Source organism: Megalobrama amblycephala, linkage group LG11 (genome assembly GCF_018812025.1).
Source record: "Megalobrama amblycephala isolate DHTTF-2021 linkage group LG11, ASM1881202v1, whole genome shotgun sequence".
Lineage (NCBI taxonomy): Eukaryota > Metazoa > Chordata > Actinopteri > Cypriniformes > Xenocyprididae > Megalobrama > Megalobrama amblycephala.
The window spans coordinates 12,806,974-12,951,152 of NC_063054.1; the positions used below are offsets into that span (position 1 = coordinate 12,806,974).

General features: G+C 36.8%; 4 protein-coding genes across 13 annotated transcripts in view; 3 read left to right on the forward strand and 1 right to left on the reverse strand.

The window, feature by feature from the left end:
• nrl (neural retina leucine zipper) overlaps positions 1-1,680 on the forward strand; it is an 8,182-nt gene extending 6,502 nt beyond the window's left edge. For both annotated transcript variants that reach the window (XM_048208093.1, XM_048208091.1), the window contains one exon: positions 1,074-1,680. In XM_048208093.1, the coding sequence (XP_048064050.1) occupies positions 1,074-1,223 (150 nt within the window). In that variant the 3' untranslated portion in view covers positions 1,224-1,680. The remainder of the gene's footprint in view (positions 1-1,073) is intronic.
• Positions 1,681-14,267: 12,587 nt separating this feature from the next.
• On the forward strand, positions 14,268-70,014 carry senp6a (SUMO specific peptidase 6a). Its single transcript, XM_048206184.1, is given in 24 exon segments — positions 14,268-14,708; positions 17,043-17,136; positions 20,732-20,795; positions 28,698-28,795; positions 29,016-29,165; positions 29,612-29,673; positions 32,498-32,586; positions 33,931-34,324; positions 36,844-37,085; positions 40,304-40,444; positions 40,750-40,783; positions 40,869-41,057; positions 46,088-46,275; positions 46,368-46,594; positions 50,522-50,534; positions 50,536-50,639; positions 54,831-54,953; positions 55,044-55,136; positions 56,501-56,715; positions 56,802-56,875; positions 58,725-58,813; positions 58,986-59,054; positions 60,121-60,271; positions 69,260-70,014. Coding segments are annotated over 24 exon segments (3,150 nt in total). The 5' UTR covers positions 14,268-14,677; the 3' UTR covers positions 69,476-70,014.
• An 8,757-nt stretch (positions 70,015-78,771) lies between these two features.
• The window catches only part of myo6a (myosin VIa), a 71,545-nt gene continuing 6,137 nt past the window's right edge, over positions 78,772-144,179 (forward strand). The window contains exons 1-34 of one of the 9 annotated variants that reach the window (XM_048206185.1): positions 78,772-78,974; positions 105,449-105,572; positions 110,924-110,993; positions 111,083-111,156; positions 112,336-112,465; positions 113,363-113,468; positions 113,643-113,698; positions 113,819-113,916; positions 114,131-114,295; positions 115,802-115,882; positions 116,625-116,633; positions 119,849-120,029; positions 121,292-121,436; positions 121,654-121,811; positions 122,892-122,983; positions 124,781-124,853; positions 124,994-125,121; positions 125,206-125,301; positions 126,303-126,473; positions 128,767-128,805; positions 129,688-129,781; positions 130,302-130,432; positions 130,562-130,639; positions 130,966-131,095; positions 131,367-131,457; positions 133,597-133,747; positions 133,874-134,082; positions 135,797-135,875; positions 138,960-139,120; positions 139,986-140,021; positions 140,287-140,325; positions 140,968-141,071; positions 143,186-143,317; positions 143,433-143,459. In XM_048206185.1, the coding sequence (XP_048062142.1) occupies positions 105,456-105,572; positions 110,924-110,993; positions 111,083-111,156; positions 112,336-112,465; positions 113,363-113,468; positions 113,643-113,698; positions 113,819-113,916; positions 114,131-114,295; positions 115,802-115,882; positions 116,625-116,633; positions 119,849-120,029; positions 121,292-121,436; positions 121,654-121,811; positions 122,892-122,983; positions 124,781-124,853; positions 124,994-125,121; positions 125,206-125,301; positions 126,303-126,473; positions 128,767-128,805; positions 129,688-129,781; positions 130,302-130,432; positions 130,562-130,639; positions 130,966-131,095; positions 131,367-131,457; positions 133,597-133,747; positions 133,874-134,082; positions 135,797-135,875; positions 138,960-139,120; positions 139,986-140,021; positions 140,287-140,325; positions 140,968-141,071; positions 143,186-143,317; positions 143,433-143,459 (3,451 nt within the window). In that variant the 5' untranslated portion in view covers positions 78,772-78,974; positions 105,449-105,455. The remainder of the gene's footprint in view (positions 78,975-105,448; positions 105,573-110,923; positions 110,994-111,082; positions 111,157-112,335; positions 112,466-113,362; positions 113,469-113,642; positions 113,699-113,818; positions 113,917-114,130; positions 114,296-115,801; positions 115,883-116,624; positions 116,634-119,848; positions 120,030-121,291; positions 121,437-121,653; positions 121,812-122,891; positions 122,984-124,780; positions 124,854-124,993; positions 125,122-125,205; positions 125,302-126,302; positions 126,474-128,766; positions 128,806-129,687; positions 129,782-130,301; positions 130,433-130,561; positions 130,640-130,965; positions 131,096-131,366; positions 131,458-133,596; positions 133,748-133,873; positions 134,083-135,796; positions 135,876-138,959; positions 139,121-139,985; positions 140,022-140,286; positions 140,326-140,967; positions 141,072-143,185; positions 143,318-143,432; positions 143,460-144,179) is intronic. The other 8 variants (XM_048206186.1, XM_048206188.1, XM_048206187.1 and 5 more) reach the window with 8 other exon arrangements.
• On the reverse strand, positions 87,713-89,358 carry LOC125278734 (zinc finger BED domain-containing protein 4-like). The gene is made up of 2 exons (XM_048208079.1): positions 88,910-89,358; positions 87,713-88,294 (listed from the first exon to the last, which is right to left on the reverse strand). The coding sequence occupies exons 1-2, from the start codon at positions 89,345-89,347 to the stop codon at positions 87,713-87,715; spliced, it is 1,020 nt and encodes a 339-aa protein (XP_048064036.1). The 5' UTR covers positions 89,348-89,358.

Here is a 144,179-nt window from a genome sequence, read left to right on the forward strand (position 1 = left end):
CCCCCAGCTATCAAGGAACGTTCTCAGAATGTTTTGACAAGATTCTCTTAAACTTATGAACAAACGTTCTTCCAGTAACAATAATAGAACATTTGTTATGTGTTATCTGATCTTTATTAATGTTCTGCAAATTTTATCACAAAATTGTTATTTATAGATCGTTCATTTAATGTTTTTTTGTGAACCGTTTTAGTTGGGCGTCTAATGTTTTTAAATGTGGCCTACTTGTTTCAGAGTTTTCGGAGAACATTCAAACGTAGCATTCCCATAATGTTAACAAAATGATAAAACTGAACTTTCGCATAACCCAAAAAATGGTTTGAACGTTCATAAAACATTCAGAAATAACGTAATGGCAATGTTTGCAAATGTTCTCAGAACATATTTTTGTTAGCCTGGCCCGTCCCACGCATTAGCATCTCTTCTTTGATGACAAGTTCAATAATTCCTCCCCTCCCAGTGGAAAAAATTAAGTCCCGGCCAACATTTTTTCTCATTTGAAAAGCCGCTTCCCTGGGACAAACGTCACAATAGGGAAGTTCTGTTGCTTGCCGACTTTTTAGTGCAACACTGCAAATATTCTTTGTGAAGAAGCCAATCCCAGAATCCATTGTAATGAGCATGGCAGCTCACTAGGTTTGGAAATATAAGTTCGGTGACACTTTAACTAACATGAACAAACAATAAGCAATACATTTGTTAGCGTATCTATTAATTTATTAGGCATTGATTAGGCATTATTTCAATTAGGGTATTTAAGTTGCTTTTATAATCATACTCTAGAAAAAAACAGTACTGATGTGTATCTTGAGACAAACAATGGCACTGACAAATTTTAAGACATGTCAGTGCAAGTTGCTTTCAGTTAAAACAGCTCAAACATGCATTTTAGTCTAGGACTAGCTTAAGCCTTGTCTGTGAAACCGGGGGTGGAAGTGTTGTTCATTGTTAGTCCATGTTAACTAATGAATTAACTAATGTTAACAAATGAAACTTTACTGTAAAGTGTTACCGAAAGTTCTTACCCAGTATTAAACAACAGTATTTCAAATCTATTCTTTTGATTCCTCTAGCTGGAGCAGCTGCAGTGTGAGCTGTCTCGCGTGTTGAGAGAGCGAGACTCGTATAAAGCGCGTTACGAGAAGCTCATCAGTTCGAACGAGACTCAGCCTTCCCATCCCAACACCTCGCCTTCTCCTACCCCTCCGGATTACTTTTTGTGACAAAATGAACATTGAACAGAAGAGAATGAAAGGAGAGCTGATGAAAGCGATGGGTGAAAGTAATTCAACAGAACTGTAACTACAACTCGACTTAAAATAAGCTATTTAACCAAAGCAGGTTGATTGTGAGGTCGACCTGAGCCCTGGATTAGAATGCTGCTGCTGATGGGATTGCATTTTTGCCCATTGTGAGCTTGTATAACACCAACATGATTTCATTAGCATTCATAGGTATTCGTATTTAAAGGGGTTTTTAGCACACGTGTATGTGTGGATGGACACTGGACATGTGCAGAATCGAAATTGACAGTATTTAAAACATAAAGCATTTTACATATGTATAATAAATCCTATGAGGATCATAGAATATTGAATTAATGGAATGCAGGTGGATTTATATATTTATGATATTATTAAATATGATAGATGCCATCATACTGTGTTTATTTACCAGTGTTAACACGTCACATTTTATACTTATTTACCTTTGATGATTTGGCCATAAAAAGTCTGCATATGACTTAAGAGTTATGGTTACTTTTATTAGGCCCTTCAGATTTGACATTAAAATGGGATTTCTTAGACTAAGTTTCTCTATCATTTACTAAGTGAAAGTCAGAATATGGAAGTGTATGTGAATACTCTATCGGTCACCCATAACGGTGCCCTGGCTCCATTTCTGATCAGTTGTTAGAGGATTCATCTAAGGATATGACTCTAAAGTTGTACTTTTGTAAACACATTTACATTTTAGACACTGTTAATAGTGATATTGTACAGTTTTAGTGTCTAAACTACAAAAAATGTACGTGTGCACATTTTCTACTAATACCTATGAATACGAATGTGATCACCCATGGTAGCTCAAAAGGCTTGCTATCTCTTTGTGTTGAGCTATTTGTCAAGATGAGTTTAGTTCTTACAAGAGTTTCATTTGGCATTCACCAAAATGACTGTTAGAGATATAAATCTATGCAAAACTGCTGACATTTTGAACAAGAGAGTAATGCATAAAGAATCTATAATTATGTGTATAAGCCATCTGTGTGATATTTGCACTGAGGGGTTCATAGTACCTATTGAAACACACTGTAAAACAATGCAATCAACAACCAAACATAAGCACCATCGCTGCAAAAACGTCATCCCTGCATGTTTATGCAAGCCAAGTGATGATCACCTCCTAACTTTGAGTGACTGTGTCTTTGGAAGTTACATTTTATGATCAAGTTAAAGTTAAGGGTGTAATTTAACTGTGACATCAATTTAGCAATTCACAGAGCTGGTCACTGTGGGTGATAGTAGACGCCTATTTAGAGCAGAGTTGACAGATGCAGACTTTTCTAGGAGGTTTACTTGGCCCGCCATAGGTCTATAAATTGACTTGGCTACAGTATTTTCCTTATTTATTCACAGTATTTATTTATTGTTGTTAATGTGATAATTGTTTTCATTTGATAGTGTGTATCAATATCATTGATATTTTGTAGCAGGGTAAAAAATATAAAAAGATTATATTCATTATGCTCCGTTTGTAGTGGTTTCTTATGAAATAAACATACTTTTACCATTAATGATTGTGCAAAGCACTGTGGACTGTACAACTGACTCATTGATGTAATGTGTGTCATACTTTTATTTTTTAATTTACTGTTTTTCATGAGGTCCACTTATAATATTAGTAAAGTTGTTTGCCCCAAAAATCATAATTTGTAGCAACATATGACCATTTTCAACCCTGTTGGGGCTGCTTCTCCTTTTAGACTTCAAAATGAATGCCCATGGTTTTGAATTGATAGCATATTTGCATCTTTATGCAGACTAAAATCCATTAATTGTATTTTTCTTGCCATTTTGATAATACTTCATGCTGTACAATACTGTCCAAATAATGCTTAAGAGAGTAACACAGAATTCTGCTTTTATACAGGCAGGCCCTGTGTCAAAACAGCATACTTCCATACTACAATGTGAAGAGTCTGTGTAAACAGTAAACAGTGCATGAGAAATACCTGGGTGATTTACCTCTTCTGTCAAGATTTTTAAGTGTGTAGCTGATGGACACTCTTGAATCGCAGGCCATAATGCCAACATAGCGGATGTATTGTGTCCAAATTTTCACAAAGTTTTTAAACAAATGTAGTACCAACTCAGACAATTTCAGATGCAGTATGATGGGTTTGTAAGTAATCACCAAGCAAAAGTTTATTACTTTTTTATTATTATTTCTGTGCATGTTATCTTTTCCACAGAGGGAATTAATTAAATAATAATCTTGCACTTGAGACATTAAACTTTAAATAAACTGTCCTGTCGCTCTAAATGGATAAAGACTGCTTTCTTGCAGGCCAAAATCTTTATTATCCGATGTAATATAATGCATTTAGTCTTATGCATTCACATTCTTTTTTAAGGAAAGAAACAAAATAATATGTAACAAAATTTTAAAAATCACACAACTGAAAAGTATTTTTTTTAAATACTGTTTGCAGATAATTGTCACATAATGGCTGTGTATTTGAATCTAAGAACTATGTGTGACAGAATGAATACAAAGAAATTAAATGAACACTGAGAGAACTCTAAGCCAACACTGCACACTTAACAATGACGCAGACAATACAGAATGCAGAACTGAGAAAACAGAGGGCTTAAATACAATGGGAATGATCAATAAGGAAACAAGGAACAGGTATGTAACTAATCAGAAACCATAACAACAAATGAAGGAGAACTTAGGATGTAGGAAGGAGTAGAATGGGAGGGGTTCCGGAGGTGGATGAGGAGCCGGAGGAAGACAAGACATTGGAGGGGCTGACAGAGGGATAACACATGGAAGAGATGACGGAGGGGGAAGCCAGGTAGGAGATGACAAAGTGAGGAGCCAAAGGGAGACCGAGAGCGGTGCCAGGACAAAGGCCCATGGCGCAACTGATGGAGGGAGAAGCCAGGATGGAACTAGGAGCCCAACCGCCAGAGGTGATGCGTGAAAGGGGGAGACCAAGGGTTGCAAAAAAGGCCTGGAGGGCCAAGGCGGAGCCTTAGACGTGCGTGACCAAGGAGGAGAAGCGGGCTTGGCAGACTGGGGTGGAGTAGGTGTGACTGAGGACAATGACAGAACCAGAGTGATGATAGACCAAGATGAAGCCAGAGGGACGAGGGAGCCCAGCAGGCCCTGAGGGAAGACAGACCATGGTGGAGTAGAGGGAGCATGGAGCCAAGGTGGAGCTGGTGGAGCGGAGGGCCGAGGTGAAGTTTGGGGCTTGGAGGGTGTGGATCTTGGTGGATCTTGGGCATCCTCAGACCAATGCAGAATTGACAACCAGGAAGCCAACAGGCTGTAGGGAGATGGAGGAGGCGAGGCCGAGGCACTGGATGGCATTGGCAGTGGAGGAGGGAGGGGGAGGCTGGGCTGAACTAAGACGAATTGGGTTTGAGTTGAACCAGTGATGAAGACAACATGGAACTGGGCTGAACCAGTGGCAATGAAGGAGACTTGAGACTGGGCTGAACCAGTGGCAACGAAAATTAATTGGGACTGGGCTGAACCAGTGGTGATGAAGGAGACTTGGGACTGGGCTGAATCAGTGGCAACAAAGATGACTTTGGACTGGACTGAACCAGTGGCAATGAAGGAGACTTGAGACTGGGCTGAACCAGCAGAGACAAAGAGAACTTAGGACTGGGATGAACCAGAGGTGTTGTACATGACTTGGAACTGGGCTGAACCAGTGTCAATGATAATGACTTGGGACTGGGCTGAACCAGTGGCAACGAGGACAACTTGAGATTGGGCTGAACCAGTGGTGATGAAGGAGACTTGGGACTGGGCTAAACCAGTGGCGATAAGGGAGACTTGGGACTGGGCTTAACTAGTGGCAATGAAGGAGACTTGGGACTGGGCTGATCAGTTGCAATGAATGGAGACTTGGGACTGGGCTGAACCAGTGGCAACGAAAATGAATTGGAACTGGGCTGAACCAGTGGTGATGAAGGAGACTTGGGACTGGGCTGAATCAGTGGCAACAAAGATGACTTTGTACTGGGCTTAACCAGTGGCAATGAAGGAGACTTGGGACTGGGCTAAACCAGTGGCGATAAGGGAGACTTGGGACTGGTCTTAACCAGTGGCAATGAAGGAGACTTGGGACTGGACTGATCATTTGCAATGAAGGAGACTTGGGACTGGGCTGAACCAGTGGCAACGAAAATGAATTGGAGCTGGGCTGAACCAGTGGTGATGAAGGAGACTTGGGACTGGGCTGAATCAGTGGCAACAAAGATGACTTTGTACTGGGCTTAACCAGTGGCAATGAAGGAGACTTGAGACTCGGCTGAACTAGCAGAGACAAAGAGAACTTAGGACTGGGATGAACCAGAGGTGTTGTACATGACTTGGAACTGGGCTGAACCAGTGTCGATGATAATGACTTGGGACTGGGCTGAACCAGTGGCGATGAAGACAACTTGGGACTGAGCTGAACCAGTGGCAATAAAGACGACTTGGGACTGGACTTAACCAGTGGTGATGAGGGAGACTTGGGACTGGGATGAACCAGTGGCAATAAAGACGACTTGGGACTGGACTGAACCATTGGCGATGATGGAGACTTGGGACTGGGCTGAACCAGTGGCAATGAAGATGACTTTGGACTGGCCTGAACCAGTGGAGATGAACGAGACTTGAGATTGGGCTGAATCAGCGGAGACCAAGGTGACCTGGGACTGGGCTGAACCAGCAACTTCGAAAGAGACAGGAGACTTGATGGGACCAGTGGACTGGAGACCTTGAAACATGACATCATCCAAAAAATAAAATAATGAATTGGGGGACCAAGCTCAGTGAGCGCACTTCAGTGATGGGAGTATGGGCGGGGCTCAAATCCATGCCGTCGAACTCCATTAATATGCCCTCAGTGACGGATGCTGGTGCCGGCTCACACACCTGGTCAGACTGTGCAATGGGCTAGGGCTCCAGGACGAAATTCACCTTGGGCATTTGCTCTGGCTGGTCTGCTGGCGATGGACATTTGAAATTATGTTTTAATAGTCTTTTGTCTTGCTTTAAAGAAGTACAATTATTCTGATATGTTTACTAACATAGTAAAGCACAAAGTACTTGATCATAATTTTAACTGTAGTGCTATTTGATGCAATTATGTGTATAAAAATATTGCATTCTTTACATTACATTCTATATTATTTTAAAATATATATTATTTCCATAATAAGTACTCTAATTAAAAGTATTCTAAAGTGAACTTTATTTTCACAAGCGATAGCTTGCCAGCTCTCAAAAGAAAAACTGCACAGTTCTATTGTGTCTTCGGTGTTATATGTCTGTGCTCAAAACCCGCTTTTGGTGCTCTTAACCTTCTTAAAGGGACAGATTAACTGTGACCATAACATGTAAATGCTAAGAGATATGAGGCACTAAATCACAAAAAAAATAAAAAAAATAATAATAAATAAGCAAATAAAAATAATTTAGATTAATGATAAACAAATAAATCAAAAACACTTTAGAAACCCTAAGCTATTCTTTTCAAGCAAGAGGAGTAAAACCACCTCTTTTTTTCTACTTAGAGGATCACAACAGTTACAAAACAACCAGAACACATGCACCAGAGTGGCGAGTTTTGCACCAGCAAGCACCGCTCATATTTTCTTCTGTAAAAATCTAGTTTTATTTTACCTCTTATCCATTTTTTTTTTTTCAAACCTTTATTTCCTGTCCATTTCATTCATTTCAAATGTGTCTTTGTGATTGTTTCTTTTCCACCATTCTCTCTGTCTCTCTCTCTTTGTGTCTCTCTGTGAATCTGACCCTGGATGAGAGTTGTTTAGGATGAGCTCACGTTTGTCCCTCCTCCCTCTTTCTCTCTTTCTGTCTCTCTCGCTCTCTCTCTCGGCAGAGCACAATGACATGGGGATTATGGGTATAATAGAGCGCAGGCCGCTCTCTGCCGGGCCTCATTGTCTATGAGAGGGGCACTATTGTGGACAGGACGTACACACTCACCCCACTGCTGTGCTATACACACATATCTAAACAAGCACACACAAAATAGACAAACACAATCCTGGATATAATATTTCAAAAATTACATTTACATATGCAATAATAATAGATAGCAAGATCTATTATTAGCAAGTTTACAATAGCTTTTACACGATAGATGGCAGAATAAAGTAAGATTTTATTTCCATTTTAACCTCTAAATAAAGAGGACATTTTAAGTTTTTGAAAAATGTAAAACAAGAATGTTAGGACATCAAATGAAAAAGTATTTCTAGGTCACTCAATCTGAGACACTGACCATGTTATTTTCTTTGTACAAAAGGTTTCCTTGCATAAGTTAGGATGTTCAAACAATTTAACTGATAAGTGAATGGAAAATATTTCAGAATTTTCAGACATTTTTAGTATTTGGTCAAATTAATTATTATATAATTACAACATCCACTTGAGTTGACATAGATGATGAAGCTGATGATCATGTTATCAATGATCATCTTAACACATCTTAATACAAGGAAATCTCAGCTTTTGTACAAAGATTAGAAAGTTAACATGTTTATTGCAACAAATTTGATTTGTTACCGAGAAATTCTGAGATATTTCATATTTATTTTAATTTTTGTATTGAGCACATGTTGAGAAATGTTAGGATGATAAGGGCAGTTTTAAATTTTTTGGTTGAGCAGGTATGATGTGGCATAGAGGTTTGTATAATTACTTATTCATTCACACAGTATGACATTATGACAAGTATGACATTAGTATATGTTTTGAATTGTTCTTTCCCCTACTGTTAATGTCGTTCATTGATTCATCTGCACCTGAGAGTATCTGTTTGACCTGTCAGATTTATTTTGTGATTGCTGAAGTAAAAAATAATTTCTGGTCTTTCTGAAGATGTGTCATTATCATCATGTCCAACTTCAAAGTAATGAAAATATTTAAATCACATCTTTCTTGCAATTTGTATCATATTAGCATAATTGGTGTTGGGAAAATATAATGAAATGTATAATTTATATTAACCCTTTGGCATTCCTGTAAAATTAATGTTAAAAAAGGCATACCCAAAGTAATTTGCATGCTGTTCTTGAACCATTTGGAGTATATTCATGGTTTTGATCTCTTTTGAAAGGTATGTGTACCGCGGGCGTACAGTGGAACGCTAACAGGTTAATTATATTACATAAAAATATGAGTTGACTCTACTCTTATATAATTCTACGATTTCTTTAGTGAATTATTTAATAAATATATTTAAATACTCAAACTCAAATAGAGGTACAAGTGTATTTATATAAGACATGGGCATATACATAATAGTGTATATGTAAAATACAGATTTTTTAAGAAATTAGTACTTTTATTCAGCAAGGACTTGTTAAAGTGACAGTGAATGTATTTCTACAAATAAAAAATCTACTTTAAATAGAATTAAAACTTGAAGAATCCTAAAAAAAAAGACACTGTATTGTGGTTTCTACATTTCTTTAAGCCCTTTCAACTGTAATAATAGTAAGAAATGTTTCTTGAGGAGCAAATCAGCATATTAGAATGATCTCTGAAGGATCATGTGACACTGAAGACTGAGTAATGATGCTGAAAATTTAGCTTTTATATCACAGGAATAAATTCAATTTTAAAACATTCACATAGAAAATTGCTGTCTTAATTGTTTTAGTAGGCTGATATTTCACAATATTACTGTTTTTGATTATTTTTCATCAAATAAAATGCAGCTTTGGTGAACATACAAATCTTCTTTCAAAAAAAAAAAAACATAATCTCACATTGTCACATCTGTACAAAGTGTACAAACAGAGAAAATCTTGTCAAAGTAATGGCGTTTATAACAGTTATCTCCAGATTGACAGCGCCCTCTGCTGGACTGTAGGGAGACTAATATCCTCCATAACAGATAGATCGGGTGCCCAATCGTGTTCCTGGAGATCTGCCTTTCTGCAAAGCTTCAAGCCTGATCCACACCTGAACCAGCTAATTAAGATCTTCATGAGCACTTGATAATTACAGACAGGTGTGTTGGATCAGAGTTAGATCTGACCTCTGCAGGTAGGTAGATCTCCAGAAACAGGTTTGAGCACCCCTGAGATAGAAGCTGCATCTGCTGCATGTTTGTGCATGAAGGCACCTCACAAAACTGATTTTGGACAGACAAATATTTAATTACTAAAATTGTAATTTCTTGATAGAAATGACATCAAAAGTGGAAAATGTTGGTAAAAAAAAAAAAAAAAAAAAACACATTTACATTTACACACAAACTGACCACCAAGCGCAACTTTCAAATGCCCTCTTTAATTTTTAGCTCAACTGTCACAGAATGGAAAGCACAGGATTGTGGGATATCAAAGGCAGTGATGGATACATCTATGCTGCCCTCAAAAACCAATTAGATGAAGGTATGTCAGGAGACAGGAAGTGAAGCTAACTTTGAATTCAGACATGTCTTGATGCCTTCCTGTCTTGGAATGTGTCCTCCAAAGGCAGCATTTTTCAGTTTTTCAAATTAAATTAGCTGTTTAATGTTCATTTGAAACTTAACAAACTGGCAGCTCCAGTAGTAATGAAAAGATTTATCTTGAACTTTGTCATTTATAAACCTTAATTAAACAAATTAATAATTAATTAGAATTTATACCTATATGATATTACGCTGTACCGACATTGAACCAGCGATTTAGAAAATGGATGATGATTCAGCTTCTGATGAGACACAGGAATTCATTCGGCATGACCCTCACAGTGCATTATGGGTATTCTCTAGCCATTGAGTTTACATTAGTTGTACACTCGTTATTGCGGTGCATTTTGGGATTGAATGCAATAACATCCGCTATGGTTTTGGACACCACTACAAATGGCTGTCCCCTCAATTAGTGCCCTATTTAAAGGGTTAGTTCACCCAAAAATGAAAATTCTGTCATTTATTACTCACCCTCATGCCGTTCCACACCCGTAAATCCTTCGTTAATCTTCAGAACACAAATTAAGATATTTTTGTTGAAATCCGATGGCCTAGTGAGGCCTCCATAGCCAGCAATAACATTTCCTCTCTCAAGATCCATTAATGTACTAAAAACATATTTAAATGAGTTCATGTGAGTACAGCGGTTCAATATTAATATTATAAAGCGACGAGAATATTTTTGGTGCGCCAAAAAAACAAAATAACGACTTATTTAATGATGGCCGATTTCAAAACACTGCTTCAGGAAGCTTCAGGGTGTTATGATTCTTCTGTGTCGAACCATGATTTGGATCGCGTTTCAAACCGCCAAACTGCTGAAATCACGTGACTTTGGCGCTCCGACGCGCTGATTCATAACACTCCAAAGCTTACAGAAGCAGTGATTTGAAATCTGCCATCACTATTTAAGTCGACCAAAAATATTCTCGTCGCTTTATAATATTAATATTGAACCACTGTACTCACATGAACTGATTTAGATATGTTTTTAGTACCTTTATGGATCTTGAGAGAGGAAATGTCATTGCTCCCTATAGGCCTCACGGAGCCATCGGATTTCAACAAAACTATCTTAATTTGCGTTCCGGAGATGAACAAAGGTCTTACGGGTGTGGAACGACATGAGGGTGAGTAATAAATGACAGAATTTTCATTTTTGGGTGAACTAACCCTTTAAGGGTATAGGGGGTGATTTTAGGCACAGCCTAAACTGTGTGTGTCCAATGAGGGAGCTATACAAAAAGTAAATTAGTGGGGTCAGGTTTGAGGAGCACTGAATTGTTAGATATGCCTTCTTTAATATATAATAAAAATGAGAAAGAAAATTGTTCCTAAATATAACATTTTTGTAATGGAGGGAGTGTTTATGAAATCAAATGGTGAGCTTTACTGTGCACAGAAATTGAGCAGGAATTGAGTCTTTTGTCATAACCTCTGATATCTCTAGTGTTTTATTTGTGATGTCTGCATGCCTCCCCCTCCACTAACCACTTCTCTTCTCTTGATGTTGATGCAAATGCTGATACTCTCTGCTCCACCTTAACATCCTGCCTTGACAGTATTAGTCCTCTCACCTCCAGGCCAGACCACCTCCAGCCCTTGGCTCACAGATGCCCTTCATGACCATGAAACAAAGCTCAGAGCTGCTGAGAGGAAATGGAGTGAGACAAAGGCAAGACAAGTTTATTTATATAGTACATTTCATACACAAAGGTAATTCAAAGTGCTTTACATAGAAAAGGAATTAAAATCATCATAAATTCTCACAACATATGCTTAAAAAATAAAAAATATTATGTCTGACTACCTGAGTCAGAGAGCTTCGGTTCACTCTCTGACCCCTCAACGGAGTGGAGTTATCACCAACCGTCTGTTTCTGATTAATTTCAGTAAAACACCAGCCTGTATCCAAGGACCTAGTGTCCCACACCAACATCTGAGTGCGTGCGTAAACTCAACGTCTCACTTCCCAATTCTCTCAACTCTTCCAACCAGACAGGCAGATAAATAAAATCTTAACCAAAAATAAAAACAAGGATAATTAAAATAGTTATAAAAAGGATTTTTATAACTGAGTAAGTTTCAGCTTGTTCCTGTTTTCTTCTTCCTCTAGTGTTCTGTTGCTAAGGTCTTTTACTATCAAAACAAACAGCAACACTTCAGACACCTGAAAAATATTTACAAAACTTCTCCTCCCTAGATCCCCTCCCACCTTCTACAGGAGATTTGCTCAATGCTGCTTCCTGCGCTGACATCATCAAGACATCTCTCACTACTCGTAGTGATTTCTTTGAGTGGACGGTTGAACGCATTCGACCACACGACTGTCTACTAATGCATTTTCGACTACCTCTGGAAGTGGTCGAAAGTGGACAAACTGAAAACGCTTTACACCCCATTTACACCTATATGTAGTGTTCAACGAAAACACATTTTACTACGAGATGTAAATGGGGCCTAAGGCCATCTGAAACTCTTTGTCTGGCAAGAACAAACTTCAAATCATCTATTCTTATTTTACTGGACCTGTCTTCTGCCTTTGACACTTTAAACCACCTGAACATCCTGTCCGCCCTTTCTGACTTGGGCATTACAGCTACAGTATACAGCTCCGTGGAGATTGACCCAGCTGAAATGTCCAGGTAAGTATGGGGATTAGTATTATTATTATAACCATATTTATCTTTTTTTTTTCTCCTTTTAACAATGTACTAAGCTTCCTTCATCTGACTGATTTTAAGGACAGCAAAGATGTATGCTTCATGGCCTTTAGCCCTATTCAGATGGTATTATTTTTACATGGAGAGTTGGGGTAAAAGTAATTATTACCAGGGCTTCTTAGTGATTTTAGTCCTGTCCGAATGTGCCTTCTCAGTAATCACTACGGACAATGTCAGTAAAGATTACAGTGACTTTTACCTTCTGTAAAAAGGACGGAAAAATGACCTCAGGTAATGCGAATCCAGTGCAAATAGACAAGCTGTAAATATGTAGGCTACATATTCCATAATTTCCTGTTTAAAAGTAGTTTTCCGTGGTTTTTCAAGTATGGAGGCACTTGAAAAAGCAGTTGCATTCTAGGCAGTGGGACTCTGTGGCAAACCTCAAGTGTTTTCCGCATACTATTCAGATCAAAAAGAAGGTAGAAAGCACTTGTTGGAGGCACAAAACTTCTTTTAGCTTTAGGCAAGTGCCTACTACCAACAGAATCCAATCAGAATCTAATTAATTTAATTATAATATAATTTAATTTAATTTATTTATTTGTAATAATATAATAATGATATCAGGGAGCAACGTAATATGCATGTGATGACAAGGAGGTGATGACTTTAATATTACAGATGTCCTGTGGTAAAATTACATAACTCCATCTACCCTTGTAAAACTAATCCCATCCGAATAGGGCTTAAGACATCCCACAATCCTGTGTAGTTCTGTGATGGTTGAGCTAAAGGAAAAAGTTGCATCTGAACATATTAGTTGGCAGCTCCTTTGGGTGAAATTAGAGAAATATTTGAGAATTTAAATATCTGATATTATCTGTATCTTGTTTCCTGTTGTAACTCTTATTAGAGTACTGCATAATATCTACCAATTAATTGTTACTTGATGTATCCAGTTTACTGTATGTGTATTTATGTGAAATGGAGGAAGCAAGATTGCATTATTTGCTTAATGAGTGTAAATACACACTAATCTTGTGACTTTTTTACTTTTCAATTTCAAATAACGATACTGTTTGAAATGTTTTTTAATAGTTTCCAGAGTATAATTTTGTACAATATTTTTGAAATTAATTTTAAAACAATTAGTAGTGTTTGTAAGTGCTGCATTCTAATTTTGTCATCCTTTCTAAATGGCATGTGAGACAGGAGTTTGCCAATGTACACAGAAATACTGTGTATGCATCCATTCACTTTATAGCTATAGTATTCTCTATAATCTTATTTTCTATTTTTTGACAGTTAACTGTAATATAATGTAATGTTTGAGAATAGTGACTGACATATGACAGAAAAATTCTTGAGCTCTGATGTTGTGCAATGTTTGTCTACTCTCTGCTTTATTACCTTCTTCAGGTGTGTTTGATTAGAGTTGGAAGCTAAACTGTGCTGGAAAGTGGATATTGAGAATTGTCCACACCTGCTCTACTCTCTAACTTTGACTTTTAAAGTTATTTTATTTTTTTTTATTTTTTCAAATTTATTTTGCTGATATTTTTACTTCCATATAACATAGCTATACCCAACATTATGCATGGACATCAACATTTATAGTGTTATTATTTACAGTGTTTACAACAACAAATGCCCTATGGCCCTTAAAATTTCAGATATTAGGATTTAATCTTTTATCATATGATAATTATGAGTTGAGAAAAAGATGTTATGGCTGTTCACAACATGATGTTTATATTATAGATAAATATTGATATTTAAGAAAAATATACTAATGCACTAGCATTTATTGAAAATATGGCTAACTATCTTTAACACACTTGCACATTTACGACATTTTACTGATATTGCACAAAAGTCTTGGCGGAAGTGACTCAATAGCGCTTCGTGCTGCAGAATAATGCACTTTTAACCGCTCAGAGTTTCACAAAAAAAATGTCTTAAAATCTAAAATTTTCCTAAATGCATTTTAATCTTCCACACTGGTCGGTTAATTACGTTAATAAGCTTTTATCAGCGCAGTAAGACGGATATTTTTCACACTGATCCTGTTTTCAGCTGGATTTCTGCTCAGTTGGACTGAAGGTGGACTGAAAAACACAAAGCGACATAATTTGACGTATATTGAATCTGAGTCAGATTGGGACGTGAACACATGAAATCAAATGTGAAATATTAAACTGTTTTAAGTGTTGGGAGTGACAGAAGTCGCGTGCGTGAGTGCAGTGCGCGAGATTAAACTCGTTTGAAGAGATGGACAAAAATGAATCATAAAAAGAGTCTATTTATTGAAGGTAAGATAAGAGATTTATGTATTTGTGTTTATTTGTATTTATTACTGTCTTGTGTTTCCTGCATAAATGTTAATATTATCCGTCAGGTTTCACCGCTTGTGCGTTAGCTCACGTGCTAACCGAGCAGCTCCGTTCTTCACACAGAAAAAATATTCACATCTTAGTTGATTAAACAACAAATATACTTAAATTAAAGTGCACTGTATTACATATGTGTAGTCTGCAGGTCTGTCCTCTTGTTTAAGCCCTTCTTTCAGTGTATAGTTGCTAAAACACACTGAGGCCTCTGATGCTATGAGACGATATAAACAAACCTCCGAAATCATTGAATTAAAAAAATGAAATTAAAACACACTAAATGCATTCTTTCTGCCTTGCATAAAAAATACACTAGACGTTATCTATTTAAATTAACTACCACTGTCTTTAGATGTTTTAGCCATGTTTCTCGGTGTTTAGCGTGGGCCCTTCAACCTCATACAGTGATACATTGTGTACAGTATATGTAACGTTACCTTAGAATATTATTTTCCTCTTATACGAATGACTAGAAAAGAGTATATGTTGTCATCAGTAGTATTAACATATTGCCTTTAAAATACATAAAATACATTAATTAAATGTTTACACATTTATATTGACTACACTTGCACTTAAAATGCTTTTAAAGGTTTTACAGATAGATGGACAGACAGAAGACAAACATGGAAATAAAAAAAAAAATGTCAGGAGATCTAAAGGTTCCTGCATTTCACACCTTGAGTTTGAGGCTAATTCATGTTCTCTTTAGGACAGGTTATAGAACACATCCAAAAAAAAAATAATAATAATAATCAACACAACTCTGTAACAAGCTGAAGGTCTGTGCTGAGTTTGATGGAAAGTTAAAAAATTATAAAAGTTGTTCTCAGAACCAGAACTATTTTGGCTTGCCATTTTTTTTTTTTTTTCATGGGTAGAAATCTTTTTGCCTTAAAGGCAGATTTGTAAACACCCTTTTCACTTGTATAAAGAGAAACATATCATGACACATGAGCTGTGAGTTTGCCATCAATCCTGCATTACAATATGACTGATTTATAAAACAATCTGCTGTTTAATTTTAAACGGTAGTTCACCCAAAAATGATATTTCTGTCATTAATTACTCACCCTCATGTCGTTCCAAACCCGCAAGACCTTTGTTCATCTTCGGAACACAAATTAAGATATTTGTAATGAAATCCGAGAGGTTTTTTATCTCCCACAGAAAGCAACAAAATTACCACATTCAGGGTCCAGAGAAGTAGTAAAGACATCTTAGTCAGAGTGACTACAGTGGTTCAAGCTTAATGTTATGAAGTGACGAGAATACTTTTTGAGCGCAAAAACAAAAATAACGTCTGTATTTAACAATTTGAGCTGTTGTCATAAGCAGTTGATGCAATGCAGGCTTACGTGTTCTACGTTTGGACGCCGACTCATTATTGGCCGGCTCCTGCATCGGCATCACACGCATGCGTTGTGCTGCTCACATAACTGACTTTTATTACAAGAATCCAAGGCGTTTTGTGAATATGTCCATTGAAGTGCAAGAAGACATGATATAGAACTCATTTCAGTATTTGTGTGCTGTCTGAGCTGTGTCTAACACTGTGTCAGTTGATGATGGCTTAAGGCTGTTAAAGTGAACATGCCAAATCCATTTGTCCCGTTGTTGGAAGTAGTTCAAATGCATGAAGTACAAAAGTATATATGATTCAGTGGCATAAAATGGTCTTTAAATGACTACTAATAATATTGCATATCGCATAAACAAAAAGTAGTTATCGTGACAGGCCTAGCTTTCTGTATGGTATATTCAACAACAGAAGGACAAATACATCACATTCTCTAGTTTGAGAAACAGAATACACCAATTTCATCAGAAGTGTGGAAGAGAAGAGTCTGACGCACTGGCAAATGAGGAGGATATAATGGGAAAAAGATTGGATGGCAGTTTATCATACGAATGGATGAATCGAAGTAGATGAGGAGCAGGTATTGACAAATAATCTCCTGCCCACTAACATGATTTTAAAACTATTGCTATCCAATTTTTTGGCCTTCAAACGTCTTAAAATGCACATGTAGGTCTGAGAAATCAAAATTTTCTTGGTGGAGCATTCCCACCAACCCCCCTAACTACCTCATATTTGGGACCTCTGTGATTATAAAACCCTACCTATGGCCCTGATACTTGCATCTTATTTTTATTTTTACAACTCAAGGAAAAGAGATCAAGATAAATTGATTCCTTATAATATAATTCTTTGTATGGCTGTGCTCTGATACGTTGTTCTCATGTGTTTGATAGCCCTGGATAAATGTGAGGACAGGCGAGATGGAGGCTTTAAGCAGTCCTGGAGGTGTTCTCTCTCAGATGATAGTGAAGACGACAGCAGACATGAGTAAGGTCATTCAGCACAGAGCAGCTTACAGCCCACTCAAGCATCTCTGCATGAACGCTTCCTGCATGATTAAAGCTGCTTTGAGTCAAACATTATTACTGTGGTACACAGAGAAACATCAAGGCCAAAGAGAAGATAAAAAATAAAATAAAATGCAGAAACTCACATACTTATATTATCACAAATTCTGCTAAAACTATATGCATAGTGGTCTGCTGTGTTGGAGAAAAGCTTCCATCAAATGTCTTGTGCTGAAAGCGTGCTTCACTTGTTTTCGGCTATGGCTCGCGGACAAGTACACACGATGCCACTTTTGTCATCAGCACAGTCTTCCAAAAGGAAATATTTTGTAGAATGTCAAAGGTCCTCCTTTTATAACAATGAAAATACCATGGCTAGAGGCTGTAAAAGCTCTAAAAAAGACAAATACTTAAGATTAAAACATGACTTTCATTGTATGGAAAAGAGCAGGCTGGTTTATCTCTCATTCTCTCAGTTTTCACACTAGAACTGAATCTTTTTGATGCCAGAGTTCAGTTTTTGTGAAAGTAGGCCTAATTTTATGAAGTCGGGTGTACATCAGCGAACCTGTAACATTGAGTCTCCATGTCAGAAATAGTAAATCTCTGGAACTCTGGATCCTGTCGGAAGATATCCATTTTGTCTGGTATCGAAAACCTGTCAACAGCAAGTCTTGTCTGGTACCCAAATTCAATGTTTTGTGTGGTACCCAAAACTGTATTAACAGTCTTCTATCAGCCAAGATGTTGACTAAGAAAGCCAGAGATGAGCAGAAAGCAGGAGACGAAGTAATGATAATGTAAATGAGCAGGGTTTATTTACTGGGTAATCTTAGTTGCTCATGTTTATATGCTCAGACTTCATCTGACCACACTTATACTAGTCTGCTTCACACAACATCCAGTAAAGCCTTGAAATTGAAATATTCCTCTTATCTCTTATAGGGTATGAAAATACGTGCAGGGCTCCAGACTGCGCCTAAAACGGTCGCATTGGCGACTAAAAATATTAATTTGTGAGTGATATTTTTGCTGAGGTCGCCATTGGCTGTAAAATTTGCAGTTATTTGCATGTTCCGTGACCAGTAGCCTATTGCATCATTTGCTGTGTTGACGTAATTAAATGAGATGCTGTGTGTGAAAGTTTCACTGAGTTAGAGTGCCAAAATATGAACTGGTAGGGGAAAATATCACACCAAACAGACGCCAATGAAAGCTGACTATGTTGTCGCCTCGCGTCGGTGCAAAACACTGCATTTGAGCACACAGTTCTGCTCCTGCGTAAAGGAGGCAACTGCCTTTTTCTTCATATAAATTTGCAGGCTGCAGATACACACACAATGCAGCGTGTACTTAACGTTTTGAATAGGCCTATCAATCATGCTGATCACTTTATTATTTTACTCCGCTCATGCTCATCAGATAAATTTAAGGGCATAAAAGTCTTCAGTACCTTAAATAGTATAACAAGAGTATTAATGATCATTTTAAGGTTCCAGTATGTCTACAGATAATGTTCAACTAAAATATATTGTTCGACCAACAATATCTTATCAATTATGACGTTCACACCCAACATTGGTTTTATTCCTATTTATTAAATCCAGGCAATTGGTTGATAAAACAGTGATTAAAATTGAGATACAATTTATACAAAACGAAATTCACTTTAAAGAAAGGCTATAAAACAAAACTTAATGTAGTAGTCAAAATCCCGTCTGACCCACTGCATGTCTCCAGACATACTGCGCATCTTATTAGCCTATCTTGGTCATATACTGTTCATTTTTCATAATTAACATAAATGAAATGTAAAAAAAAAAATATTAGGCTATAGTTTAATATTAAACATAAATATGAAACTAAATAGGCTACGTTTTCTTTGACCCTCTGACCAACAATCGTGCCGGCGCGTTCTGATGGATTTTTCCTCATGACAGCTGAAACAACTTAAAATAGGCCTACTCCTGTCATTCTTTGGTGATACAGATTAGTGCAAGACATCATCACAAACTACAAATGGTCTACTTTTATTTGTGTACACTCACAATAAAAACAAAACCTTCTGCTTTTGTAAAAAACAAAATGACAACAACAAAAAAAAACGGAATGCACTTTCAACTCTTTGAATCTTTCTGAAACGTCTAAAAAATGAACTGAAACTCAGCGAATAATTATCACACGCACGGAACTAAAAGAAAGAAACATCTCAATTCGATAAGAAATTCGTTGGTCTGTGATAAATAAGGCAATCTCTCGCTGGAATGAGTTGTTTTTGCTCGTTGCCGCTGTTATCAGTTATGGCACTAGTGCACAATGCGCAGTCTTCACACAGACAGTCAAGCGCTTCTTTCTGCTAAAAGCACAAAACAAAATGCACACAAACATGTCTTTGCTCTTGATATACAATCACTGATGAACAACTTTGCTTTTAATGAGAGAAAAAAAATACAAGGACAGAATTAAAGGTGCCCTAGAATTAAAAATTGAATTTATCTTAGCATAGTTAAATAACAAGAGTTCAGAGACTGTTACGTAACAGTCGGGGTGTACGCCCCCAATATTTGCATTTGCCAGCTCATGTTAAAGCATTAGACAAGGGCAGAACGTCTGGATGTGCACAGCTGAATCATCAGACTAGGTAAGCAAGCAAGAACAACAGCGAAAAATGGCAGATGGAGCAATAATAACTGACATGATCCATGATTACATGATATTTTTAGTGATATTTGTAAATTCTTTCTAAATGTTTCGTTAGCATGTTGCTAATGTACTGTTAAATGTGGTTAAAGTTACCATCATTTATTACTGTATAAATAGTGACATTCATTTCCCAGAAAAATCAGAGATGATAAGATAAATGCTCAAACTGTAGAGGGGAGATATATAAACACAACAGGATGACTAAAAGTAAGTGGTTTTAAAAAATTTAAGTTCCTTGTTGTTTGGCTTCTAAAAAAATTATTTGGCGCCTGTTTTTTTTTTACCCTATAGGAGCCAATGGCTCCTTAATGAATTTTTTTGATCAAGAGATGATCGGTTCACGAGCCACTTGAGCTGAGGCGCTACAGCAATCTTTCACGACACATTAAAGAGCCACAAAATGGTTTTTATTGTTTGAATTTCTTAAACTACACAGTTTGAAAGCTGGGACTTTGTTTAATATCATAAGTAACCTGCTTTGTCTTGTCTGTCAACGTGTTGTCAGTATCCTCTTTGCTCCGTGATGTATTTTTCACTGCGTGTGGCGTGACAGCGCCATGGCTTGTCGGACAAAGCAACAGTAACTAAGGGGGGTGGGTCTTTGCGAAGGGTCAATTACCATGGACCAATAGTAGTTTGAAGACGTTTTACTAGCCGGAGCTAATTTTTCTAAAAAGTTTACTTTGGCAAGATGTTTCGAATTCTACTTAAATTGTTTTGGCCTGATTTTGTTCAACATTGTCACACCAGTTTGTTCTTCGATTGTTCTGTAACTTGAAGTGAATCAGGGCCTTAAGAATCAAACACTGTGTACCAATTAATCAAACCAAGTGTGAAAAGATCCTAAGTTTCTCTCTCTCATTGTGCACTAGTGCCACCCTTGTGACCATGGAGCGAGTGAGTGGCCGGCAGGAGCTTTCACCTGAGGGAATCAAGGTATTTACTGTCTCTGTCGCTCTTATATGCTCCATTTTCTTTGTCTTTCAAGCATTTTTCAAGGACTTTTTAAAGTGCTTCACACTTTTTCCTGCACTTCAAAGTTCTAAATTATTATCCAAATTTAATGTTATTTTAATGTGATTAGAGATGATTATTTAAAGATGAAGGAAAACTAACACTTCTAGGCAAACAAACACCTAAAAAAGACATGAAATTACCACTAGATGGCGACAGAGGAGCATTTATTGACTGCCTAACATGAAAAAAAAAAAAAAAAAAAAACTTCAAATTGTAACAATTACACAGAAAGCAAGTAAAGAGCCCTCCTTTTATAATCACAGTTCAGTATGGTAAATTTAATTTTATCTGCATCTCAATTCAAGCTCAGTGCTTTACTGTCAAATTTCCAATAAATAAACATGTAATATTATTAGTAACTGCACTTATTAAGGCAGACAATAGTAATATGAAATATAGCTGCAAGCAGCAATTACGGGGCCAAGCACAAAAACGGCACAAGAAGCCAGCCAACATGGCTGGGAGCATCAGACCAACAGCAGCAGTGAGCAATTAGAAAAAAAAGTTATTAGCATTTTTGTCAATTTTGTTATAACTTTTGACCACAAGGTGGTGCTGGTCCGAAACTTCTCAGGCTCCTTCAGGGCATTGTCCTGATGAACCATACCAAATTTATGAATTTTGGTCAAACCCATCAGAAGTTATAAGCAAAAACAGCCATTTTTCATATCTCCACTCCAGTAGGTGGCGCTGTGCTGAAACATTGTATGATGCCTCAGGTCATGCTTGTGATGACACATACCAAGTTTGGTCTGAATATGATAAAGCATTGCAGAGATACAGCTTCAAGAGTCATTTTTGCATCATGCCTCAAATTCGTTGCTCTGGTATACGAAAACGGTTTGACTTATCGACTTGAAATCCATAACTTTTTGTCAGCATGGTCTGAAGATGATATGGTTCGATTTTGGTGAAAATCGGAGCAACGGTCTAGGAGGAGTTCGAAAAAGTAGGTTTTTAAAGAAAAACAATACGGCGGACAGGAAGTTCAGCTGACTATGGAAAGTTTGATATCTATGTTCTCAGCATGACCCAAGGAATCTACTGAAAACAGTTTCATTACAATCGGTTAATATACTCAAAAGTTATTAGCATTTTTGTAAATTTTGTTATAACTTTTGACCACAAGGTGGCGCTGGTCCGAAACTTCTTAGGCTCCTTCAGGGCATTGTGCTGATGACCCATACCGAGTTTCATAATGATACGCTAATGCGTTCGTAAAATACAGCATTTTAGCACAAAATTCAAAATGGCCGACAGCCAAAATGTCCGATATGGGAAAATTGGATATCATTCGACTCGGAATGATGCCCCAAATCCAACGAGACCAAAGTTATGATTTTTGGACAAACCCATCAGAAGTTATAAGCAAAAACATAAATTTTTCATATCTCCGCACCACTAGGTGGCGCTGCGCCGAAACGCTGCATGTTGCCTCAGGTCATGCTTGTAATGACTTGTTCCAAGTTTGGTCTGAATACGATAAAGCGTTGCGGAGATACAGTCTTATGTCTATTTTCGCAAGCACTTCGTACAATTTGTTCGCGTGTTTATCGAAAACTGTTTGAGGAATCAACTTGAATTCCATAACTTTTTGTCAGCATGGTCTGAAGATGATCTGGTTCAATTTTTGTGAAAATCGGAGTAACGGCCTAGGAGGAGTTCGAAAAAGTAGGTTTTTCAGAAAATTCAAAATGGCGGAAAAATTTTCATGACGGAAAATGACGTCATAGGGTGCAATCGATTCGTCTTGACCCAAGGAATCAGAGGAAAAAGGAATTTTGTTTCTAGCCCTTATGGTTCAAAAGTTATTAGCATAAACATAAGTGCTACTTTGGACAGCTGGTGGCGCTAGAGGGATTGAGTTAGAGACTCCAAATTTGCTATGGACAAAGGTCATTCTGTCCTCTAACTGTGTGCCAAATTTCACAACTTTCCCGCAAGTGGTTCTATGGGCTGCCATAGACTTCAAGAGCGGAAGAAGAAGAAGAATAATAATAAGCGTACGGAACGCCAACAATAACAATAGGTGCCTAAGCACCTTCATGATAAAAAAAAAAAAAACCCAGTGGCACTAAATCAAGTGCTGGCGCCACCTTCTGTAGAACTTAGTGGTACCAGTGCCACTGTTCTCAAATGTTAGCCTGGAGCCACTGTGTTTACTTGGATACTCGCCAAGACAGGCATGTCGACATTTTTGTGTGAATTTGTCTGAATTTTTGTTTCACAAAACTTATTACAGTGCGCAAGTTCTCTTTCACGTCGTCTTGTGCTTGTATGTTTAAACAGTGGTGGATAAAGTACTCAAAAGCCATACTTGAGTAAAAGTATAGATATCTTGCCAGAAAATGACTTTGGTAGAAGTTAAAGTCACCGTTTAGAATATTACTTGAGTAAAAGTTTTAAAGTATGTGATATTTTTTGTACTTAAGTATGAAAAGTATTTTTTTGATTCTAAACGTACTTAAGTATTGAAGGTAAAAGTACAAGTAAATGTAAAATACAAAAGGAGCAAACAAATATTATTAAAAATTGTTCTATTCAGAGTTTGAGCAGAAAGAGTGTGTTCAGTTTTAACTTTCTTAGATTTTGTTTTCTTTGAATTAAAAAAGGCAAAACGTTTATTGTAAGTTCTAAATATAAAAAATACTACTTTATTAATATACATTGATCATTCATGTTAATTCATAGTGCATTATATCTAATGTAAGAGACAAATTTTAAAATGAACAATACATTTATTAACCTTATTTAATGTTACAAATGGATTCTTATTTGTAAAGTATTACCATTTCATATAAATTCAAACAGCCATGCTTAGAAAAATTGCCATCTTTACACACAAAGGCATAGCATAGGTCTGTTATATGTATACTTTCAGACATTATTTGACTCTATTTTAGAAAACCTGATGATTATATAATCAAAATATGTGTTACAGTGTCAATAAAAAAAGAACTGAAATTGAATACATTTCTGATTTATGTTTGTCGTTGCATGATGAGGATACAGCTTACTTATGCAACTTCACTGGATAACGAATGCATAACAGTGAACAAATGGATATAAACTAATGCAAATGAATGGTAACAATCTTGACATTAAACACTTGGTGATTTTGTCACATTGTTTTAACCGCTTGAGGTAACTAATGTTAGCATCCTCTCAGCCTCGACGGCAAACATACTACTGTTCTCTAATGCAGCATCAAGTCAACAAACTAATTACTTTATAATGATATGAAAACATGTACTGTAGTGTACACTGTATAACATAAGATTTTAAAGTGTCCCCCTCTGTGCAGCACGCAGCCTCATGTCACGTGTCAAAACAAACTCTATGAGGCATCAGTGATAGTTTTTATTTCGCCTCTAGAGGTCGCTCTTGTATAATGACAGCGCACTCTTGTCAGCCGCTCCAGCAACGGACGCAACCCGGAAAATGAAATCAACCGCGGTTGTGTGAGCATTTGTTTGCGCATGCTTGCTTGCAGTCCGTGTTCTTCCGACTTTATTTTGTAGCAGGTAACAAAAAATGCTTTGGGAAAATGTATCGGAGTAAAAGTATATTTTTTAATTTTTCAATTATTCTAATATATTCTATATTCTAATATATATAATATATTCAATAATTTTAAAAGTTGACAGAAATATAAAAACTAGTATATAACTTAGGGTAGTATATACAAACTTTATCATATACAAACATAGACATTTTGTTTGGTTATAATAAGACATGCATGCAAGCTAATAAAAATTTTACCCAAACTGTACCCAGAATAATCATGTCGTTTTGGTGATCTATTGGCTATAGGTAACTGCTTAAACTGAGGTGAAAAGACTTCATACACTTTATGACATTGGGACCAGTTGGCTAAATGACTAAAGAAGTGAAATTAGTTCTAGATAAAAGCTAAAAGGTTAGCAACAATCTTTTTATACAGTATATTTATACTCACTTTTGTTGCCAGCTATTTAGACAATAATGGTTGTATGTTAAGTTATTTTCAGAGGATATATACACACACATACATACATACATACATACACATACATATGTATGTCCTCTGAATTATTAGTGTAATTTTTTCCAGGATTCTTTTTTTCTGTTCTTTAAAAAAAATTCTATATCCCCCAAACTTTTTAACGGTAGAGTATATAAATTTTATTTTAAAGGGGCTACAAATAGAATTCATAAACCCTTGTTTTTAGCAACACCTGTGGCTTTTAAGTGAACTACAGCCAGCAACTTACTGCTTGTGCTCACACACTCCATAGTGAGGCGAGCGAGCCTCAGCCAAAACAATGACTGAGCACAATTCACCGACATCATGTCGGCTTTCGTAGATAACCTATGAAGTCAGGGAAAGTCTTGTTTTTAAGTTTCGTTGCAAGTTGTTCACACAGTGGCAATAAAAGCAATGAATACATTTAAATTCTTACATATAGTCTCTTTAAAAATAAAATAAAATGAATAATATTAAATGAATACATTTGAAATGTTTGATTTTAAGACATTTTGTTTGCTTTTTTTTTGGTACTATGTTGGGTTGCAAAATAGTGTGCTGTGTAGAAATTCACCTGAATTTGCATTAAATCTGGTTGTTTTAACCAAGATTATGGTGCAAGATTTCAACTACATTTAGAGGATTAGTTCACTTCAGAATTAAAATTTCCTGATAATTTACTCACCCCCATGTCATTCAAGATGTTCATGTCTGTCTGTCTTCAGTCGAAAAGAAATGAAGGTTTTTTGAGGAAAACATTTTAGGATTTTTCTAGGGGTGACCCTGAATAGTCGACGATTCGAATCTTCGATAGGAGGAGCCTGATTCGACTACCAATCTCGCAGTCGAATCGTCGCAGAGGTGTTATCAGACGAGATATGGGGGTGCTCAATATCTGATTGATTTTACATAGACATACCGGTTCTTTCCCAATAGGTTAATATACAGCCTATTATGTTAATACCATAAATAAAAATGTGAAAAGAAAGAAGCTTTTAATAAATATTTTTAATGTGCGTGAATAAATCCAACCACCCCTATGACAGATTTAAGTTTCACTTCCATGATTCGTGACCGGCAGAGGAGCATCTTTGCGGCAGGGATTAAATCTTTAACAATGTCTTGGATAAAGTGTACAATTGGATGCACTAATGAAATGGTAAAAGATGATCCAAAAAACGTATGATACAAGTTGTGCCAACAGCTCATGTCCTATACAACTCAACAACGACACACACTGCGGCGCGCTTCTGCCGGCCAACGAGCTGACTATAGCGCGCTATTTGAAGAGACTCAAACGGACACAGGCAGATCGCGTGAAAGACTGGATTTTTCTCTCTCAATCAGGTAGGGTAGCTACAAATGATTTCAAACTATTTTAGACGGATGTAATTTGATTTTTGAATGTTTAGCTAAAAAGATTGCCAATCCAGTTCAGCGTTTGTCTCTGCAGTTAAAAAGACAAAGTTGACAATTCTGACTATACTTTCGTTATTTTAATAATTTCTGTAATTTTAATTTATTTATTGATCACTCTGGGGTTATCTAATTTAATTATTTGTGGCTTGTGTTTTGAATATATGTTCCCCTGCACTTCAGGCATTTTGCAGTTTGACTCGATCATATTTCTGTTCTAATTCAATTCTGTAAATTAATGTTTGATAAAAAAAAAAAAAATATATTTTTTTTATTAAATGAATTTAATTTTTGGGTGCATCAGTGTTGCGCTGTAGAATTAAAGCTTGCTTGCACAGACATTTTAGCCGATAATTTGATTTGCCGACATATGAAATGTATATCTGCAGTGTGGCTTTTCTGCAGTTATTAATATATATATTTTAAAGTTTATTTATCCAAAATGTTTTTATTCTTTTTCTTCTATATCTTTGAGAGTGTTCTGTACATCGTGCTGTGAATGTTTATCCACATTGCCTTTCATTTGTTTAAAAAAGATAAAATCATTGTCAGTTTCGTCTATCACTTGACAGGCAGTTTGGTCGGTTTATTAGAAAGATGCTTCTCTGTGCTGTGTGTGAAAGAAAATAAAAGTTGTCTTAAGCCGCGCCCGCGGGTAGGCTATAGGCCTTTAGGCCTACTTCATTTTCCGTGTCCCGCTCCATCTCGTGCACAGTTCAGCGCGCAGCCCTTTCAAAGTCCGTGCGCACTCTCTAGTGGACTGCTGTTTTTCAAGCTCAAAACACCCCCCCCCCCCCCCCAACCCCAACATAAATGATTCGACTATCAGTCGAATATAGGCAATCTGATTCGAATCGGATTCGACTATGTAAATCCGTAGTCGAGGACACCCCTAGATTTTTCTCTATATAGTGGACTTCAGTGGGGTACAACAGGTGGAAGGTCCAAATTGCAGTTTCAGTGCAGCTTCAAAGGGTTCTACACGATCTAGCAAAACGATTGTTTATTTTCTAAAAACAAAATAAAAGCTTCTATACTTTTTAACCGTGACCTTTCTGACGTGATTATGTCATGCGTGGCGGATCGCAGAGCAGTGCAAGATGAGCATTTGTAAAATTTGTAAAAATTTGTTAAAGTGTGTGTGTATATATATATATATATATATATATATATATATATATATATATATATAATATTTTATGATGACCGTTTCGCAAGATATTACCCTTTTTCCTCAGCTGTCATCGTGTAGTTCTCCATATGTAGATAAAACCTTTAATGTTTTCCTCAAAAACCTTAATTTCTTTTCAGCTGAAGAAAGAAAGACATGAACATCTTGGATGACATGGGGGTGAGAAAATTATCAGGAAATTTTAATTCAGAAGTGAACTAATCCTTTGAGTTCCCTGTTATAGGCTAACCTGCAATTTAGCAAATTTCCAGTTCCCTTTAATTCCCATGAATACCCATTAATTCTCATATATTCCCATTAATTCCCATGCAAAGTTTCCATATTTGAAATTTCCCAGAATTTTGCAACCCTAGTTTAAACACCGATAGCAACGTGTGCTGTTCAGGTCTCACCTGCGCTTGCACGCTATCAACACCTGGGTGATGACTGGGTGTAAATGACTGCTCATATAGAGCATATGGCACTCACATTGGACAAGGTTTAGGGGAAGCCAGAATGCATATCCAAATCATATAATAGATGCATATGCATTGTCAGATTTGAGATGAACTGCGGTGCAAGTGTATAGTAAGCCGAACCGTGTACCGAGAACTGTTACACCCCAACTATTTATAGATATACTGTATATGTTGTAAATTACAATAAATAGATAATAGATAATATAAGAACATATAATAGATAATATAGCTAAATAGATCATATATTTTCACACAGCTAGTTCATGCAAATTGTCCAACCTAATTTTTATATTTTTATTCTTTAAAAAGGTGTAACATAAGACTAAAATATAATATCATGATTTCATAGATTATAAGTTGTATTACGTTAAAAGTCGTTATATTTCCTCCAGGATCCAGTCCACCATTAAAGGTTATTTGTAGAACATCTTTGTAAAGCATTATCCAAAGTTTCTATAAATACTTCAGTTGTTTTGCGATCCAATGGAGATACATAGTCCTTTATTTACCTGTGTCTATATAACATGGCGGTGGGGTCGTGTATGATGACGTAATCATATCATTTGAAGGGTCTTTTCAGAAATACCTTGAATAGACAAACTGTTAATTAGAAAGGTATTATATATTTGGCTGCATAGTGTAATTTGTGGTCAGTTACATGATCTCATGTTGGATGGTTGTGAGGGCTGGTCTGCTGGTATTTTGAACTATGCCCTTATAACCTGAGTGCTCTGATCTATCTTTGGCAGACTCCATCCATGAAGCGCTTCAGTGCTAATGGGTCTGTGGAGACTCATGAACGACGTCCAAATCAATTAAGACAACTCAACAGAACTGGCAAGCTTAGGTATTGTAATTGTATATATTTATCACCCCGGGGCGAATGGGTGAGAAAGAGTAATTTCATAATTATTATAGCTTAAAGTGTAATTTAATAATTCCATTGATTAGTAGTACATTGCAAACATCTGCTCTTATTACGTCTTTTTTATCTTCTGCAATATTTTATAAATATTTTCGTCAGATATTTATACTCATCCCTTTTGTTGTTGTTCATGGTCTCCCAGTGAAGCAGCTCATTCAGTGAGTGTGTCTGCGCCCCTCAATCGAACCAGCTATCTGATAATGAGCCCAGCTCCGTCCCAAGGAGTTGTGGTTCAGGGGCGGCTCTTCCAACACTCACAGTTCTCTGCTCCAAGCAGAAAGCTAGAGCAAAGGTATGGCACTGGACCAACTGACCTTACAGAATAACAAGTGGCTGATGTTTGACATCAAGTAGGTCATAACCTGCTCTACTACAAATAGCATTGGGAGTCTTGATTTTAGTTAACCGTAAGCTGTTTTCAAGTGCAAAGGTAAAACAATACGAGACATAAGCCCCTGTGTTTTTGATCTGTCAGATTTTGCCTTTATGTCTGTAATTTTGGTCAAATAAGCTACATTTCACATTCTTGGATTCCCAAAAAACCTTTTGAAATCAGACACACTTGACCTTCCTTTACTTAAGCTTCTCTCCCACGTCTGTTGTGAAATGCATTGTGTGGCTTGTTGCAGGTCACAAACATTACTGTCATTACTACAGAACCCAGAACATCAGATATGATGTTTAAATGGATCTGCTGTATTTCAGAATTCTTATGTTGCCAATGTCTCTCATCTGCAGACCTGATCTGATCCAAAGAGTCGAGCTGGAGAACATTGTTCTCACCTGTCCCAAGATTTCAGGTAAGCAGACGGAGCAGGTCCCGCACCAATGAGTTTTCTTAATTTCAAAACTTACACAAAGTAAAAAGAACTGACAGATAAAGTTAACTCTTCTGATGGTACTGAAGGAAAGGGCACATCAAAATTTAGAAGGGAGTGTGAAATAGGGCTGTGCCGGAGAGCGTGACAACCAATATCAGGCAGGTGGTATGCAAATAAATAAATAAATAAATAAAAAGTTGCAGTTTATGTGGATATTGGGACACAAGTTAAGTACAAAGCTTTGTTTGCAAAAAAAATAACAGTTTAGAAACTAAATTTGTGAATATGGAAACACTGTTTGTGAATCCATTAATTTAGTAATTAAGTAGTTTGGAAAGATAGCATTTACTTTAATTAGTGACAAAGAGAGATTGTGCATGTGCATTATCTGTGTCGGTGCAACATCTCTCTAATAATAATGAAGCTGCGAGTTTAATTACATCAAAAATCATACTCCTAAATGTTTGTGTATGCGCAGCGTGATCTCCGATCTTTGTTTGTGTGTTTCGCACGGTATATTAATGAATGGTACATTGATATAGATATAGAAGGATGAACCTGCCCAAACACCGCTGGTGGACTGGCCCTTGGCCCTGGTTAATAAAAAAAATAAAAAAAATGCCACTGTCACAGCTCTAGTGTGAACTGGTTACTGGAGTTACCAGAGTTTTGTTCAAAATTAACAAAATTAAATAATGAGTGAATAAATCATAAAACCATCTTCCAAACCATGTTTTGCCTTATCCTTAATCACGTTTTTAGAACCGTTACCGATAATTTATATACCCGATAACTGATATGCAGAACCAACTGTTTTTTGACACGATTACAACACCACTGAACTGAACAAAAGCATCAGCAGCAACACCAATGTTAACAATAAGCAAAATAAATGTAGAATGTCTAATGTTTTCAAATGGAGAAAATAAATTAAAGACAGGAGTCGTATCAACTTTGCAGAAATGTAATACTTCATTTTAAACTACAGTTTTAGTAGATTTATAAGCTTTTAATAGGCTAAAGAGTGAAGAATAATGCTGGATAATGTTAAATACCTAAATAATATTCTCTGGAATATTGGAATATAACAAACAAAACATTGTATTTTATTGCTTTTCTCAACTGGTATGTTATATCAGAATTATTATTAATGTTTTTGTCGTTCTAAATTATGCAATATCTGCTGACAAAGCACTGTTTATCTGTACATTTACACAGAAATACTCAAACTGCGATCGCCCGTGGAGATGATAATCAATTTCCATAGAGTTGTGTTTACTTGGATGTTTATTAGCAAATTAATGGTTATATAGTAAATGTTTATATAATTACGGTGTTTTAAACAAGTGAATCTTGTTAAAAGTTATACGAGGTGGCCATGCTGGAGCATTTCCTGAGCATCAGCCCGCTGAGTGAACAGCAAAATGCAGATGAATTCACGAGACTAATTGATGAGCATAAACAACAGAGAGAGAATTAAATTCAGCGCTTTTATTTATGAGCAACATATGCTCATTCATGGCTTTATTATTTAATTCATGCAAAGTTACATCTTTATTGGGACAGGACTTGACGGATTATCTTACGTGACTATTTCTTAGAAACAAGCTGCATAAACTAGCTACATTTCAGACATTATGTAACACATATAATTTGTGCATTAATGGCTGTTATGTTAAATAAAGTTTACTAATTACAGCTAAGCTGGTAAGTATACTTTACCTGTGCATGCCGTCGTCTCGTCTTCCCTCAGATGCTCTGTAATGGCAATCCTGCGTGCAATTCTCGAAACACCCACAAGACGGCGGTATTTATCGATAAATCTGATATTACAAAACCGAAATCCAATTATGGTAAAATGCTTAAATATTGGAGAAAATATCAGTAAATCAGTATATCAGTCGATCTCTAGTTGTAGAGTTGTACCGCATACATTAATCATTCATCTGTGCGTGTTCACATCATATCCGTACATAAAGGAAAGAAGGTCAGGCTGCTACTATGTGCATTGGAAGTGGCTTGAAGCTAGGGGTGTGCTATATATATCGTCTACGATAATATCGTGAACAATGTACGGTCTGACATTGAGTATGTCCCTCACTTTATACAAAGACATGCCTAAAGAGTGCATGCATATGCTACGTGATGTAGCACATTCGCTCGCACATTTAGAGTGCATGCTTTCACTGGGTGATTTAATCTACTAACATGCATTTAGAATGCCACCAATATTCAAGATAAGGGGGCAAAATACCTGTCTTTTATATTTATATCCGTGTAGTTAACTTCACATGCAGTGCTGTTTTTTTTTCTCCAAATATCAACATGATTACAAATGTGATTTTAACAATTCAATAAACAAGACGTAATTATAAATGACTTACATTTTAGACACAATATTTCCTGTTTTTGCTCTATTTCGCCATCGAAAATAACACCAAACAAAGCCACAGTACTATTTTCCATCTATAAGCAACACACAGTTATGTTTCATTTCTGAATGACTGAATCGTTGGAATGAATGATTCAATGACTTACACATTAAGACAGTCAAATGCTTTGTTCCTGAATGAATCAGCCGTTATAATGAATCGGGTGACTCACTCATTAACAGCGACTTGCTGCCACCTACAGGCAGTTTTAATTCCACATTTAAAGTATCTTTTTTTTTATTTATTTTTTTTAATAATTTCAAAATATCAATAATTGATGTTTTATGTTTAAAACATCAAAATATTATTAATGCATTTGTAACTGCAGGTTGATTGATATACATGACTGTTGTTCTGCTGTATATCACTAGATTCAGAAGACATCACTGTTAAGAGACGTGTCCATCAGAAACGGCGTATGATGAACAATAATCCTGAACCTTTGGGCAAACCAGTTGAGGTGAGACATTGATAATTCAAAAGTCAAATGTGCATTTTTGTAGTTTTCATTACATTTTTCAGTTAAAGGCTTGAGTTTACCAAAAATTCTGTCATCAATTACTCACCCTCATGTTGTTCCAAATCCATAAGACCTGATGGCTTTATATGATGAACAGATTTCATTTAGGCTTTTATAGAGTAGGGCTGTACGATTAATCATATTTTAATCATAACAATTTCTCTTTCTGTCTCGATTCATTCGTCAGGAGTTTAAATCCCCCAGACAGGGCCTTTCTCTTAAAAGGGAACATTTTCTGCCCAGTGTTTTACTTAATCTTCTCAATCTGGCAACCGTGCGCACATGCTCTGTCTGGGCTGTAAAAAGAACTGATGATCTGACCACACCGACAAACATGTATGTTGGAGTTTAGCGATGTTCATTGTGAAATTCTGCTCGAATGAATGTCATACAGCCAGTCTGCATTCCTTCACGAAGCCCTGTGTGCCGTCAGAGTCTGAATGAACTGTCAGAGTTTTGGGTGAATAGACTTTCAATGCAGGGACAGAAATCTCTCAGATTTCATTTAAAAATATCTTTATTTATGTGACGAAGAGGAATGATCGTCTTATGGGTTTGGAACAACATAAGAGTGATTAATTGATGACAAAATTTTGAAGAGTTAGTTCATCCAAAAATGAAATTTCTATCATTAATTACTCACCCTCATGTCATTTCAAACCCGTAAGTCCTTCGTTCATCTTTGGAACACAAATTAAGATATTTTGGATGAAATCCAAGATGTTTTTTTCTTTTTTAATCCCCAATAGAAAGCAATGTAATTACAGTCATTCATGTGAGATGTTCATGTGAGCACCACGACACACGCGAGTGATGCTGACGCTGGAGCTGGCCGATACTGAGCCGGCCTTTGGACGTAAACAAGGAAGTGCTGAACTGCGTTCACTCCTTCAAATGAGTATGAGTTTGACAGGGTAGAGAAGAAATTGATGAATAAAGCAATTATTTTTGTTTTGTTTTTGAACACAAAGTATTCTCGTCGCTTCATAAAATTAAGGTTGAACCACTGTAGTCACATTGACTATTTTAATGATTTAGTACTTTTCTGGACCTTGAGGGTAATTATGTTGCTTTCTATTGGGGATAAAAAAAATCTCTTGGATTTCATCAAAAATATCTTACTTTGTGTTCTGAAGATGAACGAAGGTCTTACAGGTTCGGAACAAGATGAGGGTGAGTAATTAATTACATAAATTTCATTTTTGGATGAACTAACACTTTATGTGTGTAATGTTAAAAAGTGTAAAAGATGTCTGAGTTTTGTTCGGGCCTTCCTACACCCAGCAGCCCCTTCAGCCTGAAGATTACCTCACAGTTTGTGGTAAATGTGGCCAGTCAAGTGAGGACCATGTAAAATGTGACAGCTGTGGATATATGCTACCTGCTGAGACTTTGCCCCTTTCTGCTGTTACATCAACACTGCCTCCTCGCCCCTCCATTCGCTCGCAGCTGCCCAGCCTTCAGATAAACAGAAGCTTTTATGAGCCCACCTCTGGGGGGTGCTCTCAACAGCTAGATGTTATAATAAACCCATCGGTGCGGATCACACATGGAAATATGCTTCTCCCGCACAATGGAAGACCCGTTGCCACTTCTGGGAGCTCAGCTTGTAATGGACACAAGCAAGCTGGAGGCAAGAAACAGCAGGTCACCAAACCATGTGAATTAAATGACCCTAGTAAGTACACTACACTTCAAACGCTTACATCGCATATCATTCTCATATATTCATTGGTTTGTTTTCGGTTAGCTGGCTCGATTTAGCTTTTTAGATATGATAACTTTGTGAGGAACAGACCCAAATTATAAGTAGGGTTGTAACAACTAATAGATAATAGATTCTGAAAATATTCAGCAACGAATTTGATCATCGATTAATCGCATCTGTGCGTTGTGCATGAAAACAGCTGCCAGTCATTATACAGTAGTGAATAACGCATTTCTATAGACAAAACACATTTGAAATATAGCAGAGGTACAGACTGAGCTGCTACGGGAAAAGCGCACAATCTACAGGTGCTGGTCATATAATTAGAATATCATCAAAAAGTTGATTTATTTCACTAATTCCATTCAAAAAGTGAAACTTGTATATTATATTCATTCATTACACACAGACTGATATATTTCAAATGTTTATTTCTTTTCATTTTGATGATTATAACTGACAACTAAGGAAAATCCCAAATTCAGTATCTCAGAAAATTAGAACTTAATTTTAAATAATTATTACTTAAGACCAATACAAAGAAAGGATTTTTAGAAATCTTGGCCAACTGAAAAGTATGAACATGAAAAGTATGAGCACGTACAGCACTCAATACTTAGTTGGGGCTCCTTTTGCCTGAATTACTGCAGCAATGCGGCGTGGCATGGAGTCGATCAGTCTGTGGCACTGCTCAGGTGTTAAGAGAGCCCAGGTTGCTCTGATAGTGGCCTTCAGCTCTTCTGCATTGTTGGGTCTGGCATATCGCATCTTCCTCTTCACAATACCCCATAGATTTTCTATGGGGTTAAGGTCAGGCGAGTTTGCTGGCCAATTAAGAACAGGGATACCATGGTCCTTAAAGCAGGTACTGGTAGCTTTGGCACTGTGTGCAGGTGCCAAGTCCTGTTGGAAAATGAAATCTGCATCTCCATAAAGTTGGTCAGCAGCAGGAAGCATGAAGTGTTCTAAAACTTCCTGGTATAAGGCTGCATTGACCTTGGACCTTAGAAAACACAGTGGACCAACACCATGGCACCCCAAACCATCACTGACTGTGGAAACTTTACACTGGACAAGCAACGTGGATTGTGTGCCTCTCCTCTCTTCCTCCAGACTCTGGGACCCTGATTTCCAAAGGAAATGCAAAATTTACTTTCATTAGAGAACATAACTTTGGACCACTCAGCAGCAGTCCAGTCCTTTTTGTCTTTAGCCCAGGCGAGACGCTTCTGACGCTGTCTGTTGTTCAAGAGTGGCTTGACACAAGGAATGTGACAGCTGAGAACAATGTCTTCCATACGTCTGTGCGTACTGGTTCTTGAAACTCTGACTCCAGCTGCAGTCCACTCTCTGTGAATCTCCCCCACATTTTTGAATGGGTTTTATTTCAAAATCCTCTCCAGGGTGCGGTTATCCCTATTGCTTGTACACTTTTTTTTCTACCACATCTTTTCCTTCCCTTCACCTCTCTATTAATGTGCTTGGACACAGAGCTCTGTGAACAGCCAGCCTCTTTTGCAATGACCTTTTGTGTCTTGCCCTCCTTGTGCAAGGTGTCAATGGTCGTCTTTTGGACAACTGTCAAGTCAGCAGTCTTCCCCATGATTGTGTAGCCTACAGAACTAGACTGAGAGACCATTTAAAGGCCTTTGCAGGTGTTTTGAGTTAATTAGCTGATTAGAGTGTGGCACCAGATGTCTTCAATATTGAACCTTTTCACAATATTCTAATTTTCTGAGATACTGAATTTGGGATTTTCCTTAGTTGTCAGTTATAATCATCAAAATTAAAACAAATAAACATTTGAAATATATCAGTCTGTGTGTAATGAATGAATATAATATACAAGTTTCACTTTTTGAATGGAATTAGTGAAATAAATCAACTTTTTGATGATATTCTAATTATGACCAGCACCTGTATGTTATCCAAATCTTGAGAATGCTTTATATAGTGTGCGTCAAACTAACTTGTCAGCTTTTGGTTTGACGTGGCTTGATTTGGCATAGGGCTGCTCGATTATGGCAAAAAACATTATCAAGATTATTTTGGTCAATATTGAAATCTCGATTATTTAACACACCTAGGGAACAATGTCTCTTTCACGGCTTAATGTACTTTTAATAGCACAATTTAATATCAAGCACGTCCTGCAGTTTAACAACAGTAGACTGCAATTTACATCACTCTCTTATTCGGCTGATTTGGATGTTAAGTCTGGGTTAGGGAGGAATGAAAGCACACCGCTGTGAAGGCAACATACAATAAAGGAACAAAGCAGCACATAATAATAATATTACTAATTATAAACATTCCAACATAAATATTGTACTATATTCTCAATATTCAAGTACTGTTTAATCTGAGTTAATATTGAGTTACTAATACTGAGATAAAATTTTTTTTGATCAGGCTAAACCAAAAGCTGTCATATGAGATAACATCAGTAATCCAGATCTGTGTTGTCTGTGTGTTTTGATGAAATACAGTTGTGCTGTCCAGTGATGATGATGACGAAAGTGATAATGTCAGCAGCACAGGGACCGTTAATCGTTTAGACAGTGTGTCGCCACGGCCCGCAGACTCTGCCCACTCATCTCCAGCGCCCTCCGGTGGTCGGGTGGAAGCAGCGGTGAAAGCAGCTGGTGAACTCGAGGACCCTAGTGCTGACTTTTTCACACAGGCAAACCACAGAAACCTGCTGCCCAAGAGGAGTCGCATGAGAGATCCAGTAAGCAGTGTTACATGTGTATCTGATTTTTTTTTTTTTTTTTTTTTTTTTTAATTTGTGGAGCACCTGCCATGCAATAATTGCAATAAGCTTAGTGCTTTGATACTTTTGATATGAAAATAAATCTGAGCTTTCAAATCATTTCAGTTTTATTACAAAAAACAACCAATAAATAATGTTTTGGCGCTTCAAGCGGCACGTGAACCGAGCATCTCTTCCTTTTTACTCCTAACTATTAGCCTGACGTGGTCATACTCAATTATAGTTCGAATATGAGTCTGATACTGCTCCATTGGGCTTTGATTATGGGGGCGTATTTCAACCGATCCAGGAAAGACCTCAATTGGATAGACCTACAACCAATCAGAGCTACAGAGTAAGTGACGTATGTTGAGCGACACATAGTTGTCAACAGAACTCTTCTTAGCGACCATCGGGGCCAGCTGATAAATCAAACTTTTGCTGAATCCCGTAGGAAGGACGGCAAAGACATCTTTCCCATAGACAAATGCCTTGATCGCGGCCCTCTGTTCCTTTTTTCAAATTAATGCGCTGTCGATATCTTCTATAACGGACGCGATGGCGGAATCTACACATCTCAGTTCTTCAACAGCCATCATTGTTGTAAACTAATTGACCTTTCGCAAAGACCCGCCCCCCTTAGTTACTGTTGCTTTGTCCGACAAGCCGTGGCGCTGTCACACCACACAGAGTGGAAAATACATCGTGGAGCAAAGAGGAAACTGACAACACATCGACAGACGAGACAGAGCAGGTTACTTATGATATTAAACAAGTCCCAGCTTTCAAACTGTGTAGTTATTTAAAAAATTCAAACAATAAAAAACGTTTTGTGGCTCTTTAATGGGTTGTGACCATGACCGTGACAGATTGCTGTTAGCGCCTCAGCTCAAGAGGCTCGTGAACCGATCATCTCTTCCTACTAGTCCATTTATAGCATCAAATAAACATGAATGAACATGAGAATGAATGTTGTTTCAAACGCGGAAAGACGTCAATATGCACAATTTTTCAAGTTTAACTCCACCGAGGTTAATCTTCTAACTCCTGACTGCTTTGTCGGACAAAATGGCGGATGCGGCGTTCTGATTGGTTAGATCGTTTGTCAATCAAACTCCCCAAGCGCTCTTTGATGACGTGGCTGATTACGTTTCTGGTGATAATCTGTCAATCATCGCCCTGACAATGTGATTGGTCCGAACAGTTTCTGTTCGGGCATAATTACTCCTCTACGGATCGAGTCCAGACCGAACTCCCGACCTCAAAATGTTGTGGGCGGGGCTAAGTTCGGCTGGCATCCAGGCTACCTAACTATGGCTCCAAATAAATGAAAAAGAAAGATGAAAGATACAGTACAACTTACTGAAATGCATATTGTCTCAATCAGTGCTTAACCCGCAGAAGGATGTCAATAAAACAGCTTTTAAACTGTCATGCAATGTTGCATTTACCTCAGGAAAGTTATTCAATGTCCATAGCTCCATAGCTAGAAAAAAATACTAGAGAGGAACATTTTTATGCATTTTTATTATTCTTTTATATTACATTATATTTTTACTCAACCTGTTAGGTTAACGTCTCATTTATTGTATGTTTAAATAAATCTGTAATGAAAACAAGTTTTTATGATAGCCACTAATTAAATGTTTATATTAGGGCTGTCACGATTCCTCTATTAAATTTGAGTACCCAATTTTTAAAAAAATCCTCGATTGCAAAATACCGGAAGTAGTGCATTCCACAGACTAGAATCCATGAGCCGCATTATTAGACCATTTTTTAAGGCTGCATGATATTTTAATACCAATTAAAAATCATACTATAGTATAGGTCTATTATGAATTCACAAAGGCTATGATTCAATTAAATAAATATATGTCCTGCAGGTTTAATATATGCAGTTTAATTATTTACATGCACGTAGGTTACATGCATCTCAGAGCGGCTTTGTTCACAGTAAATGCTGCTCCACATGAACTGTTACCATTTACATGCGTGGAGCGCATCTCAAACTCCATCTCTGTGTATGCTATGTGTGGCAAGCTGGGCGGGGGGGCGAAAGCCATGGGAACTGAGGAGCTCCGGGAGGATAAAAGGAGGAATGATGAGAGAGGACCAGGCCTGTACTCTTTATGTTGTCATTTTATTATGTTTATATGCGGCAGTTGTCCGTGTGGGCTGCTGCTTTATTTCTTCTGTACTTCTTTGTGAGGGCTGCCCTTCTTCCCTGAACCCTTTAACTTTGTTACACTGTGATTTCAGGATGCTTGTAACGTTCATCTGGTAACACAATGTGCGCCATTTCATTAGATTTGCAATGTAAATCATTTATACACCTATGCCAACACAGTAGAAACATCAATATCTTTCTAAATATGTGCACTGTTCATCGTGATTTCAAAATAAAAGTTTAAACCCACACTTTCGGTTTGCATGTTTTGATGTCCACAATGACAGTGGTTGTAGCATCATAAAGAAGTTGCCAAATATTAAAGATTAAGCGAACATTTGAATATCATTTGGCCGATATTAAAAAAGGGATTGATCATGCTGTAAGTGTAACAACAATCTCCTGCCCTCTGCAGGAATTAGTTATTATACATGTACATGTAATGCACATGTACATATAATGCACACAAGTTGATTGTTTATATTATGTATATTATATTGTATTTTAGCAGTGTTCTATAGTACCATATGATTACTTGCTTTTGATACTTTATTTGAACCAAATATTATTGCCTCGTTGTTATATACGTCATTTATTTCAGCGTTGAATTGAGCAGCTGAAGTTGTAACCTTTTAATTTTAACTATTTTAATATATTAATATAGCAACTGACAGGGTTTCTTGAATACTTCACAGTATTAGTTGAGAAGCTGTTTTTTGAATCAAGAGCTTGTGAATCAGAATCAAATCAATTAGTGAAATTAAATCTTCAATATCCCCTCATAACACAGCATTAGCAAGTAGCAAATCATGATTCATATCTGTAAACTAGACATGAGATAATGACATGGATCAATCAGAATTTGTATCATTATGAACGTAAGAGAATTATTAATTATTAGTTTATATTTTAAGAAACATGCAGATCTGAAAATCTCTATAGGATGTAGAGTGTGTATTCATTTCTTGTTTGTGGTGTACTTGGAGTCTGTATTTTTTTTTTTTTAATTGTTATTTTGCTCTTCCAGTTTGGGAACACTGTGTTTGAAGATCCATCTCCATCTAAGAAGATGAAAATGGGGCAGGTGCAGAAGTTGGACAGTATTATTCTGGAGTGCAGGAGTGTAAGGATTGGCACACTACGCAGGATGGTCACCAAACCGGTTGTGGTGAGATCACTTAAACCAAAAACCTGCTTCAGATCACATGCAGAAATGAAAATTGTCATCATTTACTATTCTTCATGTCGTTCCAAAGCCGCAAACAATCTCTTTATGAACTTTTTGAAGCATCAAAGTGTTAGTTCTGTGGACTGTCAATGGAGGCACAGAAATCTCTCAGATTTCATTAAAAATAGCTTCCTTTGTGTTCTGAAGGTGAACGAAAGTCTTGCAGGTTAAGAACGACATCAGTAAATGACCAGAATTTTCAATTTTGGGTGAATTAATTCTTTGTTTTTTTTCCCCCCTTTTAGTTTACAGTGGATTACATTCAGCTGGATACAGAAGGTAAGATACAGCTTTGAAGGGAAAAAAAAAAAATTACTGTTCCAGTTTCATTTGTCATTTTTTGCTGTGGTGTTTTGATTTGGAGGTCCTGAGGTGGACGTGTTGGAGACCGTTTATTTGAAGTCGTCGGAGCTGACCAGGTGTGAGTGGTGTAACGTCAGGAAGCTGCCAGTTCTGTTCCTGCAGACCACTGATGAGGAGTGCCAGCGTTTACAGGCTCAGCTGCAGATGTCTCAGGACAATGGAGGAATATGGTACGACTGTAACGGCAACAGTGAGTATCGGAACTGAATCATATCAAACCAGCATCAAAAACTTAATGGTGAAAGCATTTCCTTAAGGGTCATTGCACAAATGAAAAGTTAGTTCTGTGAAAAGCTTTAGCAGCATTTCCTTATAGATGCAGCAACAGACTAAAGGCCAATTCACACTGCACTGACCAACGTGGATAATAACGTGGTAAATCACTTCTTAAACATTCCACGACCCAACAAATGCCGAATCAAAATGTTCAGTCGGTGAAAACAAGCACTGACCAACACCACATGTACAAACCCGATTCCAAAAAAGTTGGGACACTGTACGATTTGTGAATAAAAACAGAATGCAATGATGTGGAAGTTTCAAATTTCAATATTTTATTCAGAATACAACATAGATGACATGTCAAATGTTTAAACTGAGAAAATGTATCATTTTAAGGGAAAAATAAGTTGATTTTAAATTTTATGACATCAACACATCTCAAAACAGTTGGGACAAGGCCATGTTTACCACTGTGTGGCATCCCCTCTTCTTTTTATAACAGTCTGCAAACATCTGGGGACTGAGGAGACAAGTTGCTCAACTTTAGGAATAGGAATGTTGTCCCATTCTTGTCTAATACAGGCTTCTAGTTGCTCAACTGTCTTAGGTCTTCTTTGTTGGATCTTCCTCTTTATGATGCGGCAAATGTTTTCTATGGGTGAAAGATCTGGACTGCAGGCTGGCCATTTCAGTACCCGGATCCTCCTTCTACACAGCCATGATGTTGTATTTGATGCAGTATGTGGTCTGGCATTGTCATGTTGGAAAATGCAAGGTCTTCCCTGAAAGAGACGACATCTGGATGGGAGCATATGTTGTTCTAGAACTTGGATATACCTTTCAGCATTGATGGTGCCTTTCCAGATGTGTAAGCTGCCCATGCCACACGCACTCATGCAACCCCATACCATCAGAGATGCAGGCTTCTGAACTGAGCGCTGATAACAACTTGAGTTGTCCTTGTCCTCTTTAGTCCGGATGACATGGCGTCCCAGTTTTCCAAAAAAGAACTTCAAATTTTGATTCGTCTGACCACAGAACAGTTTTCCACTGTGCCACAGTCCATTTTAAATGAGCCTTGGCCCAGAGAAAACGCCTGCGCTTCTGGATCATGTTTAGATATGGCTTCTTTTTTGACCTATAGAGTTTTAGCCGGCAACAGCGAATGGCACGGTGGATTGTGTTCACCGACAATGTTTTCTGGAAGTATTCCTGAGCCCATGTTGTTATTTCCATTACAGTAGCATTCCTGTATTTGATGCAGTGCCGTCTAAGGGCCGAAGATCACGGGCATCCAGTATGGTTTTCCGGCCTTGACCCTTACGCACAGAGATTGTTCCAGATTCTCTGAATCTTTGGATGATATTATGCACTGTAGATGATGATAACTTCAAACTCTTTGCAATTTTTCTCTGAGAAACTCCTTTCTGATATTGCTCCACTATTTTTCACCGCAGCATTGGGGGAATTGGTGATCCTCTGCCCATCTTGACTTCTGAGAGACACTGCCACTCTGAGAGGCTCTTTTTATTCCCAATCATGTTGCCAATTGACCTAATAAGTTGCAAATTGGTCCTCCAGCTGTTCCTTAAATGTGCATTTAACTTTTCCGGCCTCTTATTGCTACCTGTCCCAACTTTTTTGGAATTTGTAGCTCTCCAAAAAAAAATGAAATCCAAAATGAGCCAATATTTGGCATGACATTTCAAAATGTGTCACTTTCAATATTTGATATGTTATCTATATTCTATTGTGAATAAAATATAAGTTTATGAGATTTGTAAATTATTGCATTCCTTTTTTATTCACAATTTGTACAGTGTCCCAACTTTTTTGGAATCGGGTTTGTACAGTGGCTCCTAAAAATGTTGCACTCTGTCTCCACTTTGTCGGATCAGTGTGTTTCCCCTGTTGTGAAAGTGGTATGAAGTACATAAAGACTGTTTTTTTAGGCCCAGTCCCAAATGGCACCCTAAACCCTCACAGTCTTCCTCTGAGTCTGCACTTTCTTGACTGCTGGGTAAAGTCTGTGTAGCTCGCAGACTTGCAGGCTCAGCAGAAGAAGCGCATTGAGGGCGCATAGCGCTTGCGAGCACCCTTTTGAAACCTAAAATGATGAATGGGACACCCTACGGTCTCGTGGACTTAACGGACACACGCACACGGCAGCCATTGTAAGTCCACAAGACTGAAAGTGCATAGAAGTGTGCCATTCTTGAAGGACCAGCACCACATCCTCTTGTACTGCTGTTTGAAGAATTTATCTTCCAGAATCTGGCAGTTTTGAAAGATCATTTTTAGTCCATCTCTGCAAAACGGACTTCACGGTAGGAGATGGACTAAAAATGAACTCTCAAAATTTACTGCCAGATTCTGGAAGATAAATTCTTCAAACAGTGGTACAAGAGGATGTGGTGCTGGTGGTCATCTTTTAGGATTCTTTACCTAACCTAAGTCTCTGAGGGTACGTTTATACGACAACAATGTACTAAAAACGGATACGTTTTTTCTTTTTACATATGATAACGTTATTAAAACTATCCCGTTACGGATTTCCCGGATCCGTGAAAATGACTAAAAACACTGTATTGCGCATGCCAGACAAGTAGTTGGCTATATCACCTTGTAAAGAAAAACTACGTGCCTGCGCATACACATTCTTTTACAGAGCACTCTCACCAAACATGTATGCTCTATCTACCTTATTTTTTTAGTTTACAGCACTTTGATATTCTTCTCATTATTTCCCTATAGCGGCTAATAAATCAGAAGTCTCGCAGATTCACAGAAAACACCTTACTTCCGTATTGAAAAATAAGGTGGATAGACTAAACACGTAATACGCATGTGCATGTTGTCACCGTTTTCACAGATTTACGTTTTTGCAGTTTACACGGAGATGACAACGGTATCGTTTTCAAAAACTTGCACTTTGATACCCGTTTTTAAAAGTTTACGTTTTCAGGCCAACAAAACACCGTTGTTGTGTAAATGAACAGCCAAAACGTATAAAAAGTTTTCGTTTTTTAGCTGAAAATGGTGTCGTGTAAACAGCCCCTGAGATCCTGACACCTTGCACTTCTGGAGACTCCAGGTAGGTTGCAGTTCTGGAAAATGGTGGTGCTGGAGACTCCTGATGGTCTCACACTTAATTCCTCACCTTAATTCTTAATTCTTTTGCAGTTAAAGGGATAGTTAAAGGGATAGAAAATTATTTACTCACCCTCAAGTAGTTCCAAACCTGTATACATTTCTTTGTTCTGCTGAACACAAAGAAAGATAATAGAAGAATGTCAGTAACCAAACAGATCTCACCCCCCATTTATTACCATAGTAGGAAAAATAAACACTGTAATATTACGTTAGCGCAAACGGTTCAAGAGTTAGAGTAATGTGAATACAGCTTGGTTAGGCGTGTCGCTGACGACACATCCAGTTTTAAAGGGTTAAAGAACTCAGATAAATCATATATTGTCTTAGTCATGTATTAGTCATAGCGTATCAGTCTTCTGTTTATTCAGCTACAGCGATAGTATGGTACCCATAGGGATTTCCTGGAATTGCATGCTTTATCGTACTTCTGCAAAGCACATTTGGAGTTCCTGCGTGAGCTTCCTCTGGCTTTCAAATGGAGCAGCATTTACTACTGATCACAGAGCCACGCTTCACTGACAAGCTGTGCATAAAAAAAATCGCAGCCTTTGTTTAATTTTGATTAATCGTGCAGCCCTATTGTACATGTCTAAATCAGTTAAAGGTGCCATCGAATGTTATTTTACAAGAAGTCTAAGGTGTCCCCTGAATGTGTCTGTGAAGTTTCAGCTCAAAATACCCCATAGATTTTTTTTAATTCATTTTTTTGACTGCCTATTTTGGGGCATAATTAGAAATGCGGCGATTTATGTTGCGGCCCCTTTAAATGCTCACGCTCCCCGCCCACGGAGCTCGTGCTTGCCTTAAACAATGCATAAACAAAGTTTACACTGCTAATATAACCCTCAAAATGGATCTTTACAAAGTGTTCGTCATGCATACTGCATGCATGTGTCGGATTATGTGAGTATTGTATTTATTTGGATGATTACATTTGATTCTGAATAAATTTGAGGCTGTGATTCATGGCTAACGGCTTATGCTACACTGTTGGAGAGATTTATAAAGAATGAAGTTGTGTTTATGAATTATACAGACTGCAGGTGTTTAATAATCAAAATAACGACGGCTCTTGTCTCCGTGAATACAATAAGAAACAATGGTAACTTTAACCACATTTAACAGTACATTAGCAACATGCTAACGAAACATTTAGAAAGACAGTTTACAAATATCACTAAAAATATACCATATACCACTGATCATGTCAGTTATTATCGCTCCATCTGCCATTTTTCGCTATTGTTCTTGCTTGCTTACCTAGTCTGATGATTCAGCTGTGCACATCCAGACGTCCTGCCCTTGTCTAATGCTTTGAACATGAGCTGGCATATGCAAATATTGGGGGCGTACACCCCGACTGTTACGTAACAGTCGGTGTTATGTTGAGATTCGCCTGTTCTTCGGAGGTCTTTTAAACAAATGAGATTTATATAAGAAGGAGGAAACAATGGAGTTTGAGACTCACTGTATGTCATTTCCATGTACTGAACTCTTGTTATTTAACTATGCCAATATAAATTCAATTTTTAATTCTAGGGCACCTTTAAAATGAGTTAATGATTCGACTATAGTGGCACTGTTTATAGCCCCAGACATAGGAGTTTTTTCAAAGTGATAAATGGAAAGGTCCCACACAAAAATTGTGAACTCTGTCATGTATGTATTTGTTTTTCATTACTGGATAGATATACTGTGAAATTGCTCAAAGCTGGTAGGGATTTTGTTTCAAGGTCACTTTTCTTTCGTTTCATCATTGTTGGTGATTTTACTGCTTACATTTGGACTAAATCTGAAATGTTTTTCTCTTTTTATTCCCTTTCTTATTCTGCTGATGCTTTCCAGACGATGAGAAGTATATTGTGTTGATTTTTGAGAGCGGCCCCAACATGCAGGAACAAGTGTTTCTGGAGGATATCTTTGCTGAAATTGGCCGAAATAACAAACTGACAGATTTCCCTAAGAAGATCAATTTTGATGAGGCCAACGTTAGACTGGTTGAGTACAATAAAGCCTCCAAAGAAAAAGAAAAGGTGAATTATGTTGCGCTCATTCAAAATTATTCTGATTTAATTTTAGAATCATCTATGTGTTAAAATTGCCAATATTCTATCCTTCACCTTAGGTTAAAGATGACAGAGCTGCAGAATCAGCAACACCATCTTCATCACCCTCAGCATCCCTTTCGGTTGTGACGGTTACCGTGGCAACAGCAAATATAGCCCCAACAGCCCCCATTCCTTCTCCAGCAACTAGCTTCACAACACGCATGTCTGCTCGGCTCCAAGAGTACTGTGAAGAGGATGATGAGATGGCAGAGCTCCAGCCAACCTTCACTGGTCCAATTGTCAAGTAAGACAAATTACATTGTAACTTTTTTTTTTTTTTTTTTTCAATAAAATATAAGACTCAAGACTTTTTCTGCTAGCTCAGTCCAGGCAGTAGTACAAATTAGGGCTGGGTGATATGACAAAAATTAATCGAGTCTTCCTTGTATTCATTTAGAACACGTAATGTTTAATCAAAATGTCATAATCTGCTGGTGAGAATGACGGATTTCTCTTTGGTGAAATATGGACAGTCATCCAAGATTTCATATCCTACTGGGCCCTCTATAGGCCATGACCAGCGACTAGTTGACGTCAAGCTTAAAGCGTCATGGCACAGCAGTAAATCGACTAGTCGCTTAGTCGTGCAACCCCTATTGTGCAGCCGTCATGTTGTAGCTAGAGCAGGGAAAATAACCAACCAAAGCATTCAAAGAGAGGGAGTTTTTTCCGCTGATGATGACTGTGTAGATGGAGCAAAGGAATCGGTGTGGACCTCATCAAAAGTCGTTAAATGCAGCTACACCAGCAAGGACCTCATCTAGACAAATACTGAATAACATCCTGATTAAACCTGTCAGATACAACAAAAAATTCAAGTTCAAGATGCATTGAATCCGGTAAAACCCATTTAATGTTTGCATAGTCTAATGGACCAGTCTCTGCTTAAGGAAATATGTTTTGTTATAAAATGTGATTTTTACAAACTAACCTTTTATTCAGTTCATTATATATAGTAGACTGAATAGGTCCCATAGAGTACATTACATTGAATCTCAAACCTGGGCAAATTGAGTGCCATTCACAGAGCTGGTCACAATTAACAAAGCTTATTGGCAATTTAAAGCATGTTATCATTACATAATGGCAAATAGGCTTTCCTACTAATGTAAATCAGTATATACATAGTATAATAGTAGTAATAGTAAATTTATCTCTCTTACACGTGTCCCGCATTGTCCCGCGAAATCAATTCTACTGTCCTGCAACAAAGCAATAACCAGGTGGTCACCCTCCTACTGTTAGATCTACCTGAAAAACTTAAAGCACTGTTCATTTCATTTGTGTCTTTGTTTTAATGTATTTTTGCTATTGCTTGTAATTAGTTTTTGTTCATATTACTGACTATTTACTTGTCTTTAGTAGGGGTTTAACGGTTTAAATTACTCACTGATTTGTTTGTATTACGGTTTTAGAGTCACGGTTTCGGTACGGTTTGGTATGTACTATGTTCAGGGAAAAAGGACTGCTGTCAAATAAATATAAAGAAAATATGAACAAATAATCAAACTAAAAGCAACGGCACAAATAAATACAATAGAGAAAAGATACAAATAAAATAAACAGTGTTTTTCAGGTAGGTCTAACATTAGTTTTCAGGTACAGAAATTGATTAATCAAGTAATCAAATGTAAAATAACACTGCATATTTGACTGTATACATATTTATACCGTATACCCCGACATCCTGGCCAAATTTGCCCATTGGCCTCTGTCCATCATGGCCTCCTAATCATCCCTATACACTGATTGGCTTCATCACTCCATCTCCTCTCCACCAATAAGCTGGTGTGTGGTGGGCGTTCTGGCGCAATATGGCTGCCGTCGCATCATCCAGGTGGATGCTGCACATTGGTGGTGGTTGAGGAGATTCCCCCTTCAATATGTAAAGCGCTTTGAGTGCCCAGAAAAGCGCTATATAAATGTAAGGAATTATTATTATTAATTACATGAAAGATTCATCCTTATTAATGTTACAGAAGCTATTCAATCAAGAGCAGTGAGTTATTTCCTTGTCTTTTGTTGTTTGAGTAATATTAAAAAACAGACAGCAGGAATATTATGCTGCTGTCACTTTAAGACATAATGCACGGTGTAACACAGTTCGTAAGTATGGGAAGAAAGAGGCGGGAACCGGCGAATGTTGAACACCACTTTAATTCAAAATAAACAAATACAAAACGAAAGTAATGCCGGCAGACCCTCGCAGACGTCTGCCGGCCACACAAACGTAATAAAACATAAAATAAAGTCCAGGCCTGGTCCTCTCTCATCCTTCACTGTCGTCGCTCCTCCTTTTATGCTTCCGGAGCTCCTCCGAGAGAGACTTAAGGCCTGTGTGCCTCGCAGGTGGAGCTCATTATCTCTCGCGTCACCAGCCTCGCGCCGCTCCCTCACGGCTCTCGCCTGCCCTGCTTGCCATATACCCCATCACCCCTCGCAGGCCGGGGAGATTATATATATATATATATATATATATATATATATATATATATATATATATATATGTATATATATATATATATATATATATATATATATATGTATATATATATATATATATATATATATATATATATATATATATATATATGTATATGTATATATATATTTTTTTTTTTTTTTTTTCAAGAATGTTTAAATCCAGAGAAATAATCGATTTTAACCAGGACAGGGACTGTGTCTGTGCATCACCTATCAATGATGTCATACCTGCGTTACCACATGCAGCTCGAATGTCTAGACACACCTGCACCTCCAAAGATAGACATACATCCGATACATTCACCATTAGAACAAATAAATAGTAATTTCTTGAGTGATAAGAGTGTACACAAGACGAGTGGTAGGCAAGACCATGCTAGTGATGCTAGCGAGCTAAATCTAGTAGCAGATGGTCAGAAAGCTGGATAAAAGTAGCGATTTCAAAGCAATCCGGTTGTTTTTGATGTAGTATACTATCGGGAATATGTTCACCCGCTGTAAAAAGAGATAATAGTGATTTATAAAATGAATATATAGAAGAAGAACCGAGGATTAAGAATCACCTTGGAGCTCCAAACTCAAACCATGCGGCAGCAACAAATGTAACATTATGACATAATTTTCAACACACTTAAATGTATCTAATATGATAAACAGTGCTGTTTTACCCCACATACTAGGGATGCACCGATACCAGTATCGGTATTGGGCCCGATAGCAAGCTCATGTACTTGTACTCATACTCATAAAAATACCCCCGATACCAAAGAACGTTACCTCATGTGACGTAACTGACAGAATTTTCCGTGCACAGAGACACCAACGGCAGCAGCAGAAACAATGTCAGCCTCAGAGGTGTGGAAATACTTCAAATTTAATGATGACAACACACACATTGCAAACTGAATGCTTTCAATCGCAATTCGTTATAGATTAGTGTAGGCGGGATAAGTCTCTCTCTTTCTTTCTTGCGCGCGATCCCAGTTCTCTCAGACAGCGCGTGATCAGTTCTCCTTGCGTCTGAATGGTCAAATGCACAACACAGTTGTCAAAATGTTCATCGTGTGGAGTATCTTCCATAAATACAGTCGGTTATGGCTTCAGTGGAACGTAAACATTGGGGGGAGAACAGGATATCCATGGATTCGGTCTTAAAGGGACCGTAGCCTATATTTGTCATTAATGTTAATAAAACAACAAAAGATGTTAAATAAATGTATGCATGGTAAATAAACCTCCTGTATCTGAAAAACAAGTTTATTTAATTTGTATCTCTATAGTATTGTTTGTAATTTGTTTGTAAATTTCTTTTTATATAACAACAATTATATATATTGGTAATTATGCCCTTTGAAGGTTATTGGACACTGTGAAATTTTCTCGGTCCCTGCTCTGCTTCATACTACAGTAATGTTCATAATCCCATCCATGAACACGATTTTTGTCCAAGTCCAGTCAGATTCTTTTCCACCGGCTGTGAGGTGAAGACGAAAGGACAGTGAAAACTTTGGCATGACAAGATAAAAATCTGAACCACTGGCCAAACCGGACCAGTAGAAAAAGTCTTTAGCGTTGAACCCTGTCCAAATACCATGTGAAACAAATAGAATATTCTATACATCTACAAAACAGTAAATGTAGCATTGATGTTGTTACTGTTTTTTGTTTGTTTTTGTTTTTCCTGTAGGTTGTTGGTTTACCCCCCCACCGCCTGCTAAAGGAGGAATCTCTGTAACCAATGAAGACCTGCACTGTCTGAATGATGGAGAGTTTCTCAACGACGTCATCATTGACTTCTATTTAAAGTCATTATCTTTATTTCAATCAATATTGAGTGTTGAGACCAAATACAGTGCTTTGAAAACCATAAAAAGTACACCCCATGAAAGGTTCTATTGGGACATTTGGAATTTTTGGGACATTTGGTTTTATTGATTGGTGAAGCTGATAAGCTTTAACAAGAAAATTTGACTTTAAATTAGAGACCTGCGAGGGACGGATTTTTCAGTCCCACTCCCGCAAAAAAAATGTATTTTGTCCCGCTCCCACCCGAGACATTCATGTTTTGTCCCGCTCCCGCCCACAAATTCCCGCATAAAAGTAGTATATATATTTTGTCAGTACATCCATGAAATTTACACGAAATATTAAGTTATGTGTCACCACAACATCCCAGCATAAACACTCCCGATAAAACATTTATTAAAGCATCAACATTCACAAACCACAGTTAGATTTAACCGAAAAGCAAGCTGCTGCGTGCATGGTTTGGTATGGGCAGAATGCGTGCAAAGAGCGCTTCTTTTATAATGACTAAAAAGCTGACTTGTGAGATCTCAGTTCATCTCAGATCTTCAGCTCACTTTTTAGTTTTTCCTCAAACACACTGTGATATATGTGGAATTGATAGTTGTAACAGCTAATCCATAACAATGACACCGTTGTGCTTCAGTTGATTGGAGGTGCAAGTGTTTGGTTTGGAACTGTTGCCAAACAACTCCACCTTTGACTCAAGTCCTGTTCTTTATTTAGACATTAGTTGGTGACCTTCCCTGTTGAATCTTTGGCTTAGACAGATTGTCAGTGGTCTGAAACATTCTTCTTTTTTGGTGCCTTTTATTATTTTACATTCTTGGGGTTTGTTTGCACAACAACAATGCACTAAAAATGGAAAAGTTGTATTATTCATACCATGCCAATAGTTGGCGATATCACTTTGTAAAGAAACATGATGTGCCTAAAGACTGAACACATAATATACAGTTGTGGTCAGAATTATTGGCACCCTTGGTAAATATGATCTAACATTTCATTGAAGGAAAATAATTGAAAGTGGGGGGAAAAATCACATTATGAAATGAATGTTTTTCTCCAAAACACGTTGGCCACAATTCAATGTTCCCTCTAAGCTGCGCGCGTGAAGAAATAATTGCCGCGCAGAGAACAGACATGAAAATGATTGTAGTAGTTTAAATGAGAAATAATTGCAGTGCTCTGGGCAACCGCTATAGAGTTATTGTCGCTATAGAGTTGGAACCGGTGAATGCGGTTTACAGGTTTCATAGAAAGAGAACGATTGAGCGCGTGCGCTGGCTGGCCCTGAGCCAAATCAGTCGCGGTAAGAATACTGTCATGTTTGCGGACTAAATACATCAATACGAGAGGCAACGCAAAATGAAAAGAAATGTGAAATAAAACGTCATGTTTTAATGAAAAGTGGTGGAAATAACGGATGATGGGCACAGAATGCTAACAAAACTCTGAGACATTTACAATCACACTCCCACCACAGGTGAAGCGTGCAAACTCAAAATACATCAGTGATATACCTCAGTTTAAATAGATTTTTGTGTGTGGTGGTGGTGTGGGTTTCAGGGATGTTTAGATAACTATAAACGAGTTAACGCTCACTTTTCTTAAAAATATTTAGCTATCAGTTTAAATGCTTCCGTTTGTTTTCACTATATAATATATTAAAACAAATGGAAGCATTTAAACTGATATAATACTGTATATCAGTTTAAATACTTAAATATTATATTATATTATATTTTATTATATTATAATGTAATAAAAAAATTATCTCACAAGGGGATTGTTTAGGGCTCCTTGCCACGAAAAATCTTAACCTCCTGGTATATAAAATCTGGGAAATTTATAAGCAGTAAACATGTAATTTTGATGGTTTAACAGTCTTTTGCTAATAATTGACTTTACAAAAACACATTATGGTTGTCCCAAACCATCATTGTAACTGCTCATATTATATTATTATAAAGAATTGAACTGTCCTGCAGGAGGACAGAAATTATTTTTTAATAGAATTTCTTGGTAAAGACTGGTACAGTTAATACAGCAATGTGAAAAAATCTCAAGTAACCTAAAATGTGCTTAATTTAGTGACTGAACTGCTTGTTTTCAAACATATTATTTAATAAATCACTAAGTTATCAAGGGTCAAATAAAATAGAAATGGCACATTAAAGTTAAATGTTACAGTTGCATGATAAAACCATTTTTTGTGCGTGTGTGTTTACGTTCATTGTACAGATCTGATATAAAGTATGTTTTTGCTCATGTGGCCAAAATGTGCGCTCAACAGAGAAAAGTTTTGCTCAGCGAGGAAAAAAAATTAGAGGGAACATTGCCACAATTATTGGCACCCTTTTATTCAGTACTTTTTGCAATTTCCTTTTGCCAAGATAACAGCTGATTCTTCACCTATAATCCCTGATGAGTTTGGAGAAAAACTGACAAGAGATCAGAGACCATTCTCTACAGATCCTTTAGATTCCCTTCTCTTCAGTTCACTCCACTCATTTACTTGAGGGTTCAGGTCAGGGGACTGGGATGGCCATGGTAGAAGCTTCATTTTGTGCTTAGTGACACATTTTTGTGTCGGTTTTGATGTTTGTTTTGGATCATTGTCCTGATGGCCCATTATTGGATTTCTAGCAGAAGCGGTCAGGTTTTTATTTTTTATCTGTTTGTATTTTATAGAATCCGTGATACCGTGTATCTGAACAAGATATCCAGGACCTCCAGCAGAAAAATAGGCCCACAACATACAAGATCCAGATCCAGCAGTATATTTAACCGTGGGCATGGGGTACTTTTTATCCATGTGTGCACCAAACCCATCTGGTGGGTTTGCTGCCAAAAAGCTCTTTTGTTAAGTTTCATCTGACCATAGAAGCTGGTCCCATTTAAAGTTCCAGTCTTGTCTGACAACTTGAATATGCTGGAGTTTGTTTCTGGATGAGAGCAGAGGATTTTTCTTGAAACCCTCCTGAACAACTTCAGGGATGTAGGTGCTGTTTGACCATTTTTTTTAGGCACTCTGAGACTGAAGACTCAACTAATCTCTGCATTTCTCCAGCTGTGTTCCTTGGAGAGTCTTTTGCCACTCAAACTTTCCTCCACACCGCGCATTAGGACGATTTAGACATGTCCTCTTCCAGGCAGATTTGTAACATCTTTAGTTGACTGGAACTTCTTAATTATTGCCCTGATGGTGGAAATTGGGATTTTCAATGCTTTAGCTATTTTCTTACAGCCACTTTCTATTTTGTGAAGCTCAACAATCGTTTTGCTGCACATCAGAACTATATTCTTTGGTTTTACTCATTGTGGTGAATGACTAAGGGAATTTGGCCTTTGTGTTTCCTCATGTTTATACTCCCGTGGAACAGGAAGTCATGGCTGGACAATTTCATATTCATTAGCACCTTGGTGTGCTAAAAGAAATGTAAATATGAATGGGAATATACTTCAGAGATACTTTACTCATAAAAAATTCTAGGGGTGCCAATAATTGTGGCCAATGTGTTTTGGAGAAAAACATTTCATAATGTAATTTTTTTTGTTTTTCCCCCACTTTCAATTAGTTTCCGTCAATGAAAGGTTAGATTTTTGCTAAGTTTTATGAATTAAAGATCAAAAGGATAAACAATGCAGATTTATTTTTATATTCATCTTTGATCATATTTACCAAGGGTGCCAGTAATTCTGACCACAACTGTACATGCACATGATGTCACCGTTTTCACAAATGCCCCAAAAAACACCAAAACGCATGAAGTTTTCAGCTTCAGTTGAAAACAGTGTCATGTAAAGGTCCCTTGGAAGTGGTTTTGAATTCCTTTTATGACTCGTGACCTTCTCAGGCCACTTGTTTGTTGTGGGCATAATGCTACTGCTGTGTACTTCAATTGGTTTATATAAGGTGTGTTCTACTAATTAGTGCATTTGATTGATTTTTATGCAATTAATGTAGTTATTAATGGCCTCTACGTCAGTGTCCTAACTTTTTACACACAAGAAATTAGCATGTCAGTCTTTTAAGCTGCTGAAGTCATTACAAAAATGACAGTTGAAGTGTCTTTTCTTAAATTAAATTTCCTCGATTTGACAAAAATACATTTTTCATGTGGTGTACTTGATTTTGTATGCGAGTTTGACATTTTCTGATAAGCATTTGTACTGTCTGCTGCTAGATATCTGTTTTTGGAGAAGTTAAAGAAGGAAGATGCTCACCGTAGTCATGTGTTTAGCTCATTCTTCTATAAGAGACTCAATCAAAGAGAGCGGAGAAACGCAGTTGACACGTCCAGCATACCGTGAGCTTACATCATTTACTCAAATATTCACCTTTTCTTGGCGCTCACTTCATTTTCATTGTGATTCATTGTGACTTTCATGTATTTCAGCATTCAGAAGAGGAAACACAATAGAGTGAAGACATGGACACGTCACGTGGACCTCTTCCAGAAAGACTTCATCTTTGTGCCCATCAATGAGTCGTGAGTGTTTATCTCCATTTAACCATCAGTTACGAGAGAAGACTTTAATTAGACGGACGCATGTGAATGTCTTTCACTGTGATTTAAAGTATAGTATAGCTTAAATTGTTCACATAACAAATGGATATCATGAATTGCTTTTTATTTATTTTTTATTTCACGTTAAGTGTTAAATAGCTTCAAATGCTTAGTATTTTATATTAAATCTAACTTCCTGAGTGATGTGCAGGGTAATTAAAACTGAAACCATAAAGCATTTTCGTTACTGTTGTTAGCTGATATAAAATAAATAAAATGTGAAAAAACTTTAACTTAAATTAAATTAAATTAAATTAACTTATTTAATTTCATCTAGTTGCTAAGGCAACATTTCCTATTTTCTTTTAGTTTCACTTGATGTGCTAAAATAGCTAAATCTAAAATGGAAATAAAAATGTATAAAAACTATATAGACATATTTTAAAGTGCCTGTTATGCTATTTTAAATGTTCCTAATTTTGTTTTGGCAGACTCCTACAATAGGTTTACAAGCATCCAAGGTCAAAAAACACTTTTATTTTCTCATAATACACATTGCACATCACCTTATTTCTCAGAGAGTCTGAAAATGGTTTGTTTGAAGATTCAGTCTCTCTAAACCCATCCTTTTCGAGAGCTAACCCTGCTCTGATTGGTCAGACTGCCCAGTGTGTTGTGATTGGTCGACCGCTTACAGCATGTGGCGGAAACAAAACGCCCATTACTATCTGAATTTCAGCTCAGGCTCTTCCTCAGCACTTGATGCACCGTGATACAAATGGGAACAATGGCGTCAGTTTTACTGTATCAATTTCAGCGTGAGTCTTCATCATTTTGAAATTCATGCAAAGTGGATTCGCAGCGCAGAAAACAGCGTCTTCTCAACATGTCAACAACGCGAACCAAACTATTCCAGTCTCAGCTACAACTACAGTGTTTGAGGGTCAAAGTAGATGTTCACGAGCAGCCAATGAAGAGCATAAGCATTATGCAAATTTGTTACATTGTGTAGGTTTGTAACAGGAAGTGAGACTGGAATTACTGTTGACTTGTTTCGGCAGTTCAGAATCGTTTCTTTCTTTTAGGAGACAATAGCTTTATTTGTCAAGCACTTTGATCTTTTACATTGAATTACATTTGAACTCTGCAGACCTTTTACATTCAGAAACCGCTATATTACACACTACATGAAAGGTAATATTGGAAAAAGCATAATGGGGCACTTTAACAAAAAAAAAACCCACTCAAATGACAAACTTTATCTGAAATTGGATTTTTGTTTGGCATATTGTCATGTTTTTAAATTGACTTATAATATCATTGCCTGTCTTTCTATGTCTGTCTAGTGCACACTGGTATCTTGCCATAATCTGTTTTCCGGGTCTTGAGAAGGCTCATGTTGAGCCAAACCCGCTGTACCAGCCTCAAGCTCCAGTCCATAGCACTGCTGTCTCCTCCAGCCCGCCCACAGATGGAGGTTCGGATGAGCTGGTAGACAACAGCCAGCACACAGCCGTCCTGCACAGATCTGCAGCTGATGTGAACAGACAGCAGTACACGGGTGAGCAGATGTGAGCTGCACGAGTGAAAGGAGACTGTCAGCTGCTGAAGTGTCACTGCTTGACCTCTATTTGGCTTTTATTGCAGATGGTTTACACAGAATAATCGAGTGTTATGGAACAGATGACTCCCAGTATTCTGATGACCAAAGCTCATGTCCGGTAATTCACTTCAATTTGGATAATCTGGGGTCAGAAAGATATATATATATATATATTAGTGTTGCACGATATACCGGTACTAGAATGGTATCGCGATACCCTGCCTTTAAAAACGGTCCGGTTCTACATTTTATTAGTACCGGTACTTTGAGTGCCAGCTGCATTTCCTAATGTGCGACAGCAGGGGGCAGTGTGCGTGCAGCACGCTGCTTTTAAAGCACATTGAGTGCGTGTTTATTCCTCTCAACTGCGTAACGGCTTTTATGGTGACGAAACGAGAGGTATGGCTGCAAATACAGGTGCTCTTGCAGACCGTCCACAAATTGTTGACAAAGCAGACACACGAAGCGAAATATGGCATTATTTTGCTTACATTGCCGACAGTCAGATCAAGCCCACAGACACCACAAAGCCCGTCTGCAAAAGATGTTACAAAATAACGCAAGCGAAGGGAGTCAAAAGCATCTTGCCGTCAAACATCTTGATTTGAACAAAGAATTTAAAGAGCGACAGGTTAGTGTGATACCAGCATTATGTTTATGCTCTCAAACATTAAATGAGTGTTTTTTATTTATTTTACTCGTGCAAGCAGACCTCCGAGAAGAGGTGTATTATTGAGTCTAAGTTTAATAAGTGATATCTGGTTGCAAAAATAAAATTATTTAAAAATACATAAATATGTGAAGGGTAGTTATTTTAAACCAATTTGTGCTTTAATAACATTGCTATTAAGTATTTACAGTAATCTAATTTTTACAATAATCTTACTGCCAAAAACACCTATATATATATATATATATATATATATATATATATATATATATATATGTAACAGCAAATAATTTTGAGCATGGAAAAAAAATAAACTTTAAAAAATATATTAACTCTAACAACTTCACAGCAATGCAGCTCAAATTCAGAATTATCAGCCTGCACACTGGTGAAGAAAGAAGTTCTGTCATATGTTATTTATTTACTTTTCCTGCTGTTTTAGGTTTTTGCCGTAGTATCGTTTAAGTATCAGTATCGTGATATTTAAGTTAGATATCGTACCGAAGTCAAAATTTTGGTATCGTGACAACACTATATATATATATATATATATATATATATATATATATATATATATATATATATATATATATATATATATATATATTTATTTATTTATTTATTTTTAATTTTTTTTTTTTTTTTGAAGTAATTAATACTTCTATTCATCATGGATGCATTAAATTTATCTAAAGTGACAGTAAAGACATTTATAATGTTACAAAAGATTTTTATTTCAAATAAAGGCTGCTGTTTTGAACGTTGTATTCATCAAAAAGTCCTGAAAAATGTATCATGGTTTCCACAAAAACATGAAGCAGCATAACTGTTTTCAACATTGATGATGGTAAGAAATGTTACCTCAGCAGCAAATCAGCATATTAGAATGATTTCTGAAGGATCATGTGACATTGAAGACTGGAGTAATAATGTTGAAAATTCAGCTTTGCCATCACAGGAATAAATTATATTAAAATATTATAAATTATTTCATTATTTACTGCTTTTACTGTGTTTGATCAAATAAATGCAACCTTGGTGAGCATAAGAGGTTTCTTTAAAAACATTTCAAAAAATCATACCAGCCCCAAACTTTTGACAGTAGTGTAAATACTTAAAAATGTAAATAAAAAGGTTATTCATGCAAACGGCTGCATTGGGCAGGAATGGAAATGTTTTGACTAACAGAAAATTGTATTTAGTGAAATATTTTAGATTCCAACATCTGTTTATTTTTTTTAAAAATTGAAAGAGTTCTCTCATATTGACATTTGTTGCTTGTTATCTGTGTTTTCAGGATGAGTGCAGCGACGACGGCACTTTGGTTGATGAATGTGGGAGCTTTGGTCGAGCAGAGTGGACGTCCAAACCCACCATCTGCAAACAGTGAGAGCAAATATTCCTCACATATTGTTAACCGAATAATTTTAATATTCAGAATTAGCTTTTATTTTTCTATTTTCTATTTTTTAAGATCGATTTAGGATCGAACTATAAGTTGTGAAGTTTGGTCATGTATATTTTTCAGCACTCTTTGTCATGTTATTGAAATCCACAGGCCTTGCATTCTGATCATGGACTCTCTGCGTGGACCGACACGGTCGACTGTGGTGAAAACGCTACGAGAGTAAGTTACCACTTAGATACACAGAAGTGAAAATAAAACCTTTATTCAACATGGATGTGTGATTTCATGATCACAGATGTTATACTTATGCATATACTTAAAGGATTAGTTCACTTTCAAATAAAATTTTCCTGATAATTTACTCACCCCCAAGTCATCCAAGATGTTCATGTCTTTCTTTCTTCAGTCGAAAAGGTTTTTGATGAAAATATTCCAGGATTTTTCTCCATATAGTGGACTTCAATGGAGCCCAAACGGTTGAAGGTCAAAATTAGTTTCATTGCAGCTTCAAAACGTTCTACATGATCCCAGACGAGAAATAAGGGTCTTATCTAGAGAAACCATCGCTCATTTTCTAAAAAAAAATAAATAAAAATTATAGAAGTTTTAACAATAAATGCTCATCTTGAACTAGCTCTCTTCTTCTCTATTAGAATTCCGACAGTGTAGACACTGCTAAGTGTATTACTGCTCTCCACAGGTTAAAGTTTGAACTAATTGTTATATACTTGCACTAGCATATTGTATATGACAATTTAGTTCAAACTTTGACCTTTGACCTAATACACTTAGCAGTGTCTACACTGCTGGAATTCAAATAGAGAAGAAGAGAGCTAGTTCAAGATGAGCATTTATGGTTAAAATGTGTAAATCTTTTTAAAAAATTTAGAAAATGAGCGATGGTTTCTCTAGATAAGAGAAGATATTTCTCGTCTGGGATCGCTGTAAACTGTAATTTTGACCTTCAACCGTTTGGGCTCCATTGAAGTCCACTATATGGAGAAAAAACCTGGAATGTTTTCATCAAAAACCTTAATTTCTTTTTGACTGAAGAAAGAAAAAGACATGAACATCTTGGATGACATGAGGGTGAGTAAATTACAGGAAACTTTTAATTTGAAAGTGAAGCTAATCCTTTAATGAATGTGAATAGTTTTTTTCCTGTGGAAATCATGGAGAATCTGCACAAGTCTTTAAACAATAACAAGAGTGGGATTGAGTTATCATTTGTGTTGGAATAAGTGTTTGTGAGTGTTTGTGAGTTTTTGTCTTGGTGTTTGTGTAGATATCTAGAGGTGGAGTGGGAAGTGAGGAAGGGCTCTCCGAGGAGTTTCGGGAAAGAGGTGATGAAGGGCTCAAGTCCTCGTGTGCCCCAGCAGGATAACTTCAGTGACTGTGGAGTTTATGTGCTACAGTATGTGGAGAGCTTCTTTGAGGTGAGAGGACACATGGGAACACTGGACAACACTGCTTTATCCACAATAAATTCACTGAGGCTTTTCTGGCATTTCTCTCTCAAACATACACACACACACACACACACACACACACACACACAGAGAGGTTTGTTTTGCTATCAAAGTGAGGACATTCCATAGGTGTAATGGCTTTTATACTGCACAAACTGTACATTCTATCTCCCTACACTACCCCTACCCATAAACCTACCCATCACAGAAAACATTCTTTTAATAAAACATTGTTTAGTATGTTTTTAAAGCTATTTTAAATGAGGACTCATGAAATGTCCTCAAATGTCATGTTTGCATCGTAATACCCATGTCATTATACAAATATGTGTCCTCATAAATCACAAAAAAGTGCACACACACACAAAAAAAATTTTAATACACACATTTAAACCACACTTTGACAATCCATACCAACACACCCACACAATTATAACTGCAAAATTTATCCAACTGGCTCTATAATATGCAGAAACAGAAAACGGGAATAAAGCAAGTGTTTGCTTTATAGGCCAAACCTGAGAAAATGACACCATTTGGTAAAAAAAAAAAATCTATATTTTAAAGCCTTGCAAACAAAATGAAAGCCTGTTAACAAAGATTGCATCATTTTATAGTTAAATGCCCTTGGGATTAAATATTTTCGTTTTAATGGGGACATTTTTTGTCCTTAACACTCTGAGGTCTAAAAACGCGCCGGCGCGTTTTGCAGGTTTTTTTTCACATTGCAGCAAAACAGACTTAAAATACTCCGTCATTTTTTGTCATAGAAACATAAGTAATACATCAATTGAAACTATAGAATATCTCCTTTTATTTGTATACACTCAGAGTAAAAACAAAATGTTGTGCTTTTTGTAAAATAAAGAAAACTAACATGATGCGTGATCTCTCATCTCCCTCTGAACGAAGTCCAATCTGATAGTTCTCAGAAAATGAAGTGTAACTTAGTGAATACTAATCACAAAAAATTCATACTTATGTCTAACAAAACGTTGAAATGTCAGGTTTTAAATCGTGCAAGTCAAATCGAAAACAAACATTCTGCGTTTATGTAATCTGTATGAAAAGAGAGCCATGTCAGAAGTCCGTGATTCAGCTCATTACCCACTAATGCGGCCACACCCACGGAGCCAGCGCTATCACAGGCAAATTCAGAGACAACACATGCATTCATCATCTCAATCGTGTATTTATTGCCTTGAAAATTGTTTATCTGGATGAAAAGCCATGGTTAGCGATCTCTGGAAGAATTCAGTAAATTCCTGTTTGTTTTCTTCTATTGATAAGTTTTAAGTGAGTTTTTGTTTCTTTAGCGCCCTCCGGCTGTAGTATGAATTGGTAAACACCATTCATGGAATATCGTCTTCTTCTTAGGTGAATTTGTGGACTAAAATGCACAAGCGCCCTCCGGCTGCAGTATGAATTGCAAACACCAGCGCTCATAGAGATAACAATGAATATTAAATAAAAAATAACTCCTCTGTATAGAAAATTGACATAAACATATGAGAATCCTATATTTCTCCAAATGTGCATGCTTTTAAACTAAAAGCCTATATTCAGACTCTTTGCATCACAGAAATACATTATATTTTAAAGTATAATATAAAACCATTATTTTATATTGTAATAAAATTTTTCTGTATGTTTCATATACCATGATGAGCTTGAGACATCACAGAAGTTTTTTTTCACAGCCTACCTGACTGAAATGCCTCATTAATATGCAAGTCTTTTCAGGTCATTACTATTCAATTCTTTTGTCTTCACAGGTGAGAATGAGCCATTATTCATGATGATTCACGCCTCCTCGCATACCGTGTTTCTTGGCAAAAAGTGTCTTACAAAAACTAAATCAGTATATTGTTATAAATGAAAGAGTAGTCAGCATAATTTTTACATAATTTTGAAGCAAAAACTCTAGTCTACAACCTTCAATACCCAAAAGTCTTGTGAACACAGATTTAATATACTTTTATTGGCCTTATATCAGTGACTTAAGTTTTTTGTTTTTTCAGTAACCACGCATAAACGTTATTCCTTCAAAAACACAAACATGTACACACATGTTCCTCACATATTATGGTAGCCTAGTTTGTGCTGAATACAGTGTAATGACACTTGTGTCATTAATATGTTTATGAACAACTGAAAAAAGCACAAATGTCAGGGCATGTCAAAACTTCTCCAGGCCCCAAATCAGCCTCAGACTCCAGAGGGTTAAGGACCTGAGTGGAACTATTTTGTGTTACTAGTGTAAAATAGATTTATTGAAGGAAATGGGGGTGAAATAATAGTGAAACTCCAATAAAAATACATTTCTGAGCCAAAATTTACACAGTTGGCATTAACACAGGCAAATGCATATATCACTAAGAAAATATGCTATTTCCACTTACTGTAAATAGCCGCTGCCTTATTTTTCTTACCCCATTGACAAATAATTAGCAAAATAAGAAAAATGCACTTAAATTATTTATTTGTTTTTTGGCCAGTGGGATACCATGAAAATTGAATATTAGTTTAATAACTTACTGTTCTGCCAGTTGTCACCTTTGATATATCAGTGAGAATGAAACTTGTATCGCCTCTGAAGTATGTGGACGTCTTTTTGTTGAGTGCTGTTGTCATGGAGAATCATAGTATCGGAGCTCCATTGATCATGGCTTTTCATAGTCAAGGTGCACACGAGCAAAGAGTATAGAACCCAAGAGGCGACACTTTGATACTTTTTGGGTAACAGCCACTAGATGGTGCTCCAGTAGCTCGGCCGCCATTATGGGGTGAAAATACTAACTGGACCATAGAATCCTTCACATCTTACGCACCCAAAATCGTAGTGATGGGAAGTTCGGATCATTTTACCGACTCTGACTTTTGAGTCTCGTTCAGCAAAATGAACAAATCTTTTTTCGAGTCATTTCGTTCATTTTGTTCATTTTAGCAAATGTATTTAACTTCCCCAACACATCTACTACTTACGCAAACGTTGATCACACTACAAACAATACAAAACTACAATGCTATAAGATACAGAAAAGATTAATTCATTCTTTACCTGGGTCTTCAGTTTATGATAAGCTCACCTCACCTCTGACAAGTCTTCGGGTTTAAGTCATTCCTTAATCATGTGACAGACCCATACGCTAAACCAATGCAGTCTGAGCCGGAAAGAGAATTGATTAGTTCATTTCATGAGTCTTTCACGTGATTAAGGAATGACTCAAAAACCCGAAAGACTCATGAAATGAACTAATCAATTCTCTTTCCGGCTCAGACTGCATTGGTTTAGCGTATTGGTATGTCACATCAAGTCAAGTCACCTTTATTTATATATAGCGCTTTTTACAATGCAGATTGTGTCAAAGCAGCTTTACATTGATAACTGGTACATAAATTTTGGCTGCACAGCAGCTCTTAAAGATTTAAGGAATGACTCAAAAACCCGAAAGACTCATGAAATGAACTAATCAATTCTCTTTCTGACTCAGACTGCATTGACTGAAACAGGTGAACTACTACTAGCAGTACAGAACCTATAGAATATTGCACATGCGCGACTGAACGAATCACCCCCCTGGGCGACTCGTTCTTCCCGAGTCACATTAAAGATTCGTTCAAAATGAACGAATTTTTTATTGTCCAACGTTCCCAATTTTTCTGATGCATGTCCTTAATTTAATTTCATATGTTGGTATTAATTCAGTGTTTATAATGCTAATACTTGAACTTTAAAGAATTTGAACCCAAACTGACTGGGTTTCTAGAGAGCAAAGGTTTTGTGAAAAAAGTGGAAGACTTAAACACAAAGTCTGTAAAATAAACTGTTAAAAGGATTTGATGCTCATTAGTGATAGTATTTTATCCTGTGTTGTCATCATTCAGGTTGGATTTCAGCTTTAATGTACATTTTGTTTTAACAAAGCAGCTGATATTGCCATAGAAAATAGTGGACTGCCGACTCGCTTTCACCACAAAATGGTGGAAACGCAGGGCGGCTGCTGGGCGCCGGTGTTGCAATGAACGTTCTATTGAGTGTCGCTTCTTGTTAGTGTATATCAGGGGTCATCAACTATATTTGTCCAAGGGCCAGAATTTCTCTCTGCAGACACTGTAAGGGCCAGATACTCGTAATATAAAAAAAAATTCGAATTGTATCCTAATATGTTATTATTTGATATACTAATTCTAATTCCAAATTTATGTTATTTTTTACATATTACCTGTACTGCAGGAAGCCACCAGGGGGCGATAGCGATATTTTAGGCTTCATATTTGTGAGGCTGTCAAGCTGTCCATCACTGTCACGCAATTGTGCGCTAATCCCAGGCAAGGAAAATTTGGACATTTGTGAAAAAATGATCACGTGAAACAATAAAAGATGTTCAATGAGAGCAACGCGTTTATCGTCATTCTTGACTGAAGGCAGGCTATGGCACAAGCTACTTTTCAGAAGGCTTTTTTTTTTTCGTTAGATTTAAAAATAAGTAAATATGGAACGGACCCGAATATTCAAATATTCGTTCGGTGGGTTGGTATTCGATTTGAAAATTTGACATTCGAATATTCGTTTTTTTGTTTTGTTTTTTTTTTTTTTTTGTTTTTTGCACACCTGGGATCCCCGCGAAACGATTCTCATTCCCCCTTGAATAAGGCCGGCGACACACTGGCTGCGTGAGCGTCTCATTGCCGTTTTTATTTCGGCTCCCATATTTAACAGGTTGGAGTTTGCACACTGAGACACGCGTCTCAGGCGCGCTCGAGCCACGCGGAAAACGTGTGCATGCTAGAAATAGAACCGACGCGTGTTCCAGCAACGGGAGTGTTCTCTGGCTAGAGCGCAGAACAGCGGAGTTTGTATGGACCGAAGTGCATGTCTGAGCTTGTGTTTTGTTGCTTTGACATTGTGGAAAATAGAATAATAGAAACAAAATGTATTAGCATTTTTACCCGTTATTATCAATCTAAATTAATCTCGTTTTTTCTTTATTTAAATTTCGTTTTTCTTTATTTAAATTTCGTTTTTTCTTTATTTAAATTTCGTTTTTCTTTATTTAAATCTACCCTTACTGTGCCAATTTGTTAGTCAGAAAAATATTAGACTACCTTAAAAGTATTGCTTAATTTAACAGACCTGTGTGTGTGCGTTTTATATCACTAGTGCAGTGTCCGTTCTCGGAGCATAAGCCCTGCCCGCGTGAGGTGCGCCGCTTCCCGCTCGCGCTGTTCTGACTGTAGTTTACTAAAAGTTTATTAATTCTGAATGTGTCGCGTCTCGCATGTCCATCTATATTGCACCAAATGCGACACTGCACTCCCTTGTGAAGTCGATTGGATGAACGGTTCTCGAAATAATAAAAATGCAAACGGACATACAGACACAGATTCCTGCCTTTATTAGAGAGAAAAATATGTTCAGCCCCTCTCTCCGAAGAGTCGATGTTCATTACTACCGAAGCTTCGAAGCTCAAAAAATGGTATTCGGACCAGCCCTAAACTTTTTCCTCTTACAAGGCTATTCCTGAATTCAGTATTATTCTGGGGGCCGGATGGAAATCTCTGGCGGGCCGGATTTGGCCCGCGGGCCGCCAGTTGACGTTGCATGGTGTATATTCTTTGACGCGAGTCAACCTACTCAGAGTCGACTGTACTAACTCAATTCAGCTGTAATCTTAGAGTTTCCCATCTCAGGGTAAATCAACTCATGAGTTCAAGTTTTAACTCTGAGTTGGTTGAACCTATATATTGAAACAGGCCCCAGACGTCACCAGCGTGCTTCAAAGTGAATCATTTTATGAAGCAGTTGGTTCAAGTTGATTTTCAGTTTCAAAAATCTTTTTCTCCCATCACTACACACACGTCAAACAGAGCGCAATCAAATTGGAGCACACTAGTTCTGATTAAAATTTACATTTTTGTAAAGCACTTCTTGTTAGACAGTAAAAGTTTAAAATTCTTAACAGATGTACTGTACTGACTATTGTAATGGAATGTAAATGTAATGTGATCAAATGAGTTCAGAATGTGTGTATCTCCAATCTCCTACCAGTTTTCATTTAGTCTGTGCTTTTTTTTCCCCTTATTTTGAATTTAGTGATTTTTATTCAATATAGTATTGATTTGCACATTCTAGCCTACATAAAATGTGCAATTTGTAATTAATGAAAACAAATATAGCGAACGTATTTAAGGACAATTAAAATGTATTTTTTAATTAATATTAATTAATATTTTTTACATCTCATCTCACCCTAACCCTAACCCACACATGAAATCAAAATTGACCTTATTTATTTTGTTAGCTCAAATTGCTAGTTTTGTGGTGAACAATTCATCCGTGCAAGTCAATCCACACAAAAAAATTGTTTGGCTTCGTAATATTTAATCAATCTGAAAATGCTCCTCCCCTCTGCAATGGTGCCCCTTCTCTAATGACATCAGTTTGATGGCTTGGGTTGAAATCGCTTAAACCTCCGACCGTTAGTCTGCTATGAGTGAGAGATGGAGAGGAGGAGCGCTAAAATAAAACTCTGCCCTCTATTCAGTATTCCGTTTCACTTGGAAATACGTCACAACACTGGAGAAAAGTCGTTTGCAATTTCCGGTTCATACAGACTTTAAAGAAGAGATAGTAGATTCGGATCAGTTATCAAAATAATCATTAGTTGCAGCCCTACAACAGTGCCATGATGGTACATTATTGTTTACATTTTTCCCCCACTTACACTTAGGCCGTGTGTCCACCAAAACGTTTTTAGCCAGCTGAAAACTCATATTTTTTTCAGTTGAGAAGCTTTGTTGCTATGATACGGAATATCCGCGGCACTGTTACTTATAACTGATTTTGCAGGTCATTTGTTTCAGACTAAAAATGTCGACACAATGTGGAATTACTTGCTATGTATGTTCAGAGACCTGCAATATTAATTTTTCATCCGTTTTGTTTCGTTCTCTGTTTGTTGATGTCGCTGTACAGCAAGAATGTTGTGACAGTTGGTAGTGTTGTATTTGTCCCACCCCTCCTCCACTCTGATTGGACGGCTGGCTAAAAAGTGACAGTGATGAGCGCAGCGTTTGAACATTTCTTCAACTCGAACACAGAGCACTCAGCGCTTGAGCGTTACGCTCCTGGTGCTTAAAAAACGCGGCGTTCCCATTGAAAACAATTGAAAAAGTATGCTAGCAGCTGGAAAAAACGCTTTGGTGGACACACAGCCTTACTTGATTATGTGAGCAAAAAAGGTGCTTCGGGGAAGAGAAATGTGTGCCAATGAAAGAGTATAAAAACACATTCATTACATTACATTACCGTTTAGTGACTCTCATATCCACATTGAATTTACTGTTCGGTTTAGTAAGTTTCTAACTTGTGCAATAACAGACCTGCCAACATGTACGCATTTTGCGTACCAGGTACGCATTTTGACCTCAAAGTACGCTGGTACGATTTGTCACTCTATACTACGCAAAAACCCGGTGACTCCTCTGTGCACGCGTAGTACTCAAATCCAGCAAAAGAGTTCGACCAATCAGTGCTGGGTTCATTTCCTCAAATAGCAAGCGGGGATGATTGACAAATGCGTACGGCCTATCAATAAAAAGAGACTGCAAATCGACAGCAACACAAAATCCCACTCGATCCCTCCTTCACTCCCGCCATCTCATTGACTGAATTCTCAAGCGAGGAAAGCGCACTCACGCACTTTTAACTCCTTAAGGTAAACGGGTATAAAATGCACAAGTAATGTTGAACAACAAATCTAAATAAAATTGAAATCGCTGATTATGAAAATGTTGTGATGTGTGACTGACTGACAAGCGTGAGTCTGGAGAAACAGGCTTTTATTTATTTATTCTCAGTGTTCAGAAACGTATAGCCTACATGTGTGGCGTTATTGTGTTAATACTAACTAAAGTTACTAATTATGCTACATAGCCTACTTATTTTGTATGAAGACTAGCACATTAGTTACTAATGCATTTAAAATGGCCGTTGTCTCAATGCTGCGCGAGCCCTCTCTCTCATAAACACAAATGCGCGCGCGCGCACACAGAAGAGGTAAAATGAAAATTGCCGTGTTTGGTTTAAAATTTGTCCTTGTGTTATTTTATTTTATTTTTTTGTCAGAAAAGATTTTTAATTATCCACCCGTGTTTTTAAGATTCGGTAAATGACGGACACTTTAGTTAACACAACCCCTCGTTATATGTCGGACTAACTTCTTGATATTCCTGAATACTCGATGCGTTTTGCTCTTATTGGTCCTTTCTATTCATTGTCAACTGTTTTCTATAAATATGTTTGTATTGGCTAACCTTTATTCAGCGAATGTTTGTCTTGTTTATAATTCAAAGACAGCACGCTACAAATAGAAACCCTATTTTCTGTGGGATTTAGTGTCATATTTGGATATTGGAATAAAATCAGTATTTTAAATGAATCACATGTAAACTCAATGTTTACTGTTTTCTAAGGGTTTCTTAATTGTAGACTAGTTTTCATTACAAAACCTGTATAAACGACTCAACTGTCAGGTTAGTTGTATGTAAATATAGCCTTCTTGAAATTGCAAACAAAAATTTTTTAGTCCATTTTAAATATAAGAATGCGATTCACTTGTGGTTGTCAGTTTGTATAAGAACACATTATGCAATGCAAGATTAATCATGAATTTAAAAAAATGCTTTTGAGCAGGTGTAGTGAAATTTTTAATTGTCAAATTAAAAAAAACTTTAACAGTCAAAATTAACGAAGATGGGTGTGTGTGCTTTGTTTATTGTATTCTCAAAAATGTAAAAAATACCCCCCCCCCCAAAAAAATTTTTTTAAAAAAATAAACCCGTGCCCCGTCCCGTCACTGGTACTCGAAAAAATTTTCCAAGGTTGGCAGGTCTGCAATAATCAACTTTTTTTCTTCTTCTTCTTCTTCTTCTTCTTCTTCTTCTTTTAAGAATCCTCTTCCAAGCTTTGATCTCCCGATGAATTTACTGGATTGGTTTCCCCAGCAAAGGATGAAAACCAAGCGGGAAGAGATCAAGGAGCTCATTCTAAAGATTCAGACTCATCAGCAGCTCAGTCTGGAGAGTGAGGAACAGACGGACGCCTGCCATAGCCCGTATGAGGATACGTTAGAGTCAGCTGATCTAATTCCTCCAATCAGCTCCTGAGCTCGCCCACGCTGCTACGCTTCTACCATCACATGACTTATTAACACTAAAAGCCAATCAGGGCCTTGTGTGATTGTTCGCTGCTGGACAACTCTGCCGTTATTTCTTTTAATTTCTTATAGTTTTGATGATACAAAATATGAAAAAAAAAAGTGTTTTTTTTGTATTAAATAAATTGTGTACAAAAGCTAGGCTTTTTCTTTTACTTTGCTGTTGTTTTATTTTAAAATGCCTTTTGAGTTTTGCTTCTCATTTGTTGATTCGTCACATTTCAATTTTGCGCCATCTGTGAAATAAAAGTTCACGTGTTCATCTTTGATGATTTACTCAAATGTGCCTAGAGGATTAAATACAGAACTGTTCAGTATTCCATTTGGACTTAATGCCTCTGAAGGAAATGAATGCATTTTTTGTAAAAATCAGTATCCAAGCAAACTTTGTGATTACAACGAAATAGAATTCATTTTTCAATGTTCTGCTATTTGCCATTCAAGAGTGCACATTTGTCTTGGTACTAATACAAGAATATGAAGTCAAAATGAGGCCTGTTTCTTTATGAATATCTTGTTTACATATTTCAGTTGAGTGATTTGAGGTGTTCTCAAGGCACTTTCACATGATTCGTAAACGTTCCGCAAACTATCGAACTTTAGCAGGTCAGATGTGTGAAGCTCAAAGTTCAGTCACATTCAACGCTGACCTTTAGACTTTTAGAGCCATAGCCAATGATTAAGTAGTTACACGGTATGAAAATCGAAAGATGGAAGAGACACTGATCCTGTACAGGTGCTGGTCATATAATTAGAATATCAAAAAGTTCATTTTTTTTATTGTAAATTATTTTAAAAAATGAAACTTTCATATATTCTAGATTACCTACATGTAAAGTAAAACATTTCAAAAAAATTTTTTTAAACATTTTGATGATTAGAGTGTACAGCTCATGAAAGTCCAAAATCCAGTATCTCAAAATATTAGAATATTTCCTAAGATCAATCAAAAAATGGATTTGCGAAACAAAAGTTTAAGTTCTTTAAAGTATGTTCATTTGTACACTCAATACTTGGTCGGCAGCACATATTACAGCAAATGACTTGCTCCTAGCACAAATTACAGCATCAGTGAAGTGTGGCATGGAAGTGATCAGCCTGTGGCACTGCTGAGGCACTATTGAGCCTTCAGATTATCTGTATTTTGTCGGATCGACTGTTTCTCATCTTTCTCTTGAAAATATCCCATAGATTCAGGTCAGGCATGTTGGCTGGCCAATAAAGCACAGTAATATCATGGTCAGCAAACCACTTGGAAGTGGTTTTTGCACTGTGGGCAGGTGCTAAAGTCCTGCTGGAAAAGGAAATCAGCATCTCCATAAAGCTTGTCAGCAGATGGAAGCATGAAGTGCTCCAAAATCTTCTGGAAGATGGCTGCATTGACTTTGCACTTGATAAAACACAATGGACCAACACCAGCAGACGTCACGCCCCCCCAAATCATTACTGACTTCAGAAACTTCACACTAGACTTCAAGCAGCTTGGATTCTGTGCCTTTCCAATCTTCCTTCAGACTCTGGGACCATGATTTCAACATGAAATGCAAAATTTACTTTTATCTGAAAAGAGGACTTTCGACCACTGTTCACTGTCCAGTTCTTTTTCTCCTTAGCCCAGGTAAGATGCTGCTGACGTTGTTTCTGTTTCAGAAGTGGCTTGGTAGTCCTTTTCCTGAAGATGTTTGAGAGTGGTGACTCTTGATGCGCTGACTCCGGCTTCATTCTACTCATTGTGAAGCTCTCCCAAGTGTTTGAATCGGCTTTACTTGACAGTATTCTCAAGCTTGCGGTCATCCCTGTTGCTTGTGCACCTTTGCCTACCCAATTTCTTCCTTCTAGTCAACTTTGCATTTAATATGCTTTGATACATCACTCTGTAAACAGCCACCCCATTCAGTAATGACCTTCTGTGACTTACTCTCTTTGTGGAGGGTGTCGATGATTGTCTCCTGGACCATTGCCAAGTCAGCAGTCTTCCCCATTAGTGTGGAACAAGAGATACCCGGAATTTATACTGTAGGGATGGTCATTTGACGAAACTCAAATGTAAATATTCTAATATTTTGAGATACTGGATTTTGGATTTTCATTAGTTGTACACTCTAATCAACAATTAAAAAAAAAAAAAAAAAAAAAAAAACTTTTGAAATGTTTTACTTTACATGTAGGGAATCTTGAATATATGAAAGTTTCATTTTTTTAAATAATTTACAATAAAAAAATGAACTTTTTCACGATATTCTAATTATATGACCAGCACCTGTATGTATCTAGATACAGTACATTGAGTTAAAAGAACATCCCATTATTATTTAAGCTGTCTGCGTAAGTTTACATGTTTCATTTTGCTGGTTATACAATACAGAACATTAGTTCTGAAAATGTGCATTGAAAAGTGCGCTCAATTGAGGCGGATAAACTTTTTATCCAATAAGAAGACATGCGCATAAACTATGATGGAATCACATTTACCAAAGTACAACAACAAACTCACGTGACTTTGCCACAACTGTGGATGTGGTTGGGTAACTCCGCTAACCAGTAGACCAATTGCATCGCACGGCAACTCAAATGTTGGTTTGATCATTCTGAAATGCCTGAGCCAAAGTCTGTCATCAGAATGATTTGGTTTAATTCCCTTCCCAGAAGTGTCTCACACAATTGTGTTCCCAAGTATCCCAAATAATAATGCGTTTCATTTCTGCACTCTGAGACACAAGTCATTTATGGTGTAGGAAAAAAGAGCCAGTTACTTCTCCGATTGCAGCAACATCCGTTTTTATTGCAGATGTTTTGTGTCAATTTCCCAGGCAGTGATTTAGTTCTCTTGAACACTTGGGATGGAAACGCTGCTTTATTCACAAAGGTTTTATGTGATATTCCAATTTTGCGCTTAAGTTAAATTCATAACTTTGGATGGAAACATAGCTAATGTTACATATAGGCAGATACATAGACTGCTGTTCGTTTGGGTCAAGGAGGTCAATGTTTTTTGCTCGTTGCAGAGCCAGTGGGTGTAGATTGATGTCCAGTTCCCCCTCTCTGAGTGTACTGGGTGGAGCTTGAAGGTCCAGCCACACCCTAAACCTAAACATAATTAAGTTAAGCTCCACCCACTAGGTCAAGCTCAACCCATTACATCCAGAGAGGGGAAGCTGGACATCATTTGGCTCTGCAGTGAGCACCACGGGTCTGATTTTAGTGGCTCATAGGCGGTCACCAATCACTTGAGCCTAAATGTCATCCAATTAATTAGTCTAGAGCTGCAAGAAAATGAAGTCATCAAATTTATTTGTATAGCACTTTTCATAATATACATTGTTATAAAGCAGCTTTACAGAAAATTGTTGTTCGTGCCTTTTATTCAGAAAATATCTTTATACCATATAGTGGCATTTAGCAGATTAGAACTGGGCGATAATATAGTTACATTTTGCAGTGATACAAGCAATAAAGCAGCTAAAATATAGTACAAGTTCAGAACAGCACCAAACTCAGTTATCAGTTTATAAAATAGAGTTTAATTATGATTTTTCATCATATTTAATGTTTAAATCAAGACAATAACACCATGATCATAGCTTCGGTTTTGTCAGTTTGTCACTGAATGTGCTTTGTGAACCAGTGAACTGATTTACTGAGCTGTATTTGTGTTTGACTTTAGATAAACCCATATGGTGTAAATAAGGTTTATATCAGGTGCTAATGTTGGTTAACCACCATTAATCTAAAGGGTGGGGTAGGGTGGGGTTGCTATAAACCAGTAAAGCTCATTTGATTGGAGTGAATAACAGCCCCGTCCCCTGCTGTTAATCCCTGTTACCAGCCACAGCTGCAACATGTAACAGATAGGAACGGATTGCTGTGTGATTGTATTAAAATGCATAATGTATTTTTTCCACACTCAGCAGTCATTTTTTATCTCTTCATTAGAGCCAGTAAGTAAGATTGTAACTATAGCAATATAATTAGTGTCTCAACTATCAGTGAAGTAGAATGTGTCAGTGTGGACGCTGAGCGTTGCTGCACCAAGTCATAGTTTTAGATTGTGCTACAAGCCAGCTGGTGTAACCAGCTGGGTCCTTAAAGATTTACCCAGTAGTTCACGTTTGTTTCTAATATGCAGTGACATTTCACCCACCTCAATCTGAAGAGCGGATACAGGAGTCATTTTGAAAGCAACATGGCAAAACATTCTGCAACTTGGCTAGCTCTAGGAAACTGCAAATAGGGAGTAAAACAAACAATTATCTGCTTCAATTAAAGGCAGATGTACTTGACTAATCCTTACAATTCACCAAAGAACTAGTGGTCCATAGACATTGACAGGTGGACAGGAATTAGGTTTCCTGACATTTATATGTACCAACACTGGGGAAACACAAAGCCTGAACATTAGCTATGTCTTTCTGTAAAGTTGCTTTGAAAATGGTTCTAAAAGCGTGAACTACTTTTTCTTGTCTCATATTGGTACTTTAGCTTCTGAAACTGCACCAACCAACTGTAAAAAAAAGCATGTTTCTCCATAGACAGCTATTCAAAAGTATCCATGTTTTCTTTCCCCCTAGAAACATTGAAATGAAAAGCATTTCATTATATTATTGTACATCTCTTTTTATAAAGACCCCGTCCTGGAACAGACCACAGTGTGCAGACAGCAGCTTCCGTACTTTAAGGGACCCTGTGCTGGCAGAACAGATGCTATTAAAATGAATGAGGATGATAGTGTCTTTTAAAGCTCCTTGCACTGAACAGATCGATTGCTGTACTGTCAAAGTAGGTAGCCTAGAAAATTTGATGAAGAACTTACTTCACTACTGTTAAAAAAGTATGTTCTATAAAATATGCATGTGTGCAATACAAACATAGCCTACTACATTCACTATCATGTTGGGATTTTCATGTGACATTGTGTAACATGGCTGCTTCAGAAACGAGGGAGTAGGATCCAGATACAGCAAACAATATTTATTTAACAAACATCCAGATACAGGCAAGGTAGGCAAAACAGAACTGAAACAAAGATCATGGAAAACACTGGGGTTTAAATACAAAAGATAACAAGGGCTGGAACAAGGAACAGGTGAAAGTGATAAGTAGCTATGGAGATTAATGAGGGTAACTATTGAAACAAACCAGGGACTAAGGAAACAAGGCAAACAGAAAGTAAAACACAGGAACCATGGGAAAAGGAACTAAATGTCAAAATAAGAGTCTTAAGATACAAACAAGAATCCAGGGCTGCGTTTAACTCCACTTTTAGATACATTCCCTAAGCAATTCCCCTCGGGGGAATCCCTGCCACCATTTTGAAGTGCGTTCAACTTCGTCAAGTGGGCGAGCAAAGTTTATTTAGACAGACCTTCGACCCCTCGATTTTGATCAAGGCAATGAGTCTACTTCAGGCAGATCATGATGCAACACGATTTTGACGTCACCGCAGATCACGCTTAAAAGGTTAGTTCACCCAAAAATTAAAATTCTGTCATTAATTACTCACCCTCGTGCCGTTTTACACCCGTAAGACCTTCGTTGATCTTCGGAACACAAATTAAGATATTTTCTGATGACTCAGTGAGGCCTCCATAGTCAGCAATGACATTTCCTCTCTCAAGATCCATTAATGTACTAAAAACACATTTAAATCAGTTCATGTGAGTACAGTGGTTCTACCTTAATATTATAAAGTGACGAGAATATTTTTGGTGCACCAAAAAAACAAAATAACGACTTATTTAGTGATGGCCGATTTCAAAACACTGCTTCAGGAAGCTTCGGAGCATAATAAATCAACGTATCGAATCATGATTCGGATCGCGTATCAAACCGACAAACTGCTGAAATCACGTGACTTTGGCGCTCCGAACTGCTGATTCGACACGCTGATTCATTATGCTCCGAAGCTTCCTGAAGGTGTGTTTTTAAATCGGCCATCACTAAATAATTCTTTTTTTTTTTTTTTTTTTTTTTGGCGCACCCAAAATATTCTCGTCGCTTTATAATATTAGTATTGAACCACTGTACTCACATGAGCTGATTTAAATATGTTTTTAGTACCTTTATGGATCTTGAGAGAGGAAATGTCATTGCTCCCTGTAGGCCTCACAGAGCCATCGGATTTCAACTAAAATATCTTAATTTGCGTTCTGAAGATTAACGAAGGTCTTACGGGTGTGGAACGGCATGAGCGTGAGTAATAAATGACAGAATTTTCATTTTTGGGTGAACTAACCCTTTATTTCACCCACACAACTCTGGTTTATGATGTTGGAGTTATTTTTACATTTAACTGCATAATACTTGTAGCTACCTTAAAGGGATAGTTCACCCAAAAATGAAAATTCTATCATCATTTACTCACCCTCATGTTGTTCCAAACCTGTATAAATTTCTTTGTTCTGTTGAACACAAAGGAAGATATATATCAGATATTTAGCTTTGATTTTATTGAAGTTTTAGAGCTTAAGATGTTTTGTAAAATATATATTTAATATATTTAAAATTTGCATTAACTTAAACTTCTATAACTTTTTTTAAAAACTTTATTTTACAACTTTCTTTACTTCTACAATAATCTGTGAAGTGTTCCCTTTAAAAAAATACCAAACTTAATTCTGTGCTCTGAAGTATTCAAGATTTTTAACATTTTAAGATGGAAAAGTTCAAGTCTTGCTCAAAAAGTGGGACAGACATTTAACAGGTAAAACAAATTTTGTTTTCACAAAATTTGAAAATGTTTGTTAAACTCAGCTACATTGGCACTAGAGTTGAAGAAGTCTGACATACAACAAAGAAGTGTTTTGTATTTTGGGTCTGTACAGTTGATTTTGAATGGCTGCCATATGGGTCAAATTGACCCACAAACAGTACGAACGTATACAATTTCTATATGCACATTTCACAACACGTGAGCGTGTAGAAACTTTGCATGCATGTTCATGAACCTAAATAAGAGAAATCCAGGTATAATTGTATTTCAGACAGACTGAAAAAAGAAATGATAGCTCACTTTTACCATATGTGGCTGACAACATATTTTCTGTATTGAAATAAGTGAGGAAAAGCTCATTTTTTAGTTTCATAGTGTAGTAAAAAAAAAAAAAAAAAAAAACTAAAATAACAAAATATAACCAAGAAATGTTATTATTTTAGGTCTGTACAGTTACCTTAGATCAGTGTTTCCCAAACCTATCCTGAAGGACCCCCAGCACTGCACATTTTGTATGTCGCCCTTATCTGACACACCTACTTCATGTCTTGCAGTCTCTACTAATGAGTTGATGAGTTGAATCAGGTATGTTAGATGAGGGAGACATGCAAAATGTGCAGTGGTGGGGGGTCCCCAGGACAGGTTTGAGAACCACTGTGTTAGATGACGGAGACATACAAAATGTGCAGTGCTGGGGGTCCTCCAGGACAGGTTTGGGAACCATTGCCTTAGAATAGATCATTAAAATATGCAGGTCAAATTGACCTGTGAACATCACGAATATAATAGCAATTTTGTGAGTAGCCTCACAAAACACATCAGTGTTGAAATTTTGCATGCATGTTCATGACCCTAAATGAGAAAACGTCACAAAATTTCAAGAAAAAAACAAACAAACAAAAAATTTTTTTACTGATATTTCCGACAACTCAAAAATTAAAATGGGTCAAATTCACCCGCAACAGTACATAAGGGTTGATATGAAAATTGAACATCTAATGTTAAAATGTATGTTTTAAATCTAAACTTCTCCCTTTATGACCCAGTTCATGACATTTTATTTCTGTATTTATTTGAAAATTAAAAGAGAGGTTTCATTCTTGTTCAACTTCTGTATTGTTCAACTGGTCAAGGTTGATATGGGATATTGATATGGAATAGAAAGTTATTAGTAATAAGCAATGCAATACTTTTTAGAGAGATTAATTAGTACAGTAATCTAATTGCACTGTTTAATATGTAATTAGCTAGTAGTTGGTAATTAATTACTTGTTTAGAGTAACTTACCCAACACTGTGCATGTCACTTTTGATAGTGCATTATCTGTATGGGATGAATTAATAAATTAAATTAAATTAAATTCTAAATGTGTCTTTGGTGGATCCAAAATGGTCAATATTCATATTCATGCATTTTATTCATATTTATGTTAATCATTTATGGCTTATGATTTATCAATATTACTTTTGATTTCATATATTCATGTACTCCTAATCCATATATTAATCCTCATCATATTTTCAAGTATTTACTTTTTATTGTACCCTTATGGTTATTCTTATTTTATATTTAAGAGTATGTATGCTTGCTATATTCAATTGTATGTTTGCTATATTCAATTGTTCTTTAAAGTGTTCCAATGTGACAGGTCATGTTAAAATATGTCTGTTATTATTTCTGCTGACATGTAATAATGTAAGATTTGCAAAATTCCCTTAAGTGGGTCAAAACAACCCCTATATCTATTTTTGACACTTGACCAGTCTATGACATAATGGGTAAATCCATTTGACCTTTTCTCATTAGAACAAAACATCAGTTTGAGTGGGATGTAAATTTCCCTATATGCTTATGGTATAAAATGGAGTCGTTGATAGTTTAGCTTTTTTCCTTTGCTTTGCTTCCCTTTGCCTTTCCGCCTCTCCTCTTCTATCTCTCATTTCATTCTGCAAATGTCTTGATCTTCATCTATTAGATACAATACTCTGGATTTTACAATACTTTAAATTTTATTATTAACTATTAATTACTTAATGTGAATTTGTTTGTTTCTATAATTTCTAATTAATAAATTTGTTATTACTTTGTTATAAATTTAATCTCTGGCATAATCATTGCTGGACTGCCTGGATCTCATTTTCTTAATCAAGTTTTTGCATCAGTTTTTAAACTAAAAAAAAAAGCTTGGAAAACAAATCTTTAAGGGAAGATTAATTTGGCTGTTTTTGTTTTTCTATTTTCATTTAAAAGCAACATAATTTAAACTACATCCAAATAATTAGCAACAAAGCACATGAGCGTAAATCACACGATATTCGCCTTTTAATCACTATTTTACACTTAGTATAGCATGTGTTTGCATGTATTTTCAATTGGAAAACACTAGAATGCGCTGTTTTCCATTCATCTAACAAAGAAGGCATTAAAGATCAACAGTCCTACCATATACAGTAGGTACAGGTATGTATCACTTTCAGCTAATCAGAAACTCCAGTATGTTTCATAAAGCAACAGCATTTTTTAACGTAGGTGAATTCATATGGGATGAAGCCCGCCCCGCCCCACAACGCGACCCATACGGAGGCAGGCGCTTCCATGGACGCGCGTGACGTCACGTCACAATGGAGCGTGGACTTCATCCCGGGAGTTGAGGCTGATCAACATCCGGGACACCGGGTCTGAGTTCATGTGAATGCCTACACACTTTACCGACTGACTGCACGGGCAGCGAGCAACGGAGGTGAGTTTTATCTCTATGATGTTCGCTATGGCTTTTAAGTTGGATTTGAGTGTGTTTGGTTCATTTGAACAAAGCGTACTGGGATAATTGTTAGATTTAGCAAATACGTCCAGATAGCATTGCGGAGGAAAACATAGGAACTCATTTCCAGCATAAGTGTATTGTTGTTGTGTACTGTATGTTCATTCGCGTGATTTTTTGATTCTATGACTGATGCATGGACTGATGCATCATTGATGCGTTGATTGGCTCACCTCTGTGATCAGCTGATGGTCAAGGCTGCTTTATATCATCGCAAGGAAGGCATCTCATTGCATCTTTTTAGTCTATGTATGTAGGAGCATTCATAAGGCCTTTACTTTAGAAATACATCTGTTTCCTGGTTACTCAAAACTCATTTACCTTGCAAATGTTGGTTCTGTGCTTGTGTAAGGAATTCAAATGTTTAACCCAAGGCAAACTTTCACTTCCAGACTATTGTATTATTGAACTGTGTTGTTTTTATTCATCTGAATGATTAGAAAAGCTTTAATACATCCATGGAAGGTGATTAGTAAGTTGCCTTAACAGTAAATTGCTCCTGCTGTGTCACAAGAAGTTGTAAATGCCCTTTGCTCCTTGGGAACTTTCACATGCTACTTGTCCCATATTGGTTGGACAGTCACTCACCTGTCATTGTCTAAGGAATGGATCATTTAAGAACAGCTGACAGAAAGCACATATGTTGTTAAGCTCTGTCTGTTTGTCCATTATAATGAAAGAAATATGAGAGGGTCCAGGGACACACAAACATTGTGTTTTTCAAACCGTCTGACCACAATGACACACCTACAGGTGCGGCTGCCATTGAGTCATGACTCACCTCGCTTGACATTCGAAAGACATTTCTGTCAGTTATATCATAAATGAGTCTATAAGCTTGTAATTACATTGGAAAGTTTCACAGATATAGGTTGTACATATTTAAATGGCTAATGATATTAAGAATTGGACTGATCATTGGACTGAGTCATTGGATTTAAAGGATAAGTCCACTTTCAAAATAAAATTTTCCTGATAATTTACTTACCCCCATGGATATCATCCAAGATATCCATGTCCTTCTTTCTTCAGTCGAAAATAAATTAAGGTTTTTGATGAAAACATTCCAGGATTATTCTCCTTATAGTGGACTTCAATGGCCCCCAAACAGTTGAAGGTCAAAATTACAGTTTCAGTGCAGCTTCAAAGGGCTTTAAACGATACCAGACCAGGAATAAGGGTCTTATCTAGTGAAATGATTTTCGAAAAAATGTAAATGTATATGCTTTATATAAACAAATGATCGCCTTCCAAGTGGTTCCGCCAAAACCACACTTTTGTATTCTTCAAAAAGCTTACACTGTATGTCCTACGCCTTCCCTATTCTACTTATGGAACGAACGCGGCGCCAGTTCCATTTTTTCAGTAAGTAGAATAGGGAAAGACATGGACATCTTGGATGATATGGGGATGAGTAAATTATCAGGAAAATTTTATTTGAAATTGAACTAATCCTTTAATGTTATGTGCTGGATAGAAACCAGATAATCTTTTTAATCAGATCCACGTCACAATATGGAATTACATTGTGACTTTAAAGAAATAGTTCACAGCAAAATAAATGTTTTGGAGTTACAGTAGAGGGGGAAAAATGTGGTTAAATGTGGCTAAAATTTCTCGTAAAATCGTAATTCTAATATCAGAACATGTTGAAGTGTTTTATGAATTGATAGAATTATTTATAAAATTTAAAGTGGACACTCTACATTGTTGACCCACAAGTGTGACACTTGACCAGTGATGATAGGACCTTTGCTATTATGACCTTACCTTGTACTATTGACATCTATTATTCATTTTTGACAGTATTCAAATATATCCACCCAATAGGTAGAGGATAACCATAGCAACTCGACATTACATGCTACTGTCCTACAGAGTGGTGTCATATTTTAAATGACAAGCTTTTGTACATCTGTACACACTGTACACACCTTTACTGATGCCTCAGGGTTCACTGTAAACTGAGGTATGTGCAGTATGTGTCTTATATTCATTAGGACTCTAATACAACCCACACAAGACATTTCATTGCATTACTTTCGTCTCATGCTGAACAGTGGATCCGTTCCTTGTTGGCGATCTACAACGTAGGCAGCATTTTAAGGCATCACAGACATGCAGCCTACATAAAGGAAAAGGTAGGCAGCATAATTGCACTGCCTTCTAAGATACCTTGTTTTTGGCTAAATTTTAGGTTGCATTGCATGTATAATTTGTGGAGGAGACAATCCCAGAATGCATTGTCACAAGATCTGTGTCAAAAAACAACAAAAAAAAAAAATCAAAGATGGCAATGTGAGAGTATATGCCAAACATAGTACTTTGACTTCAATCCAAAAAGGTAAATTTTGGTCTCATCAGACCATAGCACCTTCCAGGTGTGTTTTTGCATAGCGCAAACGAGACTATGACACTTTTTCAGGAAAGGATTCTTTCTTTCAGTGCTGTGTTTGTGAAAAGCAAACACAGCATAGAACACACCATACCAACTGAGAAGCATGGTGGTGGCAGTATTTGGTTGTGGGGGTGTTTCTTCAGCAGGGCCTGGGCGATTGGTCAGGATTGAAGGGAAAATGGATGCTGCCAAGTACATCGAAATTCTTGATGAAAACCTGCGTCCCTCTGCTAGATGGCTGAAGATGGGCAGGTCATTCACCTTCCAACACAACAATGATCCTAAATAGAGTTGTCAAAAGTACCAACTACAGTGCCTGCATCAATCATTGTAGCCTATTACAGACATATCCGATGAGCGTGTCAACACAATGGCCAATCAGAGGTGTTTACCAATCTGCACTCAAAGCATCACATTTTTAAAATTTCAGTACCGATAGGTACCGAAGTTGGTACTTTTGACAACTCTAATCCTAAACATACCGTCAAAAGAACACCACAATGGGTTAAGGATAGGAAGGTGAATGTCCTTGAGTGACCAAGTCAAAGCCCTGACTTAAATCTAATAGAAAATCTATGGATGGACTTGCTGAGAGCAGTTCATTGCCACTCACCACAGAATTTGACTGAACTTGGGCAATTCTGCAAGGAAGAATGGGCAAATATTCCCCAGTCTAGGTGTGCAAAGCTAGTACAGACATATCCAAAAAGATTTAATGGCTGTAATTAAAGCAAAAGGTGGTTCTACGAAGTATTAAATCAGGGGACTGATGACTTTTTCAACCCTGTTATTCTAGTTTTTCCGTTTTTTTAACCCCTTGGGTCGGCGGTCACGCCGGCGTGACACCGCGTTTTTTTCTAACCAGTGTGAAAGAGACTCAAAATACTCCGTCAGTGTTGCACATACAATTAAGAGCAATACACCATTTTAATCTGTGTAATATCTTCTTTTATTTGTGTACACTCAGAGTAAAAACAAAATGTTGTGCTTTTTGCAAAATAAAGAAAACTAACTTAATTTTCAGAAGTGTTGCTTTTTCTTTCATTACTTTGTTGTTGTAAGGCAAAAATTGTAAATAAAGCTGGGAAAGGTATTTCATTTCAATGTAAATAATTTAATGTAAACAAAAAAAAAACCTGTATTTACTGTGTATTTTTAATGCTGCGTCCCAATTCGCATACTATCCGTCCTAAATAGTATTCGAAAAAAGAATTAGTATGTCCCAAATCGTAGTATGTTGAAATGAGTATTCCAAAGATACCCGGATGGTCTACTTTTTCCAGTTAGAATTTGAATGTGGACGAGGATTCGATTAGAACTACAAATACGAATAAAAAGTGTTAAAAAACTACAAACATGACGGACATGCGAGGTCCCACGGTTAAGCAGAGTAGTTAAGATAAAGGGGCTTGAATGATTAATAATCAGTATCCAACCTGACGAAAAGATATTTATTAAATGTTATCCACATTATATTTCATCTGCAACAGCATTGTGAACTTTTATAATGATGCGTTTGGTCATTAACTTTTAAATGCATCATTATGCAAAGATGAGGAGAGTTCTCTGCATGAAAGACCCATGACTGGCAGATAAACGTCCGACTACATTTCTCTCCAAAATGGTAGGAAATTAAATTTAATTGAATGTGGAGGATTTTAACTGTGACAAGATGATTGACAGGGCAATTTAAACAGTTACAGGTTGCGTAACTAAGCGACAGAACGTCCGTTAAAGATGCAGTTATGACGAGGTAGTATGTCCCAAAGCTTGCATACTCTTCTGCTACACACTCAAAAGTATGTACTTTTTCTTTACAAAAACGGTACATACTTTTAGGATGTAGTATAAGTAGGCGAATTGGGATGCAGCATTAGAGTTTTTTGTTTGTGCTTAGTATTTTGCCTAGCAGTATGCTAATATCTATTGAAATCATCACTGTGTCTAAATATACCTACTTGGCTATTTCCGTGCTATATATAGTATGTGAAAAACAATACACAAAAAGAGTAGTATGTGAATCCCAGATTAATTACTAGTTCTGCCAAGATTCTCCACATTTGATGGATACTTTACTAGTTGTGAATGGAATTAAAGCTGGTAGGTCACATGACTGTGACAACATGGCAAATGTAGTGCATCCGAATTTCTATCGTGCAACCCATAGTCATACTATTTAGAAGATACTTTTTTAATGGTCACAGTGTAAGTTTCAAACCAAATGTAGTATGCATTTTCGAATGCAGCTCATTTGTAAAACAAGCCTCTAGTATGTTTATTGTGTCATACAGACAGAGTTGCTGCCTATGCAGAGTTCCAAATTGGTCACTTATGAGGTCCCATTTCAGTTTCTGCCTACTGCCGCATAGGCTGTGTTCTAAATCACAGCATTATTAAGTTTTGGAACAGACACTGTGTGTGAAAAGCTTTGTGTTATGCGGAGTCACCCAACTCACTTTTCAACTCATCATCCAAAATCAGGTACCACATAAGTGTTTATGAAATGTTAAATATGTTCTGACAGGAGCATGAGACTGACATTGCTGCATCACTTACTAGGATAATTGTTGCATGCAACTTGTTCACAAAGTGAAGACCTACTGTATGATTCGCTGGAACAGGTCCACATTAATGACAGCAGTGTTTGTGTGTCTCGTCAGGCCTTTGTGTGTTCATCCAGAAATGTTCATGTGAGTTCAGGTTGCATGTTTGACCTTTCTATTGGCAAACAGGTTGTGTCACTTCAGATTGTTGAGGTTTATAAGAGCTTTATATTCTTTCAAGTTCATGTTTTCTATACAGAAAATATAATTAATAACCATTCTTTGTCAAAACTCTAGTATTTGAGAACTGCTTGTCTGTCACCTTACAGTGTAGAAACCTCTGCCACTGATTAACTTTTTTTACCAGTGCTGTCACACCATGGTCATGTCTTTTACATTAGCCTGAGATTTTGACCTGTGATCACACTAAATAGTCAATCTTTAAGCTGGTGTTAAAATCACCAAATACTTCAGCTCAGATTGAACTAATATGGAAGCTGAAAGAAAGTTGAATAATGTGCGTTGTGTTGAGTGTATCATAATGAGCTGCACCTGCTCTGTTGTCATTGTGTGAGAACAGCCGACTACACCTACACCAACCTTCATATGCAGTAGTGACAACCTAAGATACTTTTGTGTTCAGTCTAGTAAGTAGTTCTGTATCTGATGTTAATACATAAACTAAATTAAAATATGCAAAAGATATATACATTTAATATGTTTTTCTTTAAGATTCTTAGGTGAAAATAAAATATATATAATATAATGTAATAATATAATATAAAAAAAAAATCACAAAACTCTGCTTCTAAGATTTATAGTTTTTTTTTTTTTTTTTTGGAGAAACATATTTTAGTCATTATTAATATTAAAATATGCAAAAGCCATACATATAATAATGTATAATTTTTTACATATAAAAATGTTTCTTTACCATATTTAGGTAAAGAATATGTGAAATATAATATAATATAATGTAATAACAAAACTGCTTCTAAGATAATAGAACTATGAAACATATTTTAGGCACTATTAATGTATATCACTATTAATATTAAAAAATATGCAAAAGCTGTACATATTAATATCTCTTTTTCTTTGCCATTCATAAGTGAAAAAATAATATAATTAAAATAAATCACAAAACTCTACTTCTTTCTATAGTTTGTTTGTTGGAGAAATATAATTTAGGCACAATAATGTGTAGCACTATTAATATTAAAAATAGTGGAAAAAAATATTCCCACTATTTTTAATATTAATACATTATTGTGCCTAAATTATATTTCTCCAACAAACAAACTATAGATAGATATAATATAAATTTAAAATTTATATATATATATATATATATATATATATATATATATATATATATATATATATATATATATATATATATATAGTCAGCCAACATTGTGGCAATTTCTTTCCATTTTAATGTAATAATTAGTGTAATATTTCAATTTCAGTAAACATTTTGTTAGTAGTTTAATGTTACCTTTAGATGTCTTTAAGTCCGCTCTGATGAGCACTAAACAGTTGCTAGACTTTTTTTATTTCTGGCTTTTTTGTGCTGTCAACATGCAGTGCTCTCATGATCTCATGCGCTGTGACAGTGAGCCCTCAGTCCTCTGCCAGCTCTCTTTCAACAATCCAGATTTGTGTGGTGTGGACGAAGAGTGGGCCTGGAGTGGAATAACTCAAAGTCAACACAAAACTTTCTGCTGCTGAAATGTCAGTTCATAGCAGCTATTACTTCCCTTGTTTTCTGTCTTTCTCTTTTCTTGTGGCCTTATGATGCTTTCTGGTCTTTTGTAGCATGATCTTAAATCTGTGTCAGTTTGTTTACAGATCATAATGGCCATGTTGGAGTCATAAAAGAATGAGTTATAGTGATTTTAAATGTATGTCTTGTCTCAGGAGTAGACGTGCCAATATTCGGTAATGTGATATATATCACGATAATGAATATGCACAATATTGTTATCGTGGGCACTTCAAAATACCGTAAATAATAATTTATTACTAATTATTAAAATTGTTATAATGCATTTAAGAATACTTTCCCCATCAGCCGCATAAAATGCAAAGGGACACGCGCTCAGATGTAAACAAGCCCAACGTGCGTGAGCGGATGCACATGGCGGAACGAGTGAAGGAGACGTGCTAAATGAAAGTGCATGTTCACTCTCTGACAGCAGAGGGTGCTGATGGAACAGCAGAAGTGCAGCGGTTACCCTGAAAACCCTGCAAAAAAAGCAACTGCGCTAGTGAAGTTTTTAAAATGCTTCAAACAGCCATTCGTTTTTTTGTAATCACAATGTTGTTCATCTCAGCATCAAATACTTAATACTTAAAGACTTAATAGGCTATTTAATTTCAAACTTAAACATTTTTTATATTTTAATCTGGACTACAACATGCCCTAATGATTAGAAATGTTCTGATTATTTATTGTTCAGTAACACTTAGTGACATAAGGCTTCATTAGTTAAAGGTGCCATCGAATGAAAAATTGAATTTACCTTGGCATAGATGAATAACAAGAGTTCAGTACATGGAAATGACATACAGTGAGTCTCAAACTCCATTGTTTCCTCCTTCTTATATAAATCTCATTTGTTTAAAAGACCTCCGAAGAACAGGCGAATCTCAACATAACACCGACTGTTACGTAACAGTCGGGGTGTACGCCCCCAATATTTGGATATACCAGCCCATATTCTAGGCATTAGATAAGGGCAAAACATCTGGATGAGCACAGCTGAATCACCAGACTAGGTAAGCAAGCAAGGATAATAGCGAAAAATGGCAGATGGAGCAATAATAACTGACATGATCCATGATTAGGCCTGGGACGGTATTGAATTTTTCTTACCGCGGTTGAAAAGCAATAAATTCCCGCGGTATTGCGGTAAACCGCAACCCGCAACCCCCCCCCCCCCTTTAACTTTCGCACACACACGGGAGGCAAACGAATATAAGGAACAGGTTTATTTCACTTTTTTTTTTTTACATTTAGAACATGAACATTTAGAACAGAAATGGAATGATGTCTGAAATAAAAATTCTGCAAAACGAAATAATAGGCGAGGTTACCCTAGCCTTCATATTTTTTGGGGGCGATATCAGATCTGATCGCAATTCACAACAGAGATCTGAAGATAGAGCATCATAAAGACAAACAAACACATTTTTATTTATCGTATTGATCAGTAATAGATATTAATTTGCATGTTTATTTTCCATATTTTTATCTTCAGATTAGGCTACAGTCGTCGTCATCAAACAATCACTTAAACTATAACGACTTTTGCGCACACAGAGGCTAAGGCAATTGAGCATAAGGAACACATTTATTTAACATTTATTTCACATTTAGAATAAGAACATTTAGAACAGAAATTATGTCTGAAAAAAAAGTGCTGGCAAAACGAAAGGCGCTATGGTTTACATCCCAGCCTTCATATTTTTTGCTAGAAAAACTAGCATGTTCACTTTGTCAGGTTTAAGGGAGGCCCTGAAAGACGTAACGACGTTACCTGCAGCACTGAACACACGTTCTGAGGGAATGCTTGTAGCGCAAATGGTCATATATTTTCGGGCTACTTTGGAAAGCAGAGGGAATCGGACACTATTGTCCCGCCACCAGACAAGAGGGTCTGCGTGGGAATCCAGGGCTTCCTCCTGCAAATACCTTCTGATCTCTGTGTCTACACGAATTCTCTTGGGGTCGGAGTAGATGTTTTTTCTTTTTTTTTCCCAAGTAAGTCAGCCAGATTCGGTTTTTTGGGAGGGTTGGGTGCACTTGCTCCCTTTCCATCACCGTCATCACGCTGCTCTTCGGGGACATTCATCATCTCCTGCATGAGCTCATCCTTCACCTCGTCAGAAATGTCAATGTCCTTATACCTAGGGTCGACAAACGCGGTCTTTGCCAATAGCTGTTGAGTTGAGGGTGCACTGTATTTTTCCATCAAAACGGCAGACATTTTTTCTTTCAGGTTGCGCGTCAATTGGGTGTCCTCCTCAGCGGGGAGCAGCAGATCCTCGGTGACTAGCTGCAGCACCGGTTTCAAAGAGGATGCAGTCACTGCTCGCTCAGAAGACAGTGCATCCGTGAAATCGGCAACTTTTTTCAGGGCTGCATTCACCGATTCCATGACCTCCATGTCCTGCCACGTCGGAATTAGGTGTTGTGTGCGCCGGTCATCCAAAACCCTCCGAATGGCAGGGCCTTGTTCAAGAATGCGCGCAATCATTTTTTGCTTTGTTCCCCACCTGGTGGGGCAATCCTGTGAACAAATTAAAACACATTTAGGATAGACTTTGCTTTAACATTATTTAAATTTACATATTTTTATATTACTTATATAATATATGAATTATATTTAATATGATTTATATTTTATATTACATATTTGTACATGTTTAGCTATATTAATATTTATATAGATATTACGTGTGCGCTTTTTTGTCTCAGTGGTTAATGAAGGCTATTTAACGAAGGCATATAGAGTAGGCCTAATATAAATATGTAGACATATAGGCTAAATTAATATAAATATTTAAAAATCTATAATATATATAAATATTATTTATATTATATATTTTTACATATTTATATTTATTTAGCCTATATCTCGTGTGCGCTTTGGTCTCAGTGTGGTTCAAGGCTATAATTTAACGAATGCTATTTAATTTAACAAAGTGTCACACTGCCGTGATTGTAAGCCTGGATATCTTTTTCGATGGCCTTTTAATGAAAATGGAATTTCAGAATCACATACTTAAATGTTTAATTGCCTACAATAGATTATTTATTGATTATATTGAATTAAATCTCGCAGGCCTAGCCTATTTGTAGTCAATCTTTCCAAAAACAGAGTTGGAAGAGAGTTCAAACTTACCAGTACTAAGGAGTGCTGAGGCAGGTCCAGCTCAGTTTGTTCTTTCTGAAGCCGTTGCTTCTTTTGCCAGCTATGGGAGAAAGCGTTCACAAGCGTTCGACACAAACCCATGGCCCGGGCAGTGCGTTCTTTTTCTGCGTTCATGGAGTTAGTGACGGCTAAATGGAGGTTGTGGCCGAAGCATGGTAGCCATCCCCATCCAAGTTTTCTCACCGCAGCCACAATGTTTGCTCCGTTATCACTAGTGACACAAGCCAACCTCTTCTCATCCAGAGACCATTCTTTAAGAGCTGATCGCAGAGCCTCGGAGAGGTTATCACTTGTGTGACTTTCTGGCATGAAGGATGTCTCCAAACACCTTGACTTCAGCTCCCAGTTGGTGTTCAGGTAATGAACTGTCACGCTCATATAGGGCATCATGTTAACGCTTGACCACATATCTGTTGTGATAGAAAATGGTCAGCGTCCTTTAACTCGCGTGTCAAACTGTCCTTCATTTTCATATACTTCTCTGGTACTGCCTTTTTTGAAAAGTATTTTCTGTCAGGGGGGACATATTGTTTGTCGAAGGCCAGTAGCATCGCCTTAAAGGCTGGTTTCTCGACTAAGTTAAATGGCAACTTTTCCTCCAATAGGAGGCGAGTCACACTATCCGTCAGGGTTCGCCACTGATGGCTGTCGCGTTGGTACTTAGTCCCTTTAGCAAACGAGTCTGCGATGCCCAGCTGTCGTCCCTGGCCTGAGGTTGTGGGCCGATCTTCAGACGAAGCACTTGTTGTGCTCCCAAGGGCAGCAAATGTTGCCGGATGATGGATTCGAAGATGCGTCCTCAGGTTGGACGTATTTGAACGTGATACCGGAATCTTTTTGTAGCAAATTCTACAAATGGGCTCATTAAAATTGCCTGGAAGTCCTTTTTCATCGGGTTCAAAGCCAAAATGTCCCCATATTGGCGACGTGACATTTGGCTTTGCCACCAAGTTAGCCCTCTCTGCCATGTTTCGATGGAATAGTAGCTTAAATGCGCAATTGTCGGCTGCGCAACCACGTGAGAGAATTGTGTTAAGCAGAATAAGCACGTGCAATTAAAAACTGAGGTCCTGCTTTTTTGGCTTTCTCATGAGTCATCCGCCTGTATTTTATGCTTTAGGAAGGTTTTTTTTTTTTTTTTTTTTTTTTTTTTTTTGTGCGGTGATGACGGTTACAGGTTTAGACCCGCGGTAGGCGTCACGTGACCGCGGTATTGCGGTAATGCGGTAACCGTCCCAGGCCTATCCATGATAACATGATATTTTTAGTGATATTTGTAAATTGTCTTTCTAAATGTTTCATTAGCATGTTGCTAATGTACTGTTAAATGTGGTTAAAGTTCCCATCGTTTATTACTGTATTCACGGAGACAAGAGCTGTCGCTATTTTCATTTTTAAACACTTGCAGTCTGTATAATGCATAAATACAACTTCATTCTTTATAAATCTCTCCAACAGTGTAATGTTAGCTTTAGCCACAGAGCACTATCAAACTCATTCAGAATCAAATGTACACATCCAAATAAATACTATACTCACAGGAATCGATGTATGCATGACAAACACTTTGTAAAGATCCATTTTGAGGGTTATATTAGCTGTGTGAACTTTGTGTTTGCTGTTTAAGGCTGTCGAGAGCTTGCGGGGGCGGGGAGCGGGAGATTTAAAGGGGCCGCGCGCTTAATTGGTGCATATGTAATTATGGCTCAAAATAGGCAGTTAAAAAAATTAATTAAAAAAAATCTATGAGGTATTTTGAGCTGAAACTTCACAGACACGTTCAGGGGACACCTTAGACTTATATTACATCTTTTGAAAAGGGGTTCTAGGGCACCTTTATGTTAATTAATTATTACCAAACTGACAACGAAAAATACTTATAAAGCATTAATTATTCTTAGTTAATGTTAATTTCTTAGTTACTGTTTAATAACATTACTAAAATCAAAAGAACTTATTTAATGGACCTGAAATAAAACTAACAATTATCAGTTGTATTTCTTAACTAATATTAAAAAAAAAAAATACTTTCTGTAACAAATGTAGCTATTGCTCAATCTTAGCTAATGCATTAAATAATGAAACCTTATTGTAAAGTGTTACTTGTTGTTCTTTATAGCCTATACATTAAAGCTGCATTTGTAATGCCCTTTACAGGAACCACACTAGCATCCAGGGGCAATCATTTATCTAATCAGTTTGGTTTACAGTGTCTATCTGCTAAATGAATAAATGTTATTTACGGTTAGAGGTGTGTGTGTGTGTGTGTGTATGTGTGTACAGTACAAACATGAAGCAATATCACAGTACAATATATATGTAAATGTACACTGCACAGAAGAGCTGCACGATTCTGAATAAATTCAGAATCACATTTTATTTTTAATCCTGATTCTGAATAGACAACAAAACATATTTTACTAGAGGTTCTGACAAAATGCAAATTGCTGCAGTCTAATTAAAAAACTAATAATTATTTATTAGAGAAAATCGATTTGAATGAATGATTCAACGACTCATTCATAAAAACATTGTTTCACTTGTTTCATTACTGGATGAATCAGTTTTTTTTTTTTTTTTTTCAAAGCTAATCTTGAATGAATGATTCAATGACATACTTGTCAAAGGTTTAATAATCATAGCTGAATCGTTGTCATTTAGGAAATAGATTGCATCTGTGTTTGAATCGAGAATGCCATCTTTTTACGATTAACCATGCTGCTCTACATACAGAATTTACAATTATACAGTATAAGTGCATAAGTATAAATCACAACGTATTGTTTAATGCCTGATAGAGGGCAACAAATAATGATACATGGGAAATTTCCATTTAATCTTTGCATTTAATGACAAAATTTGTACGTTTATTTTTGAGTGTTTGGCTGAAACGACACGTTTGTTATCTTGATGTATCAATTAAAATTATAGTGCAGACGCAATTAAATATGTCTCATTGCTATAACCACTACTGAAAAAAAGCTCATCCCTAGTTTTGAGTCCTCCTTAGTCCTTGTAACGATCAATGGTAAGATAAAATTATAGTGCGTGGTGACGCAATACAGCAAACAGGTACAGCAAGGAACAGGCGGAATATCAGGGACAGTAGGTCGAGGCAGGCAGATATTCACAGAACAGCAGACAAGGCAAAGGTCAGGACAGGCGGCACAGGATAGACGGGAAACAACAGGCACAAGATACTTGGAATTGTACACAGAGGAAAACTTCGCCGTGAGGTGGTGTGTGTAAGCTTTTATAGTCAGGTAATGTGTCCTGGGTGTGGTGATTAGTGTGGAGTGATTGTGAAGTGAGTGCAGGTGATAGTGGAGGATTGGGAAATGAGTCCGGGATGTGACAGGAACCGTGATTAGTCCTGTTGTCATCTGTCTGATTCAAGGAAGAAAAAAACTTTTTTTTTTTTTAAAGTGTTCTAAAAAAAAAAAAAAAAAAAAAAGAATTAAATGGTCCTCATTGTCTGCGTAATGCGTGGACGTTTACATATGTAAATTTTGGCTTTTCCTTGATAACCAAATACCTCCAGTGCTTCCGACAGGTTTGAAATATACTCGTGGTGGTAGCCGGTTGGAAAATCCTCCTATTACCCACAGCACAAAAATGGTCTACTACATGATGTGACAAACAACAAATAATGTGTGATATTTATTTATTTATATTTATTTTTTTTAACAATATTTTTTTAATTTTTGGACATTCATTTTAAATACATAGTCTACTATTACATTTAATTATATGCTAATATTATGCATTAATATACGTTGTAAATTATGCAAAATTACAGAGTTCCACTTGCTTTGTCATATAGTGTCTCTCTTAGTGAATGGGACATTTTATTGATGCTAGTAAAATCTATTTATTGAACAATACGTGTCAAATAATGTTCTTAGTCGTTTCTTCCTTTGGGGCAGCATCCCAGCCAAAGACTACAATAGTTTACTATGAATTAAATGGAATGAGAGATGAGAGAGATAAAAATGATATTATATAAAGGCTATAAAGTAGACATTGTCATAATTAATCAACTTGAGTTCATTAGCAATCGCTTGGCATAAATGTATGTTATTAATTGATATTAATTGAGAATCACTTTGAAGCAGTCTGAAGCTGCCTTGTGACATTGCAACTTCTTGCAATTTTTTTTTTTTTTTTTTAAGAAATCATAGCCTTTTGAAGTTTAATAATCAATAGGCTGTATCCATGTATCTATCCTCAAAATATAAAATGTCTTAAAATGATCATTAAGACGTTTGTTTTACCATTTCACGTATTGAACACTTTTTATGACATTTAATCTAACAAAATGAATGGATTATGCTTTATTCGCACACATGCTCCTAAATACATTTTACAGTTCACACACAGAAGCGCCCACACTGTCATGTCTTTGTGAATCCACCACGCACGTGGGAATGTCAGCGGGTGTAAACAGTTCTCGCGCACACAGAACGAGCAGGTATGAAACAGGTTGGGAGATTTTCTACTAGTTAATCGATCGCGGGTGGTTTCATTATCTCGGGCGGATAAAAAAAAATATAAGAGGATAAAAATAATAAAAGCAAAAATGTGTCTCCAAATATACTTGAGCGGCCATTAATATACCTATATAAGCTTCTAGCTTTGGGGCAAGCTCTAAAGGAAATTTTGAAATATGTTATCCACAGAGAAGAAAATGTATATATTGTACCATTATTTTCCATTACTGCACTTCTTTATTTATTATATTCCAGATTTTCTTTTTTTTTTAAAATAAATTGTTTACTCATCTCAAGCACTGACTAGTTTAATTAGGAATTTTGTACTAAAATGTAGGAATTTTGTACCAAATTGACAGACCTGACACATGCACATTGTTTATAATATTGCAGTATTGTGTAAGAGAAGAGTTAATGTTCTTTACTGCATTGTTGATATTATAAACACATATTTATATGACAGTAAAAATACAAAAAAATCTTATTTTAATGTTCTATTTATGTTCTATTCCTCAGAGAATCCCAGTATCACAGTTTCTTCAAAAATATGAAGCAGCACAACTGTTTTCATTATTGATAATAATAATAATAATAAATGTTTCTTGAGCAGCAAATCAGCATATTAGAATGATTTCGGAAGGATCATGTAATAAGTCTGGAGCAATGATGCTGAAAATTCACTGTTGCATCACAGAAATAAAATATATTCAGACAGAAAATGGTTATTTTAAATTATAACAAATACTATAGAATAACACAAGATGTGTCACTAGTATTGTTTTGAATGGGAGAAATTAACAGAATGGTGAATAAGTCCCGCCTTCTAAATAAGAGCCAATCGCCGCTGGTAAAGTCAGGTCACTTCAGCGGCCGTTAGAATCACCGGTTTCTATGAAACATACGCGCGCCTCCGAAGAGACGCGATTTGGGTCTGCGCATGCGCTAGCTTGATCCAGCCTGAAAATACAGGTTTTTTTGTCATGATCGAGCGTTTGAAAATTGAGCCGGTTGTTGTTAGATTTCATTGGTGATTTCAAATTGAAATTTAATCGTAAGGTTCACAGTTTTGGAGATTTGATGTTTCCCCATCAAAAATAGGATATGATGCCCAGATGCCCGAGAGGCGTTTCAAAATGGCCGCCGGTGAAATACTTTTTAAATTATAATAATGCTGCATAATACTACTGTTCTGGGTGGTTGACAGGGCATTGCTACTAGTTACTAGTGTGTTCTGGGTAGTTACTAGAGTGTTCTTTTCAGAAGAACCCACTGCCAAACCATGATGTAATTGCCAAAGATTTCAGTTTGGCACTTGTTTACATAGACCGACATATTTGTGAATGGCCTCTAAATAATTAAAATGTCATTACAGTGCAACAAGAAGAGCACTGACTCATTCAAACAGTCAGAGAAACTGAGACTAGTGTGGCTATATCACAGCAAGATCACTTTATCTTGAGTTTTATTCATCCAAGATCATGTTCCACTTCTTATCCTGAATCAATGCCACCCCAATCCATTCTAATAGACTTACATAACTTAACTGCTTGCAGGGCAGCTTCCTCTAGTTTCCTTTATTCTGTTACCAGCCCAGTCCAAAATGTTAAGGCCTTTTCACACCATGAATAACTATAAACATATAACTATATTAGTGTCCACACCAATGCACATTTTGTCATCTGCCGCCTTAAATGCTCAAGCTTTTTTAAAGCATGGATTTGAATGGCTGTCGGTGTTCATATCGTTCATAGTGTTGTGGTCTGCTATTCTTTTACATTTAGAATGATTTTTACAAATATATTTATTGTCCTTGGTGTGAATGTGCCTTTAGTCTTCACATTTATTCATTCAGCTGCACAAAAACCATGATTTGAATGTTATACCTTCTTTGCTCTTGAGCACAAAATAACAAATACTGTTGTTGTTGTTGCTCGCTTGCTTTTTTATTTTAAGAGTGAGCTAATTCACTAATGAACCATAGGAAAATGACATCATGACAAAGCTGATTGACACCACAAGAACTTCCACTGTTGACTCTACCCTGAGATGTGACCGCAAACAGGGACAAAATTAATCAATTCCATGCTTTTAAAAGCCATCCAAAAATCAGTCACTGGCATTATAACATCTATTAGTGATATAACAAATATAAGTGATTTTTGCCAAGACAGTCGATGTAAAATAATAATAATAATAATTGTATAGATATTAGTCAAGTTAGATGCCATATTGAATTTAACCTAGATGAAAACGAGGCTGTGAGGGATAGGCTTAGTCTTTCAATGATACACACTGAATAAAAGTCCAAGATCATGTAACACACAACTTTTAAAATTGATTTTTTTGTCTACAGAAAGTTTTTTTTTTCTGAGAAGCATTTTCTCAGTTGTTAAACAACAGTACAATCGATTGAACGCACCTGTATTCTTTCATTCACAACCTCGTTTTCATTCCTGTCAAAAATTAAATATGGCGCTACCCTGACCAAGGGTCTATAATGGAATAGAAAACATCTACCTGCCTGTGCCACCTAACCAAACTTTGAAACCTTTGTTCAAATACAGGATTGCTTCTACACACAGATGGAAATGTGATGGGATCCAAATACATATTACATTTGATTGACATTTTGAAAAATTGTAAAACGTATATGCATATGAAATATGCTGACCTCCTGCAACTGATTTGACAGTCCCTATTTCTACTCTCAATGGAGACATTGAAGTCTAATTGCTGTTTAACAGACTTCAGATGTAGTGAATCCAAACATCAAGCCAATGGTGTGAGGACCCTATTGTAATTGCTCAGTCAATTCTTCTTCTCCGAAATTAATCACATTTTTGAGGGCCTCATGAAACTCATGAAACTTTGCACACGCATCAGAAGTGGTGAAAATTTACGTCCGATATGGTTTTCAGAATTAAGTGTGGCAAAATGGCCCTATAACTACAAAAATGTCCCTGGGTGCAAAATCTGAAAACCCAACAGGAATTGAGATATATTGAAATTTCTCTGCAAAATTTGTGCAGTTTTTGCCATTTCCACACATTGTACCTTAACAAACTCCTCCTAGAGCTTTAATCAGATCAACATCATATTTGGTCAGTCTAATCTAAAGGCGTTAAATTGCGAAGATCTAGAGTTTTCGCTGAAGGGCGTGTCCGTGGCGGCCTGACAAAGTTCGACGTTTCACCATGAAAAAGGAAGTTTTTCCTTTTTCACATGTGTAATAAGAGTCCTGGTCTAAAGACATCCATATGCCAATATTCAGTTAGTCATAGCGCCACCTACTGGCAAGAGGAAATGGCATGCTTTGCACTGTAATTCACTTCCAGAAACACAATATGCCACGAAGTACCAAACATGCTAGAAACACGGTTAATCATACAACACTTGGCTAAAGTGCTATAGTATACGATTAACACCACAAAACAGGAAGTTGTTGTAACTGAGGCATGCAATGTCTGATCTGCTCCAAACTTCACATATTTGATAATAGTCCTGGCCTGAAGACATCAACATGGCAATATTCAGTTACAGTCAAAGCGCCACCTGTTGGCAGGAGGAAGAAATGACTTTGAAATGACTATGCCATATTTCTCCCATATTTACTCGCTTACATGCATGTCGGCCACTGTTCACTGTTTTCCTAAGGCCAACGGGTGGCGGTGAGCCCAGGTGCGAGGGCCCTTTCAGCACTGCTTGCAGCTTTAATGTTAAATTGTTTTTATTTGTATAAGGGAAAATGGTTGAATTTAGATTCTGTAACTGAACACTATTTCTTTTACATTTACACTTAATCTGTATGCAAAGTAATACAATTGGAAAAAAGGACTGCATGACATTTTATAGGAAATTTAAACTATTTTAACACTTACTGTCATATTGTGGCTGTAATGGAGTGCAGGCTGAATAAGATGGAGAACAAAAAGTGAGATAGAGGTTTAATAAATCCAACAGGAATACTTGGGAAAACTCAGAAGCTAGAATAAACAACCACGTGCAACACTGATGTAAACTATTTATGCTGAAATCCCTTTTCATTATGTAGTACTAAAGGATTTTCAGTTATGACTTTGAATGATTTAAATGTGATATAGCTGTATGTTTAGTTATTCCAGTGATTCTGAGAGAGCAAATAGCAAATTATTATTTTTATTTTTTTGGCAAAAGTTCCAGCTATTCAATTTTCCCTATGCACAAAGCAATGTCTGTTTACTGAGTCTATTGTGAAAAAGCTTGACTGGCCTGTACAAACTCCAGACTTGAACTCACTGAACAGCTTTGAGATGAATTGGATTAGCAAAGCAAACTTGTCGCCAGACCTCACTGATGCTCTTGTGTCTAAATTGGAGCAAAGCTCTGCATCCATGTTCAAACATCATAGAGAAAGGCCTTCCCAGAAACAAACAGAAGCTGTTATAGCAGCAAAGGGAGGGATTACTGCTTGTTGTCCTGCACACAGTTTTCTGTAATTCCATTGTAAGGTGTAGCATTCAGGTTTGTTTTCACTGGAATTACTGGAATTGTCTAACTGGGTGTAAGCTTCAGAGCTAATAGATACTGATGAGAGAAGTGTCTCTCTCACCTAGGGCTGGGCGATATATCGCATGCGATTGTCACGCGCATTTCGTCAGTAAAGCCGGTTCCCTGATTACCGCGAAATCGCCATCACCTGCTTTCAAATGGAGCGGCATTTAATAGACAGAGTCGTAGTTCACTGACAAGCTACGCAATATCGCGTTCATTATCGAAGGCGATTCATCTGCGATAATGAACGCGATATTGCGTAGCTTGTCAGTGAACTATGGCTCTGTCTATTAAATGGCGCTCCATTTGAAAGCAGGTGATGGCGATTTCGCGGTAATCAGGGAACCGGCTTTACTGACGAAATGCGCGTGACAATCGCATGCGATATATTGCCCAGCCCTCACCCACACAAAAGTTGCTGCAGCGGAACACCCATTTATCAGTAAATATTGAAGAGGACCCTCTTTAGTGATGTCCAGTTCTCCAAGCAAATCGTTCTTTTTAGTTGAACCGATTGAGCCAGTTCACCAAAATCGGACTGAACTGAAACAGTTTGTTGCTCATGTCAGCAGAGATCAAGAAGTTACTCAATCAAAACTCTCTTTCGGACCTGTCTGATGGTCACTTTGACTCGATATGAGCCAATATCCAGGAATATGATCCTATGATGCTGTTTTTTGCAAACTCATTCAAGTTAGTCCAACAGTAGGCCTACACTGAACTGAGTGAGAACGTATCCGAACATATCTGTCTTTTCGGACATATCTGACATGTCAGAACTGTCTGCTGAGGGTTTCATAAAAGGGTCAAAATGTATGTTTCTGATGTCTTTTGCTTGAAAGCATAAAGTAACAAATAAAATGTATTGTAAATATAACAGTGATCCTGATGGCAGTAGTTCTCGATTTAACAGCAGTAGTGATAGCAGTTCTCTCTTTCGTCAAGTCAAGTCGGTTAATGGTTACAACAGATCTCGAGTCAAACAGTGTCCTCGAAGAACCAATGAGTTTCTTATGGTTTATGTAAAAGGGTGAGTTGATTAAGACTAGTTTATTCACTTTATAGATATGTAAAACATCTGCATTTCACATAATTATTGGGTGCTTTAATAATAGATTTGCATATATGTGATGTCATTGCGTGATTAAGTAAACAAAGTGGTGAATCATTTTTTGAACCGTTTCATTGAAGCGAACTGCCCTAAAGAACAGAAAAGAATTGGACCTCCCATCACTACTCTTTATAAGTAATTTATTTATAAATAAAAACCAGACTGGACACAAACACGCTTTATATGGTAAAAGTAATTATCAATGCACAACTAGTGAATCATAGTCCTTCGCCTGTGATGTGTACTACTGGTCAAAAGTTTAGAATAATTATGATTTTTTTTCTTTAATGTTTTTGAAAGAAGTCTCTTCTGCTCACCAAATGCTCTTCTGCATGTATTTGATCAAAAATACAGTAAAACAATAATGTTGTGAAATATTATTATAGCATCATTACTCCAGTCTTCAGTGTCACATGATCCTTCAGATTTTTTTATAATATGCTGATTTGCTCCTCAAGAAATATTTCTTATTATTATCGATATTGAAAACAGTTTTTGCTGCTTTTTTTTTTTTTTTTTTTTTTTTTTTTGTGGAAACTGATACACTGTGAGGTAAGTAAGTATTTCGGGATAAGTAAAAAGGGAAGGGAGGGTTTAGGAGGGGATTTATACTTTTATTCTGTAAAGACGCATTAAAGTGATCCAAAATGACAGTAAAGACATTTATAATACTATAAACAGTACTATACAGTACAGTAGTATATGAGTCAAATGTGAGTCGCTCCACAGACAAAAATAGCATAGATTATTACACTGTGTAAATTATAGACTCCAGTCAGAAAATGGCAATATATTTCAATAGTGCTTCTATTCACAATGTTCATTTTGATACATTTCTATATTTCACAGTTCAGGATGAAGATGTGCAATCAATTTAAAGATATGCTCAGTTTTTATTGCTGTTTTGTAGGAGACAAAATCTTTTCCAATGATCTATCTGGGTTGATTAGGTTAGGATTTTCATTTCGTAGGAACAGAATGAAAGAAATTATACTGTTATTTAAAGACAATGTAATAAATTTTGGGTTATAAATTTTAGTAACTTCACTGCATTTGGTGTAGGCTTTGTAGAGTGTTGTGAAATAGGTTGTGACTGAAAATAATTACAGTGAACCCACACAAGTAAATCCACCCCCACATGTGTGCAATGGTAATTACATTGAACAGTTGTCCACATTTGGGTAAAACTTTATTTTACAGTGGCCTTGCTACAGTTTACATGTAGTTACTGTAGTAATAACTACAAATTATGAATAATTGCATGTAACTTACCTTACAAACCCTTTTCCTAACCCTATAGTATGTACATGTAGTTAATGTTACTCAATTTTGTTTTGTGAATAAAACTAAAAAAGAATTCAAAAATACTTTATAAATTAAATAAATAAGAACAACAACAACAACGGTACTGTGCAGAACTACTTCCTTCCGCCATGGATTCAAATCTCAAGTTGACATTTTAACAGTTGAGCCCAATCCTCCATTACTAATTCTAAAACGTCACTTTAGAACTAGTAATAAACGAATGTTGAGTCCAAATGAATTATATCTCATTTAACCACTATCTACATAAGAGCCAGCAGCAAATTCCTGAAGGACTGGCCAAGATGAAGCTGTTCTCAGCGGGTACATGAGCGCTGAACGGCCACTGATGGCCTGTAGCTCGCATCTGCGAAATCGTTAAAACGTACAAAACAATCGTCAAAACAACATTGCTCACTAAATCCCCCGCAGTCTTCATGGTTTCAGGCCATTTCAAGTTTGATTTTGACCTGACATAAAGCAGTGATATCTAAGTGGGTGAGTTGTTTACTTATTTTTTAATTAGTCTTCCCATTTATGCCATATTTTTTTTCATTCAGACTGACGTGCAGAACGCGCAACATCAACAAGAGGCGGGATTTATCACACAAACCAATCATAACCGATCATATCCAATGATGTGCGATGGAGGCATTGCCTCCTTCTCATGTGATTTTTTTTTTTTTTTTTTTTCCCCATTCATTCTCTCTTACCCCCACAAAACCCACCACACGCTTTAGAGGCTCTGTTGATTCTGTATGAGCTCAATGGAGGCACAAGAGATGCGGACTCCCGCTGTAATTTCATCTGAAGGTGTCGCTGTTGGACAGTGTTGCTTTAGAAAAACGAGTGACTTTTTGTCACATTTTGTAATATTTATGTTGTTTTATTTTTGTAATATGGATTAGGGCTGGGCGATATATCGCATGCTATTGTCACGCGCATTTCGTCAGTAAAGCCGGTTCCCTGATTACCGCTAAATCGCCATCACCTGCTTTCAAATGGAGTGGCATTTAATAGACAGAGCCGTAGATCACTGACAAGCTACGCAATATCGCGTTCATTATCGAAGGCTTTATCATTATCGCATGACAATAGCATGCGATATATCGCCCAGCCCTAATATGGATTATATATATGTGTGTGTATGTGTTTAAGTATGTATGCATGTACATATACATACATGTACACAGTGGCATAAATACCTGGAGGTTAGTTGTCACAACGAGTGAGGAAGGTTGATGTGTAGCAGCTAAATCTCCAAACTCCGGGGAATCGCCTGTTGTAGACAAACGCAGAACAGAGGAGAGTCTGCTGGCAAAATGAGAATATGACAGAGCTCGTAATAAAACCAGAATCAACATTGGCTTGTATTTTCAGAGATGGCGAGAACAGAGGGATTTTAAATGTTGTAAAAGTGACGCAGAGATGGCGTTTTTATTACTCAACAGGTAAGGTATTTTATTGAACAGATAAATTGCCATATGAAGCTGTCTAACAGAGTACATTGTAAAGCATTATCTATTGTGAAGGCTTATTTCATTATGGTTGCTGTAGCACTTTTCAAGGAAGTACCATCTATTAATGGGTATAGCTACAGTAATGCCTTCAGCTAGTCAGCATTCTTTCCATTGAAACTGGTCATATCTCTTAAGCCTAGTATGTTTTATGAGCAGTGGGATAACCATATTCATCTGGACAGTCATGCAGAGCGGAAGCATAACAAAAAAACAACAACGTTCTTCTTCCGCAAAATTCTTGCAGTTTTGTTTTTTAACTGCTAGAGGGCCAAAAGTTACATAGTACACTTTTTACATATGTTTACATACTTTTTACTTGATGGTTACAGCATATGATAACTTTTGTTTTGTAGATACTGAATGTTAAAATTGTAAAAAGGTTCTTCCGAAACCATTTGAAATGAACATGATTAAGAAATTGTTAAACTAGATTTTCCCCTATCTTTATTATGGACACTTTTGTATGTCATTGACCCATAAATGGAAATGATTATACAGCAACACGAGACCAGGAAGACATAATGGGTTCAAGTTTGCATAGATCCAGTTATACTCAATAAATTTTACAACCTTGACAATAAGTTACTTTGTAAACTTTGGCCTTATATTTTTTTTTCCTCTGGTCTTGAGCATGAAGAAAAGAAGACATTGGTGTTGCAAAATTTCTAACACTAATCAGGTATAACATCTAAAGTCATCACTCAGAGCATGTGTAGCAGATGCGGTGGGATTCATAGTGAAACACCACAGAGATGTTTTTTTAATTAAAATAAAAACAAAGGTAGTGGATGTGTTTAAAGTCTCCAGGCGAGTCTGAAAGGCGATGAGGATGGTGATGCGGGGAAGTCCACAGATCCAGGTGGCGGTTGGCTTTGTAGTGTTCTTGCTTTGACATGCCAATCCTAGACCCAGAGGCTGTTGTACTGCCAAACTGGTTTTGGAAGACATGATGTGAGACTTGCATCAGGTGTCTGCTCTCAATTTGGCAGCAGTGCTCCAGCTTTTTGACCTGGATGTGGGCTGATACTCTGTGACTTACCTGTCCAGGATACTTGGCTGAAGAATTCCCTTCTTTACTTTTAGCTGTGAAAATATGGGTTGTTCTTGTCAGGAAGACATTCCTAACCCATATAAATCTGACCCATGTGTGCCTCATTGACATTGCTCAAATGCAATAACTGCAATGGTTTCCTTTACCTGTTGAGGTGTGGTAAGCAAAGACAGCTGAATTTTATAAGCAAGCCTACAGACATCATGACTTAAGACTGTAAAACACATCCAGAGTAGTAGATCAGTTAGCTTTAACTGACAGAAGGTGAAAAATCTGAGATTAGACTGACCAAATATGATGTTCTGGTTAAAATCTCAATGAGGAGTTAATCACAGTGTAAAACATGAGTTTTCCTGTTGCCCACAGGTGGCACTATGACTGTAACTGCCATGTAGATGTGTTCAGGCCAGGACTCTAATAAAACATGTTGAAGTTTTGGGCTGATCAGACATTGTACGCTCGAGTTACAACTTCCTGTTTCATGGCGAAACATCAAATTTTGTCAGGCCACCACGGACACACCCTTCAGCGAAAACTCAAGATCTTCGCAATTTAACTTTGCAAAGGCCTTTAGATTAGACTGACCAAATATGACATTGATCTGATTAAAGCTCTAGGAGGAGTTTGTTAAAATACATCTAGAAATGGCAAAACTGCAAAAATCGAGTGAGTTTCATACCATGTATGTGAAACGTGCACTTAATTTGAAATTTTGTAGGTGGTGCTATCGAGCAATTTTGCCACGCCTAATTCTGAAACCCACATCAGACGTAAATTTTTACCACTTCTGACGTGTGTGCAAAGTTGCTTGAGTTTTCGAGCATGTTCAGGCTCTCAAAAATACGATTAATTTTGGAGAAGAATAATTGACCAAGCAATTACAATAGGGTCTTCACATTATCGGTACTCTGGCCCTAAATATTACTGAGACTCTATATTACCCCACGTATTCTGAATAAGATGAATAGTAATCACTCTCAAATGCCAGAGTGAAATTGGAAATTTCATGCATTGTTTTGGGCATTATCCATCCATTAAAAAGTTCTTGGGATGGGTGGCAACGGTACATGGGTGATATTTTAACGTAACATTTAATAAGGACCCTGGGTTTTTCTTACTTGGTCTGCCAGCAAAAGGCATTGCTTTATCTGCTAACCAGTTTCTACTCTGTGATAGGCTTCTTTTACTCACTAGAAAATGCATTCTAATTGAGTGGATTCACTCTAGACCCCCTTTACTTTCACTCTGGTATCGAGAAATCTTTAGAACTTTGCCAAGTGGAGAGACTAACCTGCAGTGGTTAGGAGGAGATAGAACCATGTTTGAACAGATATGGTGGCAAGTTATGAGGTATCTACCAACCAGTTTAAAAGAGATCATATTTAAGGGAAGATTTATATTTCGAATCAGTATTTCTTTTCACTGTCTGCATATTTGGTCTACTTATAATGTTTGAGACACAGGTGATTGAGGGGCAAGCAGTGGCATGAAGAGGAGCATGATAGGCTGAGAATTTTTTTTCTTTTATTTTGGTTCAGTTATTAGTATTATTGTATTGTGCTTCTGTTTAAGTGAAAAAAGCTCAACTACTTTTAACTTGACGCTAAACAATCTGTCCAAAATATATACAAGGTGTTTTTAAAATATGTTGTATTCAGACATTTGGAGACTTGCACCATAGTCACCCCATTGTTGTCCTGGCTGTACTTTGGCTTGATGTCATGGCAGAAAGATTTGTGTTCATTCTGGAGTCTGAGTTAAGTGATCTGGATAAAGCAACTCTCTGTGTTTTGCTCCATTTATCTTTCCCTCAGTAGTCATTAGTCTTTCTAATGAAACCCATCCCAATATGGCTAGCGGCCAAGTTACAAACATTTATTTACAATTGCATAATAGATATTGTTTTCTGAATCTAAATCAGAAATTTGAAATACTGTTTTGAAAATGTTTGAAAGATACATTTTGTTTAATCTTTAGTTGAATAGAAAAATTGTGACAATTTAACCTCACAAGTTTTCACATTTTAATTTGTGAGGGCAGATACAGTTTTCTTAATCTGTTCTTATTAAAAACTGTTCTGTATGAAATTTTCTGAATTAGGCAATAAAAAATAAAATCAAATATACAAACACATCTCCACAATATATTAATTTGATAATCTTTATATTTTGTTATTTTTTGGAATGTAGAGTTGCTGGACATGATTTTCAATATTTATCGTAGAAGGACCCTCTAGAAGAACTGTACATTTAAATAATTACAAATGGCATTAAACTTTGCTAAACATGTTTAAATGTAATTTCGTATTTGAATGTACAGTAATACTAAATTGTAAAATATTATAGAATGTTTTAATTACTTTTTAATGAAAGTTATGAAATGAAGAAAAAAAAAAAAGCCTGACACAAACTAACATTTTCAGTGATTGTCAGTTTTCTAGACCTCAGTCATTCTCTGTTCTTCTTCAATTGGCCGTTTGATTGTTCTCCTGTTTTTCTTCCTCAGTGGTGAAATGGATGATGGAAAGCCGGTGTGGGCGCCCCACCCCACGGATGGGTTCCAGCTGGGCAGAATCATCGACATCAGTGCCGATAGTCTGACCATCGAACCTCTCAACCAGAGAGGGAAGGTGAGGAGTAGCTTCTGCAGAAATCATGTGAACACAGTGTCACGTTTAAGGCCGAAACATGCTGCGCACAAGTATATGAACCCAAATGCTTCCAGTTACACAAGTTCTTTTTATACATTTTTGCATTTATTATGTGTCAGAAAATGCAGTTCATTATCCAACGGAAGTACATGATGCACTCGCAAGGGCTCTACATTAATAGTCTTTTATTCAGTTTACATTTATAGATCATGTACTGTCATGTCAGATTAAAAATTTGAATCTTGCTGAGCAAGTTATACTGTCATCATGTTTATATTGAGTATAATAACACATCTGGTTTAAAGAGATAGTTCACTCAAATGTGAAAAAAAAAAAAAATCATCATTTACTCACCTTCATGTCGTTGCAAACCTGTATGATTTTCTTTCTTCTGCTGTACACAAAAAAAGGTATTTTGAAGAAAAAAAACTCTTTTATTTCTCGAAATACGTTATTGTGTTCCACAGAAGAAAGAACAGTCATAGAGTTTTGGAACAACAATGATGACAGAATATATTTGTTAGTGTTATTTAATTTTTTTTAATGTTAATTAATACAAATCCAGGGGGATATATTAGGCAGCAAGTAAACATTTTGTCCTCAAAGTTGATGTGTTAGAAGCAGGAAAAATGGGCAAGCGTAAGGATTTGAGTGAGTTTGACAAGGGCCAAATTGTGATGGCTAGACGACTGGGTCAGAGCATCTCCAAAACTGCAGCTCTTGTGGGGTGTTCCTGGTCTGCAGTGGTCAGTATCTATCAAAAGTGGTCCAAGGAAGGAACAGTGGTGAACCGGCGACAGGGTCATGGGCGGCCAAGGCTCATTGATGCACGTGGGGAGCGAAGGTTGGACAGACAAGCTACTGTAGCTCAAATTGCTAAAGAAGTTAATGCTGGTTCTGATAGAAAGGTGTCAGAATACACAGTGCATCGCAGTTTGTTGCATATGGGGCTGCATAGACCAGTCAGGGTGCCCATGCTAACCCCTGTCCACCGCCAAAAGCGCCAACAGTGGGCTCTTGAGCATCAGAACTGGACCACAGAGCAATGGAAGAAGGTGGCCTAGTTTGATGAATCACGTTTTCTTTTACATCACATGGATTGCCGGGTACGTGTGCGTCACTTTCCTGGGGAACACATGGCACCAGGATGCACTATGGGAAGTAGACAAGCTCGCGGAGGCAGTGTGATGCTTTGGACAATGTTCTGCTGGGAAACCTTGGGTCCTGCCATCCATGTGGATGTTACTTTGACACGTACCACCTACCTAAGCATTGTTGCAGTCCATGTACACCCTTTCATGGAAACGGTATTCCCTGGTGGCTGTGGCCTCTTTCTGCAGGATAATGCGTCCTGCCACAAAGCAAAAATGCTTCAGGAATGGTTTTAGGAGCACAACAACGAATTTGAGGTGTTGACTTGGCATCCGAATTCCCCAGATCTCAATCCAGTCGAGCATCTGTGGGATGTGCTGAACAAACAAGTCCGATCCATGGAGGCCCCACCTCGCAACTTACAGGACTTAAAGGATCTGCTGCTAACATCTTGGTGCCAGATACCACAGAGCACCTTCAGGGGTCTAGTGGAGTCCATGTCTCGATGGGTCAGGGCTGTTTTGGTAGCAAAAGCGGGACCAACACAATATTAGGAAGGTGGTCATAATGTTATGCCAGATTAGTGTATAAAAATCGTTGTTTTTAGTTTTGACTTTGAGCAGTTGTTCTCTGTAGGTTTTGTTTCATATTTTACAGTGGACTTCAAACAGTGAACCCCACGAAATGCTTTGTGTTCAACACAAACCATGTTTATCCTAATTTTTCTGCTTTGTGTCGTCCTGTGGTTTTCAAGGGTCGTGTCACCCAACCTCCCAGTGCTGACATTGGTCTATTTGTTGACAAATTGACATCTTTGATTGGACTCACAACCTTTTATTGTTGTTGTTTAGTTTCTCATCATGTGTTAAAGTTTATAAAAAAACATATTGTATCTGATTTGAGTGATGTGAATTTGCAATCTAAATGAATTGTGATGAGAAAATAAGACCTTGTACAGCAAACCAATGGCAAGAAAACCTCTTTCTCACAAACAAATGACTGTGCTTGATTATGAGCCAGTTGTTATAATTAATTAAATGCCAAAAAAAAACTCACATTACCTGTTTGAATCATTCTAAAGAATCCTGAACCCACTGAATCAATTAGAGTGGTTAATGAATCATTAAATGACTGACTTACTGAGCTGCAAGTTATCATTGCTTTTAGCCTTGTCCATCTTGAAGTGAAGGAAGTTTTGTATTTTCAAGGTTCATGAAACTTCTCATCAAAAAAAAAACTAATCATTACTGACTAATCATTCATCTAAATGTAGTTTTAATGTACTATTAAAATATCTATCTTTAACTGAACGTTGTCATAAGAACATCAGTTAGTAAATATTAAAATTTATGTTTCACACAAAACTTGCTTAGTTTCAAGGTGGTTATTGTTAAAATGACTGAGATGGGGAAGGGTGAATAGGAGCCACAGTTCTGTAGAAAACAAAGATAGACATGACTTATAGTTGAGGGTGGAAATGAAAGTACTCACTCTCCTACTGGTTGTCAAGGAACACCAGTGAAAATCTCATTAAAAACCGCATTCCCAAATGAACGTTCGGTTGATTTAAGTGCTTTTAATAAAATGCTTGTGCTTTAAGAACAAGGAACTGCTAATACAATCTCATAATGAGGTACTCACATTTCTTGTCATGTTTCTGTCAAAACCATTTTTTGCAATTCACAGATTCTTTGCACAAGCAGCAGAATGATTTAAACTCTATGGCTGAATGCATCTGTTTTCAGAGCTGCTGCAAACACATCCTGTTGCCCATATGGAGTCCGGCCCTCTCTGGAGCTTTACACACATTACAGTAGCAATAACTCTGTGTGTGTTTGTGTGTGTGTTTTCACGTCTGACAACTACAAGACAGAGTGTTGTGTGCAGCATTACATCTAGCCCATGTGATTTGTGTGCAGTGTGATGTCGCCGAGTTGTGAAAGCACAATGGGCTGTCTGTTCACACGCTATAAGTGTGTGTGTGTGTAGAGGACACACTACTGTCTAATATCAGAACAGAAGCATGGAGGTGGAATACATGAAGTGGGAAGTGTAGTTAATTAGTTGTAGTTGTTTGCTACGGCAAGCATCAATATTGCTATTAGACTCCCAAGTATTAAAGAGTTAGTTCACCCAAAAATTAAAATACTGCCATCATTTAATCACCCTCATGTCGTAAGAATGTAAGAATCCAAACGCGTAAGAATTTTGTTCATCTTTGAAACTCAAATGAAGATGATTTCTGTGCTTCAATTAAAAGTCTGAAACTTTGATGCTTCAAAAAGTTCATAAAGTGATTGTAAAAGTAATCCAGATTAAGTGGTTTAATCCAAGACTTCTGAAGAGACACAATCACAAGTGATATGAAATATAGTGTCATGAATCATATATAGTGTCAGCTTTCAAATTCTGTCAATTTTATTATGAATCAGTGTTTCAACCTTGGAAAGACGTCAGTAAAACGGCTTATGTCACTCATATCGATTCATTTACCTCAGAAAAGCCATTCAGTGACCAACCATAGCTCGATAGCTAGAAAAATTAACTCTAGAGAGGAGCATTTTGCTAAATATGTGCACTATATTACATATCCATTATAATTTTTTTTTCTTAACCTATTCTTCAATATTTAATATATGTTTGAATAAATAAATACATCTAACAAGTGTTTATAACAGCCACCATTTAAATGTTTAGGCTATGTTTCAAAAAGCAAATTGGAGTAGAAACACAATCATGTCATTTAAAAATACTATTATGTTATTATTATAAAACTGCCTTATGTGTCATTTAAATGTTTCTATAGAAATCAGTTCATTTTAACCTTTAATATTATAGTAGGCCTAATGAACCAACTGACAGGGTTCCTTGTATAGTTTACAGCATTAGTTGAAAGAGATTTTTTTTTCCTAAAATAAATTGGCATGTACTGTACCTGTTATATATGCAATTTAATCAATGTCAAATTGGAATTGAATTGAATCACAAGCCTGTGAATCGAAATCAAATCGTGAAAATTGTCAATGCCCAGCCCTACTTTATATAATGTACAGATTTAATTTAGGCTTTTGTTCTACTATTGTGTATATATACACATCAATACACACACATAGAGTACATGCAGGGCAGTAAACGGAAGCTCAGCTGTTATTGCTTGACACATGAAAACCTTTTTTTTTTTTTTTTTTTCACATCAAGCAAGTACAGTTGACCTTTCATTTACTGTGTTTGATGTGCTTTATGTGGTAAACGTACAATGTCCTCTAAAATGTCTTTATGAACATTTTGAATCATCGTTGTTTTGGTGCAATGGATTCTCAGGTTTCAGTAAAAATATCATTATGATGATATTTCATATCAAAAATATCAAAGATGAGCAAAAGTCTAATGGGTTTGAAAACAACATGAGGGTAAGTAAATGATTGCAGATTCTAGTCTTAGACAGTTAAAGGAGCAAAAAACAAACAACTGAGTCAGTCTGCTACACAACACACTTAACGATTGGTGCGTCACGACGGGACATTGTGACGAACCGACTGTAAGCACTGACTGAGCACAACTGGAACAAACTTGATCCGTTTGAGTATGATAAGTCGTAACAACCAAATTACATTCATAATCAGCCTGACAGTCATGTAGTTTGTTCCCGGCCTGAGAAACCAGCCAGAACCCCCTATCAACAGCATAGTTAAAACACTCTGTACACCACAAATTAATAGGGTAACAAACACTATGTCTCGTTTCAAAGGCTGCATCCTCCGGAGGTTGCATTTGTTGGCCACATACGTCATCAAAGATGTCTTATTTCAGAAAAGTAACTATTATAAATTGTTGTAATTTTCATATGACTTTGAAATGAATTGGTTACTTTAGTGAAATGAGGCATCCTCTATGTTGTATGTGGCCTACAAATGTGACCTCCGGAGGATGCATCCTTCAAAATGAGACTCAGGAAACATCTTAGCAACTGCATATCTAGAGTTCCCTAGCAACACCCTGCCAACCCTCCACAACTCCCTAGCAACACCTTAGCTTCATGATTCCAAATACTGCTCACTTTTTTTCACTGACATGCAGAATCCAGATTATTAAAGTGTTCATTAACCTTTAATGCTTTAAAGCTGTATGTATGTGCATGTGCAAGTGAAAGCGTGTGGCACTTATTAGAATTACAAAAGTATTCATGGGATTTTAGCGTGCCATACAATTAATGATAAGTTAATTTCTCTGTATTCCAGAACTTTCAAGCTCCTGTCAATCAAGTCTTCCCTGCTGAAGATGATGTCAACAAACATGTGGAGGACAACTGTAAGTGTCAATGAGTTCGAGATGGACATGTCAGTCATGTGTTGGATAAAATGACACCATTCACTAATGATTTCCTGTGTGTGTTCCAGGCTCATTGATGTACTTGAATGAAGCTACGCTTCTAAATAATGTCCGTGTGCGCTATAGTAAAGATAAGATTTATGTAAGTATATTCTTTATTGCAAATGTTTGTCATGAAGACACTATTCTTTATGTCCCCTGCACTTCATGATGTCCACTCTACATGGCAAGATGTCTTAGCCTAAAGTATGCTTCACTTGCTCTGTTGGTCACTTTCCGCTTCGTCTCGTGGAATGTGCACGTAAAGTCAATTTCGTCCACTGGTGTCCACACACGTGCTGCATGATTTTTCTGTGATTGAACACTGAAATAGAAGGGTCCACTAGGTTGTGCACATACACTGTCTGTGCTTGTGGTCAATAGAGTATACTTTGAATGGCTTGCAATGCATGCTCAACTGTGTGTGAAACGGAGCAGAATCAACTGAAAAGTTCTAGCATATATTTCTTAGTAACTAAAACCCACAGCTTCACTATTTGTTGAGAGATTCTGCCAGGTAGAATTAATTCATAATCGCTCTCACTAATGCATTCATATAATTGTAATCTTTACTGCGCTACTTTATTTCTATCTGATTTAGAAATCTATGAAAAATAATGACACAAAGACAAAAGAACTGATAAAAATAAGCTGTTATGTAGGAGCAATATTTGTGGGCAGCTTCATATGGCATAGCTGTGCACAAGGCAACCCATGTTCGAGTCTCAGCTCAAGGTTCAGGCTCACGGCAGTGGAATGGGGAAACTGCAAGGTCTCGAGATGCGTTTTTTTTTTTTAAGTTGAACTGATTTGAACTTGAGCGCCGCGTTTTTAGAATGCCGTGTCATGCGCGAGACACTGCAAAAGTCGCAAGACACAAGCGCAACGGTCATACATGTCTGTCTAGTGTGTTTACATAGAAAAACAATGGAAAAGTAGTGCTTTGGAATGAAAAATAACATGTTATGTGTGAACAGCCCCTTATTTATTTATTAATGACGTCATCATTTTTTAGTCGACTCAACTAATCACAAATTCCGAGACTTCTTTCAAAAACTTAAAAAAAAAAAATCAAGCAGTGTACATTAAAAATGCAGTTCATACACTCTTTTCTTCTATGATTAAATGTTTTTAATTTCTGAAGTTCCTAAAAAAATCATTGTACAAATTGTACAAATTTTCAGTGCTTATTAGTATTTGGTTGTCTGCAAAATGGTTGTCTGCAGAATAAAAATGCATTGATTGGTTCCTTTCTTGCTGCTCATGTTACTTTGTGTTCCAGACATTTGTGGCCAACATCCTGATTGCTGTGAATCCATATTGTGAGATTCCCAAGCTGTATTCCCCAGAGAGCATTAAACAGTACAGGGGCCGATCGCTGGGCACTCTGCCACCTCACGTCTATGCAATTGGTAAACATTTCATGCGAAGGAAGTGATATTAAAGTGCCCCTATTATGCTATTTTAAAGGTTCTACAATAGGTTTACATGCATCCAAGGTCAAAAAAACACTTAATTTTCTCATAATATACATTGCAGCATCATTACTTTTCTCACAGTGTCTGAAGCGGTTAGATCAAGGATTCAGTCACTCTAAACCCCTCCTTTCCGAGAGCCTACTCTGCTCTGATTGTACAGATGGCACAGTCTGTTGTGATTGGTTGACCACTTACAGCACGTGTCGGAAACAAAAAGCTTATTACCATATCTGAATTTCAGCTCCGGAGGCTTTCTCAGCACATGATACAAAGTGATACGAACAGTAACTATGGTGTCGGTTTTACCGTATCAATTCCAGCATGAGTCCTCATCCTTTTGAGGTGTGCGCAAAGTGAATTTGCTTTGGCAGCATAGAAATCAGCGTCTTCTCGCCATGTCGAAAACACAGGAACAAAACTCTTCCAGTCTCAGCTACAACTACAGTGTTTGAGGGTCAAAGCAGACGTTGTTCGCGGGAAGCCAATGCAAACCATAGGCTGGCATTGTGCAAATTTGTTACATTAGGTTTGTAATAGGAAGTAAGACTGGAATTACTGACGACTCATTTCAGCAGTCCAGAATCGATTCTTTCTTTTAGAAGACAATAACGTTATTTGTTGTGCACTTTGATCTTTAAAACTTGCAGAGCTTTAAATTTACAAACAGCTATTTTACACACTGCATGAAAGCTAATAAAAAGCATAATAGAGGCATTTTAAGGATTGTCAGTGATGTACACAAAATGTATACTATTAGCTTGAATAAATATGTTACTTAATATTTATTTATACTCCCTGTATATGCTCATACCTTTTATTTGTTTTGTTTAGCGGATAAAGCCTATCGTGACATGAAGGTGTTGAAGATGAGTCAGTCCATCATTGTGTCGGGAGAGTCAGGAGCTGGAAAGACCGAAAACACCAAGTTTGTTCTCAGGTATAGAAAGGTCTCATTTATATATCTATAAATAGTTTGAATAATATGAAGATATGCATTTCTACTTAACACTTTAATCCTTTGTTTTTACACTTAATACATGATATGAGATGAATTTAGGAATTGTGAATATGTTTAATTTAATGTGAGATTGGTTACTCTCTCCTCTCACAGGTACTTAACTACATCTTATGGTACAGGTCAAGACATTGATGAAAGAATAGTTGAAGGTACGCTTGAATGACCTGACCATTACTAATCTAAATTTGTACTCCACTATACTTTAACTAATGTAAGTCACAGAAAATATGACTAAGAAACAACTGTTTTCTGTTTTCTCTCAATTCCAGCAAACCCACTGCTCGAGGCATTTGGAAATGCCAAAACTGTCCGAAACAACAACAGCAGTCGCTTTGGGAAATTTGTGGAGATTCACTTTAATGAAAAGGTGTGTCTTGTTAAAATGTCTCACTAAAACAGATGAATGTAATGCTTTTTAGATAGCAGTGCACATAGATTATCGCTGAGTTTGTTGTCTACTGAGTGCTTGGCACAACAACATGCGCTACTGTCTTTTTGATTGATATAGTGATGCAAATGTGTGATTTTATAAATGAATTTGTTAGACATTTCTTTGAATGCAGTGCTGATTTGTTTTCCAGAATGCAGTAGTAGGTGGTTTTGTGTCCCATTACCTGTTGGAGAAGTCCCGTATCTGCACGCAGGGTCAGGAGGAGAGGAACTATCACATTTTCTACAGGCTGTGTGCTGGAGCTCCTGAAGACATCAAGGAGAAGTTCCACCTCAGCTCTCCAGACTATTTCAGGGTGTGTGAATCCTGCATCTCACCGACCCACTCCAGCCTAACAAATATACTTACATTACACTTGGACTTCTTTAAAATAGCCAGTAAGGCCCTGTTTATACCTGGTATTAAAGGTGCTAAAGAGGATGTTTTGTTTTATACATTTTTGCAATATTACTTGAAACTGTCTTTACTAACTGATAAAAGACTATTTATTAGGTGCACTGAAAGGAATAATATTAATATACATCATCTGTGCATGAGGTAGGGCCTTAAAAACATCAGCCAATCGTTTACGCGATCATCGCGTAAACGATTGGCCCTCTGGCTTGTCAATCACTGCCGTGACGGTCCTTGTGAGAGATGTGCGCGGATTGGCCCTCTGGCTTGTCAATCACTGCCGTGACGTTCCTTGTGAGAGACATGCGCTGATTGGCCCTCTGGCTTGTCAATCACTGCCATGGCGTTCCTTGTGAGAGACGAGCGCGGCTGCGCGGTCCAGTAACTTTCCACACTCCACAGGCGCCGCATGCAATGTTTTTGTCAGGAGACAGGAATAACAACTGCAGATTTTGAGTTACCTGCGGTGAGTCCGACATAATGAATTCACTAACACGACACAGCGAATGCCGGTGGTAAACAAACACTCGTGTTCCAATACTCGTGCACGAGTTTTGGGAGGTGTTCCCTCGAAATAAGCTGTGAAGGAGGGGGGTTGTTCTTACGCATGCACTCATTTCAAAAACTCAGTAACAGTCTTTGGTTCCTTAGTCGATGAAAAAATCCTCTTTAGCACCTTTAAGATGCATTTTGGTAGATCGGATCACAAGTGGACGACGCTACATACAGGTTTAAACGGGGTCTAAAACGTTTTGTGCTGAGCGAGTGTTTCACGGAAATATTGCAAACTCTGACTATTTCTCGACTATTTCTCCAGCCAAAATGCTGCATCTGTAACTTCATATAAGGAAGAATATAAGCAAAGACTATAGAATAACATTTAAAGGGACTTTGATATAAGTCAGTAAGTTTTCTGCTGACAATTTGGATTACTCTTGGGTTTTTAATGCTTTCTTTAACATCACAACTGACATAACAGAGTATTCCATCTGAGTCAGATATACAAATTGTTAGGTTCTGACCTCAATGCCGGGGAATAACCTGATTTATTAATAAAGTCTTGTAAAGGCGGTTTGTTTCCATTGCCAAGTTATTGGTTTGTATGTAAACCGAGACAACAGGTTAATTCAATAAGCTGATTTCTAGGAGTTATCAGCGTATCGGTGTGCACATTTGGCTTCCTGAACAGATATTTTTACAGTATATGCATTCCGATTATGACATGTCTCTTCTTAATTTGTGCTATATTAGCATAACAAAAAGTATTATTTGAAATATTCAGGTTGATCTGCAAGTGTTCAAAATTGTATTATTTAAATAGTAATTCTTGACTCTTTGCCAGGTGTTCTTTCAAAGAACACGTTTCTAAACCATGTTTGTATACATTTTTTTTTTTTTCTCCATCTAGTATCTAAGTCGAGGATGCACAAGGTACTTCTCTACCAAGGATTCAGACAAGCTGATTCCCCAAAACCGCAAGAGTCCAGAGGTAATACATTTATTTTCAATGAATTCTCTGTATAATCAGAAGAACTGCCACCAATATGGCTTGGAACGACTCTACAGGTTGTTTGAGGGGAACTCGCTTGCCCTCACTCCTGCACATTTAAACATTAAAAGAAACATTTTTAGTTAGTTTGGATGGGTAGGAGTATAATATATTGGATACATCTGAAAGGCAGTCTGACTAGGTATTGTAAAAGTTAATTACTTAGATTTTTCACGATTTATGGAAACTTTTTGTTCCTGGAATATACTGCATTTAAAGAAGTATATTTCAATGAAATATTCTTTTCCACCAATTTCACACATTTCGACACCAAACATGAAAAATTGATTGAATTTACTGGAAATAATTCACAGTTGTGTAATTTAAAATATTCTGTTTTCAAAGTTTTGGATTAAGGGGGCAATAGAGTCATTGGTGTGATGGGTAGAAGAAGAGTCTTTGATGAAGGGAACAGTAGAGGGTCACTGCGGATGTGATTCTGATTGATTAGGCATGATAAACCTCAGCTCTGATTCCTCTTGTCTTTTGTGAGCGTCTACACTTGTGTTTGGTTGCTGATCTACTGCTTGATATTTCACAGATGCAAGGCATTTTGCAAATTACCTTGTATATCGAAATGTTTATAATTTATGCATGATTGTGTTCATACTAATCTAATCACTGTACTAATAATCATTGTCTATGGTTGTGTGTCTGTTTGTGTGTCCATGATACATCAAAGGATGGGAAGGTGAATATGTGTGTTGTTGTGCACTTATTGGGACTTTGGTTTTCTTCTTCCATTTGTGATATAAATACATGACCTGGGTCCAATGTATTTCTTACAGGACAAAGATAACTATATTGTGGACTTTTGTACCATATGGAATGTGGGCTTACTTATTTTAATCGATGTCTCATCGTTAACTAAAGAACAAGGAAACAAACTTGAAGGAATATTCTGAGTTCAACTTCAACTTCAACTTCATTTTGAATTCCTTTTCCATCCTTTTCTTAAAAAAAAAATCCAGGTTACACTGGTTACATATTAACCTTATGCATTATATCTAATTTTATAACATGTTCTTGCCATGACGTTACACATAAAAGCTCAAAAAAAAAAAAAGTGAAATATGTTTGACCCAGATCTTGTAAAAATGGAAAGTTACTTTCATTTCTTGGGAGCTAAACTGCCAATTCTCTCCTGTTTTGGCTTTCCTTAAGGTAACGGGATATTCTTCTCTTAATATTCATGTTTATTATTTGACACAAAATAGTAATAGTATAACAGCAGGATGCAAGTCTGATGCACTTTTAAGATCCACCACATGAATTCAGGTTAATGGTATTAGTGGTATACTGTGACACAGTATATTTGCAGTGTATGTGCTCTTCTCAGTAAGGACACATTTCTTTATCAGCTGCATTTGTGAACCTTTCAATTTCACATGTTTTTGAACAGAAGACAAAAATCCATAATGCCAGCAACTTATCGTTTTATTGATAGTTTCAGCTCAGTATTAACAGGCATCTGGGGCAGTCAAAATTGATGTCATTTAAAAATATCCACACACAGTTATAGTCAGCCTTGTGATTGTCATGGGAGGTTGGGAATTTTGTAAAATTCATGATAGTAGTTCTAGAGTTTACCTGCTGCTATTCACTGAATGTTTCACACCTGGTGAGAGTCACGACCCGCTACAGTCACGATCCACACCCTCTGAAAGACAACATCCACAGAGACTGCAGTTTATGATGATCAAACCACAGAATCACCAAAATTCTACTGCTGCGCCTGGATAATTCAAGAAATTAAGGGTGCAATGCGTAACATTTGGGAGGATCTATTGACAGTAATGTAATATAATATACATAACTATGTTTTCAGTGATACATAAAGACCTTACATATTGAACCATTATGTTTTTAGTACTTTAGAATGAGCCATTTCTATCTCATACACCGCAGGTCCCCCCTCCATGTCAAGTCACCATTATGCGCCAGCATGTTTCTACAGCAGTCCTAAATGGACAAACACTCTACAGAGTGCGTTTAGACATTATGTTGTTCTTCTAAATTGTTCATGTTTTAGAGGCAACTTGCATCGTCACTACGTTGAAAATTCATGAAGAAGTAGTAGTAGTAGTTGTCTGGTTTATTAGAAACGGAGACTGTTCTTTGTTAGAAGTAAGAAGAAACCTCATTGCTTCACACAAGCTACTCACTGCTCTCTCTCTCAGACGACGACATGTCGGCCAGACGGCCACCGTAGCTTCTCGAAAAGGGAGGGGTGTGCACTGTTAAAAATTACACACTGCACCTTTAATACAATTAAATCCATATTCTGCAGCATGGATTTTTATTCATGTTCAGATATGTGGACGTCACCAGGGTCATGAATTTAACATTTACACTTCAGTCAGTGGATGGGCACATAAAATTGACTTGTGAAAATGTTGACAACAAACCTGCTTTTTTACACGATTAGACAAGATTAGACTAGAGTTATATTTTCCTTTAAAATGTATTTATTTTTATGATTGTATATTTATTTTGGCTTTACCTTTTCTATAAATAGCTGTACTTCCATCCAAAGTTGCAAATTTAATTAGAATTTTGCATAAAACATTTGCAAATAAAGCAGCATTTCAATCCCATGTGTTCAAGAGAACAAAACTGTCACTTCCTGTGAAATTGGCATAAAATATCTGTAATAAAAATGGTTGTTGATGCAATCGAGGAAAGAAACTGTGGCTTTTTTTTCCTCCATCATTTCCTCCTTGTGTCTCAGGGCGCACAGATGAAACCATAAACGCTGTCATGTTCTGTTGCGTTCAGATGCTGGTGTTTGGGAACGCAATCATGTGAGACGCTTCTGGGAGGGAATTAAACCAAATCATTCTGATGAGACTTTGACTCAGGCAGTTCAGAACGACCAAACCAACACTTGAGATGCTGTGCGATGCAATTGGTCCACTGGTTATCCAATCACATTCACTGTTGAGGCAAAGTCATGAGAGTTTGTTGTTGCAGTTTGAGGGATTTATTCGGTACGATATCCCAAAATTTTCATAAAAATAGTTGAATGGAAACGGCTAATGTCATGAACGCAGTTCCTCAACCCCTGTGGCTTTACAAACCACTCTTCACTCTGAAGTCACTAGAATACTGCATATTTGAGCTTTTATGTGTTTGAGGAGTCTAAAAAATAAAACAAAACAAAATTACAAAAGACATTTCAAAAGCATTTTCAAAATGCACAGTATCCCAGGACATTTCAAACCAAGTAGGAGACTGAAGGTATGGTCACATTTAGCAAAATTTCACAGGCGAAATGGTCCATTGTCAATAGTGTAGTGATGCATCAAGCACAGCTCACACAGAAGTCACTTTCAAACCAAGCAGCTTTCTGTTGGTCAACATGGCAAATTTACATGACGACCAACTTGAACATCTCCATAGGAACTCTTTCCACTTTCACGTAAAACTCCAGATTGCGTTGATTCCTACGGTATTAAAATGACTCAACTTTGCCTGCAAATTTTGCCGAACAACAGTAAATATGACTACATGCGACAAGACCTCAAAGCAATAAGCAAGCATTACAATACAGTAAACTTTAATGCAATTTGGTTGTCTGCAGTTACATTAGATGGACCGAACCACTGCATGTAAGCAATTTTATCCTAGTAGACAACCTGAGGGCAATGACATGGAGACTATGACAGTCATGAGTTTCACAATGTAGCTTTGTGGATATATTTAAATGTTTATATATAGAGTTGGTGTTCTGCTGCCCATGTACTTTTGGTTATGTAGTATAGAGTAACAAAATGTTTAAATAAATTGATCCTAGTTGCTGTGCTGAGTTTTATGAGCAATTGTGCTCCTGGATAAGCTCAGGTGTTTCTGTTCTGACAACATGCTGTTGTCTCAGATGAGTCTAACTTGAGAATTATTCCTCAGCATCTGAAGGCCGGCGGTCTGAAAGACCCTCTGCTGGACGACCATGCCGACTTTAACAGAATGTGTGTGGCCATGAAGAAGATCGGTCTGGATGACACAGAGAAGTTGAACCTGTTTAGGGTGGTGGCTGGGGTTTTGCACCTTGGAAACATTGATTTTGAGGAGGCTGGAAGCACCTCAGGTAAAACGAGAGCTAGTGTAACTCCTGAATATATACAGTTATTACACATACACTGTTTGTGACTCAGCAAACACTTTAGAAGCAAATTTTTAACAAGTCAAACAGTGAATCTATCTTAAGAGTTTTTGTCTAAAGCTAAATTTAAAAACCTTAGTTTTTTTCCATTTATCTTGCTCTTTAATAGTATTTTAACTTGTTTACTCACCATTAAAATAAAAAAAGGAAGCTGGCATGACATCAAAACACCAACCACCCAGCTAACTTTGTGTTTATTCATTGAAAGCTGCTGACAGTGAAAATAATCCAGAATATAGCAATATCTACAAACATGTAGGGTTTATAATTTGTATCCAGCTGTTAAGTTTTCAGTAAAATTGGCTTGTTACTTACCAGTTAGACAGATTACGTTGCTATGAGTTTATTTTGCATTTAAAAGAAATGCTTTCATTTTGACTTGCTGTTTCTGACAGAAAATTCAATTTGAGTCTGGTGTGGATTAGTAGTTGTTACTTCTAAATAAAACTAAAACTATTACAAAATTGAGATTTTGAGATACTTGAAATAAAGCTAAAATAAAAATATAAATATTAGTTTAAAAAAAAAAAATTAGAAATGTTGCCTTGGCAAATAAATAATAAGTTAAAGTACTAAAATTACTAAAACTAAACAAAAAAAATTCTTAAATTTAAAATTAAATGGAAAACTAAACATAAAAATAAAAGCTAATTCAAAATATTAATAAATACTATAATTGTATATACTGTACATAATACTAAAATAACACTGGTTTGGATATCATTGTCACCACAATGATAATAAAACCTGAAATGATCTACATTGTGTGGACATCTCAACAAAGCCCACAATGACAGCAGGTTAATAAAGATACTAAATAATGTGTTGCTGTCTTAATTTATTATAATACTTAAAGGTTTCTATAGGGTTTATTGTTCCTGTGTAACCTACTATAAAAACAACAGAAGTCTCCACCATAACTGAAAACAAATGTGTGTGAGGTAGGTTGAGATCTGTTTAAAAAAATGAAGAAAATCAGTTCATTTCTTTTACATATTTGACAAATATAGCATAACCGTTCCCTCGGAATAAACATCAGGTCACATTATCTGTTCTTCAATTATAAAGCAGATCTTGATAAAAACGAAGAAAAACTACTAGGTAATGTTCCAGTGTACTGCGCTGAGCAGTCTCAACCATGCTCTAGTATTGGGTTGGTTTCTCACTGGTGTTCATGTGTGTTTCAGGGGGCTGTGTCTTAAAGAAGACATGCGGCCAGTCGTTAGGGTTCTGTGCGGAGCTGTTGGGTCTGGATGAGGAAGATCTGCGGGTCAGTCTGACCACTAGAGTCATGCTCACCTCTGCAGGGGGCGTTAAAGGCACAGCCATCAAGTAAGTGCTGCTCATGCCTTCTAATGAAAAATTTAACCGAGATGCTTGGAATTCAATAGGTAACCAATCGTAGCCACAACAATCCCTAACCAGAGATATTAGTGGTATTGAGTGCTTTCCTTGATTAGCCAAAATATCTAGTGTGAAATAAAAAGTTCGGTTTAATTGTGTGTAATGTATCAGATGGTGCTACTTTTCACCTTCTTATCTTCTCCAGGGTTCCTCTAAAGGTGGAGCAGGCCAGTAGTGCACGTGACGCTCTGGCTAAAGCCATCTACAGCCGTCTCTTTGATCATGTGGTTACCAGGATCAACCAGTGCTTCCCCTTTGACTCATCTGCTCACTTCATTGGTGTGCTGGACATCGCTGGCTTTGGTAAAATACCATCTTTGCTCAAGGATACTCTGTTGCACACAATTTTATTTGAGTCACCTGAGCCATTAAAGGTTTAGTTCACTTTCAACTGAAAATTACTCCAGGCTTTACTCACCCTCAAGCCATACTAGGTGTATATGATTTCTTCTTTCTGATGAACACAATCGGAGAAATGTTAATAAATATCCTGACGCATCCGAGCTTTATTATGGCAGTGAGCGGGTCAACCAGTATGAGCTGAAGAAAGTGCATCCATCCACATCCATCCATTATAAACGTGTACTCAACCTGGCTCCAGGGGGGGTTAATAAAGGCCTTCTGAAGTGAAGTGGTGCATTTGTGTAAAAAAAAAAAATCCATAGTTCCAAGTTATGAAGTAACATATGCTTCCGCCAGGCCGCCGTCCGTATTCTACTTACGAAGAAAGTGTAAAACTCTTGTAGGTCAAAAAGCTTACCCTACATCCTATGCCTTCCCTATTCAACTTACGGAAAAATGTAACTGATGTTCCGTTTTTTTTCCGTAATTTGAATACAGAAGGGGGTCTGGCGGAAGCCAGATATTTTACTTCATAACTTCTTAAATATGGATATATTTTTTTTACAAAAATGCATCACTTCTCTTCAGAAGGCGGGAGCCGTGTGGAGTATGTTTATGATGGATGTGGATGGAGGCACTTTCTTCAGCTCATACTCGTTGATCCCGCTTACTGCAATTATAAAGCTCAGATGTGTGAGGATATTTATTCATATATTTCCGATTGTGTTCATCAGAAAGAAGAAAGTCATATACACCTAGGATGGCTTGAGGGTGAGTAAAGCTTGGGCTAATTTTCATTTGAAAGTGAACTAATCCTTTAATGCCATGTGACTGATTATTCAAAGTCTATTTCATGCTGTTAAGATCGCTACAACAAAACGTCACTGGCACAACATCTGAAATATAATAAAATATTTGCCATTTATAAGTTAGCTTTCCTAATATCAAAATATACCTGTTGAAGCTAACCAACCAAACCCCGACTCCTCGGAAATGGCTACTTATATTACCAAGCATAAATGTTCTCTTCCTTTTCCTCAGAGTATTTTGAGCACAACAGTTTTGAGCAGTTCTGCATCAACTACTGTAATGAGAAACTGCAGCAGTTCTTTAATGAGCGCATTCTCAAAGAGGTGAGTGATTCAGCTGATATACAGACACAGCTAATTTACAACAGCCTCATCCATTCACAATTTACAGCCATGTATTTTCATAAGATATGTTTTTGTACATATTAAAGCTACTGTCAATTATCTAGCTATTACATTTTCTTTGATATGATATTGCATTCACTAATTCAAAACTGTTTTTTTTTAAATATTTTTTAAAGAAATTAATACTTATTATCAAGAACATATTAAACTGATCAAAAGTGACAGTAAAGACATTTAAAGCTGCAATATATAACATTTTTGCAGTAAAATATCCAAAAACCACTAGGCCAGTGTTATATATTTTGTTCAGTTGAGTACTTACAATATCCCAAATGTTTCCAACTATTTGTAAATCGTGAGAAAACTATTGTTATATAGCTCAACACATTTAGTCTTGTTTAAATCTAATTTTCTTGATTTTTTTTTTTTGCGAGTACCATGCTTTACCATGCCTCAGAGAAAAACACTTTTTTGTGAAGTAGCTAACATAGCATAATCAGATGCAGCTTTAAGTTTAGTAACAGTAATACAGCATTTTCTCCATCATATGTTTTAAAATTAATTGCATGCCATTTATCAACACAAGCCAACCAGCATTTAATATGATATTCTAAAATCAATTTAGCTTACTGCAGTGTGTCTCACAGCAGCCATAGAGTGAACGCGCAGAGTAATGTTATAACATAATTTTCAACATACTCAAATGTATCTAATATGATAAACAGAGCTGCGTTACCTCATACTCATGACCGGAAAAGCGGAAGCAGCGCCGGCGACTGTGGCATAATAAAAGTTCTGCTGCTTGTGAGGCGTGTTGCGCAATCGCTCCAGCGGCCTCGTTCAGCTCCCACAACACTCGGTCCTGCTCTGCTTCATACTACAGTAAAGTTAACAATCGCATCCATGAACATGATTTCTGCCCGAGTCTTATCCCAATTTATTTCCACCGTCTGTGAGGTGAAGACCACATGTCCCAAGATTCCGGGCTCAAACTTGACGGCATCAAGCTACGCCTTTGTTTTGAATAGGCGCCCCCTAGCGGATGGAAAAACTACATAGTCCACCTTTAAATGTTGCAAAATTTCTAATTTTTATTTAAAATAAAAGTTGAATACGAAGGTTAATAAAGGTTAAATATAAATATGAAGCAGCACAACTGTTTTCAAAATTGATAAGAAGAAATTATTCTTGAGCAGCAAATTAGATTTAGAATGATTTCTGAAGAATCATGTGACACTAAAGATGAGTAATAATGCTGAAAATTCAGCTTTGATCACAGGAATAAATTACATTTCAAAATTTAATGAAATAGAAAATACTTAAATTCACATGCAGCATTTTCAAAATACATTTATGTACTACAACAAAGTAAGTGATGGAATTCTACAAATAGGAATCAACAATTCACTTATACTGTTAATGTTGCAAATTAAACAAAACAACACCAGTGCAATACAGAAACAAATTCAACAGAATTTGAGAACAGAACAGCAATGCCATTTTATGCAGTTGTTAACCAGTGTAAAACAGAAAAAGTTTTATTCAATCATTCATTCATTTTTGTCTTTGCTTTTTCTTTTACGCATGATTATGTGTGTTTTACATGTTTTTGTGGTCAAATGCATTTTCCTGTAAATAAACTGTTTAGCAGGTTTTTACCAAATCATTCAAAACTGAGCAATATGACATTGTTAAGGCTGAGTAGAGTTAAAATTAGCCATTATAAAGCATGAGCTGGACTGATATTATGTCTGCTGTTTTGTGTTTGGTTAACAGGAGCAGGAACTGTATCAGAAAGAAGGTCTGGGAGTCAATGAAGTCCATTACGTGGATAATCAGGACTGTATAGGTCTGTCTCATTAAACATGAATCTACTCTACACATATTATGTTTGCACTCTTCTGCCTTTTTAGAAAGCAGAAGGCTGAAACTTTTGGCAGCATAAATGTGCTTGATTGTGTCTTAGCCATTGTATGTTCTTCTGTTCAGACTTGGTGGAGTCGAAGTTAGTTGGCATCTTGGATATCTTGGATGAAGAGAACCGGCTACCTCAACCCAGTGACCAGCACTTTACTGAGACTGTCCACAGCAAACACAAGGACCATTTCCGCTTGACCGTAAGTCACTCTTCACAATAGCCCTCATTTCAGCATCTCACTCTTATTTTAGTGGCCTTAGTTGTCAAATCATTCATCTCACAGGTTCCCAGGAAGTCCAAGCTGGCAGTGCACAGGAACGTCAGAGACGATGAGGGCTTCATCATAAGACACTTTGCTGGAGCAGTCTGCTATGAAACGGTACACACACACACGCACGTTTGTTTTACTATATTGGTGTGGAATTCGCATAGACTTCCATTGATTTTATATTAGGTTAATGATATTTTCTGTGGCCTAACCCAACCCCATAACCCTAAACCTACCCATCACAGAAACATGCAAAACACTAGATTTGGATGTTTTAGCTGATTTATAAGTCTTTTTAACAAGTGAGGTCCAGTAAAATGTCCTCACTAGTCAGTTGTTATAATTTTTCTCTATATAAGTGTACATTCGGCCCTCACAAGAATAGCCAAACCAGTACACACATACACACACTGGTCATTCCATTTTTGGGAAAAATCTAATTATTTTACATATTTTATTGTATTTAATATTTTTCACACTGTTTTTCTAACTTGTTTTAATCTATATGTTTCAAAGGTGAACTTAAAAGTGTAAGTCATTCACAAATTGCTAGTTCTGCTTCAGTCAAAATACACAAATTTCCCTTATCAAGGATTTATCAATTTTCCCTCAATTTTTGCTAATGTCTCAATTAAATGAGTTAAACCAGTTTAGCTACTTTTTTTTTTTTTTTCACTTCTAAAGGGAAATAATTACACTGAATCTGTTTTTGCTCTTACAAACACATGACGCACAAATTCATTTTAAATGTAAGAGTCAGTTTAAACTAATGGAGGAATGAAAAGATATGTGTAAAAAGACTAAAAATGTTTTAGATGTAAATAACTCAATTAATATTCTGATTCCTCTTTCACTACTAAAGCTGATATTAAAATGTATAAAAAATAAATTAAAATGTGGACTTGAAACAAAAACTACACTTGTCACGTGCAAAGAATATGGAGTGATTAGATGACTGACGAGACGATGGCAGAGGATTTGCTGCGCAACAGATCCTGACAAATATCTTGTCTTGTAAAATGTTCTCGTGATAAATGAAAGTGAAAAGCGAGAACCTAGAACAGTATATAAAGTCCTATGTGATACAGACCTTTTTTTCCTCTCTCTTTCAGACTCAGTTTGTGGAGAAGAATAACGACGCTCTTCACATGTCATTGGCATGTCTGGTGAGCGAGTCGAAGGATAAATTCATCGGAGAGCTCTTCGAGAACTCCAACCACTCCAAAGACACCAAGCAGAAGGCTGGCAAACTGAGCTTCATCAGTGTAGGAAACAAATTCAAGGTCAGTCTCAAAATCATTTAGTTTGACAGCTGTTTGAAGGAAAAAATTAACACATGTACAGGGTTTCCACTGGACATAAAAAAGTTAAATTAAGTTTGATCAAATTTAAGGTCATAAAAAGTCTTAAATGGTATAACAATTGTCTTCATGTCAATTCAGAACTCTTAAATATGGTGACAGAATAGCAGTAATCGTGATACGGCTTAAGCTGGGAGCACGCTACACGACTGTCAGGCTGATCATGAATGTAATTTCGTCAGTAAAGCCGGTTCCCTGATTACCGCTAAATCGCCATCACCTGCTTTCAAATGGAGCGGCATTTAATAGACAGAACCGTAGTTCACTGACAAGCTACGCAATATCACGTTCATTATCGAAGGTATTCATCTGCGATAATGAGCGCGATATTGCGTAGCTTGTCAGTGATCTACGCTTCTGTCTATTAAATGCTGCTCCATTTGAAAGCAGGTGATGGCGATTTAGCGGTAATCGGGGAACCGGCTTTACTGACGAAATGCGCGTGACAATCGCATGCGATATATCGCCCAGCCCTACATTCTGTAAAAATTCAGAACAAGCAGAGATTTAAAGTTAAACAGAAAATAGTCTAACGGATAAAAAATATTACAAGCATGACATATGCAAATTAAAATAATTTTATTTATATTCCTGGGCAAAAAAAAATTGGCCAAGCCTAGTCTTTTAATAGTCCTAACCATTTTAATCACAAATCACTGGCCAGGAAATGAGCAAGAATTGCACAAATACTGTAGATAAAATAACTTATCATGGAATAGCTTTCCCCAACTTGCAGACAAACTTTTTACAAGAAGAAGAGTCAGTGTTGTTCCACTCAGTGTTAATGACTTCATACAGTTCACAAGTAATTGAAAAATGTCTCCCAGTTCCTTTGAGTTTAATGTGAGAACAAATATTCACTAGGGTTCAAATCTGGACTATGACTAGGCCAAAACATGAGTCTGATGGACTTCTCAAGCCACTTCTTGGTTGTCTGCAATTTGAGCAGGAGCATTGTCTTCTTGAAAAATATTAACATCTGATAATTTCTCTTTAGATAACTTTTCATTTGTGGGAAGCAAGCCATTCTGAAACATTCTCCTATATTCTAAAGCATTAAATTACTTTTTCCACTCACCAATACCAGCACAATTTTTGAATGAGCAGCTGGAAGTAGAAAAGCGAAGAAATTTCAACATAAGTCCTGTTTTATGCATCCAATCTTTTTTAAGTGGATGTTATTGGTATTTCAATTACACAGTATACTGTCTCTGACATTTAATTGAGAGTAAACTCTTGTGGCTTCTCTCTGGGACAACCTGTTACAGGAAGGAAAGACTAGAACATTATTTAACAAATTCAGATTTTACAAGTATTTGCACAATAATCTTACTTAAACATTTTCTTTCTTTAAACACATTATTATCATAATATCAGAAAAATCTAACATTGCTCAACCTCTAAAAATTCATATGTATTGATATATTAGTATGTATATATTGAAAATGTCTTTAAAGCATAGTTACCCTGTTATACAGTTGAATGTGTGCCACAGCCTGTTTAATTAAAATAATCTGAAATACATGATTTAACTGGAGGATCTATAGGTTTGTTCTGTATGTACACTCAGTATTAAAGGGTTAGTTCACCCAAAAATGAAAATTCTGTCATTTATTACTTACCCTCATGCCGTTCCACACCTGTAAGACCTTCGTTCATCTTCAGAACACAAATTAAGATATTTTAGTTGAAATCCGTTGGCTCAGTGAGGCCTCCATTGGGAGCAATGACATTTCCTCTCTCAAGATCCATAAAGGTACTAAAAACATATTTAAATCCGTTCATGTGAGTACATTGGTTCAATATTAATATTATAAAGCGACGAGAATATTTTTGGTGCGCCAAAAAAAACAAAATAACGACTTATTTAGTGATGGCCGATTTTAAAGCACTTCTTCAGGAAGCATCAGAGCATTATGAATCAGCGTATCGAATCATGATTCACGTGTCAAACTGCCAACGGCTGAAATCATGTGACTTTGGCGCTCCGAACAGCAGATTCGATACACTGATTCATTTATGATCCGATGCTTCCTGAAGCATTGTTTTGAAATCGGCCATCACTAAATAAGTCGTTATTTTGTTTTTTTGGCGCTCCAAAAATATACTGGGTGTATTCAAAAATATTCAAATTTTGGGTGAACTAACCCTTTAATGTTATTCTTTAATTTAAAACTTTGAAGTTGTTTTTTTAATATATTTTTTTCTTTCACAGACACAACTGAATATTCTTCTGGAAAAGCTTCACAGTACTGTGAGTCATCAAGTCCATTTTTGTTGTTGTTTTAGCTAAATGTTATATATCATCTCTGTCTGGCGGAAACCTTGTATCTCCTTTTTTTTTTCATAAATCACTACTATTGGTCACCCTTTACGTCTGTCTGTGGGTTTTACAAATATTTAACCTATTAAAAAATCCAGTTTTTTATTTACCCTTGCATTGCAAACAAGCAGAGATGCTCCAAACTGTGTGAGGCACTTCATTCATGACAGAGGTGGGTGGAGTTATGACTTTTGACTGACAGTGTGAGGATCCAATGGAATTACTAGGTTATGTGTGTGAGGAGCAGAGAAGAGTGTCTTTGCATTTGTCATTGAGTCATAGCAAATACTGTCTTAAATAGCCTGTGCAAAGCATCTTTTATAACATGAGATTTTGGCGAAATGACAGAAAAAAATTAGTGGCCACGTAACTACAATAAACTTTATAACCTGTAAATTGATGAAAACAATGCAATGCACCTACTGCCTCAGATGCAGCCGTTCTAATGACGGACAAAACACGTATGTCTGAAAATTCTCCAAAATTCGCTGATCAAAAACCTTGTAGCTCCATTTGAGCTTAATTTTGGCAAAAATGTTACTAATATAATGACACATACAATTGAATCAACTTTGAAAACACTGTGCTTATTATTATTATTATTATTATTATTATTATTAGAATTATTTTTAAAAAATGTTTTTTTTCCTTCCTGACAAGTAGCGGTTTTGGACATAAGAGGTTCCGGCCGACAGCGACAATATATTACCACATATACTGTATTAGCTCAGGTGGCACAGTAAGATTGTTTGAAAGCGATGATGGTGTTTTTTATGATTCACAGCTGGTAATGATTGTGCTGCTGTGTTTCAGGGTTCAAGTTTTGTCCGTTGTGTGAAGCCCAATCTGAAGATGGTCAGCCATCGATTTGAGGGAGCTCAGATTCTGTCTCAACTACAGTGCTCAGGTTAACACACACACACACACACACACACAGTGCAGCATGTTTCGCCCACACACATATCACATTACACACAACTGCCATTGTCAACCCATTGTTTCCTACAGGATTTTAATTTCGCACTTTCATGTTCAAGTTCAAATAGATGTGTCCTGCAATGTGACATGCTAAAATCCTCCTGAAACTATTTGAAACAGCATTTCAGTAATTATTTATTATAAATGAAGCTTTTATGACCTTATTTTAATTGATAGACTACTTGGGGAAAAAAATTTAACATAATATTTATCTTGTTATGGTGAAGAAGGGAATCTCATGGACATGCTATGCATCAGCTACCTATTATTTCAAATGCAACAAGGTTGTACAGTATTTTAGTGTCAAGACACAGAGTCTTTGCTTTAAAAAAAAATCTAATTTCAGTCAGAGTTTGCAAGCAGACAGCTGGACTATTACATGTCAAATGTGTCTTCGCATGTATCTTCTCTCACCCTGTGTCTGAGAGTTCCTGTATTTCTCTGCTCAGGGATGGTGTCTGTTCTGGATCTGATGCAGGGCGGCTTCCCCTCAAGAGCGCCGTTCCATGAACTCTACAACATGTACAAGCAGTACATGCCCGCCAAACTAACCCGACTCGACCCACGACTCTTCTGCAAGGTGTGTGTTACATCAGGACAGCCCCACAATGGGTTGTTACACAGCTTAAATACATGTGCAGGATGTCACTCTTCTATATTGTTCACATATTAAAAGCATTTTACATTGTTTTTTTTTTCTTTTCAACAGGCTTTGTTCAAAGCTCTCGGCCTGAATGAAAATGATTATAAATTTGGTTTGACAAAAGTTTTCTTCAGACCTGGAAAGGTGATGTATAACTTTTTATTTGTTCATTCATTCATTTTACTGTGGATCATGAAGATAAATGTGCAGGTCGTATTTTACCCCAAAATAAAAAAAGAAGCTATGTTTGTATATAGAAAAGTCTATATATTTTTCGGAATGGAATGACTCGCCCAACTGTTAGATTTAATCCTCATGTCTTTATGTGATGTGAATATACTTTTTCTGATTATAGTACTGTATAGGAATGGTAGATAATTTTATTTTTTATTTACTTGTGACAAAAAATACCCTCCATAAACCTTTCACCTGTGCAATTGATTGACTGATTAATTTTGCTCTTGTGTCAGTTTGCGGAGTTTGATCAGATCATGAAGTCAGATCCAGATCATCTGGCTGAACTGGTGAAGCGCGTCAATAAATGGCTCATCTGCAGCCGCTGGAAGAAGGTGCAGTGGTGCGCCCTGTCCGTTATTAAATGTACGTAACTGATGGTTGCCCTTTGATTATGACCTGTCATTCATGTATATACACCTACAGAGGAGGACAAACTTGCAGAAATTAAAATGAAGGGGAATAAATAGTGTTTAGATTCAATCACTGCACAATCTATAGACAAATAAATTAAGGAAAAAATACAGAAATTAACATATAAATAATTAAAAGCAATAAATAACTACAGAAACAAACTAATAAATAAAGGACTTGCATAATAATCTATACTCTCAATTTTTTATTCTTGCTCTGTCAGTGAAAAACAAGATGTTGTACCGAGCCACAGCATGTATCCAGATGCAGAAGACCGTTCGCATGTGGCTGTGCAGGAGGAAACACAAACCACGGTGGGCGGCACCTCCTCTCCTCTTAACTGTTCCTTAGCAATAGAAGATAGTGGCATGCTGTCAGTCATTACAGAAAATCATTTTAGCTCATGTGGTACATGTGTTTACAAGAGAAGTCTAGAAGGCAACTTTGTGAATAAACATTTAGGTAACACTTTACTATAAACATTTCATTTGTTAACATTAGTTAAAGGTGCCCAAGAACATGTTTTCAAAAGATGTAATATAAGTCTTAGGTGTCCCCCTGAATGTGTCTGTGAAGTTTCAGCTCAAAATACACCATAGTTTTTTTTTTTTTATTATTATTAATTTTTTTAACTGCCTATTTTGGGGCATCATTATAAACGCGCCGATTTATGCAGCGCGGCCCCTTTAAATCTCGTGCTCTCCGCCCACGGAGCTCGTGCTTGCCTTAAACAGCTATAAACAAAGTTCACACAGCTAATATAACCCTCAAAATGGATCTTTACAAAGTGTTCGTCATGCAGCATGTCTAATCGCGTAAGTACAGTGTTTAATTGGAGGTTTACATTTGATTCTGCATGAGTTTGATAGTGCTCCATGGCTAACGGCTAATGCTACATTGTTGGAGAGATTTATAAAGAATGAAGTTGTGTTTATGAATTATACAGACTGCAAGTGTTTAAAAAATGAAAATAACGACGGCTCTTGTCTCCGTGAATACAGTAAGAAACGATGATAACTTTAACCACATTTAACAGTACATTAGCAACATGCTAACGAAACATTTAGAAAGACAATTTACAAATATCACTAAAAATATCATGATATCATGGATCATGTCAGTTATTATTGCTCCATCTGCCATTTTTCGCTATTGTCCTTGCTTGCTTACCTAGTCTAATGATTCAGCAGTGCACATCCAGACGTTAATACTGGCTGCCCTTGTCTAATGCCTTTCATAATGTTGGGAACATGGGCTGGCATATGCAAATATTGGGGGCGTACACCCCGACTGTTACGTAACAGTCGGTGTTATGTTGAGATTTTCCTGTTCTTCAGAGGTCTTTTAAACAAGTGAGATTTATATAAGAAGGAGGAAACAATGGAGTTTGAGACTCACTGTATGTCATTTCCATGTACTGAACACTTGTTATTCAACTATGCCGAGGTAAATTCAATTTTTGAATCTAGGGCACCTTTAACATGAACTACCAATAATCAGTACTTCTACAGCAGTTGTTAATCTTAGTTAATGTTAATTAATTCTACGTTTACTAATACATTTTGAAAATGAAAATTTGTATCTGTTAAGCTTCAGTTAATGCACTTTGAACTAACATTAACAAACAATTAACACATTTATTTTTGTTAACTAACATTAACAAAGATTAATATTAGCTGTAAACAACATTGCTTATAGTTAGTTCATGTTAACTAATGCATTAACTAATGTTAACAATACATTGTAAAGTGTTGCTATGCAAATATCACATTGTTGTCATATAAGACTAAGAAATGTTGGCAATAGATTGCTGTGATGGAATCACTTACCCTGTTTATGTAAAATAATATACAATACCTTTGATATATATCATCATTTCATTATGTCATAATCAATTGATAAACATAAACATGGTTACATTTTGTTTGATAATATATGAAGCAAACTGCACCCACATTTATTACATTAAGACATGATCATAAATAAATTTTGAAATAAATAAATAATCATGGATGCATTAAATTAATCAAAAGTTACAATAAAGGCATTTACAATGTTGAAAAAGATTTTTATTTCAAATAAATGCTGTTCTTTTGATCGAACATTATTTCTATTCATCAAAGAATCCTGAAAGAATATCAACTGTTTTCAACACTGATAATAAGATGATAAGATAATAAGTAATGATGCTGAAAATTCAGCCTTGATCACGGGAATAAATTACATTTTACAATATAATGACATAGAAAACAATTATATTAAACTGTTGTAATATTTCACATTCCTTTTTTTTTTATCAAATAAATGCTGCTGTAGAGAACTGAACGGACCCCAAACTTTTGAACAGTAGTTTAATTGAAATGATTTTCTGTGGTAATCATCCATATATATCAGACATTTCATACTGTAGAACTGTTTGCCAGCATTGATTTAATTGTGCCTGTGTTTGTTAGGATCGATGGGCTGGTTAAGGCACGTAACCTGAAGAAGAGTATGGGGAAGTTGAATGAGGTGGTGTCTGGACTCAAGGAGGGAAAACAGGAAATGAGCAAACACATGCAGGAACTAGATTCCTCTATCAATGCCCACATACTCAAGATTAAGGTGTGTGTCAGGGAGAAGGACCTATCTTGAACATGCTCAAATTCTCTGAAATCCTTATTCCTCGTCTAACCTAAGGAGTGCAGATAAAGAACTGTATCCTGTACTGTGTCTCTCATCACACTCTAGAGCACTGTAATGAGCCGCATAGACATCGACCATGAGCACCAGGCTCTGGTCACACGCTCACAGGAGCTGCTCGGCACCATGCAGAAGAAGAAACAGGAGGAGGAGGAGATGGAGCGCCTGAGACGCATCCAAGAGGAAATGGAAAGAGAGAGGAAGAGACGTGAGGAAGAGGAAAATAAGCGCAAACAAGAGGAAGAGGAAAGACGCCTGTGAGTATCAGTTTTAACAAATCACAGACATCTTTTCTTCACCTTCATGATGGTCTAAACCCTGTTTTTTTTTTGTTTTTTTTTGTTTTTTTACTTTTTTTTTTTTTTTTAAATACTAGCTGGTATTTTCTCAGTAATAAAAGTGAATGAGTACCATAAAGCACCATAAAACTATCATAGAAGTACATAAGACTCTTGTACTATTCTAAAGCCACCCAATAGCTGAAGAAAAGACCCAAATTGAAGTTACTATTCAGTGAAAATCTATCCGCAGTAGCTCTCATGTCAAATGTTGGTGCCATTGCTAGCTTATGGAAGGAAGCCATTTTTAATAATGTACCTTTAAAGGGTTAGTTCACCCAAAAAATGAAAATAATGATGTGTCATTCCACACCCGTAAGACCTTCATTCATCTTCGGAACACAAATTAAGATATTTTTGATGAAATCTGATGGCTCAGTGAAGCCTTTATTGACAGCAATGTCACTGTCACCTCTCAAGATCCATAAAGGTACTAAAAACATATTTAAAACAATTCATGTGAATACAGTAGTTCTACCTTAATATTATAAAGCAACGAGAATACTTTACTTTTTGTGCACCAAAAAAACAAAATAAAGACTTTTCAACAATATCTAGTGATGGCCGATTTAAAAAAACTGCTTCGGAGCTTTATGAATCTTTTGATTTGAATCAGTGGTTCAGAGCGCCAAAGTCACGTGATTTCAGCAGTTTGGCAGTTTGATACACGCTCCGAACCACTGATTCGAAACAAAAGCTTCGAAGCTTCATGAAACCAGTGTTTTGAAATCGGCCATCACTAGATATATTGTTGAAAAGTCGTTATTTTGTTTTTTTGGTGCACAAAATGTATTCTCGTCGCTATATACTCACATGAACGGTTTTAAATATGTTTTTAGTACCTTTATGGATCTTGAGAGGTGACGGTGACATTGCCTGTTTTGACCTCGGAATTCATAATCAAAATGTCATGACACAATCTTCCAGTGAAATGACTACTTTTTAGTTACTTATGTGGGAATTCTCCAATCAATTAGTCCGATTAAACCCTAAGATGGATAGAATCAAGTCTCTGCCCTGCATTTTTCTTTGGCAGCGGCTATTTGCACTATAGCAATAGATGCTATTTACACTGTGAAAATAGCATATTTTCTTAGCGATAGATGCTATTTACACTAAGTGAAAATAGCAATATATTCTATTTACACCATGTAAAAGTATCATTTTTTTTGCAATAAGAGTAAGTAGTAATATGCTATTCTATCCAGATTACACCAGTATGATTATATTTATTAAAATTATTAAATGGATGCTGCCTTGTTGGGAGAATAAAAACCCTCCCTACACCTTCCCCTAACTCTACCCAATAAACACTTTTAATATTATTACAATAACACTATCAGTTTATTTTTTTGCATTATTTTAATTTTTATTGAAAATAAATGCAAGCTTGGAAAAGTCGAACCCAAGTAGTAAGGTCTGCGCGCCTCTCCGCCACTAGATGTCTTTTTTAAAACTTGGGCGGAGCTTTCTCTATGTACTTGAATAGACACTTAGATTTTCTTTTCCTATAATCCATTTTATTTGGATGTACGTCACAGTATGGAAGTAAAGATCTGTTGGTACTTCTGTTTTATCATTTAAAAAGATTCTTGTTTCCAGCTCAGCTGAAGCTTATGTGGATCTGTTTTAGGAAAGCAGAGATGGAGTTGAAGAGAAGACAAGAAGAGGAAGAGCGTAAGAAAAGAGAGGAGGAGGAGAGGAAACTGCAGGTGACCTCAGTGTTATACATTATTTCTTCTGCATTTTTTCATTCATGTAGCAGGGTCTAAATCTTAACCCTCAGTCACACCTGCCAATAGGTGAAAATTTCCTGGCCATGAATATTTCAGCTGTGTATTTTGGATTACTGTCATCAGAAAATATGTGTTTGTGCCTATGACTATAAGATTATTTAGCTTTTATTTCCTTGAATATTTGTGGCAAAGAGCAAATGTATATGACACGCTATATGATGTCATTCCCAGCATCATACTGTATAGCCAATCTCACACTCTCATAACTCTCAGAAAAATATCAGAGCATTTGGATCACGCACGGCCCTTATAATTGTACTGGTCACTGGTGAGTAATTGGTTTATTTACATGCAAGTGCCATTTTTCCTTGCGTTCAGTGCTTGGCGAGTGTTTGTTTTGGACCAAGATGAATATTTGGTGTGCTAAACATTTTAATTTGAATGAATGGTTGTTTTTTTATGGATAGGAGTTCTAATGTCTTTTCCATCACACTGCAAAGAAAACTGGCAAGCCAATAAGATTCCCACTTTGTCACATGCCTAAAGCTGCTGCTGTTACTATGACTATGAAACTATGACTTGGTGGCACTCACAGGCAGTCTATTTTGCTACACAACATTGAATAGAGTGCCGCAGTGATGACGTATTTTTGCCAAACTGGAAGTTCACATCACCCTGGTTCCCTCGACAAAAACCCAATAGGATTTTTCTGTTAGCTTTTGGATTATTGCAGAAAATGAGGTCTGTGACCTAACAAAAATTTATGATTTTTACACATTTTGTTCATTGTGATAATCTCTATAAATGAACGTTAACTAACTCTTATGAATTTTGAAGTCTAAAAACATTTTCCCTGAAAGGTTGAGGTATAATACAAACCCGATTCCAAAAAAGTTGGGACACTGTACAAATTGTGAATAAAAACAGAATGCAATGATGTGGAAGTTTCAAATTTCAATATTTTATTCAGAATACAACATAGATGACATATCAAATGTTTAAACTGAGAAAATGTATCATTTTAAGGGACAAAAAAGTTGGGACAAGGCCATGTTTACCACTGTGTGGCATCCCCTCTTCTTTTTATAACAGTCTGCAAATGTCTGGGGACTGAGGAGACAAGTTGCTCAAGTTTAGGAATAGGAATGTTGTCCCATTCTTGTCTAATACAGGCTTCTAGTTGCTCAACTGTCTTAGGTCTTCTTTGTCGCATCTTCCTCTTTATGATGCGCCAAATGTTTTCTATGGGTGAAAGATCTGGACTGCAGGCTGGCCATTTCAGTACCCGGATCCTTCTTCTACGCAGACATGATGTTGTAATTGATGCAGTATGTGGTCTGGCATTGTCATGTTGGAAAATGCAAGGTCTTCCCTGAAAGAGACGATGTCTGGATGGGAGCATATGTTGTTCTAGAACTTGGATATACCTTTCAGCATTGATGGTGCCTTTCCAGATGTGTAAGCTGCCCATGCCACACGCACTCATGCAACCCCATACCATCAGAGATGCAGGCTTCTGAACTGAGCGCTGATAAAAACTTGGGTTGTCCTTGTCCTCTTTAGTCCGGATGACATGGCGTCCCAGTTTTCCAAAAAGAACTTCAAATTTTGATTCGTCTGACCACAGAACAGTTTTCCACTTTGCCACAGTCCATTTTAAATGAGCCTTGTCCTATAGAAAACGTCTGCGTTTCTGGATCATGTTTAGATATGGCTTCTTTTTTGACCTATAGAGTTTTAGCCGGCAACGGCGAATGGCACGGTGGATTGTGTTCACCGACAATGTTTTCTGGAAGTATTCCTGAGTCCATGTTGTGATTTCCATTACAGTAGCATTCCTGTATGTGATGCAGTGCCGTCTAAGGGCCCGAAGATCACGGACATCCAGTATGGTTTTCCGTCCTTTACCCTTAAGCACAGAGATTGTTCCAGATTCTCTGAATCTTTGGATGATATTATGCACTGTAGATGATGATAACTTCAAACTCTTTGCAATTTTTCTCTGAGAAACTCCTTTCTGATATTGCTCCACTATTTTTCGCCACAGCATTCGGGGAATTGGTGATCCTCTGCCCATCTTGACTTCTGAGAGACACTGCCACTCTGAGAGGCTCTTTTTATACCCAATCATGTTGCCAATTGACCTAATAAGTTGCAAATTGGTCCTCCAGCTGTTCCTTATATGTACATTTAACTTTTACGGTCTCTTATTGCTACCTGTCCCAACTTTTTTTGGAATGTAGCTCTCATGAAATCCAAAATGAGCCAATATTTGGCATGACATTTCAAAATGTCTCGCTTTCAACATTTGATATGTTATCTATATTATATTGTGAATAAAATATAAGTTTATGAGATTTGTAAATTATTGCTTTCCTTTTTTATTCACAGTTTGTACAGTGTCCCAACTTTTTTGGAATCGGGTTTGTAGCTTGTAAATGTGCAATAATAAACACAATGCGACTAATGTGTAGATGAGTTTACCTGTTTGGTGTGATGACGTTTAATGACAACCTCTTTAGTCACACAAAAATTACAAGAGGGTTTTGAATTTATTTAGAATAAAATGTAAAAAATATATTGTGTTAATTACTGACCTTATTTCAGGCGTTTAACCAAAAACCCATTTAAAAAAACGATTGACTTTAGGACGATGGAACCGGAAGTGATACAATGCTAACTCATTTGCGGGTTTTGGCCTATAAAAATACACTGTATAGCAGAGGAAGAATCCAGAACCACTCTCTTGAGTCTGTACTCTGACTCAGTCAATTCTGAAAGGATGTTTTGATTTCTCTCTGGCAAGCAGGTGTCAGAAATGTAAAGTCGCACAGCGCTGTGTGTACCAGGGTAATCAGTGTATTTCTGCTTTCAGAGATTGATTTTGCATTTTCATTCAGCTCATCTGTCATTTTTTTTACACATTGGTCTGAACTGACAAATCGTATGTGAAAACCAGACAGAGTTTTGTGCTGAATATTATGTTGGTGTGTGGTGAAGTAAAGTGACTTTGACAGAGCAGCTGATGGTGACGTGTGTCACTGTTGGCGTGTTCCTCAGGAGGAGATGGAGCTGCAGCTGGAGGCAGAGAGGGAGCAGGAGACGGCCCGACAGGCTGTGCTGGAACAAGAGCGGCGGGACAGAGAGCTGGCCCTTCGGATCGCTCAGAGCGAGGCTGAACTCATCCCAGAGGAGACGCCTGTGGAAGCCGGATTACGGAGGTATTTGCATCTCTCTGAATGCCACTTCCAGATATCCAGAAAATGCATTCCATCTCAAAACCTTTACATAGTTCCCCTACAGCTAAAAATGCCCCATATACAAATTATTTACAATACATATACTTTACACATGCATTTAAATATTAAGAGTGTTTCTTTTCATACAAACACAGTCAATCATACAGCTGCAGGTTAAAGGATTGTTCCAGGTTCAATGCATGTGTAGCTTAGTGGTAACTGTGAGTAAAAACAAACAAAAATCTCATTTACTGTAATGGAAGTCAGTGGGGCAGGGCAGAACCAGATGTTAACCAGATGACAATTTAGACAACTTCAGCTCAAATAATAATAAAAATGTTTGCTGAAGAATTAATGTTGGTAATGGATACTAGAAACTGAGCCAGAAACTGATTCCGAATCAACTAACACAAAAAACACAGAAGTCCATTAAGACTACTGTTGGAGTCAGTACAGTTTTTGTTGTTTTTTTGTTTGTTTTGAAAGAAATGAATTACTTTCAGTCATCAAACACACATCAAATTAAATCAAAAGTTACTACAAAGACATTTATAATGTTACAGAAGATTTTTTTTTACTTTTACTTTCTATTAATCAAAAAAATCCTGAAAAATGTTATTACGGTTTCCTGTTTTCAACTTTTTTTAGCACAATAAACTTGAATATAATAAAAGATCAAGCAAAATTTGTTTCTTCATGGTGTGACTCCTTTACCTTGTCTTGAACCTGGAACATTCTTCTAAAGCATTGATGGTGGTGGGATTTTGAGTCTTGTTTAATTACCGACGGACACTTTGATTAGTCTCTCCGTCACTCTATTTAACGCTCTTCCTGTCTGTTTTTACAGTGTTGCACCACCACAAAAGCTCAAGAGCTTGACCATGTAGGTTACATTTTCACTATGTCTCCTATTGAAATCTTGATTGTTTACTGCAAATTATTAGATTAGTTTAAAAGTAGCTCTCTGGTAGTTTTGTAAACATTCTATGAAACTACCATGTATTTTCACATTCATCACCATGAACTTAAATTGGGTCCAACTGCGAATCTTGTTAGTAAATTAAACAAACGGAAGGAATATTCTTTTAGCGGGTAAATGCTGACGTCATATACTAACATATGTATGGTCCAATAATCATGTCCTTCAGGGAGGAAATGGCCAAGGAAATGTCCGATCTTCTGGCTCGGTGGGTAGAAGGGTTTGTTATCGCTACGGAAATACACAACCAAAAATCTAAACCTTATCCATTTAAAAAAAAAAAAGAAAAAGAAAAAAAAGAGCCTAAATGTATATGCAATTTAAATCATTCTAATAATCTTTAGTCCAATCACAGTATTTCATTTTGTTAATCAAATAAATCCAGAGTCTAGTTTTATTACTTCTGTGCATGAATGAATGTGTTTCTTTCTTGTAATTTGATTAATGCTGATTTGTTCATTTTCTTTTCTTTTTCTGAAATTGATCTTCCTGTTATTGGTGTTGTGATGTTGTTTAAACTCTTCTTTTCTTTCACAATTAAATAAATGTAGACATTTTTGTAGCAAAATAAATATATTTATATATTGTTTATTACAATCTTTTTGATTTAGTAATACAAATTAGGGTGTTCTGTAAGTCTTATTTATTGTATGTAGTGTACATTTTTTTTTTTTTTATGTTTGATTGATAAGTGGACATTCTCATTTTTGTACCAGATACCTTTGTAAATCCACGGTACTTTAAGTAGCTCTAATTTCAAAGTAGGGCAAGTTAAATGTCCAGTGTAGGAAAATTAATCCATTTTTTTTTTCTTCATTTGGTTTTGTTTGTGTTGTTTCCATGAATTCAGAGCTCCACAAGTGACCGCCACAAATGCTCAAGCTGAAGTCAAGAAATATGAGCTCAGCAAGTGGAAATATGCTGAATTACGGGATGTCATCAATACATCCTGTGGTAGGAAAGCTTCTATTTGTTTTCATCAGTAGATTTGAACAGAATATGTTTGGTTTTGTTTCTTTTGTTTCTGCATTTCAGTAGAAAAATGTTTATGACAGTATACAGTCCAAACCATACATTAAAGGGATAGTTCACCCAAAAATGAAAATTTGATGTTTATCTGCTTACCCCCAGGGCATCCAAGATGTAGGTGACTTTTTTTTCTTCAGTCGAACGCAAATTATGATTTTTAACTGCAACCGCTGCCGTCTGTCAGTCAAATAATAGGAGTGATTGGGAACTTGAACAATAAGAGTCGAAAAAACTTCCATAGACAAATCCTAATTAAACCCTGCGGCTCATGACGACGCATTGATGTCCTAAGACATGAAACGATCGGTTTGTACAAGAAACCGAACAGTATTTATATCATTTTTTACCTCTAATACACCACTATGTCCAACTCCGTTCAGCTTCCGGTTAGTGAGGTCTGATCGCGCTCTGACAACGGAAGTGATGTCTCGCGCTCATTGAAGTATATGGGCGAGACATCACTTCCGTCAGCAGAGCGGGTTTTTTTACCTCACTAACAGGATGCTGAACGAAGTTGGACATAGTGGTGTATTAGAGGTAAAAAATGATATAAATACTGTTCGTTTTCTCACACAAACCGATCGTTTCGTGTCTTAGGATGTGTCGTGTCGTCACGAGCCGCAGGGTTTAATTTGGATTTGTCTAAGCAAGTTTTATTTACTGTTACAGTAGAAGTTCCCATCCACTGCTATTATTTGACTGACAGACGGCAGCGGTTGCAGTTAAAAATCATAATTTGCGTTCGACTGAAGAAACAAATTCACCTACATCTTGGATGTACTGGGGGTAAGCAGATAAACATCAAATTTTCATTTTTGGGTGAACTATCCCTTTAAAGGTGCAATATGTAAGAATTTTGCAGTAAAATATCCAAAAACCACTAGGCCAGTGTTATATATTTTGTTCACTTGAGTACTTACAATATCCCAAATGTTTGCAACCATTTGTAAATTGTGAGAAAATTGCAATTTTAACCAGGACGTGTGAGGAGTCGCCTGTCAATTGCGTCATACCCACATTACCCTCCGTTTCCGGTTTTATTTTGTAGAAACCATGGAAACATCAAAGACGCTTTAATATTTACATGTTTTAATAGACAAGGGAACAACTGTTTTTATATATTTATAGACAGAAAGCTAATTATTGTTGTATAGCTCAACACGTTTAGTCTTGTTTTCTAATTTGTCTTGATTTTTTGCGAGTACCATGCTTTACCATTGTGAAGTAGCTAACATAGCATAATCAGATGCAGCTTTATTTTTAGTAACAGTAATACAGCATTTTCTCCATCATACAATACGTTTTAAAATTAATTAATTGCCTTTTATCAACACAGCCCATCCAGCATTTAATATTATATTCTAAAATCGATCTATCTTACTCCAGTGTTTAACAAGTGTCTCACAGCAGCCGCCGAGTGAACGCACAGAGTAACGTTATAACATCATTTTCAACACACTCAAATGTATCTAATATGATAAACAATGCTGTGTTACCTCATATTCATGAACGGAAAAGCGGAAGCAGCGCCGGCGACTGTGACATAATAAAAGTTCCGCTGCTCGCAGCGTGTTGCGCAATCGCTCCAGCGGCCTCGTTCAGTTACCACAACACTCGGTCCTGCTCTGTTTCATACTACAGTAACATTAATAATCGCATCCATGAACATGATTTCTTCCCGAGTCCTATCCCAATTCTTTTCCACCAGCCATTGAGGTGAAGACCACACGTCCCAAGTTTCCGCGCTCAAACTTGGCGTCATCAAGCTAAAGTAAGCCTTTGTTTTGAATAGGCCTCTAGCGACCTCTAGTGGACAGAAAATATTACATATTGCACCTTTAAATTGCTTCAGCATCAGTCAAAAAGGTTCTTCTTTGCATAGTACATAATCTGCTGAAAAATAGTTTCTGTGCTTTATTGCTTTCAGATTATTTCAACTTTAAAATGAACTTAATTCTGTGTTGATGGGTACAAATGTGGATAATGCAGATGTCTGTTTTATTTCAGTTTCCAACTCTCTTTTCACACTATCCATGTAGATATCGAGTTGTTAGCTGCATGTCGTGAGGAGTTTCACCGCAGACTGAAGGTGTATCATGCATGGAAGTCAAAGAACAAGAAACGCAATGCTCAGGATGAGCAGAGGGCACCGAAAGCCGTCATAGACTATGGTGAGAAATCCCACTGGAGATCATTGACCAGAGTTAGGATGAAACACATATTACACTCTGTAGGCAGAAATCATTTTTTGTGGTGTTGCTTTTTTGTTTTGTTTTTTGGGAATAGTTGACATTGGAAGCAAAGGCTTCATCGGTAAGTATGGACAAAATAATAAATCAACAGCTGTCTAACTCCACAAAACATGACTAAAAGACCTAATAAAATGAAAAGAGAAGAAATACAATAATGAGCCTAACTCACTAATTTAACAAAGCCAATAGAAAACAATATTCACAATAAATAAAACATTCCCTGCTGATTTCCTAACTATTTGTAATATATATTTACACTACTGTTCAAAAGTTTTGAAAGGTCACCAAAGATGTATTTATTTGATCAAAATACAGTAAAAAAAAAAAAAATATTACAATTTAAAATAGCTGTTTTTCATGTGAATATATTTTAAAATGTAATTTATTCCTGTGATCAAAGCTGAATTTTCAGCATCATTACTCCAGTCTTCAGTATCACATGATCCTTCAGAAATCATTGTAATATGCTGATTTGCTTACATTAATTTTTATTATCAATGTTGAAAACAGTTCTGCTGCTTCATATTTTTGTGGAAACTCTGATACTTTTTTCTGGATTCTGTTAAAGGGATAATTCACCCAAAAATGACGTGGGATGTAGGAGTATCGTAAGCTTAGACACCTCTCACGGTTCAAACAAATAGGGCTGTGCAACAAATGCAAGCTCCTCTTCTATTATATCGAAATCATCTGACATTTCTCTTTAAAATGTCTAATTTTAGACTTTTAATTCATGACCGGTGTTTTGTTTTGCTCTCTCCTCTGTGCCTCCGCATTTGTC

What these genes read in the sequence shown, in the direction of transcription:
- LOC125278734 (XM_048208079.1), bottom strand. Translation starts at nt 89,347, where the DNA reads ATGTGGTCAAGCGTTAACATGATGCCCTATATGAGCGTGACAGTTCAT. An exon ending in CTCAGCACTCCTTAGTACTG is followed by an intron (nt 88,295 to 88,909) that starts GTAAGTTTGAAC and finishes ATTTGTTCACAG; the next exon opens with GATTGCCCCACCAGGTGGGG.